Source organism: Monodelphis domestica, chromosome 1, assembly GCF_027887165.1.
Source record: "Monodelphis domestica isolate mMonDom1 chromosome 1, mMonDom1.pri, whole genome shotgun sequence".
In the NCBI taxonomy this organism is placed as follows: Eukaryota; Metazoa; Chordata; class Mammalia; order Didelphimorphia; family Didelphidae; genus Monodelphis; species Monodelphis domestica.
In genome coordinates this window covers 263,640,588-263,784,766 of record NC_077227.1, presented here as the reverse complement: position 1 = coordinate 263,784,766, position 144,179 = coordinate 263,640,588, and the positions used below count along the sequence as shown (strand labels likewise).

General features: G+C 37.1%; 2 protein-coding genes and 1 non-coding gene across 3 annotated transcripts in view; 2 read left to right on the top strand and 1 right to left on the bottom strand.

Annotated features, from left to right (window-relative positions):
• TBPL2 (TATA-box binding protein like 2) overlaps positions 1-44,116 on the top strand; it is a 64,102-nt gene extending 19,986 nt beyond the window's left edge. The window contains exons 5-7 of the mRNA XM_001376564.3: positions 1,464-1,631; positions 6,845-6,939; positions 43,612-44,116. Of these exons, the coding sequence (XP_001376601.2) occupies positions 1,464-1,631; positions 6,845-6,939; positions 43,612-43,688 (340 nt within the window). The 3' untranslated portion in view covers positions 43,689-44,116. The remainder of the gene's footprint in view (positions 1-1,463; positions 1,632-6,844; positions 6,940-43,611) is intronic.
• LOC130456615 (U6 spliceosomal RNA) lies at positions 4,239-4,349 on the bottom strand. The gene has a single exon (XR_008915685.1). It is a non-coding gene; the product is annotated as a U6 spliceosomal RNA (small nuclear RNA).
• A 17,045-nt stretch (positions 44,117-61,161) lies between the features above and the next one.
• ATG14 (autophagy related 14) lies at positions 61,162-140,800 on the top strand. Its single transcript, XM_001368883.3, has 10 exons — positions 61,162-61,429; positions 96,232-96,294; positions 99,217-99,262; positions 100,168-100,249; positions 121,638-121,875; positions 130,167-130,396; positions 133,092-133,209; positions 133,737-133,827; positions 133,919-134,004; positions 137,807-140,800. Exons 1-10 carry the CDS (start codon positions 61,209-61,211, stop codon positions 138,111-138,113), a joined length of 1,482 nt encoding a protein of 493 aa, XP_001368920.1. The 5' UTR covers positions 61,162-61,208; the 3' UTR covers positions 138,114-140,800.
• Positions 140,801-144,179: the final 3,379 nt, after the last annotated feature.

The window sequence follows — 144,179 nt, the reverse complement described above, 5'->3', positions numbered from 1 at the left end:
CATTCACCCACGATGACTGCAATAGCCTCCTAGCTAGTCTCTCTGCATGCAGTTTGTCCTTTCTGATCTATACGTTCCAGAGTGTGACTGCCCTGCTCAAAGATTGTCAGTGGCTACAAATGCCTAGCAGATGGAATCTGCACGCATTAGCCTGCCATTCAAATTCTTTCACAATCTGACACCAATGTACCTTTCTGGCCTCATTATCCACTATTCTCTTTTTCAAAAACAATGTTCCACCAAACTGAACTCTATCATAGTTGACTGCCTTGGGCTCATGGTGTTCCCTTCATTAAATTGTTTTTGCTCCTCCCATCTCTGTCTATAGTTGGTTCAGTTTGCATTCAATATCTTTAATAAAGATTTTCTCTGACTTTCATTCTCCCTTTATCCAAGCATGCTGAAATCTTTATCTTCTCTGTTCTTCCAGAGAATTTGACAGTTAAGTCTTTTGACGTTGAATTATATTTGTCTGTCTGTCTTACCATAGAAAGAATACCAGATTTAGGGTCAGTTTCAGTTCCTAGTTATATAGCCTTAGATAACTTGCATCATCTCTGTGATTGTCAGTTTTCTCATCTATAAAATTGATACTGTTGAAATGTGATTTATATAATATTAAAAAGTTAAATATATCAAATGTCATTGTTACTCTTATATCCCCTACTTAGAGGTAAGTTTCTTTAATGCAGATAATCTTTCTCTGTCTCTCTCTTTCCCCCCTCTTCCTCCCTCTCCCCATCCCTCTTTCCCTCCCTCTCTTTTTTTTTTAAAAACCCATACCTTTCTGTCTTAGAATCAATATTGGTTCTAAGGCAGAAGAGTGGTAAGGGCTAGGCAATGAGGGTCAAGTGACTTGCCCAGGGTCTCATAGCTAGGAAGTGTCTGAGGCCACATTTGAACCCAGGACCTCCCATCTCTGGGCCTGACTCTCAATCCACTGAGCCACCCAGCTGTCCCTGCCCCCTCCCTCTCTTTCTGACTCTTTCTCTCTCTCCTTCATCCTTCCCTCCCTGCCTCTCTTTTTAAGTTTTTGGCCCAGCTTTAAAGATGGAGGGATCCAATTAGTTCATCAACTCCATTCCTCCTATATCCTGCTCCTGTTCTCCCAGCTTACCCCCAACATATATGTGATCAATGCCATAGCTGTGTACTATACCTTTCTAATCATTTTCTTCCTATTTGAGTGTAAGGTAAAAGGAAGATCTATAGTAAAAAATCTCCAATGATCAGGTTATATGATGGCATGTTTTAGAAATCTGCCATGGATGCCACTCTTAATATATAACAATATAGCATTCATTTAGCATTTACACCGATTTATTTTTTTGTGTGCATATGTCTTATTCAGTCAATTATTTCAAAAACTCCTTTGTAATATGTGTTTCTCAGTACCTTGAAGATTGTAAGCCTACAAGTATGTATATGTGTGTTTTAAATGAATTGTTTATGCCCCTTTCCAGTGAAGAATTGTCTCGCCTTGCAGCAAGGAAATTTGCCCGGGTAGTACAAAAGCTTGGATTTCCCGCCAGATTTCTGGATTTTAAAATACAGAACATGGTTGGAAGTTGTGATGTGAGATTTCCGATCAGGCTGGAAAGCTTGGTCCTCACCCATCAACAATTCAGTAGGTATGATGGCCTTCTCTTGACCTTGGCTACTTCAATGTTAAAATCATTTAATAATATAATGTATGTCATTTAGAAAACAAATTAATTTTTTACATTTAAATACAGAAGGAAATACTTTAACCTAAGGGGTTATAAAATTATCAAATATCACACTTCCAATCTTTTTAATCTGAGGTTTATTTAACAAATCTTTATTGAGCACCTACTGCATGAAAGGCAATTGCTGTGACACCATTCAGGAGAGGAAGAGGAGTGTCCACTTGTTAGGACTAATAAAGTTAGCAGGGGGCAGAGATTCAGAAGAAAAATAGGGAGGGAGGGAGAAGGGTAGTGAAATGAAGATGAGAAGAGTCGGATGGTCAAGCTACGTGGGGAGTCTCATCTAGTACCTATTTTAGGGTCTATACCAAACCAGAACTGCCTCTAGATTATATAGGGGTCTTAGCCTGGGTCTGTGAATTATGAAATATATATATAAATGCATATAATATATAAAATATATTAAAATATTTATTTTTCTATTTAAATATATAAGTAAATATATTCAAATATATTTATATTCATAAATAAAAATATAAAATATATACACATACATATAAATGTAAATATAAATATTTATGTGTGTTTTATATATACACACATAAAGTTCGTAGACATACACAAACACACATCTATAGATGTATGTATATGTACATATATAAATACATGTATGTGTACATGTCTAGACATCTGCATGTGTACTCACCAACGTATACATATACACATATGTGTACACATATGTGTGTATGATATATATATATAACTTATATATTATATAATAACTATATTTCAATGTAATTATTTTCCTTTGTAATCCTATGTATTTAATTTTTTGCACTGAAAATCACTACTCTAAGACAGAGTCTGTAGACTTCACCAGACCGCCAAAGGAGTCCATGGCATAAAAAAGATTAAGAATCTCTGCTCTAGAGTATATGTGTGACTCCTCGGCCCCATTTTTACTATAGGGTTGCAGTTAGCCTTGAACACAGAGTCTTCTGAGCTTTATAGCCTCCAGGCTATTCGCCTTGAAACTGATGGATGCTTATACTGGAGAGAATCTGCAGGGAAAGGGGAGAGAGGTGGCAGCAACATCTAGAGAACTTGCATGGTTCACTCTTCTAATTATACTGCTTAATAATAGTATCTCACATTTATAGCAAAGTGTTTTAAGGTTTGCAAAGTATTTTCTTAACCTTTCAAAGTTGTCCCAACTAAGATTAAAGGAAGAGGGAGAAGATATCTTATCTTAGGCATTCTATTGGTTGCTAACCAACCTCATTAGTTAGAAGTAGTGAGGTGATGTGTGCACTGGGTAGAGCCTTAGGCTCTTGTAACTAGGATGTTAATGTTTTGTACTAAGTTGGTTTTCAATTTGAATGACCCACGTTCAAATCCACCTTCAGATACCTAACAGCTATGTGACCCTGGTCAAGTCACTTAATCTTTGCATGCCTCAGATTCCTCAACTGTAAAATGGAGATCATAACAGCACCTGCTTCTCAGGGTTGTTGTGAGAATCACATAATATTTGTAAAGCTCTTAGCATAGATTAGAGGAGCTTAATAAATGCTTGTTTCCTTCTTCCCCATGTCCACATTTATACCTAATAATGAGAAACCTTTCAGCTTATCCTTGAATGAATTTGAGATGGGTTTGCCACCAGCAATAAAGCCTCCAGTGTGGGAATTGATCAGATCAAAACTGAATTCTGGGTTCAAATCCTAAAGTAACTTTGGCACCTAGAGATAGCAAACTTCTAATTTTCAAGGTGCTGATGCAGCTTTTGATTGACTCTGCCAGAGAGACTGAGCAGGGTTGAAAACTGATAATGGACACTGTTTAGAAATTGTTACAATATTATTTTGATCACATAAAAAATTATACATAGTATATCCATTATATATATGGAAAATTATATATGCTATTTATTAATATAAGTAACATGTTAGCAGAAAGGGAGGTCCTACTCCTCTAAGAACCTTTAAGGAATTGTTTTTAAAAATAGATTCCTGGGGGCAGCTGGGTGGCTTAGTAGATTGAGAGCCAGACCTAGAGATGGGAGGTCCTAGGTTCAAATCTGACCTCAGACACTTCCCAACTGTGTGACCCTGGGCAAGTCACTTAACCCCCATTGCCTGGCTCTTACCACTTTTCTGCCTGAAAACCAATACCCAGTATTGACTCCAAGATGGAAGGTAAGGGTTTTAAAAAAAAATAGATTCCTTCAGTGACACGAATAATCAAACTTGTTAATTTGAGGGAGTTCAATTTTGTAGCTGGATGCACTTGAACTTAATACTGCCCAACTCAGGACTCAGCATTTCCATAGCTTCACAAATGGCCTTGTCTTGTCTAGCCCCAGGTTTCAGTTCCACAAACATTAAGTGTATTCTTCACATTAGATGCCTGATTCTGAATGGATGTCATATATATTCTCCACTGTGAGGAGTTCATTGGTTTGTACAGCAGATTAGACTTTACTGGCAACTCTGGCTCCAGCTATGTCTGGGTGAAGTTCCTTTCTGCTTTCTCTGGCTACCTTGAGAAACAGCCAAAAATAATTCCATAAAATGGCCCCTATGTTTTCATGAATTTGCATGGCACTCTTGCACAGGGGCCATGCTAATCTTCTCTGTATCGTTCCAATCTCAGTATATGTGTTGCCAAAGCAAGCACTGGCCCCGATATTTTAATAACTTCTTTCAGGTAATCATAGAATCACAGACCAGTAGAGCTCTGGAAGAGACTTAGAGATCATCTAATTCAAACCCTTCATTTCACAAATAAGTTAACAGGTCCAGAGCAATTGAATCACCTATGGTCACACGATAAATAGTGAAGCCTTGACTAAAGCTAGGGGACTACCAGTTTTTTCTGCTATAAAGCCCTTCTCAGTTGTGGGGAGAGAAAAGAAAGAGAAGATTCCAGCCAGAAATCAAGAGGGTAAACTGTAGAGAACATAGAGGTTTCAGACCAATAGACATCTTTTTTTTTTTTTTCCTGTATGTGTTCCTGTGGACTGTGACAGCAGAATCACAGAAACACAAGTTTGGAGCTGGAAAACTCCAATCTGGTCTGAGAACCTTATTTTACAGATGAAAAACTTGAGTAATAAATTAATTGACTTGCTCAAATTCACACAGATAGTGAGTGATAGAGGCTGGATTTGAACCTGGGATTTCTTGACATCCCATCTAGTGGTCTTTCCATCCATCTTCTAGAAGGGAGAAGATATTAAAAGCTCAAGTGAGACCTCCAGTCACCCAAGAGCATTTGAACCTCTACTAACAAACCAGTCGAATTAAAGGACAGACAGTTTGTCCTTATAGCTGTTTAGAAATCATTAAGATGGAGGTATCTAGGTGGCTCAGTGGATTAAGGGCCAGGCGTCAGACACTTCCTAGCTGTGTGACCCTGGGTAAATCACTTAATCCCCATTAGACTCTTACTGCTCTTCTGCCTCAGAACCAATACAGAGTATTGATTCTATGATGGAAGGTAAGGGTTTTTTAAAAATCATTAAGAGTTTGCAGATGGGAGTTAGGGGAAAGAAAAAGATCATTGTAGGATTATAATATCATGGATTTAAAGCTGAAAGGAACCTGAGAGTGCATACAAAATTTAAAAGTAAAATTATAGGTGGTACTACCAAATGAAGCTTGATCAAAAATGTTAAGCCTGTCTGTAATTCTAGTAATTTGTTTGGAATATGTGATTTTATTTCTACATACTTCCCCAAAACATATCCTCTTCTATACAGAAAAAAAAAAATTCACTTCTACCTCATGACCTGGTTTTTCTTAACTTGTCACTTTGGCTCCTTCCCAAAAATGGGAGGGGTGGGGGTGGTACCCTCTGGATTTGCTTAGGCTATTTCTGCTATACATTTCTAGGACAGATATGTATTTTATGTATAATTAATTCTAAGATTACAAAATGTTAACAGTCAAAGGGAACTTAGAGGTCATTTGGTCCAATCATTCATTCCATTAAGAATTCCTTTTGACAGTATCCCTGCTAGTCAGTCAATCTGCCTCAAACACTTCTAAAGGCACTCACTGCTTCACAAAACAATCTATGCCTTTGATCCTTTTAATTTGTTCTTTTACCTTGAGCTGACATCTAGTTTTCTATGATGTTCACCCATTGACTTTAGCTCCCTGTCTCTCTTAATTCTTCTTCCACATGACAGCCCTTCAAATGCCTGAAAAAAGTCAAATATATGCTATAAGGCTTTTCCTCACAGGGACAAATATCCCCAGTTCCTTCAACCATTCCTTCTATTGATATAGCTTGGGGTTTTCCTTACCATCTTGGTTACCCTCCTTAGAATATCGTCAGTGTCTCTTAAATTGCAGTGAATGGGATTGGATGCAACACTGGACATGTGGTCTGCCCAGTATGTAGAACCATGAGACTATGACTTCTATCCTTAAGGATATCATACTTGTGCTGACACATCCTGAGATTTGGCAGCCGAAGTCATGCTGACTCATATTGAGCGTTCAATCAATTAATATACTGAAGAGGCTTTTTCAAGTCTTCATGTTGTGGGGGTGAGAGGATCCAGGGGCCACCCAAATGGAAAATTGTCATCCCAAAGAACCAAGCCCTTCAGTAAAGAGCCAGAACACACATGACCTAGACTCCCAAAGATCCGGAGACTCCTAGGTTTGTCTCCATTACTTCTAAATTCATATTAAAAGTATGTTCTACTTGAATTAAATGAGTTGATAAGTTTATATTCAGATGGCTTTAAGGTGACACATGTTAAAATCAGTAGCCTAAAGAGATTGATAATTTTTGAAGGGTTGTACTATTAAAGGAGACATTCTGCTCTTACATAAAACTGCTATGGGGTAGTGAGTTCCCCTTCCCTGAATGTCTTTGAACAAAGGCTGGGATAACCGCTTACTAATTATATTATGGAGAGAATTCTTGTTTGGGTATAAATAAGATGCACAAATTGAACCAGATGGCCTCTGAGATCCCTTCCTATCCTAAAGTTCTGTGTTTTAAATAATGTCTTGACTATAATATCTTCCAAAATAATATTATATAAATGGTATTCTTAAAAATGTTTTAATATGAAGTTTTACGTACTGAGTTTTAAATATGAAATGAAAATAGCTGTCAAGGACTTATAATCTCTTCCTCTGATATCATAACAGTTATGAACCTGAACTATTTCCTGGCCTTGTTTATAGAATGGTTAAGCCAAGGATTGTATTGCTTATCTTTGTATCCGGAAAAGTGGTATTAACAGGTAAGTCCTGGAAATATCTACTGTCTTGTACCCAAATGCAAGTATTTATTTGTCCTTTCAGCTATTTGCAAAAAATACACTGGGATGGGTTAGCTCTCCATGGATGGAGAGGCAGGTCTGGAATTAGAAGGGCCTGCGTTGAAATCTGACCTCAGACAAGTCCTAGCCATGTGACCCTGGGTAAGTCACTTAACCCCAATTACCTAGCCTTCACCACTCTTCTAGCTTGGAATCAATTCTTAGTATCAATTCCAAGTCAGAAGGTAAGGGTTAAAAAAATACATTTGGTGATTTCAATACTTTTGAAATATAGTAAAATTTCCTATTAACCTTATGGTTCAGAATTTGTGACTCAGGTATAACCTGAAGTTGACTGTTGATTGTCTTTTAATGCTAGAGTTAATTGCTAAATTTACATATTATATATGTTGCATATGTAACATAGTAGTAGTGATAGTCTTTCGGTGATCGAGAATGACTATTGTCTTTGTGCAGTTTCATCTATGGTGTACCCTCATGTGGCTTTGAAGTCCAAAGACTGAGGCGCAGAGTTTGTGGCACATGTTATATGTATATGTTCTGGGAGATGAGGCTGTGGCCTGGTGTCGGCGCTCACGCGCAGCGGCAAGACGTTGACGTCGTGTATATATATACACACATAGAGTATTGCCATCCATTTTAAAAATGAATAAATTATTGCTCAGAGAAATGACTAGCTAGTGGACATCTAGCTAGTTAATCCCAAAAGGGAGATTATAACCTTGATATCACTTGGACAGCTATGTGACACAGTGGATAGAGTGCCAGAACCTGAAGTCAGGAAGGCTCGTCTTCCTAAGTTCAAATCTGGCCCCCAAAACATACTAGCTGTGTGACCCTGGGCAAGTCACTTGACTTTGTTTGCCTCTATTTCCTCATCTGTATGAGTAATAAGCTGAAGAAGGAAATGACTCTAATATTTCTGCCAAGAAAATCCCAGCTGGGGTCACAAAGAATCAGACTTGACTAAAAAGCAACACATAGCCACTATCTCCCCAAACAGCCCATACTAAAGCTCACCAAATCTGCCTCTCTTGTTCTGACATTTGAATCCAATCAGAGTAAATCTATTAAATGTGATCAAATTTCAAGTAATTTAATTCTCCCCTGCCTCACAAGTCGTCTCTTTTCCAGACTATCCCCAGTTCCTTCCACCAAAGAGTTAAGTTTTTTGTGGCCTGAGACCTCTTTGGCATAATTGGTGAGCTTTATAGATCTCTTCTTGATATGATGTTTATATATATATATAATTAGATTATAAAGGAAACCACTTATATCAAAATGCAGTTATCAAAAAAATTTGTTTAAGGTTCATGGACCATAGTTTAAGAATCTCTGCTTATAGAGATCTCCATATAGCATAATCATGAAGCCTTTTTATTAGTGTCCTTCCTAAAATTGAACTGAACACAGTATTCAAGATCTGATCAAGATGGTGTCCAGTTGAACTCTAACCTGAATGCTATCCTTTTTTTAAAGTGCCTTCTAACATGGAATGTATGTTTTTGGTCACCTTATCACACTGATAAGCCATGTTGAGCCCTAAAATCCTTGGATTTTTTTTTTTTCAGAAAAAATGCTCCAGTGACAGTTCTCTCATCATTTTTCTTAGTTGAAAATTTTTATTTAATTAATTTAGAATAGTTTTTCATGGTTACATAATTCACATTCTTTCCCTCCCCTCTCCTCCACTACCTCCACCCCCTCCTGTAGTTAATGAGCAGTTCCCCTGGGTTTTTACATGTGTCATTGATCAAGATCTATTTCCATATTATTAATATTTGCACTAGGGTGATTGCTTAGAGTCTACATCCCCAATCATATCCCCATAGATCCATGTGATCAAGCAGTTGTTTTTCTTCTATGTTTCTACTCCCACAGTTCTTTCTCTGAATGTGGATAGCATTCTTTCTCATAAGTCCTTCAGAATTGTGTTAGATCATTGCATTGCTACATAGGGAAGTCCATTACCTTCGATTGTACCACAGTGTATCAGTCTCTGTACAATGTTCTCCTGGTTCTGCTCCTTTCACTCTGCATCACTTCCTGGAGATTTTTCCAAGTCTCCATGGAATTCCTCCACTTTATTATTCCTTTGGGCACAATAATATTCCATCACCAACATATAACACAATTTGTTCAGCCATTCCCCAATTGAAGGGCATTACCTCATTTTCCAATTTTTTGCCACCACAAAGAGCGCAGCTATGAATATTCTTGTACAAGTCTTTTTCCTTATTATCTCTTTGGGGTACAAACCCAGCAGTGCTATGGCTGGATCAAAGGGCAGACAGTCTTTTATCACTCTTTGGGCATAGTTCCAATTTGCCATCCAGAATGGTTGGATCAATTCACAGACAGTTCTCTTATCTCGAACTTACCCCAAGTTAAATGTAATATGTTTCAGGCACAGAATTCCTGCCACTAGATTATAGTTCTGCTTCCTCACTGGAGAAAACCTTTGCTAAGACTATTTCCATAGCCCCCTGGCTTTGAAAACTAAAGTTACATTAGAATCATTTTACCCATGGATAACAGTTTTCTTACTTTTTCATTGTTATGGCCATCTACTGTTGTTTCTCAGTACTGCTGAGTTGTTTCCCTACTACTACTAGACAGAGAAGATCTGGCTTGTGGAAACTCCATCTTTCCCAAGACCCACATAACTCACTATATAGAAAGCAGTCACTTGGTCAACTATCTCAGTTGTATCTGACTCTTCATTACCCCATTTGGGGCTTTTCTGACAGAAATGCTGGAATGGTTTGCTATGTCCTTCTCTAGCTCATTTTACAAATGAGGAAACTGAGGTAGACAGGGTTAAATGATTTCTCCAGGGTCACACAACTCATGTCTGAAAACGGATTTGAATTCATGAGGATGAGTCTTTCTGACTTCACACTCAGCATTTCATCCACAGTACCTCCTAGCTGTGACTAAGACAGCACAAATAAGATGCATGGGATTTTTTTTATTTAATGTTTTTTAGTTAGCAAAAATCTATTTTCTTTCCTTCCCACCTCCTCACTTCCCTTTGAAAAAGAGAAATCAAACTCTTATAAGAAATATGCATAGTGAAAGAAAACATTCTATTACTGTCCTTGCATTAATGCATAATAATAATAACAATAATAATAATAGCTAATATGTAGCACTAAGTGCCTCAATACTTTGTAATTACTATTTCATTTGATCTTCACAACAACCCTGAGAGGTTGGTGCTTTTGTTATCAGATTTAACAAGTAAGGAAATTGAGGCAAATGGGAGTTAAATGATTTACCCAGAGTCACACTGCTAGTGTCTGAGGCCAAATTTGAATTCAAGGCTTCCTGACTCCAACCTTAGTGCTCTAGTCCCTGAGTTGCCCTACACTTAACATCTCCTGTAAAGGATATAGACTACCAATTATGTCTACAAAAGGTTAATATATGGGACTGTCCATATGGAGCTCATGCCATGCTTTGAAATCTTTTACCTAGATGAAGCATGGCAGCTCCATAATTTCATTTAAATTTAATTTAGAAAAATGAGTTGTGATGATCTCCCAAAAGTCCTTCTTGGCAATTTTCTTAAGTCACAAGTCTGTTTTTGTTCTCTAAAAAGAAGCATTAATCATACTGTGAAGCTTTATTTTGCTATTAGAATTGCCCATTGGAAGAGGTTATGGTAAAATATTTCACATTTAGTCTTATTTCTCTCCAAAATTATAGGAAACTAGGGTTTGGTGAGTTATTTTGGGGAGAGATAGGTCCCCTGAGAGCAATTCTTGGGAATAATTATCACAGAATAGTGCACACAAATTTAGGTGTGCTGGTAAATGACTCTCCAGGAAAAAAAAAAGTTTAATCTGCATTAACATTTTCTCTATGCTTTCTTAAGTTTAAATAATCAACAAAATAATAAAATCAAGTCAGAATGTGGCAGTTGCTAGTTAACAAGGTGTATATGCTCATACTAAAATTAACAGCCAGAGTCAGGGGTAGCTAGGTGACTCAATGGATGGAGAGTCAGAACTAGAGACAGCGAGTCCTGAGTTCAAATGTGACCTCTGACACTTCCTAGCTGTATGACCCAGGGCAAGTCACTTAACCCCAGTTGCCTAGCCCTTACTGAACTTCTGCCTTAGAAACAATACACGGTATTGATTCTAAGATAGAGAACAACGGTTTTTTACAAAAAAAAAGAAATTAACAACCAGATCCCAAAGCTGGCTCTATCATACCCTTGGGGGTAAAAAGGTTAGGAGCTGAAAATTAGTACTTGAAAAACAAGCTTTGGTCAATGATATATCAGTTTTTAACACATTAACATACCAATAGGATGAGGTCAACCTCAACCTCTAACTCATAACAATTTGATATGTGAAGTAAAAGTGTCATTTTAGAAGGATAGGGGTTTTTTTAGTCTATCATTTTTATTGGCTACTCTTTGTCCTTTTCATTTTTGTTTGCAATAAAATTAACAGAAAATTGAGACTTAGAAAACTACAATCGATGCTTAATAAATATTGCTTGAATATGTCATAAAAAATTCTAACCTTTTTTAGGGAGGTGCTGAGAATTACATTTGTACCATAAATCCCAGAGGGCCTTAAAAAGGGAAGCCAGTTTTTTACAGACTAAAGTTCAATACTGGGAGATAGCGTGAACCCAAAATGGGGTGAAAGTGGGGGTGGGGTGTCAGGTTTTTTTCTAGCCCTACCTTAAAATAAGTCCAAGAAAATCTCAAAAATAAAGCTTAGGTATGGCTCCTTTTGATAATCTCCTCAAACTATAGGTAACAGATCCCTTCTAAAAAAGGCACTCAATGTCCTAAACAAGGTAAGTATCAGATATCAGATATTGGATAACTTTTCGTATTCCCTACAACAGAAACTCTATAAGATACAAAAGAATCCTAGATCTACATTAACAAATATGTAAAATATCTCAAATGTCCCTATTATGGTCATTATTCTCTCACTGGATGATAAAGACAACTTTGTGGGGCTACTGGACAGAATGCTGAACACTCTCTAAAACTCTAACACTAAACTCTCTAAAAAAGTCACAAGAGACAAATCTCCTGGCCCAGCAAGGACATAGCTTCCTTTAATCCTTCAACCAAAAGTCAGCCTTACCATTGGTAATCTCCTCGAAGAAACTTGAAAGTAGATCTGCTGGGCAGCCAGCACCTAGTCAGGAACTCTTGAACTCATGGAGTTGAGCATGAAGACTGCAAGTATCCATATCTTAGAATCATTTGTTGCTAACTTGGGCTCATAAAAGGAAATAGAAACCAGAAGAAGACAGCCAAGGGCTCAAGATCCAGCCTCAGATCTGCCTGGACCAACACATGTAATTGTGCTGTAAGCTCTCATTTGTAATAAATAATAAGGTACTATATTTGATTGGTAATTGATAACTAACAGATCAGGCAGTTATCTTCTTTCTTCGATCTTTCCCTCCTCCCTCTATACCTCCTTCCCCCTTCTTTCAGCCTCCCTTCATCTTCCCCAACCCCTTCCTTCTTCTTCTTTCTAAATCAACTCAGAAGAGTTTATGATGTCTCAAATGAAATACTCTTTGTCTTCTTTATCTTAAGTAGGGGTTTATTGGGGAAGACAGGAAAGGATAAGAAATGGAGGTAAGAGGGTTAGGGATTTCCCTAATACTACAATAAGTCTTGGGTTGGAGGATGTTGGAATATAGTTCAATTGAAAGAAATGGCTGATAGGTCTGGAAGTTCAGGCACTATCATCAACAGAGCAAGTCAGAGAGATATCTGGACTTTTGTCCTTTTTTCTTCTGCCTTCAAAGTCACAAGACTTCCTTCAGCTTGAGTCTCCAAAGTCCAAGAGAGGAAAACTCCTAACTCCCTCTTTCAAGATAACCAGAGCCCACCAAACAGTTGGTTTGCCTCCAATTGTTTCTCCCGGCAAAATTCCAAAAAGAACATTTGTTTGACTGACAGGTCATCAGCCTCCACTGCTTTTGTCTTTTTGCATACTTTCCCAATTTCTCTCTTCCACACATTGCTGCTGGGAAAAGGAGGGAAGAAAGATCTCCTTTCTGGAAGCACCAAAGATAGACAGTTCTATGAAAAAAGAGAGGTCCAAAGGAGAGGAAGAGAGTGATTTTCATAGCTCTCATAGTCCATAGGAGAAAGTTCTCAAGAATCTAGCCCATGGACAGTCATCTATCATCTTCGTGATGCATTCCAAACAGAAGAGTTTCTCTAGCAAGGGGACTTATCTAGAATATCAGTTTGACAGCTGTGTGAAAAAGGGAGATCCTAGAGGCAGAGAACAAAATTAGGGGGTTATTGTAATAGACCAGGCAAGGGAGAGGTGATAAAAGACTGAACTAGGGCAGTGGCTGTGTGAGTGGATAGAAGGAGATGGAGGCAAAAGATTTTATGGACATAAATTTGACAAAACTTGCCAACTGACTATGAACCACAGAGGACTCCAAAGGTATGAACATGTATACTGAAAAAAAGCTGTTGCTTTTGATCAAAGTTTGGAAGAGGGATGTGACTTGAGGTAATAATTATGAATTTTATTTGGGCATGTTAAGTTTGAGATAACTCTGGGATTCTCTGGTAGCAGTTAAAATTCAAACTCTCAAGTTCTCTGATCAATCCTAGCACTGTGCCACAATGTCTAGTCCCCACTCTTCCAGTCTTAATTTCTTCTCCATGACACATTTTTCTCTCATCTGTGAAATACTAAGTCTGAACTAGACTAAATCAGCATTCCCTTCTGGCTCTAAAATTCTATATTATGATACCAACTTGTGATTTTCTTCTTCTAGTGGTTGGAAATTGTGGCCCTCTAGGAGGCGCCAAAACACAGTATTATCAGGTATGATATAAGCTTGAAGTGAATATCCTTATTTAAATCTGCTTTGGTTTTAATATAAAATAATATAAAAACAAATATAAACTGATGTGTTACCAAACTCCCAGGAGAGAGTACCAAAACAGAGCTGCTCTGAAAAATTAAAAAGATATGAAATCTTTTTATTTACTACACATCTTATTATTTGTATAGGGTATCCCTGAAGTGAATGCTTGCCTTTGTGTCCAGAAGCCTGATAGGGTAGAATAAATCTATGTCAAGTTTTTCTTTTATTTCTCTGATGCAAGAGAAGTAAAAATATGTGTAATGGACAGCTAAGTGACTCAGTGGATAGAGAGCCAAACCTGGGATGCAGACACTTCCTAGCTGTGTGACCCTGGGCAAGTCATTTAACCCCTATTGCCTAGCCCTTACCACTCTTCTACCTTGGAACCAATGCTTAGTATTGATTCCAAGACAGAAGGTAAAGGAGATATGTGTGTGTATGTGTATGAGATGTGAGATAATATGAGAAAAGTTACTCTTTGTAACACTGAACTTGGAACCCACTTTTAGGCTGTAATGTCCTTACAGATGTAATTGCAACCCTCCAGTCCTCCCCTGTATACCTAACATGTAGATTCTCTACTTACTGCCTCCCGGAACATGTATACTAAAGCCTGTTTCACAAAATTCTTTTCTCCCCTACACTTCAATAGACCTGTAAGTTCATAGTTGTGCAGAACAAAACCCACTAACAACCTGTGATGACTTGTCAGTCTGTTGATAAATGAATGAATAAAGCACTTATTAAGTGCTTAGCATGTATAAAGCACTATGCTAAACCCTGAGAATAGAAATAAAAAAGCAAAAAATCCTTGCTCTCAAGTTGCTTATATTCTAATGAGAAAGACAATACACATAGAAGGTTTCAAATGTAAATCAGATGGAAAAAATCCCTCAATCCTTGGGGTAAAGTAGCAAAGCAAATGGTAATGCTTCTTCTTTAATATAATTTCTCTTGATAAAATTGTGTCAGTTTCTGATGTTGAACCATTTGACAATGCTCTGAGGGCTGAGGTAGAAGCAGGGATGGTAGTCTGGGGCGGGTATTGCTACTGCAATCTTCTATGTCTTCCTGTTGGTCAAAACTGGTGAGCATTTGTTGCAAAGGGTGATGAGAAAGGTGGGTCCTCTTCACAATGAATTCTTCCCTCAGTAATAGTTGTAGGGGATAGGTTGGAAGCAGGTTTGCTGGTTTGTGCAGGGCACTATTATACCCAAGGCTCTTGGGTTCAGAGATTTTCTTATCAGAATCGGAAGGGAAATACTGATTAAAGTGATGGTAGAAGTTTGACTTGTGTGGCACATGCTGCCACCTCACTCACTTCCAGGGTGCTCTGCTCCTTCAGCTAGGCTGGATTCCCTTCCTTAGTGTGGCAGCTGGTTGGCAGAGATGTCTGCCTAAGATTCTCCATGGAGGATCTACACACCATACTTTGAGTTCTTCCTCTGATTCTATTATTGCTTTATGAGTATCAGTGCAATGCTTTGACTATCATATTTCTAATTCTCTCTGCAAGTTCCCCAACCTTTTCCTGGCATACACATTTTGGCTAATGCCTTTTATGCTAATTCTTATGCCCAAATCAGGATTGGTAAAGCTGAAGTCTACTTATATCCATCATGCATCTTAACATTATCCTTTTGGTCATCACAATTTTTATTCTTCAAAGACCATGGCTTTGCATGATCTACAGTCATATAGTATTATCAAGAAAATGTTGTTTAAAAAAAGATGAGATCCATTTGGTATCATTGAAAGTGCTGTCCAAGATGGCTACATGAATGGAAAAGGAACACTCAGCTTCCACCTTACCTCTGTAAAGGATAATTTTAGTGTTTTGACTTAAAATCTAAATAATTGGTTGCCAGGAAAAATTCCCAAATAATAAAATACCCAAGTCAGCTGGGAATTATGGTGATTTTAATTAATAGAGAGAGAAGGAATTAGGAAAGGAGAGAGAGAGAGAGAGAGAAAGAGAGAGAGAGAGAGAGAGAGAGAGAGAGAGAGAGAGAGAGAGAATATTAATTTAAATTGCTTTGGCTCAGGCTGAGCCAGGCAGTAGTTAAAGGCCTTGGCCAAAGTGGCCTCCCTACACCTAAGGGAAAGGGAGTCAGTCTTATCACTCACCACAAGACCATCTCCAGGAAGCTGTCTGAGGTAGATTCTCCAGGCTGAGTTCTAGTCCTGAACTTCTCCAAATCCAATTGCACTCTGAACTGAATTCAATTCCAAACTGAATTCCAATTGCCTGAACTGCCTTTTTAGCCTCCTTTTAAAGAAATTTTCTCTTATGTCACCTCCCCTAAATTTTCATGTCTACCAATCACAATAGACACTTTTTCCAGGACTGCCTATTTTTTAGTTCTCACCTGATTTGATTAGATTTTCTCCAGGACTATCCACTCTTTAGTTCTCACCTTCTCTGGTTAGATTATATCTTCTGAGGTACTTCACACTTCTTTGTTAAGCTTACCTTTTGTGAGTTACTTGACCTTTTTGTGATTAACCTTTATAGGTACTTAACACCTTTTTGTATTAGATCTAAAAATAGACTTAGCTTAAGGTTCTAGCTTCACTATAAGGTATGAGTTAAGTACCTTCATTGTTCAATCAGGAGTTTACAACTTCTTCCCCTAAAGTATGTCTAATTAGGGTGGAGTAATTTCCAAGTTCACAATACATTCCTGATTCTGTTAGACCAAGTATCTCCATTGTTACACCTCCTTAAGCAAACTCTTGAAATTTGCACCAGACCAAATAATTAAGAAATGCAATGAGAAGCTACAGAAAGTGACTTCTTGGACTCCAGAACTGCACCCAAAAAATCAGCCAGATGCCCAGAAGCAATAGAAAAAGAGCCAGGCAAGCCTCCCAGCATGATCATAAATAAGCTAGAAATATTTTTAACCTTTAGAAATTCAGAGATATTAAGAGGAATGGACTCTCCTAAGAAAGCTCTAGGAATATTAGAGACCAAGGGATCTTGGTATTCTTTTAAAAAAAGGTTTTTTTTAAGATTTTTCCATGTTTATGTGATTCATTTTCTTTCCCTTCCCTTTTCTCTCTCCCCTCCATGATCCAATAAGCACTTCCACTGGGTTATCCATATTATTCATTTTTGCAATAGAGCATTTTTAAAAACCAAAATCCCAAATCATATACCCATATAAAAAATGATAAGTCACATGTTTTTCTTTTGTGTTTCTACTCCCACAGTTCTTTCTCTCAATGTGGATAGCATTCTTTCTCATAAGTCCCTTGGGATTGTCTTGTAGTAGCAAAGTCCATTACATTGGATTGTTCCATAATGTTTCGCTTTCAGTGTACAATGTACTCTTGGTTGAGCTCATTTCACTCTACATCAATTCCTGCAGACCCTGGTGTTCTTAAGGTGTTCTTAGCTCTCTAACCTGAAATACTATAAAAATGACCTAAAGATCCAGAACTCGGAACCTTAAAGAAAAAAAAAAAACAGAGGGACCCAACTCAGGGAAATCAATGAGTTACTCCAGAGACCCAAGATGAGATCAAGCAGCATAGATCTCCCCATCCAAAACCCAGGTGGGGCATTCTAGCTCTGGCACAAAGCCTTAATGCAAGAATTAAACCTCCTTAGAGATTGGTAAACCAAAGAAATTACTGATTGGTATAATAGAAGTCTAACTGACTCATTCCACGTACAGAATCCATTAGTTTGCTCAGCTGATGCAACCTCTTCTCATGGAGAGTGCTATAGAGACCTTGTTTCCAAGAGAACTATGATGTTGTCTAAGAGAAATGCCTTGGAGAAACTGTGAAGCATAGCTAGCCATTCCATAACTGCTTCTCATCAGCTAACCAATTGGTGAAGGGAACATGCTTTGGTACTGGAAGCATTCACAGAAAGGTCAGTTAGCATCAACTATCTTTCCTTTTACCTCAGTGGCTCTTAAGTGATCTTGGTGACAATTTCACATTATCTTGTGAAAGACCATGCTGTAAGTAAAGAAGTCTTAGGACCCTCACTTTTCAAAAGCCAGTACCCCTGAAAAGGAGACCTCGTTTCCGTGGTCTTTTTGTTCTTTTCTGTTCTAGGTAAAAAGAGTGAAATTTTTGGTCTTGAATGTTTCAAAAGTTCAGAAGAGCAAGCCACAAGAATCTAGGAGCTGGAATCCAATGGATTATGAAACCAGGAAGCCATCAGTGCTCAAAGGAGCAAGGGATGGATGACCTTTGGGAATGGTGTTGAAGACCCAAGTCCAACACTTGATGGGACAAGAATTTATCTTGCTGAAATACAGTCTTCATAGGAAAGTTGGTGAGATCAGTACTGGATAAGAACTGAGCTGTTTTGAGTTCATGACCCTGGGGATCAGGGTGGTATAGTGGAATATATGCTTTGAATATATTGAGTGAAATATATGTACTTTTATTCTTGGTATATCTTCAGAGTAAATATCCCTGTGTAAAAGCTAATGGATGCCAAGTGGAGGTGGGGTACTAGTCAAAGGCCCCTAACAATAGGGGGGAACATTGATAGAGACTCAAAATGATTGTGCTAGAAAGGAGAGATACCATAATCCAATACAGTACCTTTAAAACTTGTAGGGAGAAAGGTAATCAGCCTGGCCTTGGGATAGGAATTAGAATATACATGTTATACCTATATTTTTAGAAAGAGCTTATGTCAGGAGATACTCAAATCCAGCCTAGAAGAAGAAAGGGACAGTATAAAAATTACAAGCAGAGACTCAAATTAAAATGGACTTTCCACAAGAATGTCTAGAAGAAATGAAGCAAGAGATTAAAAAGTTTTTTTAATCACTGTAAGAATTAGAAGGTGAACAAACAGCTTAGAAGAGAAAGTAATAAATATTACTAAAAAATATTCTCTGAAAACTTGAATAGCCTAACAGAAATGATTGACTCCATGAGACAGCAAAAAATATTAGAACAAAATTAAAAATTGAGAGAAATGAAGAAAATATGATATCTAATATAAAAACCTACATGGACAATAGGTTGAGAGATACTTTAAGAATTGTTGGTCTCCCTGAAAACTGACTACACCTATTAAAATCGAAGAACAAATAAATTATAAGCCTTTACAGTAAGACCAAGAGAAAAGCAAAGATGTCCATTATCACTCTTACTGTGTGAGAGAACATTTAAAATGCTAGCTACATCAAAAAGACAAGAAAAGGAAATTGAGGAAAAGCCTAGGTAAAGTGAAAACAAAATCTTCACGTTTTGCAGATGACATGTAGTTTTCTTAGATAAGCATCCTGGAGAAGCAAATATATATTAATTGAAATAACTTCAGCAGAGTTATGAGATATTAAAAAATCCACAAAAATCATTAGCATTTTTGTATATTACCAATAAAATCCATATAAAGAGAAATTCCATTTAAAATAAATATGGAATATATAAAATAAGTGGGGGTCTACATCTATCAAAGCATATTGAAAAATATATGAATACAACAACAAAAAACTTTGTAGAGATTGACCAAAATAAGCAGAGTGATGGTAATTGTTTATGCAGTAAAAATGACCATATTAACTACAATAACTTATTCAGTACCATACCATACTAACAAAGAATTACTTCAAAGAAGTAAAAAAATAATAAAACTCATCTTAATAAAACAAAAGGTCAAGAATTTAAAAGGAATTAATTCACCAATAAACATGTATTAAGCACCTACTATGTGCCGTACACTGGGTATCCAAAGAGAAACAAAAGATAGTACCTGCCTTCAAAAAACTTACAATCTAATTGAGGAATAGAAAGGAATGAGGCCTAGCAGCAACAGATCTCAAACCTTGTGACAATAAAGTGATCATCAAAACAGTTTGATACTGATTTAAAAAATGGTCAGTGGATAGATTTGATATACAACATACAAAAGCAAATGAACCTCATAGTCTAATGTTAAACCCCGAATCCCCAACTACTAGAGTAAAGACTTATTCAACAGAAAATGTGGGGAAAACTGGCCTGTAATCTGGTAGAAATTAGATATAGTATAACACTTCAAACAATGTACCAAGAAAACTCCAAATGGAACCATGACCTAAATATAAAAGTTCCAATCATGAACAAATTGGAGGAACAAAGAAGAAATTACTTTGAAGATCTACATATAGGAAATATTTTCATGTCCAAATGAGGAGTAGAGAAGATTGCAGAAGATAAAATGGGCATTTTTTATTATATATCATTTTAAAATTTTTATACAAACAAAATACAGTTAAAATTAGGAGAGAAATAGTTCATTGAGGTGGGGGAATCTTTAAAGCAGACTCCTTTGATAAAGGTTTTGTTTCTAAGATAGAAAATGAAATGTTTCAAATTTATAAGAAAGAGAAATTATTATTCAATATATTATCTAGGACATGAACAGGCAGTTTTCAAAGGAAGAAATCCAAGTTAACCATATGAAATAATGCTCCACATCTCTAATATTAGGGTAGAAGTTCTTAGCATTTTTTGCATTACGAGTTGTTCTGGCTGTATAGTAAACCCTATGAAATCTGAACAGAATTATGAGTTCTTTTTTGCAATTAATAAAGGAAATTCTAAAGTTAGATATTAGTGAAAATAAAGATGTAATTTTTTTTCCCATCTAAGTTCATAGAGTTAAGGTCAATAATATCAAGAGAATCAAAGAAAAAAATGTGAAGGAAGGTGACCTAGCAGTACCAGGTCTCAAATTGTATACAAAATGGTAACCATCAAAATACACTGCTACTGGCTAAGAAATAATAGGGGCAGATAAATGGAATAGATTAGGTACATAGTACACAGTAGTAAATGACCATAGAAATCTAGTATTTGATAAACTCAAAGATCAAAGTTTGGGGGACAAGAAGTTGCCATTTGACAAAAGTTGCTGGAAAAACACAAAAGTAGTTTGGAAGAAACTAGGTATAGACCAACATCTCATACTATATGCCAAGATAAGGTCAAAATGGACACATGATTTAAATGTTGTTGGTTGTCTCTCAAACCGAGGATGATGATTGTCTTTGTGTGTTTTTGTGCACAAAGACACTTGTGCATGAAGATTTAAGTGGAAAAGTCGATGCACAGAGACAGTCCCACTCTCTCGGCGTTGGAAGCCTGGGTCCAGTGGCACGAAAAGTCGTTACACCTGGAGACTTCCTCAGCTGCATTGGATGGCCGTGTTGTCTTTTGTGCTCCAACACGCCCTAAGCACTCCACAGTGCCTTGCTGCGTCACCATCTCAGCCGTTGAGCCTTCTTGTTGGTTTCTTCCACCTGTTCCACCGAAGCAGTCTTTACATGCTGGGTGAGCTACACATGATTTAAATATAAAGGGTAATATAAACAAATTAGAGGAGCATAGAAGAGTTTATCTATTAGATCTATGGACAAGGGAAGACTTTGTGATCAAACATGAGAGCATGTAAAATGCATCATTTTAAACATAAAAGGGATCATTTTGATTAATTTAAATTTAAAAGGTTTTGCTCAAAGAAAAGCAGGGCAACCCAAAATAGGAAACTGGGGGGGGGGGAATTTACAGCAAGTTTCTCTGACAAAAGACTCATTTCTTAAACATATAGAGAACTGAGACAAACTTATAAAACTACTAGTCAATTCCTCAATTGATAAATGGCCAAAGTTATAAGTTTTCAGAAAAATAAATTGATCTATAGTTATATGAAAAAAAGTTATAAATTACTATCAGAGAAAATGCAAAATAAAACACTGTGGTACACACTTCACATCAAGCAAATTGGTTAACATAACAGAAAAGGAAAATGACAAATGTTGGAAAGGATGTGGGAAAATTGGAACACTAATGTACTGGTGGTAGAGTTACGAACTGATCCAACCATTCTGGAGAACAATTTGGAACAGCCCCAAAAGGCTATAAAACTGCATACATTTGACCAAGCAATACCACTATTAGATCTGTATCCCAAAAAAAGACTAAAGGAAAAGAAAAAGAACCTATGTGTAAAAAAATATTTATAGCAACTCTTTATGTGGTGGGAAAGAATTAGAAATTGAGGGGATGCCCATCAGTTGTGGAATGGCTGAACATATTTTAGTATATGATTGTGTAAGAATACTACTGTGGTAATAAGCATGGATAATTGAAAAATGATAAGCAAGATGTTTCTAGAAAAACTAGAAAGATATATAAATTATTGCAAAATGAAGTGAGCAAAACCTGGAGAACGGTGTACAAAGAAACAGCAATCTTGTAAAATGATCAACAATAAATAACTTAGTTATTTTGAGTGCAATGATCTAAGATAATTCTAAAGAACTTCCGATGAAAAATGCTGACTACCTCCAAAGAAATGCTAGAGTATGAATGCTGAGCAAAGTATGTTTTTTTAACTTTATTTTTTTGGGGTCTTTTTTTTTACATGACTAATATGGAAATCTTTTTACATGACAACACATGTATAATCTATATCAAATTACTTCTCAAATAGGGAAGAGGGGAGCAAGATGAGAATTTGGAACTCAATTTTTGGTTTTACTGAAAGTTAAAAAATTGTTAAGTGTATTGTACAAAAATATTCATAGCTGCGCTCTTTGTGGTGGCCAAAAACTGGAAAACGAGGGGATGCCCATCAATTAGGGAATGGCTGAACAAACTGTGGTATATGTTGGTGATGGAATACTATTGTGCTAAAAGGAATAATAAAGTGGAGGAGTTCCATGGAGACTGGAACAACCTCCAGGAAGTGATGCAGAGTGAGAGGAGCAGAACCAGGAGAACATTGTACACAGAGACTAATACACTGTGGTATAATCGAACGTAATGGACTTCTCCATTAATGGCGGTGTAATGTCCCTGAACAATTTGCAGGGACCCAGGAGAAAAAAACACTATTCATAAGCAAAGGATAAACTATGGGAGTGGAAACACCGAGGAAAAGCAACTGCCTGAATACAGAGGTTGAGGGGACATGACAGAGGATAGACTCTAAATGAACACTCTAATGCAAATATTATCAACAAAGCAATGGGTTCAAATCAAGAAAACATCTAATGCCTAGTGGATTTACGCCTCGGCTATGGGGGGGGGGGGAGGAAAAGAAAATGATCTATGTCTTTAACGAATAATACTTGGAAATGATCAAATAAAATATATTTTAAAAAAAAGAATATAGCAAAAGAAAGCAAAAAAAAAAGAAAAAATTGTTAAGTGTAATTGAGAAAAATATAAGATAAAAAAATAAGTTTATTGATCCGATATCTATCCATGGATAGATACCTTAGAGGCCTATGGTTCTCAGCTTCCTAGCCACTGAATTAGAGGAACACAAATTAAATGAGGACCAGGATGCTCATCAGATTGGCAAACTTAACAAAAAAGAAAAATGACAGTTTTAGGAAGAGCTATGAAAAGACAGGCACACTGATGGAGTTCTGATCTAGACTTTCTGGAAAGCAATTTAGAACTATGTCCCTAAAGTTATTAAACTGTGTATAGCCTTTGACCAATTGATACTACTATTAGACTATATACACTGAAGATATCAAAGAAAAGAGAAAACTCCCTATACATAAAAAATATTTCAGATTTTTTGTAGCAGAAAAAAATGGAAAATAATGAAGTTTTGGAATGACTGAACAAATTGGTATGTAAATATAATTGAATATTATGTCCCACAAGAAATGGCCAAAGTTCAAAGGATATGAACAAGCAATTTTCAGATGAAGAAACCAAAGCTATTGATAATCATATGAAAAAGTGCTCCAAATCACCCTTAATTAAAGAAATGTAAAAGGAGAAAGGAAATACTTATGCAAAATATTTATATCAGCTTTTTTCATGGTGGCAAGAAATTGGAAATTGAGAGGATACCCATCAGAAGGGGAATGACCAAACAAATTGTGGTGATGTAATGATTGTGTAATACCATTGTGCTTATAAGAAATGATAAGCAAGAAGGTTTCAGAAAAAACGGGAAAGATCAACATGAATTAATGCAGAGCAAAATAAACAACCAGGAGAACATTGTACCTAGTAACAACAATATTGCACAATGATCAACTGTGAAAACTAGGCTACTCTCAGCAGAGCAATGATCTGGGCCAATTCTGAAGGACTTCTGAGAGGAAATGCTGTCCACCTCTGAAAGAACTGTTGGAGTCGGAAGGATGTATATCATATGAGTATATTTATGGTTTTATTTTGAGGTTTTGGTTTTGTATGAGTATGCTCTTATAGGAGTGACCAATTTGGAAATATGTTTTGCCTGATAATATATGTATTGTCCAGGAAAAATAATCCTCTATTTCAGATTTTTTTTTAATGACCAAAGGAATGGGTTCAGAGAAGCCTAAAAAAACTTGCCATGAATTAATGCAATGTGAAGAGGACCAGGAAAACAACTTATACAATAATAATATTGTAAAGACAAATAATTTTGAAAGACTTAGGAACTCTAAACAACAAAGTGGCCAAATTTGCTTTCAGGGGACACATTGATTCCAAAGGCCCAATGATAGAGAATGTTTACCTTAACAGAGAATTGATGGACTCAAGATGCAGAATGAGATATATTTTCATATATAGAAAATGTGGGAATTTAGTTTGCTTGGCTATGCATATTTTTATAAAGGTTTTGTTTTTCTTTTTTTCCAAATTAGGAGAAGGTAGGAAGGATAGAAAATGTAAATACTTGTTAATTGGGACATCTTTAAAAGAAAATTTAAATGAAAAAAGAACCAGAAGGCAAAGATGGAAAGAACCCACCTCCCAACAGGATTTCTAAAAGGAAAAGTATCAGCTGTGTTACAGCCCAAATCCAGAGCTTGTAAATTAAAATTTTAATTTACTGTAGGCATCCACAAAGAAATAGTTCAAATTCCAAACAAGTACTGTCAGGATCACATAAGATCTTATAGCTTCTATTATAAATTTGAGATGTTTGAATACAATATTCTAAAAGGTTAAATATATGGGTTTATAAACAAGAATGAATGAAAACGTTGTGCACAGTAACAGCAATATTGTGGAATGATAAATTGTGGTAGACTTAATAATTATTGGCAATATCCAGGACAATTCTGAGGGACAAATGACTGAGAATGCTATCCACCTCTAGAGAAAGAACTGTTGGATTGAGTATATAAATGAAAGCATATAATTTTGCAATTGTTTATTTGTGTGTATATTTTGGGGTTTTGGTTTTATACAATTCCTCACAGAAATGAACAATATGGAAATGTTTTATATGCTAAAACATGTATAACCCAGATTGAATTGCCTGCCAGCATCAGGATGGGGGAAGGAAGGAAGGGAGATAAATTCAATCATATAACTTAGGAAAATTTGTTTGGAAATTAGTTATAACATGTAATTGGTAATAAATATTTATAACCAAGAACAATATACCTTGCAAAACTGATCATAGTGCATCTGAATGGAATAGAGGATTTCCCTAGTATTTCTGATGAAAAGACTAAAGCTCAGTAGGGACTTTGAGATGCAAATACAAGAATGAAGAGACACCTAGAAAGGTAAATTTAAGGGAGTAATTGGAAGTAGTTGTAGGATGATGTAGTGCTAGTATTCTTATAGGGAAGAAGAAACCTTCATTTCTCAAAGACTTGAAAAAAATCATTAAGAAAAACAGAAAACCTAGGAATTGATTGGTTCTGTCCTGAGAGTTTAAAGAGGGGAGAGGAATACATTGATGTATATAAGGAAGGAAGAAGGGAGATAGAACTTGCCCTTTCTTTGAATTGCATAAGAAGAAGAGTACAAAAGGGAGACTTGGACAATAGATGAATATCACTCATCTGGAATGAATAAAGGAAGATTGAATTTACACTCATACACAGAGAGAGAGTTTGGTGTCATTTCGGTGTCAAAATACATCAAACTTATCAGGGAATCATGAAGTGATAGGAGGGAAGTGGTTAAGAGGGAGGATAATAATGGCTAGAAAATACTCACAAGCAAAATAAATTTTCTTGTCCTGAAGCAAGATTAAAAGGAGGGAAGAAGGGGGATTAAAACAAAGAACTAGAATGGAAGTGTCCATGAGTTGGAAAGTGACTGAACAAACTAGCATATGAATATAATATAATTGCACCACAAGAAATGATTAAAAAGATTCAAGAAATCCTGGATACTGTGAACTGACAGAAGTAGGTGAATAAAAACAAGAGAATAATTTACACAAGGACAACATTGTAAAAAAACAACAACAACCCTGATGGACTTTAAAAACTCTGATAAATGTAGCAAACATTTTTTCAGAGTACCTATGGTGAAATATGCAATCCATCTCCTGATATGTGATGGACACAAAGAACAGAGATATACACTTTTTGGACCTTGTCATTGTATCTGTTTTTGCTTCACTACACTTTCTTTAAAAAGTTTTTTTTCTTTATTTTTACCTGGGGAGGTCAAGGGGAAAGTGGGGTTGGCAGTACATATCACATTTTATTGAATGTTGTTTTATTGCACTTAACTAAATATTTTATTTTTTACAAATAACCCTGCATCAAGCAAGCAAGTCTATGGGCACCAAAAGAAGGTGCTCAAATTGTATCTCTGTGACATTTTGGTAAATCCAACAGTATTTCAAATTTCTTCATTACTATCATATTATTATGGTGATCTATGATTATTGATCTGTGATGTCACTTTTGCAGGGGCTGCAAACCATGTCCATGTAAGATCATGAACTTAATAAATGTGTTGACTGCTCCACCAACCAACAGTTCTCATCTCTCTCCAACTTGAGCCTCTTTGTTCCCTGAGACAGAACAATATTGAAACTGGGTCAATTAATAACCCTACAATGGGCTCTAAATACTCAAGAGAAAGGAAAAGTCAATCACTATGGCAAACTTCATTGCTATTTTATTTTAAGAAATTGCCACAGCCAGCCCAACCTTCACCAATCACAGCCCTGATCAATCAGCAGCCATCAACATCAAGGCAAAGCCCTTCAACAAGAAAAGAATTACAAATTGTTGAAGGCTCAGGTGATGATTAGGATTTTTTAGTAACAAAACATTTTTAATCAAAGCAGACATAACTCAGATATAATACAACTGAACACTTAGTATAGTAAAAACATAATTTTCACGTGCACTAGGAAACCAAAATATTCGTGTGACTCGCTTTATTGTGATATTTGCTTTATTTTCATGGTCTGGAACAGGAATCTGTGATATCACCAATGTACCTCTTTACAGATTTCAATCAAAATCGTCAAAACATTTTTAGCTATATAAAAGAAGACAATTTATGGACAACCAGGGAAGTAACATGGGATTTATTATATATATAAAAGCAATCATTATGAAATAATGATTTGTAGTTTCTTGTACAATTTTCTTTATCTTCTGCTGTGTATATGGAAATGGTTTTTTTATGTTCAAGTTCAGAATTAAAAATACATTTTTTTAAAGTGTGTACAATTTTCTAAATTAAATCTGACAGCCTTCTTTTCTCTGAACTTCTGGCAATAGCTTTACCAGTACCTTATAAAATATGTGTATTGATCAACTAATTAAATGAGCTGCCTATCCAAATACATACCATAATCTGAATGACAGGCATTTAAAAAATTTTATTTACCTTTCCTACAACACATGTGAGTGGAAAAAAAAAACAAAAATAAAGCCCTCAACATCTATCTGCACAGTCTGGAAAAATAAATTCCTACATTGGCCGCACCAAAAAAGTATGTCTCTTTCAGGATTTGAAGTTCATCACCTTACTCTCAAGAGGTATGTCATGTTTCATTTTCATTCTTTTTTTGGATTCATGGTTTATCAATGCATTGATCAGAATTCTAAAGCCTTTCAAAGTTGTTTTTCTCTATAATGTAATCATTGTATAAATTTTTCACTCAGTCCTCAATTTACTCTGTATCAGTTCAAAGAGGACTTCCTAGTTTCTTCTGAAATTGCCAATTTCATCATTTTTTTAATGTTCAATAATGTTTCATAATATATACATTTTTGTTCCCTCATTCTCCTATAGGAAGACACTCTCTTAGTTTCTAATTTTTGGCTACTATGAAAAGAATTATTAGAAATACTTTTGAATACACAGCTCTTCTTTCTTTGATTTCTTTGAGGGCATGGCTGAGTTAGAAGATATGCATAATTTAGGAACTTTAGAGACATAGTTTCCACCTGCTTTCCAAAATGGGGACTAATTCACAGTTCTACTAACAATGAATTACTGTATTTCTTTTCTTTTAGTCCCTCCAATATTTGTTATTTTTCTCTCGTCATTTTTGTCAATCTGATGGGTAGGAAATAGAACTTCGGTGTTGCTTTAATTAGTATTTCTTTCATAGTGATTTAAAACATTTTTTCATATGACTATTGATAGTTTGTATTTCTTCATTTGAAAACAGCCTGTTCATATCCTTTGACTATCTATTAAGAATTTAGTTCCTAGGGGGCAGCTGGGTAGCTTAGTGGATTGAGAGCCAGGCCTAGAGATGTCCTAGGTTCAAATCTGGCCTCAGACACTTCCCAGTTGTGTGACCCTGGGCAAGTCACTTGACCCCCATTGCCTAGCCCTTACCACTCTTCTGCCTTGGAGTCAATACCCAGTATTGACTCCAAGACAGAAGGTAAGGGTTTTATATTTAAAAAAAAAAAAGAATTTAGTTCCTTATATATCATAGATATGAGACTTTTGAGTCATTTATCTGAGAAACTTTCCACAAAGCTTTTTTTTTTAAGTTAGCTATTTCCATTTTCACTATATAAAATTTGTAGAAAAACTTTTTACATTTTATAGAATCAACATTTCCATTTTATCTTGTGTGATCCTCTTTATCATGTGTTTGGCCATGAATTTTCCCCTCTCTATAAAACTACAAGGTTATTTCTTTCTGACTTCTCTAATTTGTTTATGGTGTGATATTTTATATTTAGATCATATATCTAGAAGTTATCTCAGTGTATGGTGTGAGTTGTTGATACAATCCTAATTTCTGCCAGACTGATGTCCAATTCTGGGGTCTTTGGGTTTATTAAAACACTATGTTATGTGGTTCTTTGATTCTATTTGGGGTGCGTGGGGGTGTGTGTGTAAATCTTATTTGATTGACTTCTCCCTCTCTCCTCTCCCCTTGGTCTCTCTCCTTCAATCCCTCTCTCCCTCTATCTCTCTCTCTTCTCTCTGTCTCTCTCCCTTCTCCCTATCTCCCTCTCCCTCTTACTCTCCCTTTCTCTCTATCTCTGGCCCCCAATATTAAAATGTTTTAATGATTACTGCTTTCTAGTATAGTTTTAGATCTACCTTCCTACTTCTTTTTATTATTACCCTTGAGGTTCTTGACCTTTTCTTTCTCCATATAACTTTTGTTATTTATTTTTCTGTCTCTGTAAAATGTTCTTTTGGGGGCTTGATTGGTGGAGCATTGGATAAGTAAATCAATTTGAATAGCACTATCATATTTTATTATATTGGCTCTACTTAACTACCACCAACTTATGTTTCTCCAGTCATTTTAGGTCTGGCTTTATGACCACAAAGATGGTGTTTTAACTAAATACATAGAATTTTTGTCTAAATCATGGTAGGTATACTCTCACATATTTTATAACTTCTATAATTATTTTATATAGAATTTTTCTTCCCAGCTTTTTCTGTGGATTTCATTAATTTTATACAGGGATGCTAATGTTTTATAAAGATGTAGTTTTTATCTTGTAACTTTAATGATGGGATTAATTATTTAAATTAATTTTAATTGACTAGAGCTCTCTAAATATATCATTATATCATCTGGCATTTTTTATTTACTTGGAGGTTATTGCATGTATCGTTAATAAAACTGGGCATTCAAAATGCCTTTGAGAACTGGTTATATGGACTTCTTGGAATTGTAGTCAGTGTGTAAAAGTGTAAACACCACTCACTGAGAAGGGAAGGATTGGGAGTCTTTGGGAGGGTTAGGAGTTAACAAGGAGGTTTTTAAAGAAGAAGAGCCAGCAACAGTGTACTAGAAATTTGTAGACTGGCAATTAGGGAGACACAGAGATACTCCAGGAAGTACTTTGAATGGAGATTAAACCTAGGATACTGTAGCAGCTTGAGCTCTCTTTCTCATATTTCATACTTTGGACTCTTAAGTCATCAAGAGAATATGTGACTGTAGTAGACTATTCAGTAGTTTATTTCTATTTCTCTCTCCCCTATATACTTAAGGTATTTGCCACTAAATGTTTCTATTACTTTTTTTTTTCCTTTTGAAACCAGGTATTACTGTCCCAGTCAGACCAAAGTATAGTGGCCCCTCTTAGACATAAACCTATTACTTATTAACATGGAAGCTTCAGCCTGTTTTGTTTCTGACCAGGGTTGGTTTACCCCTCCTTAGGCAGCCTGTGGATTCTGTGCCCTTTCTCTCAGGCATATCCCACTCTTTTTTTTTTTAATTAAATTTTATCTTTATTTTATTCCAGTGACAAATTTACATGTTTTTCAAAGTCATATGATTCATGTTGTCTCCCTCCTCTCCTCTTTTCCTCTCCCAGAGTTGACAAGCGACTCCCTCAAAACCTATTTCCATATTATTCATTTCCGTAAGAGAATAATCTCATAAAACCAAAACCCCAAATCATATAACTAAATAAACAAGTGATAAATCATATGTTTTCATCTGCATTTCTACTCCAACAGTTCTTTCTCTAGAGATGGAGAGCACTCTTAAGAAATTTACTCTTTAGATGGAAAAGGCCTGATTTCTAATTAAAGATATTTAGGAGAAGGTTTAAAAAATATTACAAGAGAATATAGGAGAAGAGCACTTGGCACATAGGTCATTAATAAATATTTATTGAATTTAATTGGAGAAATGAAGCAAGAGATAAATAAAATGAGCTCTGAAGAAAAAATGTTTTAAAGAAAATGAATAGTTTAGAACAGAAGATAGAAAATCTTACCCAAATTGTGGACTCCTGAAAATGAGAAGGGAGCAAACAGAACTCAATGACCTCAAAAGAAAACAAGAAATATTATCATAACTGGCTTTTGGGCACATCCCCCTCTTGCAGTGAAAACACCGTTATCTATCAGCTGACCTTCTCTTTCTACTAGTTCTTCCATCCTTTAGGAACAAGAGAGTCACCAAATTAATTTTTTAAAATTTATTCCTGAATTGAAGAAATCAGTGTTCTGAGTACATTCTCTGCCACCTTCTATATTTATCTTTCCATAGATCTTGGCACAAGCTGCATGGCTAAATGTTCATTTCCTGAGTCCCAGCTTACTGCTTACAGTCTGCTATTAGCATCTCAAATATCCTGGGATTGGTATCAGTTAGTGCTGTGCAAAAGATATCTAGTTTTAGTGTCATCATGAACAATTTCCTTAGCATATGTCAGGCTCTCTTGAGTAGCCCCTGTATGGAAAGTCCTTGTCAATCAATATATGAAGTCCTAGCTCTTTCATAGGCTGCAATTAGAATTGTCCTCAGATGGTTTTCATAGAGGAATTGGGACACCATGGTCACCTTCATTCTTCCTTCAGTGAAGTAGTATATTTCATATTCTTGGTCTTCATCACTACTTCTGAGGCATCCTGTAGATCCATATGAGACAGAATCATAAGTAAGAATGGGGTCATGCTTACGATTTTTAGGGTTTAGGCTGGTCTCATTTATCCAAAGTAGTGTAACCTCATCATCTTCATTGTTTTACTGCTTTTTTGGAGAAGAGGCTACTTTGGCCTCTGTTCCTGAGCCCTTTGCTTCTTCTAGGAGGGGTGGCTCTACCCATTAGGTCACCTCTAAGGTGACCCACAGACTGCAGCAGACTGACTGATCCATGGGCCTCGGTGTCCCATATCCAAGGATATTTTGGAATATCACAATATAGCTTTAAAATTTTTACTTATACGGAATGCTGGGCATGGGGTTGGCAATATTTCTTTAAAGTTCTTGCATTTGGCAGGGCAGTGGATAGAGTGAGCCTGGAGTTGGGAACACTGGAGTTCAAATCTGGTCTTAGATACTTCCTAGTTGTATGACACTGGGTAAGTCACTTTACCTTTGCCTCAGTTTCCTCACTTGTAAAAGGGGGTAATAATAGCACTTACCTTTCAGTGTTGTCATGAAGGTCAAATGAGATAATTGTAAAAAGCACTTAGCACAGTGCATGGCACATAGTAAGTACTATAAGAATGCTTATTCCCTTCCCCAGTTCCTTGCAATTAGTCAACTATTTATATCAACAGCAAGACATCCTACACAGTTCCTTCGAGAATTCAAGCCAGTCTATCATGATCTATGGACTCCAAAAGAACCATATCTTTGATCATAGCCCTCAGTAGTAGCTTCTCCTGTCTTAAAATTAGTTACCACCTGCTAAAAGGAACCTCACACAAATATCATTAGCACTTTCTGTATCCCCAAACTGGGCTAATCTTTGCAAACTATAGTCTCAGAGTATTGTATTTTGAGTGTGCCACATCATAAGCTGGTTCCCTGAGGTTTTCTAGCAGTCGCCCACTTTTCCCCATTTCATACCTTTGCCACCACATCTCATCAGAAGCAATACCATGTTCCACCCAGGACCCAAAGGATTCCTCCTTCAGGGATCAGGGTTTCTCTCTAGAAACAGACCAGAGTTTTGTATTTTGAGTCCTTTATATTTCTAGAACTAGTAAATTCTGCTGTGGAGATATCATACACTAGGAAGTGTGGAAGCCCATCAGCCTACTTTAGCAGTGGAGTGACATGGTTAGATTTTTGCTTTCAGAAGGCCATTTTGTCAGATGTATGGCAGATGAACTGGGATGGGGAGAGACTTGAAATAGGGAGACCAACCAAAAGCTGATTGCAATAGTTCAGACATAAGCTGAAGTGACCCCTGATTAGGGTAGTGTCTGGGTGAGAAGAAGCAAGGGAATACATTAGCGAAACATTATGAAGGTAGAAACTACAAGACACAGCAAGAGATTGGATGTATGAAATGAGATTGAGTGAAGAGTCAAGGATAATACCAAGCTGAATGAATGGGATGTTAGAGTGCCCTCAAAAGTAATAGGAAAGTTCCAAAGAGAGTAGTCTGGGGCAAGAAATGAAAGAAAATGAGTTTTGTTTTGTTTTGGTTATATTGAATTTCAGATGTCTAATAAGTAGTGATACAGAACTGGAGGTCAGAAGAGAGATTAGGGCTAGATAATGAGAATCATCTGTTGGGATGATAATTGAACTAACTGGAGCTGATGAAATTGGCATGGAGACAATATAAAAGGGAAAGAATAAAAGATCAAAGACAGACTTCTGGAGTATATTCATGGTTAATAGGCATGACCTAGAAGAAGATACACCAAGAGTTTGAGAGGAACATCAGGGGACAGGAGGATAACTGGGAGAGAGTAGTGTCAGGAAGGCCAAAAAAAAAAGAGAGTAGCCAGGGTAAAGGAATGGGGGAGATGGTTGGCATTGTCAAAGGCTACAGAGACCTCAAGGAAAAGGAAAATAGAGAAAAGGCTATGATATTGGTAACAGTGAGTATTATTTTGGTAAAATTGAAGCAAACAGTTTCAGTTGCATTTTGATGATATAATTTTGAATTATAAGAGTTTGGAAGAAAATGAAAGGAGAGAAAAACATCAATTGTAGATAACCTTCTTAAGGAATTTAGCTACAAAAAGAGAAGAGATGTAGGATGATAACTAACAGGGACAATAGGATCAAGAAGGATCTTTAAAGGATGAGGGAGAAATGGTCGTGTTTATAAGCAGCAAGGAAGTAACCAATAGATTATGAGAACTGGAAGATTGGTGAGAGAAGAGATGATAGAAATAGCAATGTGCTGGAGAAAATGGGATGTAATGGGATCAAGGGTGCATAGTTTTAGATTTGCCTTGGCAAGAAGAAAGACCATTTCTTCATGTGAGTCAAGTGAATTAAAGAGAGTGGGAGAAAACATCCAACTAATGTAAGATGAAGAGAGGGAAAGAGGGAGACATGACGTCAATTTTTCAGGGAAGTATGAGGCAAGGTCTTCTGCTGAGAGAGTAGAAGGAAAGGTAGCCATGAGAGACTTGAGAAAGGCTAAAGAGGTGAGCTGAACTAAGGTTATATAAATACTGATTTTTCTCTCTAGACTTGCTCTTTATTGGTGTTACGTCTTACTTGATTATAGCTTCCATTGTCTACAGCTTTGGTCTGAGATGGCATCATAACCCAGGCTGCTGTTGTGCTCTTGGAGAGAATCAAAGCCCATATGCCAGCTCTAAATGCTAAACTATTGACTTCTTTCTCTATCTTGCTCCAATTTGTATCTGGACTCCTGGGCAATTTTATCTGTATCTCTCCTATTCATTAAAGTCAATGTGTGAGTGGAAGAAAAAAAGGCACTGGGACAACCCCCTGTCTGGGCAGCAGTGTGATGGTATGGATAGAGAATAAGACTTAGAGTCAGCAAGGCCTGAATTTGAATTTTGCCTCAAACATTTACTAGCTGTGTGATTCTGGGCAAATCATATAACCTTACTCAGCCCCTGTTTCCTCATCTTTGAAGTGTGGATAATAATAGTGCCTACCTCACTGTTTTATTGTGAGGATCAAATGAGATAATTGTAAAATGTTTTATAAACCTTAGATTCTATGTAAATGCTAGTTATTATTGGGAGGCAGTTAGGTGGTTTAATGGATAGGACACTGGGTCTAGAGTCAGGAAGACCCAAGTTCAATTCCAGTATTTATGTGACCCTGGGCAAGTCACTTAACTTCTATTTGTCTTAATCCACTAGAGAAGGAAATGGCAAACCTCTGTAAAAGTTAAAATTTAGGGAGACTGAGGCAGGTAGAAATTAGTTTCTCTCTGCAAGGAGTATTATATTTTTTAGAGGGTTATTAAAGGTTAAAGATTAAAGAAAATACAGAATAAGAAAAAACACGTGCCTAGGCCCAGAGGCCTAGGCCAGATAACCTCACATCATGGAAGAGACGCATCTGCTCCAAAACGGAAGTCCAAAAGACCCTCAAAAGCCTTTGTAATCAACTTAAATACCTTCTTGATCTCGCCCACCTCAGAATTCCATGGGATTACAAAGCATTTTGGGGAAGTGGAGCAAGGACTTGTGGGGATTGAAGTCCAGAGTTCAAATCTCAATTTTACATTCTCCCGTTTGATCCTCTGGGAAGAAGTCCTTCCCCAAAGGATCATAAAAACATAATCAATTTAAAGATTACAATAATTTGAGGATAAGAGGGAAAAAAAAACAATAATTGCTGGACACATTGACAGAAAGCCAGTTAGGGGGCAGTCCCCTTTGGCATAAAAGTATACATAGAAATAAATGTTCAATCAACCACACCCAAAGTTCAATTTTGTGCAACTTGTGGTCTGGAGGCTTCTTCATGGTGGCTTCTCCAACAGTTTGGTTCTGGATTCAGAGAGGTAGCATCTTCTTTACCTAAAATTCTTCTCAAAAGGAATAATAATATTTTTACATTCCCCCCATTAATAGGGTGATTATAAAAAAAACAGGATCACTTAGGGATGCATGGCTGAGGTACGAGGTATATGAATCAATTGGCAAGAGATATTAAAAAGATCAGAAAAATCCAAAAAAAAAAGAAAAATTTCTGGATGAAAATATAGACTATCAAAGTCTTATGTGTAAAAATTCCAAGTAAAGAAAAATAAATCTATAACAGGTCTTTGAATCAGGGCCCAATCAAAATGATCTAAGCAATGATGCATTTACCCAGTCAATAGCCAGGACTACAGAAAAGTACCACACTATGAGAGGCAGAAAAGGGGACCAGATTATAGGAGCCAAGGTTTTAGGGATACTCGTCTGTGAGTATTTTCAGAGTGTGGACACAAGGAAAGCCTATGTCTTAACACATGTTAAACATAGCAACCTCGAGTCTTCACACTAGGTTCAAGACCTTTGTATTGGCCTAGAAGTGCATCAATCCATCCTAGATTGGGTTTTCTTTTGCTCTGTGCAATGGCTTTTGTGTGTATATCTTCTCCTGGAATCAGACAGAATCATTAAGCAAAGTCCCATAATTTATTTAAAAAATTAGTTTTAAAAAAACATCATTTTTGTAGTCTCTAGTCTTTTAGGGCAGCATTTGCAAATGTATCTTAAACTTGTATTACTGAAAAGTCAAAAGGTTAAAGAAAATCTTAATGCTGGTGACATGTGCTTCAAATATAAAAAGGAGAGAAAAAAATAATAATTTTCTTTTCTATTTCCTCTCTCACTATTCTAATTTCTCTTAGAAAATTGAATATCGTGTATATCTATAGTTAGAAGTGCATTTAGGATTACAAATTGATTATGTTAAATGATCAATGGGGAGACTAGTCTCCCACTGATCATCAGGGGGGATTGTAAATCTTGAAATCTCTCAGACTTGTGAATGTTAAAAATTTCCCCATCAGGGAAATTTTTAATTGGAACAAATTCCCTACTGAGAAACATTTCCCATTTTGATGTGAGAACTCGCCAGGATCAGAAATGGGAGGACCTCTACTCCACCTGTACTTAAGACTACTTTAGGGGAGAAAACTCATTGCTAAATAAAGAAAGTACTTGGATCCATGCTTATGGTGGGGCAAGGAGTTCTTTGAGCCAGACCTGTTTTTAGAATTGATACAATGAGAGGCTAGGTACCTAAAAGGGTCGGGCAAGTTTTCTCTTGATGAGATTAGTTGACTCAGCTGTGTTTTCTCTAGTTCAGACTTACTGAGGATCTTGGTTGACACAGCAGCATTTTTTCTGATTCAGACTTACTGAGGAGATTTGTCGACTTAGCAGGAATTTAGATGGGCAGTCTTTTGGAAAGCGTCTACAGTGATTGGTAGATGTAGGGACTTAGGGGAGGTGACATGGGAGAAAAACCCCTATATAAGAAAAAGCAGAATCTCTTGAGGATATATCCTTTTGGAGATATATCCTTTTGGAGAAATCCTTTTGGAGGATCTCTGATGAGGATTGCTTGGGAGCTCTCTCTGGTGAAGTCAGCTGAGATGGAGCTGGCCTGGTGTCACTAAAATCCTTGTTTAGTCAGACCTTGTGGTGAGTGTTAAAAAAACTGACTGATTTCTCTCTTAAGGCTCAGGTCTAGGCCATATTGGCTTGAGGCCCTTCATACTTATTCCTTTCTTACTCTCTCTCTCTCTTTCTTTGGTTACTCATTGTATTGTTAATTAAAATCTCTATAAAACCCAATTGACTTGGGTATTTGAATAATTGGGAATATTTCCCTGGCGACCACCTTATATTTGATTTAAAAACCAAGACACTGTAGTGAAACATATTTCTGCGGTCAAATTTACTCACTCTCTCTTATATCTATCACAATTTATATCTTCCACCATTTTAACTCACTACAGTTTAAGACCTCAACCATTTTAAATTTCACACCACTCTGCTATCTTTTGCCAAGAAAATCCCATAATGGGGTCACCAAGAGTCAGGCTCAACTGAACAACAAATTGTTATTGTTGTTTTTAGATCTTTTCATATGCAGAATTGCTTCAAATTTTTATATCCTTTGCCAGTTGGGAATTTACTCAGTTCCAAAGAAGCTTTACCCCACAACCCTACATAGAGGTAAAACCAACAGGACTTGGAAGTTAATTGGATTGGGATGGGGGAAGGATAAAAAGTGGAGTCAAATGTGATTTGGTACCAGAAGTTTCACCAGGCCATCATAGTTGTTTGCATGTTGTCTCCCCCATTAAACTGTGAGACTTGAGAGTAGACTTTTACTTTTCTTCAAATGCCCAGTATTTAGTTCAATAAGCACTTAAAAGAGAAGTTATTGATTGCCTACCTGATTGTCAATGGAGAAAAGAAAGTTAAGAATCAAAGGAAAGTGTTAAAGGAAAGATGATTTCTGTTTTGAACTTGCTGAATTTGAGGAATCTGTGATTTTTTTTTCCTTTATCAGAATTTTTCTTTCATCAGAAATTTTTCTTCATCAGAAAAATCTGTGTTTTTTTCATCTTTAACCTCCTCCCAGAGATACCCATCTCCCCCTATCCCTTGCAAAAAAAAAAAAAAAAGTCATTACCAATGCTCATTTTTTTTATTTCACTGACTTTTTTGTACTAACATTAGCAATTCTACTTCAGGCCCAAGTTGCTTATAATAGCCTGGCTACAGAACTTTAGCTCCACCCCATTTTTTGATAAAGTTCCAGATAGTTTTATAAGAGTGGAAAATTGTAATAAGGACTTCCTGACCCTAAGGAGTGGGGAAACAAATAGCCTCTATTGTATTCTTCCTACACACACACACCCTTTCCTACAAAAGAAACTAAAGAACTTCCTGTGATGTGTAGTGGTGCTGATCTTTCCCTCCCTCTTAACAACCTCTTGTAGGTTAGAGTTTAAGATGAAAACCAATCTGCTTTGTGATCATCAGTTCAGCCCATAAATAGGAGAAATGATAAATGGCAGGAAGTAATGATAAAGAATGAAATAAGAGAAAGGCATTTTAGCTGGTAAATAGGTGCTAGAAAATGTTGAGGAAATAAAATATATGGTATCATATAAAGAAACAAATCCTGTATTTTCAGCTCAGCAATTTGCCACAATGAGTCATGAGTTGGAAGTTGGTGGTCAGTATGCTCTAGCGTTACATTTGGGCTTTGTAGGACAGATACTACCCCTATGGAATTGTACATTGTATAAAATATTCTGTGACTGCCTCATTATTTCTGTACTGTTCTCTGGAATATGGGGAAAGCTTTGTTACATTGAACCTTCCTTTTTAATGGGATTTGAATTTCATCTGAATGTGTTCCTCAAGGTAGAATGGAGGAGATTGGGTCAGTCCATAAACATTTATTAAATGTCTACTGTGTGCTAAGTACTGAATTAAGCACTGGGGATGTGAAGAAAGGCAAAAGTCAGGGTGGGAAAGAGAGACCTTGGGATTTCCTTTATATTTTGTCCATAGGAAAGGAAATTAGGAAGAATGCTAGTCTAAAACATCCTCCATTAACTTCAGAGGTACTGTTTTTGTGCTAAGTTGATTAAGTCTTGATACACTGAAAAGTTCCTATACCTCCAATCATCCTATAAGTTTTTAATTTGATAGTAGAACAGACAATGACTGAAATAAATTGGTTCATAGAATTCCAGAGCCCTTTAAATATGGCTATTAATATCCAGCAAAGATTTCAAACCTATACGTGCCAGACTAACCTTTTGCACTCTCTCCCTTTCTCTCTCTTTCTCTCTCTCTCTTTCTTTCTTTCTCTCTCTCTCTCTTCCTCTCTCTCTCTCTTCCTCTCTCTCTCTCTCTCTCTCTCTCTCTCTCTCTCTCTCTCTCTCTCTCTCTCTCTCTCTCTCTCTCTCTCTCTCTCTCTCTCTCTCTCTCTCTTTCTCTCCCTCTCCCTCTCTCCTCCCCTTCCCCCTCCCTCTTTCTATTTTCCCCTCTCCACTTCTCCCTACCATTTTTCCCCTCACCTTAAGATTTATTTATCAGATATGAATTGGGTTTTAGGCTTTAAAAGATCATTCTATAGCAAAAATGAATAATATGGAAACGGGTATCAAGTGATAACATTTGTACAATCCAGTGGAATTTTTTTTGGCTCTGGGAAGGGGGAGGGAAGAAGGGAGGGAAAGAAAATGAGTCGGGTAAAGGTTCCTTTACCAATACATCAGGGATGTAGGCATAGATAACCTAGCAAAACATTTGGCAAGATATAAACTTACTATTCTTGTGAACAAAAGAGAGATATGTAGGCAAGGGTGCTGGTAAATGCTTAACAACCAGCCCTCTAGAAAGATGTATACACCAGACACACTTAAGTTTAAGCTCCTTATTAATACTTTTCTCCATCACTTTCTTATGTCTAGATACTTAATTGTCACAAATCCAACCTCAAGTTATGTTTGCCTATGTCTAAAGTAAATGCTCACAATGAAAATTTCAAGAATCAACTCTCTTGAGTTAAAGTGAGCTAGCTCCAACTCACCCTAAATATAGGGGACAAATGAGTTTAGTTAGATGGATTTGAAACTTAATTAGTCTGAAATCTTAGATAAATTTGAAATGGATTAGATTGAAATCTTAATCATTAATGGAATAAATGAAGCTTTCTCTTGGGCACATCAGTTCTTTGCCACCCAGCTTTTTAATGAATTATTTGAGTCAGCATAGATGACATGTTTGTCAAATTTGCAGATGACTCAAAGCTGCAAGTGATAACTAACACCTTGGATTGAGAAGGATCCAAAAAGATCTCAATGGACTAGAATGAGAGGAATCAAATATGGTGGCATTTAATAGGGCTAAGTGTTATTTTTAATTAGCTCCTCAAGTACAAGATGGAAAAAAGTATTGTCTAAAGTAAATTTCTCCTTTTTCCTTGTGTTGCTCACTTGATGTCATCTGAAAGCTAAATACCAGCTAGAGAGTTGAGATAAACAAGCCACCAGAAAAAGGGAAATTAAGAACCAAAGAGACAGGAAGCAAGGAGAGTCAAAAAATATCCCAACAGGCACTGCCCCTCTGGGCAACCCAGGCAAATTAAGAAACTGTGGTTGGTTCCTCAGATGTGACGTGTAAGAGTTAGTGGGTGGAGAAAAAAGTTTATAACCAACCCAAGGAGGAAGTGGGGGGCCTTTGGAGTGCTTGTGGAGGAGCAGATTGGACATGTGGCAGAGAGTAGTAAGGAGCCCCATTATAGCAGCCACTAATTAGAAAGCTAAGTACCTCTCTAATTCTCTCCGATTTTTCTCTCTCCTACTACCACTACTCTGGTTTAATAAAGTTATTCAGCTACAACCAGCCTAATAAATTTTAATTATTATAGTATAGCTAGAAGAAAAATTTCTGAAGAATATCTTAGAGGTTTTAGAAGCGCGCAAGCTCACTGCAAACCAAAAGTGTGATTTGGCAATGAAAAGCTAGAGGTAATGTGATAATGAAGAGGAATAAGATTAGTTCTGCTTAACCTTCATTAGTAGAAGTTGTAGAAAGGCATATTTAGATATAATAGGAAGCTGGAGGGAATGGGTTAGGGGACAAACGAATAAATTCCCTCGCACTTCATGAAATTATAGAAAACAAAGGGCCATAACAGAGACAAGTTGTTAATATAGTGGTATTTGCATGTTGTAAAAGATGTTAGACCTTGGCTTATTTCCTGAGTGATCTATTCCAAAGAATACAAAACTGACCCGTTCACAACTTCTGAGGGAAGTATAAAGAAATGCTTACATGTTGCTTCAGGAGACATGAAATGACTCCAACAGTTTGATAGAATTAGAGGGTACCTAGCTGTTGGTTTGCTGAAGGATCAACCATGCCTCTGGTAGCCTTTATAAAACCTAACAGTCTCTGCAGAGGCTTTATAAAAAGTCAATAAAGATTTCTAGGAAAGATAGCTAGGTGACAGGGAATTCCTTTCATCATCCTTACCCCCATGGCAACTTCCTGTGGAGCGAAGGCTAGCTGTGAGTTGAGTGAATCAGTGGAAGCAATCAAGCCATGGAGGAAGAACCCAGCTATTGAGTAAAATTCATTCTTTGCTTTTTCTCTTGAAATTCTTCCACAATGCAGTGAGATAGATAGGGTAAGGGATTACTCTTCCCCACCTCCATTCCCATCAGCAATGGTATTTTGTAGCAAGGCAACTTGCCCAGTATGAAATTCTGTACCTAACAGTGAGGAGGTCTAAAGAATCCATTTGTGGTGTTGATTGGAACTACAAAGAGAACCAGGCTCAAGGAATACAGCCAAGTGCTTTGCCCAGCATTGTGCTTAGGGGAGGGAGGCATGAGAATGCCAAAAAAAGGAAAAGGATAGCAGGGTCCTGCAGTGCTGGACATGTAAGTTGCTTTGGCCATTTGTGTTTCTTACATACAAAGTTATGCTGGTAAATATTTTAACCACTGACTCTCCACGGTGGTGGGGAATGTACACAAAATATACTTTTAAGTTTAATCTACATTATTAATATTTGGGGGAATGTACACAAGATACACTTTTAAGTTTAATCTACATTATTAATATTTGGGGGGAATGTACACAAGATACACTTTTAAGTTTAATCTACATTATTAATATTTGGGGGGAATGTACACAAGATACACTTTTAAGTTTAATCTACATTATTAATATTTGGGGGGGAATGTACACAAGATACACTTTTAAGTTTAATCTACATTATTAATATTTTTTGGGAATGTATACAAGATACACTTTTAAGTTTGATCTACATTATTAATATTTTTTGGGAATGTACACAAGATACACTTTTAAGTTTAATCTACATTATTAATATTTTTGGGGAATGTATACAAGATACACTTTTAAGTTTAATCTACATTATTAATATTTGGGGGGGAATGTACACAAAATATACTTTTAAGTTTAATCTACATTATTAATATTTTTGGGGGAATGTACACAAGATACACTTTTAAGTTTAATCTACATTATTAATATTTGGGGGGATGTACACAAGATACACTTTTAAGTTTAATCTACATTATTAATATTTTTGGGGGAATGTACACAAGATACACTTTTAAGTTTAATCTACATTATTAATATTTGGGGGGATGTACACAAGATACACTTTTAAATTTAATCTACATTATTAATATTTGGGGGAAATGTACACAAGATACACTTTTAAATTTAATCTACATTATTAATATTGGGGGGAATGTACACAAGATACACTTTTAAGTTTAATCTACATTATTAACATTTTCTTCATCTCTTTCTTAATTATAGACAATGAACAAGATAATAAATCAGTCTCTGATTTGTAGTATTTGCTGATTCCTGAGGTATAAATGCTCCCACTGAAATTTTAACAATTGCTTCTCTTGATTCAATATGGACTGGCTTCAATACACCACTATGTGCATGTCTCCCTCTAATAATGTTTTCTATGTATATATTAGCTCTTCCCATTGTTGCTGTATTTATGGGAGAATACAACTATGGTTTGTGGAGGGACTGTTTTGTTAATGCTATATACATTATGTTATTTTAGTAACTGCCTTTGCTTTGAGTCAAAGAATAATAAGTGAATGTACCGGAGGGAATTTGTGAGCTATAGTTTGGGGAATGTAGAGTCGCCTTGGACTCCAAATGGTCATCCCCTGTAGGACCTGATCTATCTATGTGTGCATGTTGTGGGAATAACAACAAGGAATAGCTTTGATTTTTAGGAAGTTTTCTTACAAATAGAGATGCCCAAAAGAAGAATGATTTGCCTAGAGAAGTAGTAGGCTCATCACTAGAAATTCTTAAGCAAAAACTGTATAACCAATTGCTGGCATGTTTTAAATGCACTTCCTTTGCAGTATAAATTGGACTCCATGGTCATTGATGTCTCTTCAAACCCAGATATTCTGTGACCTCTAGTTCACATCCTCTTGACTTTCAGTGCACATATACCCACATTATCTTCCTAGACTAGGATAGCTAAAGAGATGGTAGCCATAGAATTTGTACTATTGAATTGGCACTAACTTTGTGAACTTTGAATTAAACTTAAGAGCTATGATTTTTTTTAACCCTTACCTTCCATTGGAACTGTATCACTTCCAAGGCAGAAGAGAAGTAAGGCAGCTTGGGTTAAGTGACTTGTCTCACACATACAGAAAGTATCTGAGGTCAGATTTGACCCCAGGACCTCCATCTTCAGGCCTGACTTTCTATACGGAGCCACCTAACTGCTCCATGACTTTGTTTTTTAAAATAGAATCCATTCTGCCTTAAAGACCCCACATGAGTAAACTTTGTATTTTTTTTTTGTAGGTGCCAAAGAACGTTCTGAAATCTATGAAGCATTTGAAAACATCTATCCCATTTTAAAGGGTTTTAAAAAAGCCTAAATATAAATAGAATGAGTTTGTATGTGCATAAAAGTAATCCACTACAGTCAGAATTTTCTATTGTTAAAACCAGCATTACACTGAACCAGTCTGCTAATGTATGATTATTCAATGTGTACTTTCACTGTTACATTAAAATATGCTGCTATCTCAATAACTATGTCTTTTCTGAAACTCAAACCTTTCAATCTTTTTCTAGGTTTGTTCAAAGTGCCTAAATAATGAAATAATAACTTTTTTATAACATCAAAATATTATTTTTGTATCTTATTTTTTGAACTTAGAAATATAAATTTACTTTTAAAATAAAATTTGTTGGGGATAGCAGATTTTTGAGAAGTTCAGGAATGATGTTTTCTAATGTGAAAAACAATTTCAATGAGTTTGTCCTTTTTGTTGAATATGCAATAAATATGCTATAAAAATAAACATACTATAAAGATGAGATTTGTAGCAATGTGTATAAGGTATGTATGGGTGCTTTATTTTGTTTTGCCCTTATAGATTACATCCACGTAAGTCTGTCTAGATGTGACTCGCAGAGTGGCGAAATAATATATCTCCCAATCTCCAAAAGAGACTTTGATTCCTGCCAGGAAGAGCAGCAAGAGGTGTCAAAGACTGGACACACGCTCTCCTCAGAGTGAAAGTATTGAGCTAAAATTGTATCTTCCTACTCCCTTAAAAATTATTTTCTCTAGACTAACAATATTTAAGTTCAAGGTACACTGTTGCCTGGAAAGGAGTGCCCCAAAGCTATATATCCAAGTCTTGACTCCCTTTCCACCAGATGTCCCACAATAAACACACATAGCAGAAGCAGCTGGGTGGCTCAGTGGATTGAGAGCCAAGCCTAGAGACAGGTCCTAGATTCAAGTCTGGCCTCATACATTTTCCAGTTGTGTGACCTTGGGCAAGTCACTTGACCCCCATTGCCTAGCCCTTACCACTCTTCTGCCTTGGAGACAATACACAGTATTGTGCATTGACAGAAGGTAAGGGTTTAAAAAATAAATAAACACACATAGCAAATAACAAGTAAACTCATTTATCCAATTTGGTAGCAAAACAAATCAATGTATACATAGAAGAATTTGTAGCAGACAATATACAAGGAATAAATGAACTCTCCTGTTGGGAGGAAAAGAAACTCAATTCAAGAGAGAGTCTCAGGTCTCACCCCAGGGAAAATTGCTCAGAATCTTAAATATAGTATGTTGGGCAGAGTGACATGATTGAAGTGCCAGGTCCACTACAGGTCAACTTCTCTAGAGTCTTTCTCTATCCCAGGACCTGAAGAGAGTATGAAATAGTACATTTTTCTCTGTAGAAGCTTGAAGCCAGAATAAATTCTCCTCTCCAGCTCTCATCCACTCTGCCCTGCCCCTTATGTAGGCATGGAATATTGATTAATCAATCTCTACCAGCGAGGAGAGACTCCCATCCAACTGGCCCTTTGAGGCTCAGGTTACATGTATAAACTTCAAGTCAATGTTTGTACAAAACTAAAATCTATTCACATAATATATTTCGATAGCCATTCAAAGGGTTTGTGTTTTTAGTCTGTGGTAATATCTAATTAAGGCTCATAGGTTTTTTAGGAACTAGAGGCAGAATCCTGTTGAGCTAACATGAATCACAAAGATCTAAAAATTCTAGTAAACAAAAGTTGGATAAGTGTGGAAATAAAACTTTTGATAAAAGATATGTTAATATTGGTATTCTTAAATCATATACAATTACAATAATTTTAAATGAATTTGATAATTTTTTTCCTTCACAATTCAACAAGAAACTTTAAGATAGTCCTGAGTTTTAAATACCTAGGTAGGGGAAACACACATTGCAATGATTTGTCAAGGACAGTGATATGGAAACTAACAAAACAAGCCAAGTCAACTGAAATGCAGTACACTTACAATTGCTTTTTTGAGAAGTAAATTGGCAATCAAACATGGTATGAAACTAGATTAATTAAGATTAATTAAATTGATTTGGTAGTTCACAATCAACTAAAATTCAATAATATCTATAGCATGATTTTTGGTTTCCATGTAGAAATATCATAGTTCAGTTTTTAGTTCCTAGAATTTTTCACTCATTAACGTTTACCCAGACTAGCCAGTGCTTTGATATTCCTTAACAAATGGTCATAGAGGTGTAACAAAATTATACAACACCAATTACTCTGACTTGCAAATCCCCCTACATTGCTGCTTGATTCCTTAGTATGTTCATTCTCATCATCACGAGTTCTAATAATACAGAGAAACGTTTGGCTCTTTCTTACTAAATTCATTAGCTACTAAATTGAAATATTTATCAATCAAACTTTAAACCCCTCTGTCCCAGTTTATTAAATATTATCACTGATAAGCTGGAGGAAGTTTCCTTCTTCACAAACAATTACACATCTCTCTATATCAAAACCTCTACTCTTCCAAGATTAAATAAATATTCATTTCTGGATGTGTCATTTATTTTCTAATTACTAATAATATAGACAGATGAGTATTTTTTTGTTATTTTAGTTGTGATGAAAATAATAGCCAAAAGTTACCTCTTATAACGGCAGATTACTTATGAAAACATATTCAGTTCATTCGGGATAGTAATTAATTTCTCTTCTCAAAAATTCTCCTCATCCTCTTCATACAATAAAGGTTAAAACAGTTCCTTTAAGAAAGAGGTCCTCATCATTTTTTCTTTCTTGATAGTTTCCTTTTAGATTCCCTCCTCATAAAATTACAGTTGTTTTCCAATCTCCTCAAGAAATTCTCTCTTTATAGTGTTTCTCTACCATCTGAGTTAGTTCTCTTTTTTTAAAAAAGGCATTTTTTTCTAATCCTCATTCTGTCTTCTCCTATATCTCCAAAAATCACCATCAAATTCCCTTATCAGTCTAAAAACTGCCAATCTAATCTCCCTTTCTTCAACATTTCATTTGGCTCTTAGAGCTACAATAACAATAACTATACTTTCTGTAGAAGTTACTAGTGCTGGGGTTTCAGGTGCAATCCAAGTGTCAACTAATTCAAGTATCCACTTGTCTTTAAACTTGAAGACTTATCAATAAGTCGCTCTCTTGCTTAAACAGCTTCAGTAGCTCTCTTTTATAGAATAAAATACTAACTCCTCAGGCTCTTTAAAATTGTCAACAATCTGGCTCTCATCTACCTTTCCAGGATTATTTTATATTCACCTTTATGTTCCTTCTACATTCTGGCCAAAATGATCTATTAGCTGGTTTTCAAATTAACATGCCATCACTGGCCTCTGTGTTTTTGATTTCTACCTTTTCCTTCCTTATCTTCCCCTTCAATCCTCAGTTTAAATGTTACCCATTATTCAGGTGCTCTTAATATTATTTTGTGTCACGAGCACCTTTGTCAGGCTAGTGAAGTCTGTGGACCCTTTCTGAGAGCAACATTTTAAAATGTATAATATAAGATGTATTGAATTATAATGGAAGCCAAACATAATAAAATATAATTATCAGAATTTGTTTATATTTTTTAAACTATACATCAAAATAATTTTAACATTAATTTTGTAAATTTTTGAGTTCCTAATTTACTCCTTCCCTCACTCCTCTCTCTGCTCATTGAGAAGGCAAGCAATTTAATATAGGTTATGCATGTCCAGTCATGCAAAACATATTTCCATTTTGTAAAAGAAAACAGATTTTTTTAAATGAAAAAATAAAGTTAAAGAAGTATGCTTTGATCTGCATTCAGACTCCATAAGTTCTTTCTCTGGAAGTGGATAACATTTTTTCATCATATGTCCTTTGGAATTATCTTGGATCATTGTATTACTGAAAATAGTTAAATCTTTCATAGTCAATTATCATGCAATATTGTTGTTGTGTGCACTGTTCTCCAGGTTCTTGTTCATTTTACTTTGCATCAGTTCGTATTAAGTCTTTCTAGGCTTTTCTGAGAGCATTCTGTTCATCATTTTTTATAGCACAATAGTATTTCATCATAATTATATACCACAACTTGTTCAGTCATTTCTGAATTGATGAACATCCCCTCAATTTCCAGTTCTTTGTCACCACAAAAAGAGCTGCTATAAATATTTTTGTACAGGTAAGTCCCTTTTCTTTAAAAAATCTTTGTTATACATTCCTAGAAATGGATTTGCTGGGTCAAAGATGTTGCATGGTTTTATAGCCCTTTAGATGTAGTTCCAAATTGTTCTCCACAATGGTTGGGTTGTTTCACAACTCCACCAACAATACATTAGTTTCTCAAATTTCCCACATCTTTTCTAACATTATAATTTCCCTTTTCTGTCATATTAGTCAATTTGATCTGTGTGAGGTGTCTCAGATTTGTTTTAATTTGCAGTTCTCTAATCAATAGTAATTTAGAGCAATTTTTAATGTAACTATAGACAGCTTTGATTTCATCTAAAAACTGTCTTCTCATATCCTTTCACCATTTATCAGTAGGAGAATGAATGACTTGTATTCTTATAATTTTGACTTGGTTCTCTATACTTTTGAGAAATGAGACCTTTATCAGAGAAACATGCTATAAAAATATTTTCACAGTTATGATTACTATGTATTTCCCTCCATCCATTTTTCCCATTTATTCTTCCCTCTCTTCTTTCATTGTGTCCCTCGCCCAAAGTGTTTTGTTTCTGACCACCACCTTCCCCTTATCTGCATTTCTTTCCATTAACCACCCCCTCCTTCCCCACACACACACACACACACACACACACTTAACCCATTCCTCTCCTACTTCCATGTAGGGCAAGATAGATTTCTATACCCAGTTGAGTGTGTGCATTATTCCTTGTTGAACCAATACTAATTAGAATAAGGTTTAAGCATCCATCACATACTTTTATCTTCCTCTCCACTGTAAAAGCTTATCCTTTCATGACTCTTTTATGTGAGATAATTTATCTCATTCTACCTTTCCCTTCCTCCTTGTCCTAGTATATCCCTCTTTTTAACCCCTCACTTTTTTTAGATATCATCTAATCATAGTCAACTCACATCTGTGCTATTTGTATATATATATATATTATGTACATAATATATATATATACACATATATGTATGTATGTATGTATATACTCCTTCTAAGTGCGTTAAGTTCTTAGGAGTTACAAGTATCATCTTCCCGTGTAGGAATTGTAAATAGCTTTTTAACCTTATTGAATCTCTTATGATTTTTCTTTCTGTTTACCTTTTTATGCTTGAGTCTTGCATTTGAAAGTCATATTTTCTATTCAGGTCTGGTCTTTTCATCAAGAAAGTTTGAAAACCCTCTATTTCAATAAATACTTATTTTTTCTCCCATGAAGGACTCTACTCAGTTTCATTGAGTAGGTGATTCATAGTTGCTTTCCTAGCTCCTTTGCCTTCCAGAATATCATCTTCTAAGCTCTCTGATATCTTAATGTAGAAGCTGTTAAATCTTGTGTTATCCTGACTGTAGGTCCACAATATCTGAATTATTTCCTTCTCGATGCTTGTAATATTTTCTCCTTGACCTGGGTGCTCTGGGATTTAGCTATAATATTCCTGGAAGTTTTTGTTTTAAGATCTCTTTCAGGAGGTTATCAGTGGATTCTTTCAATTTCTATTTTACCCTCTGTTTGTAAGATAGGGCAATTTTCCTCGGTAATTTCTTGAAATATGATGTCTAGACTCTTTTTTGATGATGGCTTTCAAAGTAGTCCAATATTTCTTAAAGGATCCCCCCTTTATATATTTTCCAGGTCAATTGTTTTTCCAATAAGATATTTAACATTTTTTTCTATTTTTCATTCTTTTAATTTTGATTTTTGTTTCTTAATGTCTTTTAGAATCATTAGCTTCTACTTGCCTAATTCTAATTTTAAGAAATTATTTTCTTTAATGAACTTTTGTATCTCTTTTTCCTTTTGACCCATTCTACTTTAAGAAATTCTCTTCAGTGGATTTTTATGCCTCTTGCCATTTGGCCAATTCTATTTTTCAAGGTATTATTTTCTTTAGTTTTTTGTTTGTGTGTGTGTGTGTGTGTGTGTGTGTGTGTGTGTGTATACGTGCATGCATGTGCATGTGCTTCCTTTACCAATGTGACAAGGAAATCACTTTAAAAGACTGATATATATTAATTTAAGGTCGCCAAGGAATTTAGCTATGTAATTCCTAAATGAAAACTCAAGTCAGGAGTCAACCTTTTATGGAGTTTTTAATTACAAACAGGAGGAAGAAAGGTATTAGAGAGAGAAAGAGAGAGAGAGAGAGAGAGAGAGAGAGAGAGAGAGAGAGAGAGAGAGAGAGAGAGAGAGAGAGAGAGAGAGAGAGAAAGGGGAGAGAAAGGAATAGGGCTTAAATATCCCCTCTGTTTAGGCTGAGCCAAAAGGCCCAAGCCCTTAGATAGCTGAGGCAAAGAAAAGAGATCAGTCCCTATCACTCACGTGACCAAAATGGAGAAACAGTCTCAGGGGCCTCCACCTCCAGTCTCCTTCAGAGCAAGCCTTCTCAGAGCACAACCTCTCAGAGCCAAACCTCTCGAACTCCTCCCAGTCCTCAGACCCTGCTATCTTTAAGGAAACCATCTAAGTTCCCTCCCCTCCATTCTCACATCTACCAATCACTGTCCATGTCTTCCCTGTGCCAATGGTGGCTCTAGCTTAACCCAGGACCGCCCAGAGGTCTGCCCCTTTGCACATGTCTGTTGAAGGTCATATTCTCAAATAATTAAATCTTGATCCTTGCTGCAGCCCTTCCTAAATCCTTTTACTCTGAGTAGGGTGGAGATTGTAGTTTCAAGACCTGGTTCTGTCATTCCAAGTATCTCTATTGTATCAATTCTAAAATCAATCATGACTCAAAGAACTTCCTGTTCTATGCTTAAGCATAGGTCAAAGCCCTTTCCATTGTTTAGCAAAAGGTTTCTGTCCTAAAGTAGTCTTAGGTAGGGAGGAGAAGGATCCTCCCATGCCAAGGGGGTTCACATTCCAATCGAGTTCTTACTATCAGTAGGAAATTTTTTGCAAGTATGAAACTTTCCAATGGTGAAATTTCCAACATTCACAAGTCTAAGAAATTTCAAGGTTTACACCAAGCTGTTGACTCTTTTGTCATTATTTTCTTGCATTACTCTCATTTCTTTTCCCAATTTTTCCTCTATTCCTCTTATTTGATTTTTAAAATCTATTTTAAGTACCTCCAATAATTCTTTGAAGCCCTGAGACCAATTTACTTTTTTCTTCAAGGCTTTGAATGTAGCAAATTTGACTCTGTTATCATCTTCTGAGCTTGTGTTTTGATTTTCCCTTTCACTTCAGTAACTTTCTATAATCAAGTTCTTTTTTTGTTGTTTGCTCATTTTTTCAGATTTTTTTTCTTGTCTTTTAACTTTATGTTAAAGCTGGGATTTGCTCCTAAGGAAAAGATGGCACTGTCCTAAGTTCTTAGGGTCTATAAGTTTTCAGTTCTTCCAAAGTGGTATAATGTAAGGAGAGGTATATTTACTACTCTCCTGGCCTGTGTTCTGATCTGTGAGTGACTTACGAGCACTCCTTTCCACCCTGGAAATGTAACTAGAGTCCCTGCTCCTTTATGTCTGCTATTTCTGGTGTACTAATGCTCTTCCTGACCTTAGAACTATAACCCAGAACCATGTATTGGGAATACAACAGACTCTTGCACCCATTGCCATCAAAAGGTCCCTTATAATGTCCTTCTGCCCAGTTGTCTGATCCCCTTACCATCTGTGGGATGAGAGCTCATAAAGTCACCTCTGCTGTTTCAGCCACCCCCAAGGCCTATGGCTAGTTTGCAGCTATAGAAGTGGCCTGTGATGGACTGTTCTCCACTCACACTTCAGTGAGAGAGACCATTTCTGCCAACCTTCTAAATTGTCTTGGCCTGGAAAATTGTTTTACCCTGAATTTTTGTTGGTTCTGTCACTCCAGAATTCATCTTGAGACATTAATTTAAAGTTGTTTAAAGATGAATTTGGGAGAGCTTAAGTAAGTTCCTGCCTTTACTCTGCCATTTTGGTTCCTCCCACCCTCAAAATATTTTTTAAAATGGGGGGCAGCTGAGTGGTTCAGTGGATTGAGGGCCAAGTCTAGAGATGGGAGGTCCTAGGTTCAAATCTGGCCTCAGACACTTCCCAGCTGTGTGACCCTGGACAAGTCACTTGACCCCCATTGCCTAGCCCTTACCACTCTTCTGCCTTGGAGCCAATACATAGTATTGACTCCAAGATGGAAGGTAAGGGTTTAAAAAAAAAAAAAGATATATAAACAAGGCCATGAACTCTAAATTAAGCTCTTCTGCTCCATATAAAACATTCCCTATTTCCTCCTTCCACCTCAAACGATCCATCTACCACTAACATTCAAAAACCAAGATGTGTTATAAAGCAGCATTTGCTATTATTTTTTCTGTTAATCCCCTTTACCCAAAAATTGCATTGTGAATCCCTAGTGTTTCATATGCTAATGATATTATTTTATACTTTTTCACTAACTGCTTACAATTAATATGATAACCTGTGCAAAAACTTTAAAATTGCTGCAGAAAAAATATTTTAATATTTCAAACATGCATGTGCTTGTTATGCAGGAAAAAGTATATATAACACAATTGGTCAATTAAAGACCTCAATTACTCCTATCAGAGAAAGGTTATAAGGGACAGAATTTCAGAGAGCAATGATAATCCGATAAGATAAAGCTTTTAAACTAAGGAGATCTGTCACTCACAAAATAATCAGACTAAATAGAGAAACTAAATCAGAGTCAGAAAAAACATGATCATCACCCGTATGTGCCTTTTTATGTTGGTTGCCACGCATAACATCTAGGGATAAATTAAGACACCAACAAAGAACTTTTAATTGGATTATCATAAACTCCCAAAGGGTTCTCAAACCCTTAAATGGGAATCAATGTTATAGAGCAATGCCTAGAATTGTTCAGTCATTAGCCTATCAATAAAAAAAATTATCCCTAGCTGTTATGTGTATTGACCAACATAAAAAGTCACTTTAGGGGTGATAGTCATATTTCTTCTTACTCTGATTTGGTTTTTCTCTCTCCTTTATTTAGTCTGCCTCTTTTGTGAGTGGCAACTCTCCATAGACTAAAAACATGGCTTAATGTTCTCAGATTATCATTGCTCTAGAAAATTCTGTCCCTCATAACTTATCCCAAATATGGTTCATTGAGGTCATTAATAAAGGCAGGTATAGTTGTGTGGTTCTTTAGCCAAAATATGAGAAAAGAATATAATCAAATACACCAAAGCAACCAATATAAGCATCTTCTTTTAGTCTTAGAATCATTCCGGAATGAGATAGCCTGCCAGCTGCCAAGTTTTAGGCAAGCTAAAACTTGAGATCTTAGTTTTTCCTGTCGATGGATACTCTTCTCCAAGGATGTCTCTCAATTCTTGAGAAGCATTCACTATATGCTCCTCTATTCACCACATCCTCCTGAGTGTAGCTAATGCCCGAAGCTTTGCAGTCTTGCTCTTCAAGTCTCATCACAGGAAAAGAGCTAAAGAACAATGAGTAGCAGGCTCACATCATTTACCCAACCACTTCTCTGCCTAAATGAGCATCCCATGAGATTGCTCTTTCCTCCTCCTCAGCTTCCTCTCACATATATGGCCACAGGCTAATGCTAGGTTATGTCGATACTGTTGAGGCTCAGCAAAGAAGAGGAAGGCAGAGTGAGGTGTGTTATACTCAAGTCTTTATCTTTTATTTGTTTTTCTATTTCTAGTAATGGTGGAGAAAATATATGGGATAGAAAGCTATGGAAAACTAGATAAATCCTCTTCTCTAGTCCTAACCCCTTTTGTTCTCAAATCCTGCTTTAGGCTCTGACATTCCTTTTAGTGAAAGGCTTCAATCCTTCTCTTCCTTTCTTAAGAATACAGCATATTAAACTTGTGAAGGATAGATCAGTGGAAATGGGAAAAATGTCTGAGTTGCCACCTCACATACAGCTCTACCAAGTTTCTAAGCTTATTCTACATCCACAAGAGTCCAGATTAAATTTTTCTCTATGTTTGGGTAGTTATAAAAGTGTGTCAATAACATTTCTTTTCTTATTCTAAGCCCCAGATGGAGAAACTCCTAATAATTAGAAAAAGAATCTGTCACAGAGAAATAGAGAGACAAAGAGACAAAGAGAGGTTAGGACTGGACAAATAGATGGGAGAGTGATCTGCACAGGAGATGAGAAGTGAAGTTATTAGGAACTGATGAGTTACCAAGTTAAAAGGTGTAGGAAGAGAAGAGGATCCAGGACAGAGCCTTGGGGCCTCCTTGTTGTTAACAGATAAGATGGTGAAGATACACTAAAAAAAGTAGAATACATGGTCAGATGGATAGTGGGAAAACCAAGAGCTAATGAAAGAAGAGGGTGATCATCAGTGTGAAAGGCTACCGAGAGCAAGAAGGATAAGTAATGAGAAAAAAAAAAGCCATTAGATTTAGAAACTGTCAGTAACTTTGGAGAGGGCAGTTTCAGTTCAGTGATGAATTCAGAAGCTAGATAGCAGTTAAGAAAATAGAAGGAAAGGGAGGGGAAGCACTTACTATATCTGGCTTTTGCCAGGAGTTTCAATAAAGGAAGGAAAGATAAAGGAGGATAGCTAGTCATGATGGTAGGATAAAGTGATAGTTTTCCAAGGATAGGGTGAGATATAGGCATGTTTTTAGATAATAGTAAAGCTGAAAGTTAGGGAGCAATTGAATATTAATGAGAGAGTATGGATGGTAGAGGATATGATGTTCTGGAGGAGAAGGGATGGAAGGGGATCACTTAAGCATATAGAAGGGTTTTCCTTGGTAAGGAGAAAGACTACCTCTTCATGTGAAATAGGGATAAAGGAAGAGATAGTTTCAGAAGGCATCTGAAGATCAAATCAGAAAAAGAAAGAACTCTCAGAAAATGGGCTCATTTTTTTCAGTGAAATAAGGCAAGGTTCTCAGCTGAGAACATAGTGAGGAGGAACTATAGGAGACTTGATAGGAAATTAAAAGATAAAGAAAAGCTACTGTGCTAAATGGCATATTTAATTAGGGAGGCATAAAAGGATTGTGTTGCCTTAATAAGGGCCTAGTTGAGATTATGAAACAAATTTATAATGATTTTATAGTCAATGTGGTTCTTTGATTTTCTCCTGTTTCTGTAAGAGTGATGGTAGTAAATAGTGGGAATTGTCCAAGACTTGGGCTCATAAAGGGAAGATCTTCTATAGAATAAAAGGGGAAAGGACTAGAAAGAAGATAATGTTGGAATGGTTCACCAAAGGATCCAGATGGGAGGAGAAAAGAGAATATAGCCAGTGTAGGAGTGATAGTCTGGGGCCAAGGGGAAAAACCGGATTTGAAGTCATCAGGCAGAAACAGAAAAGTAGAATAAAAACAGATTATGATGAAAAAAAAGGAATTTCAGAGTTTATAAACATGATATGAAACATTTCTGGATGATACCATATGTATAAGTACAGTTGGAGGAGTAGGTCATGGGAAATGAATAAACTGAGAAATTGAGAGTATTTGAGGGCATATCAATATGGAGTTGGAGAGGAAAGATTGCAAAGTACTGAATTCATTGAGGAAGGAAGGAGGAGAGTATCTTAGAGGTGAGCAGACAAAAGCTCCCAGAATCTTGTTTGGAAGATAAATACATATTGAATGAAATGCAAAGAAGGAGAGTTTAGCCTGGAGATGGGAAGTCCTAGGTTCAAATCTGGCCTCAGACACTTCCCAACTGTGTGACCCTGGACAAGTCACTTGACCCCCATTGCCTAGCCCTTACCACTCTTCTGCCTTGGAGCCAATACACAGTATTGACTCCAAGACAGAAGGTAAGGGTTTAAAAAAAAAAAGGAGAGTTTACTGAGTGATGGTTGATGGAGAGCCTGGAAGTGGCAATGGGGAGTAAGGAATAATCTAAGTACTCCCACCTTGACCAGTGATTCTGGGTGAATGAGTGAAAGAAAGTATAGTCAGTGCTAGAAAAGGTAGCCAGTCAAGTGTTGTCAAGAGTGAGTCAAGTCTCAGTGGATGTAAGAAGATGGACTGTGCAAGAAAGTAAAAGGTTTAAGATGAAATCTAGTGTTATTTATGAAGCAGGCATTCCAGAACTCCTAAAAGAAGGGTTGGGTAGCTTATAGTGAGATATTTGAAGGAGTTGAGTTGAAGGGATGGGAATAAAGGGGCACAGTCAGTGGAGGATAGAGAATTGACAGGGAGCTATGCTTGGCTGGAAAGGAGGGAAGGTCTGAGGAGGTTGCCCAGATCAGGGCAAGACACTCCCTGAGGAAGTGTTAGGTGCCTGACTTGAGTTTAGTGGAAGGTTAAGGTAAGCCCAAAGACTGCATGAACAGAAATGTGAAATAAACTTTTAAATGAATCATGCTTTTCTAGGGAGTGAGATATTAGAAACAGAGTGGAATCACCATCTTAAATCTGCTTTTCTGGCAAGCTCAGCAAAACCAGGATCTACCCAGACACCCATCTTAGTCTCAAAGTCCAGCACTGGCCATATCAGTGAAGCTTTGTTCCTGCTTCCATGACAACTATTTTCCTTGTGTGGTGAGGCTGTCATTGTGTGACTCAAAGGGAGGCAAAATAGGATCTCAAGCCACTTCTTCACACTATCTCACCCTTCTCCAAGGGAGACGTTTTTATTCCTACCAAGAGGAGGAAGAAGAAATTGGAGGGGATAAAAGGGTACAATTAGAACTATCTGTTCATTTAAATGTTGCTAGTTTAGGGGATATGATCAAATTTGATCTAACTTCTAATCTCTGTTTCAGATTGTGAGGGTTGGGAGAGAGAACTATCGTCTTAGATCCAAGGCTTCAATCTTTTTCCACCAAGCAGTTCCACAATCAACACACATAGAGAGTAGCAAGGAAATACATTTATCCAAATCATAGCAAAACAAATCAGAGAATGTATATGAAAAAGAATATATTCCAGCTAATATAGAATGATGGAACTCTTTCATTGGGAGCAATATAACTCAGCTTTATCAAAAGAGACAGTTCTAGGTGAAATGCTCCAAACTCTCTGGGAACAAGGATGTGATAAATACCACCAGCTCCTTTCATGTCTTCCCAGAATCTTTTTCTTCACCATCTTGAAGTGGAGTTAGCCTCTTCTACCTTCTCTCACAAAGCTAGCGACTAATAGGTCCTGAAACAATTTGAAACTCTAAGAGTTCAAAAGTAAACTCAAAAAGTCTTAGAGCTCTTTCATTCTCATCAACTCCATCTTGCTCACTACAATGGGCAGGGCAGCCATTTCCACCAATAAGGAGAGAGTTCTATACTTATGGACTTTGGAACAATGGTTATACTTGGATTTTGCTAGTCTCTGTCTCTCATTTTCCTGCTCAGTCTCCAGCTACAGTGTTGCCAGGGTCTTGGGATGCACTTTTGGAGCAAGTACCTTTTGTGCCTCCACTTTCCTTCCTGATGATGGTGGCCCATGAGGCAGCAAACAGTGGCATCGACATGCAAATGATGCAGATAAACAGCCTCTCTTGCCTCTTTCTGAACCTACATCATCTATTCTCACAACATTTTTTTTTCCTTTTGATGCTTTCTTAGGAAAGGAAAAGACTAAGTCCTTTTAGGACTGGTCACCAATCTCCAGTGAACTCTATGTGTGTGTATGTGTGTATATATATATATATGTGTGTGTGTGTGTGTGTGTGTGTGTGTGTGTGTGTATGCATATATAATGTAATAGCTCACCAGAGATTATATTTTATCCTCCTATATAATTTGAGCTACTCTTAGACTTGTCTTTACCCTACATTGTGCGTGTGTGTGTGTGTGTGTGTGTGTGTCTGTGTGTGTGTGTGTGTGTGTGTAAGAAATGATGATCAGGATGATTTCAGAAAAAGCTGGAAAGACCTACATGAATTGATACAGAATGAAATAAGCAGAACCAGTAGAACATTGTGTACTCTTTAAAATTAGTTCAAATTAAAGGATTTCTTACCACAATTCAGAAAAAGGGAGCATTGTACCTAGAAGTTATCACATCTTTAGGGAACACCAATTATCAAAATGGAGAAACAAACTACAAAAGGCAATCAGGGGTAGGAAGAAATGAAATTCACATACTCACTTGCTCACTCACACACACACACATACAGAGTAACAGCAATATCATGAAATGATCAACTGTGAAAGACTTAGCTGTTCTCAGCAATATAATGATCCAGGAAAATTCTGAAGGACTTATGACCTCCAGAGAAAGAAATGTTGGAGTTGAAATGTAGAACAAAGCATATGATTTTTCACTTTAGTTTATTTAGAGATTTTGGTTTTATATAATTATTCTCTTACAAAAATCAATAATGTAGAAATGGTTTGCATGATAATACATGTATAACCCAGATCAAATTGCTTACCATCTCCAAGAGGATTGAGGGAATGGAGGGAGAAAATTTGGATCATATAACTTCAGAAAACTTATGTGGAAAATTGTTGTTACATGTGTTAGGGTCCGGGTTTTCGCCCACCACCAAGAAAGACCCGTAGACAATGCAATCGAGCAAAAGGGTCGTTTATTGAACTGGCGCGCACCAGTGGAAACTCAGCCAACAGAGTTCCGAGTTCCCTCCTGAAGGCTAGGCCTTAAATACCCTCCAGCATTTTTGGCCCCCCTTCTAGTTCTTGATCTGTTACATACCATTGTTGGAACGCTGCCAGCATGTATGGCTCCCTTCATCCCTTATCTGTTACATACTATTCTTGCAACCTTGACATTTTTATGTTACTGGGGTCTGCCTGGCCTCTAAATTCTTATCTGGTACCTACTGCTGCCGGGGTCTTGGCATATTTATGGTTCTGAACTTCCAAGGCCAGGCAGTTTCCTGCTCAGGCCTCCCTCATATGTAATTGGTAAAACAAAATATCTTTACAAAGAAAAAAAAGTAGTAATCAGGGGTGCTTCGTGAACCAACAAATTATTTCCCCTGGACTAAAAATATTTGAGGGAGAAAATAGATATAGTTCTAGCCCAGTACCCCCTATCTTTGAGGAGAACAGAATGGCTACATCTAGGGAGACCCACATGGACACACACCTAACCTCCATGGGTACATCCCATCATACATGCCCCTCAAACTAGCATAATTTATGGATTGAGAACAGAGGTTTGAAATGATAAGGGCTGAGCAATAGTCATATATGATTATCTTGGACAACTACTTTTTGATCTCCATTCCAGTTTCCCCCACCACATTCATCATGTCTTAAATTTCTGTTTGTCACAGAAGGAATTAATGTCTAGTTTTCTTGTCAACTCTATCTAAGTTTTTTTTTTCCTATATGTTCTCCATTTTTTTATTTCCTTCCAGGCAAATTTCAAACAATCTGCCTGTAAACTTTGAGGTCATTTACAGGAGGCTAGAAGACAAAACAGATAAAACACCATGTTGGGGGCACCGGATAAATAGCCTTGGCCATATTTTTCAATTCTATGGCAACCTCCTTTATCTCAGTACTTTTCCACCTAGCCATTTACTTCTTATCATTCTCTCCTATGCCAACCTGGGCATTAACATCAAATATTAAATTAAATGCTGACTTTATTTGGAGGATCTTGCCACACTCTTCATTGGATTCCTCTACTTCATTTTCTGCAACAGATATTAGCATGCTGGCTTCAGTATTCTCCAAGGTATTTGTTTCTGTTATACTTATCATGAACAATGCAAAACTAGATGACCAAATGTTTCATGAAATGTTTTTTTATTGTTGTATTTGCCTTTGGGCATACAATGAAATCATTTTCATTATCACTTCTTTTGTTTTTCTCTCCAAAGAAAATCTGTTAACCCTCCTTCCATCTAGCTCTTAATTTCCTTGAATCTTGTTTTATCACATGTCTACCAATGTTGATATAATTCAGTTTTCCTAACAGCACATGAAATTTCTGGTCTTCTACTCCCCTCTACCCTATTTCTGTCAACATGGTTATGGAACTGAAAGACGGTTGCACATTACTGAAGGCCATTTTCATTTTCTTTTGCTCAACATCATGCAGTTAATGATGTAGTAAATTTGATATCAGATCTCAAAATTCCTTACAATTATATTTCTAGCAAAAGGCCTTTGTCATGTATTCCAGATAATGCCCATGGTTAAGTATATGTCAAGAAGGCATGTAATTCTTCTAGAAGTTTTAAAAACAGAAGAGATGTTAACATCTGTTGTATGGTTTTGTGTCCTTTCTGGTAAAAATGAGACTGACAGATAAAAGATTATCATTAATTTCTTTTTTTTTATGTTCCCTTTTTAGCCAATTTCTTCTTCTAACTATGCTCTACTTATCTGGCAAAAATCTAATACACTAAAAATTAATTTTGACAAGTTAGCCAATGTGAAAAGATAGCTGATGGAAAATTGGAACAATATCTCTTGATCTGTATACTCTTTTTAAGAAGCAGTCTTTTAACTGTGGAGAAAGGACTCCAGACTTGGGAAACTTAAAATTTATTTAAATAATAATAACAGCTAGCATTAATACAGCACTTAAAGGTTTGCAAAACACTTTACATGTATTATCTCATTTATTCCTCCTAATAATGCTATGAAATGGGTGCTGTTATTATTCCCATTTTATGGATAGGGAAACTGAAGCCAAGAAATTAAATGATTGGCCAAGAGTTACAGAAACAATTATTATTTAAGGCAGGATCAAATTCAGGTCTTTTCAACTCAAATTCCAGTGCTCTAACCATTGTGACCTATTTTATCTGAAAGAATTGACTTCAGGTTTTCTTATCACTTTTATTCAGATATTTCTTACATGTCTTTGTTTTCCAAATGTTGACTCCCTACTGTTCCAGTCAAATATCAATCAATAATCAAATAAAAATTATCTTCATGTGGCCAAAGAACCACAATAATGAAATAAAGACAACCTTTATATGACCCCCTGGAAAGGGGCAGCCCTTTACTGCTTTGTGCAAGAATTAATAACAGATAACTTTATAAAGAGTCAAGTACTGTATATAGCACTTTTTTACAGTTATGCTCTCATTTGATCTTAACAACAACCTTGGGAGGTTGTTAATTATTTTGACAACCACCATGGGTGGGTACTATTATTATCCCCAGTCTCCTCAGCAACACACTAAGTGTCACAAGTTAAATTTGAACCCAGGTTTTCCTGATTCAAAGCCCAGCATTCTATCCACTGAGCCATCAGACTTGTCCAGCGCCAAACAACCGTTGTCATTTGATCCAGAACTGTTTTTGCATTTAAGGTTATTTTTCGGGGTGACCTAAAAATAACCATCTGCTGGTCCTCTCAACAGCAGTAACCACACAGGTCCAGGAAGCACGTGGGCGGGCGGGCGGCTGGAAACTACCTCCCCGCCCCTTCCCCACACCCACCTCCTCCCCGCCCTTTTCCGCCCATCCTGCCCCAGGCCCCTCCTTTACCCAGGATGCACCTGGTTGAAAACAAAGTCCCACGTGACTGGCGGTGCTCTGAGGCCATCATGGCGTCTCCCAGTGGGAAAGTATCCCGGGCGTTGGAGGCTCCTGGCTGTGGCTGCCGGCCGCCGTCCCGGGACCTTGTGGATTCGGTGGAGGATGCGGAGGGCTTGTACGTGGCGGTTGAGCGGTGCCCCCTGTGCAATACCACCCGCAGGCGGCTGACCTGCGCGAAGTGTGTCCAGACCGGCGACTTCGTTTTCTTCGACGGCCGGGACGGCGAAAGGTAGCGATCGCAGCGGCGGTGGCCTCTGGGTTGCCTATTGTTTTCGACCCGAGTTTTCTCTATATCCGTGTCTTACTCCGAGCTAGTTATAATCCTGACCTGTGCCTCCTCAGAGCCCCTCCCCCCATTCCTACCAAATGCCAAAATACAGACGAGATGATGTGTGTACATGTGTAAATGTGTTGGATGTGTTATGAGTTCGTGCCCGGGCTGGTTGTCTAGGGTTGTGTTCTCCGCCTCGCGCACCCGTCCTGCTAAGCTAAGTTAAAGGCCAGGCATTTTATTCCTTCCACTCGCTCTTTTCACAGGAACTCGTATTCGGCCGGGACTTCTTTAAGCACTCAGAGGCAGGGTGAGAGTTTCTCTTAGGAAAGGCTCACTCATCTCGTAAGCTCATTGAATTGGATTTTCCCTGAGTAGTTTAAGTGCTTCTATTCCAATGCTTCAGTTCCCCTCCCCACCTTTGTCCTCTAAAGCTTGTTCAGGATGTTTCATTAGTGTGAGACTAATGTTGGTGTCAGAACTTTTGAGATGAGTTGGGGACGAGTGGCCCATATCGGGCAATCGACATAAACAAGAATTCCAAATCAGGGTGTGAACAGTGATTTTGTTTGTTTTGTTTTCTCTCATTCCTGTTCCGGTCCTTTAACTGTATAAATTGCTCTGGGCATATAGGAGTACACTTTTTAGCCTCACTAGGGTAGTGGTCTTCAAATTGTGATTCTAGATTTTAATGAATTTTTTAAAAAGTTACTCCCGCACCCCCATAAGTGGCACAGTGTATATAGGTTGTTGGACCGTGACCTGAAATTTGGATGGTCACAACCTCCATCAGCATCAGTTTTCTTATTTGTAAAATGGGGTTAAAAATAGCACCTATATCACTGTGTTGTTGGAGCAGAGGAGATAACATGTAAAGTGCATTGCAAACATCTTAGCATTATATTCATGTGCTTCTATACTAAAATATATGTAATAAGGCATTTTGTAAAAATTTTTATAAAGATGGAATGAATATCAACTAAACAATATTTTTAATGCTTTTTTGTTAGATGATAGAAAATTCTCTTAAATGTATAGATGAGCATTTTTAGAGGTGACACACATAGTTTTTGGCCATGAAGGCTTAGCTTGTAAATCTCTTACTAATTGTAATGTGTCTCATGTTATCAGGAAATACTATTTCAAATCACACACAATAAACCCTTAAAGTGTGGTTTGTCATTAATGATATGGATCTAAATCCATATTTTGAATCAATGTTAATTTTTAATTTTTTTGGATGACCTCTTATGAGACCTAATTACATAATCATTTTAACCTTATACTGTGACTGAGATCTTATAAAAGGATTAGAAGTGTCTGCTCTTCTATTTGCTTTTTCAGAATGTTTATGCTTTTATTATTATTATTATATTCCAGTGTTCTTTTGGAATATTTTTAAGCCACTTGTCCATTTTATGAGAGTTAGTTTAAAACTAGATGATACAGACCATAGATCACTTAACCAAGCACACACAAACTGAATACATTGCAGTACAAACAGAATGAACAAGTTAAGATATCATTGACCTTTCTGGATCATAGAATTCCTACTCTTCCCTCATGTACTATACCTGACTGACATCCAGAATGAAGACACTTATCTATTGGTATTAAATCCTAGTAAATCTTAAGTTGACTTTTTTTGCAAAATACAAGTAGTTCTTATGTTTTTCTCTCCACATTCATTAATTTTTTCTATTCCATTGAGTTTATGCAGACCTCTGTATTAGGGAACAACAAACTTGTATGAAGAGAGTAGAAGAAATTTGGCCACAACAATAGGTTCTCTAAAAGTGACTTTTATTTAGTGACTATAATCAAGTGGAAGCTTTTCAGATTCCTCTGATCTTGATTTAATTCAGGTCATTCTATCAGTTAACAAGCATTAATATCAAACTGTACACCAGTGTACTAGATCCAGGGATCAAGGAGCTTTTATTCTGAAGAAAGTGCCATGTATATTAAACTATATAAAAAGTTAATACAAAAGCCATTCATAGTACTTCAGGGAGAGATGGCACCAGCAAGTTGGAGTCATAAAGAAAAGATAAATAGATAATGGGGGCAGTTAGATGGTATAGAGGATAGAGTGCTGAACCTACAGCCAGGAAGACAGTTCAAATCTAGCCTCAGATACTTAATACCAGTGTGACTTGGAAGCAAGTTATTTAACACTGTTTGCCTCAGTTTCCTTCTCTATAAAATGAGCTGGTGAAGGAATTGGTAAACCACTCTAGTGTTTCTGTCCCAACAAACTCCAAATAAGGTCACAAAGAGTTAGACACAACATGAAAAACAACAGTGTATGTAAGGAGGTACACATGAGTGATATCTTGAAAGAAGAGATGGATCCTAAGAAACAGAAGTGAGGATGGGGTTAATTCAAGGTTTGGGAGGTACAGTGCAAAAGCACAGGAGAAAAAAGTGAGGAAGAGGAAGAACAGTCTTGCTGAACCATTGAAATGGGGAGGGGAGTAATTTTTGATGAGGCTGAAAAAAATAGGTTGGGGCCAGCTTGTGATGGGCTTTAAAAGCCAATTTATACTTTATCCTAGAATTAGGAGGCCATTGCAATCATCTAGGCAAGAAGTGGCAAGGCTCTTAACCAAGGTAGTGGTTGTATGAGTAAATAGAAAGGATTGGCTGCAAAAGATATTGTTGAGGTAGAAATGGTAAGATTTGCCAATTGATAGGGATGTGTGCAGTGAAGGACCTTGAGAAGTTGAAGATGACACCAAGTTAGTTGCAAGTCTGAGAGACAGGAAGAATTGGTGGTGCCTTCAAAAGAAATAGAGAAGTTTGGAAGAGAAAAGTTTTGGTGCACAGTTAATGAGTTCAGTTTTGGATAGTTGGAGAATATTCTTTTTCATAAAAAAATGTAGTAGACAGAGCACAATATGACCATTTTTAGTGACTTGTAATCCACTTATTTCATAGCAACATCCTGCTGAGTAATTCAGACTCGTTATACCAATGGCTTTAAAGAGCAATTTACATTTAAAAGAGTAAGCTAGTTATTTCATCAAAATATAGTAATGATTATAAAATATTTGTGAATAATAGAATGTATAACAGTATTACATTTTTTTAAAGCTTTAAACTTGCTTTGTTTATCTGCTTAAATTACCAAGCACAGAACATTGGGATTTCCCTGGTACATAAAGTGTGACCAAAAGGTAATATCAGTGACTTTATAAGTGACCTAAATCTTAAAACAGATGATAATTCCTTGCTTTCAATCTCAGGAATTGGAATTTTAAAAAATTCTGTTTAATTCACATTAAGCACCTACTTTGTGCAAAATACTGGGCTAAGTACTAGCAATAAAAGTGTTAGTAATAATAATAATAGCAAATTTTACATAGTACTTAAGTTTACAATATACTTTATATTTTATGAAAGATGACACAATTCTGGCCTTCTAGGAGTTGGTCACATAATACTAGAATAATTTTTTAACTTGTTTATGTATATTTTATAAGGGAGAAACTACATTTATTGAGTTATATCCTAAAAGGTACAAGATAGAAGTGTAGAAAAGTTCTCAATTTGGAAATGAGGTGTCAGTGTCAAATTAAGTACAGTCCACAGTGTTTAAAAGAAAGACGGAAATCCACTAGACACTCTCCCATGTGAGAAGTTAATGAAATTTTACTGTATTTTAAGAAACTAATGCAGCCTAGTGATTTTTCTTACTATAACAAAAACTTCCACATTAAAAATTCCAGGATTTAACATTTTTTAGATTCTTATTTATTTTGGTACTTCCTGTTAGAGTATAACAATAATACCTTATATTTGTATGGTGCATTCTATCCTGGCCCTTTCTTTTCTTTTCCTGAAATGGAGCTATTTTTCATTTCCTAACAGCTTTGGAATATTCAGGAAACAGAAGAGCATGCTATGATGAGGAGCTGGCTTTACTATCCTAGAAACTTGCATTTTGAAGAGAAGTGTATGGTAGACCTTATTCCTTATGAGCTAAAAACGTTGGAGTAAATATGTTAGTTACCTAGAATTATGTCTTAAAATTGTTTTACTTTTTGTAAATTGTAGGATTCACAAGCAACCAGGTTGCCCTAGTATTCTCTTTTAAAACAAATTATATATGTTTTTTTTTAATTGGCACAAATCTGCTTTGTTTCCTATCCATTCCCACCCCCCTTTGAGAATGAAAAAGAAACAGAACCCCTGTTACAAACATGTATATTCAAGCAAAACAAATTTCTACATTGGAGTGCTCCCCCCCACCCCCCAATGCTTCATTCTCTACTCTGAGTCCTTCACCTCTCTATTAAGAGATGAGTAGCAGGTTTAGGTTGGAATTATGTTTGGTCATTAATTCCAAATTTTTTCAGAGTTGTCTTTACTTTTTTGTTTCTCTAAAACCATTCCCTTCATCATTTCTTATAGCACAGCTGTTATCCATCACATTCCTATACCATCACTTGTTCAGCTATTCCCCTCTTGATGGACATTCCTTCAATTCCTAGTTTTTTGCCACCACAAAATGGGATGCTATTAATATTTCAGAAGATATGGTTTCTTTTCCTTTTTCCTTGTTCACCTTGGGAAATAAACCTAACAGTGTTATTACTGGGTCAAAAGGAATATTCAGTTTTATAACTCTTTGAGTGTAACTCCAGATTGCTTTCCAAAATGGTTGAATCACTTCACAGTTCCACAAAGTTTATTAATGTCCCTATTTTTCCACATCCTCTCCAACATGTCATTTTTCCCTTTTTTCATTTTAGCCAGTTTCATGAGGGAGTTTGTTTTACTTCTTCTGCTTGCTCATTTTGGCTCTGACCTTGCCATAGTAGTCTTTTCAATTATGTTTAATTTGACCTCCTAAAATAGTGGGATGCCTCTTGGGTGTAAATTGACTATTCAATCTATTAGTAATTTTATATTTATTTATTTTTTATCTTACTTTTCTTTTTTAATTTTGAATTCCATATTCTTCCTCACATACCCACTAAGCAAGCAATATATCAATAACAGTGATCCCTCATCTATCCTAGACCCTCCCCCCTCCCTAGATGAAAATCTATGAAGTAGCAGGAGAGCAAACAGATTGATGCTACAGTCACTGAGCCAATCAGCTCCCAGGATACAGAACCCAGGGCTGTGATTGGTTGCCTTTCATCAGCCAGTAGTGTGCTGTGTACAATCTCACCTTGGCACACTTGCACAATGGGTAATGGTGTACTGCATTTACATTGTGTTCTGTATGGTATTTATCCTCAAAATCCCACCATATAGCAAAAACTCCTCAATAGAGAATTAGATTTTTTTCTTAACCTGCGATACAGTGAAGCCAATAAGTGAATCAGGATATAGCAAGGGATGATTGTATATGTGTAAAATCATGCAAAGTGTATTTCCATATCAGCCATATTTTTTTTAAAGCAAGATAAATAGAGAAAGTGAGAAAATTACACTTTAATTTGCTCTGAATTCATCAGTTCTAATTCTCAAGGTAGATAGGATTTTTTTCATCGTAAGTCCTTTGAAATGATCTTGGATTGTTGTGTTGATCAGAGTAACCAAGTCTTTTCACAGTTGTTCATCATTTCAACAATGCTATTACTTTGCACAATGATCTCCTGGTTCTTCTCTCTTCACTTTGCATCAGTTCATATAGATCTTGCTATGTTTTTCTGAAAGCACTCACCTCATCATTTCTTAGAGCACAATAGTATTTCATCACAATTGTGCCATATTATGTTCAGCCATTTACCAATTAATGAGCATCTCCTTAATTTCCAAGGCTTTGCCACAAGATGTCAGTAACTTAAGGGGAAAAAGTTTTATTGATGCTTTTCCTTAAAAAGTCAATGTTATTTCCTGGTAATAGCCTTCTTTCCCACAAGTAAAAAATACAGTTAAGTAAAATACGTCAACATATTGATTGCTATCTGACAGAATATGCCTCATTCTGCTGTATTTCACTGCCTTCCATACAACTGTCACAGTTTAGAATCTGAGAAGAGGAAGGTATGTCTCATTGTTCATAATAATTAGAGTCGAGATTAGTCAGTGCCTTAATTTGAGTTTTCAGGTCTTTTAGTATAGTTTTCCATTTCATTATTTTGTTTATTTAATTATATAATTCTTCTTTCCTTTTTTCTCTTTCAGTTAATCAAGTAGATTCTTCCTTCTCCCCTTCAGCAGTCCCATTCATTAGTTTTTATGTATACATGTGTGGTTTTTGTACCCCTTTCCAGAGAGGAATTTTCTCATTCTCTACTTTATCCATTACCTCTTTTGTCTACATTTAGACCCTCATCCTCTGATTCATGATCCCTATAATTATCTAGTCTCTCTCTAGTTTCCTTGTGAAGTCAAAACTTCCAAAGTATCCATTCTAGGTTCTTCTTTCAGGTGGTTTCAGCCCCCACCTTGCACATCTTGTCCTGAGGATTCCCCTTTTCTATCATGCCTTATTCCCAGAAAAAAGTCAGAGAAGACAATACCCCGGGGTAGGATCCTCCTTCCATCAGGTCCCTAATTATCAGTTCCCAACTGGTCTATACCTCACCTGGTTATCTTTTTTCCACAATAAATCTTCTCCTTGAGTCTCCCTCTCCCCTAGGTCCCTTTTGCCTCCAGGAGTTCCAACTCTCCCACTTTCCAAGGTAGTGCAAAGTGGATTATCCAGCACCAAGTCTCCCAGACCACACCCAGTGCCAGGTTTCCATCTCTCTTCACCCATAGGAGCATTTTTCAGTGCTTCCAACCCCCCCCCTCCCCCAAAGCAAGGCCTTCTTCTTTCCCCTTCCTTTTCAGTCTTTTCCCACTTCTCATCAACCACTTTATATGTAGGTTCTTCTCACTCTGAAACCACAGAGGTCACCTCTGTGTTGCTAGCCCTTCATTTGACCCCAGCACATCACACATTCCTCTATATCCCTCCCACCTACCCCACATTTCATGTACTATCTCATGTTGTGTTGTAAGCTCACCAAAGAAAAATTTATTCATCTGTTGGCAGAATGTATAGCCAGGTTCTGTTCAAGGCCAAACTGTTCACTATTAACTAAAAAACTGATTTTTTCCTTCACTGTTTCCTTGAGGAAGGAAGAAAGTCTCTTAACTGGTCGGTCTTGTCTATCAGCCTGTTGCTGTTAGCTCTCCTCGACTGCTACATTTATTCTCCTGCCTTTCTGTTGTTTATCAAGAATCAACTGATTTCTTCATTTCTGTCTTTTAAGCTTATTTTCAGGATAGGTCATCCTGGGCTGCATGCTAAGCTCCATTGCTTTTCAGAAAACACTATACTATTCCTCTGTGTTGTCTGGTGGGTTCAGAATAATGTTGTATTGTTTGAATTTCCTTTCTTTGGTATTTGAAGGTCTTTCTCCTGGTCATTTGCAGAACTTGTTTTTTTTTTACTTCTTCTTTTTTTTTTAATTTTAATATTATTTTATTTGGTCGTTTTCATACATTATTCACTGGAAACAAAGATTGTTTTCTTTTCCTCCCCTCCCCTCCCCACCCCCCCCCTGCCTTTCCCTCTCCCATAGCCGACGCATGATTCCACTGGTTGTCACATGTGTTCTTGACTCGAACCCATTTCCCTGTTGTTGGAGTTTGCATTATAGTGTTCATTTAGAGTCTCTCCTCAGTCTTATCTCCTCCAACCCTGTAGTCAAGCAGTTGCTTTTCAGCGGTGTTTTTACTCCCACAGTTTATCCTCTGCTTGTGGGTAGTATTTTTTTTTTAGATCCCTGCAGATTGTTCAGGGATTGCATTGATACTAATGGAGAAGTCCATCACCTTCGATTGTACCACAATGTATCAGTCTCTGTGTACAATGTTTTCCTGGTTCTGCTCCTCTCGTTCTGCATTACTTCCTGGAGGTTGTTGTTCCAGTCTCCATGGAACTTCTCCACTTTATTATTCCTTTTAGCACAATAGTATTCCATCACCAACATATACCACAATTTGTTCAGCCATTCCCCAATTGAAGGGCATCCCCTCATTTTCCAATTTTTGGCCACCACAAAGAGCGCAGCTATGAATATTTTTGTACAAGTCTTTTTGTCCATTATCTCTTTGGGGTACAAGCCCAGCAGTGCTATGGCTGGATCAAAGGGCAGACATGCAGAACTTGTTTTTTAATTGAATTGTTAAATTTAATCACACTGTCTTGGAGTTTCCACCCTCGGTTTTTCATTTGTTCTTTTTGGAGGTGACCTGTGAATTCTTCCAATTGAAGTTTTCATCTTATATATTCAGGAGTTCTAGGTAATTCTCTTCTATTATTTCCTTCCTTATAATGTTAAGGTTTTTTGTCCTATTATGTTCGTCTGGGAGACCTCTGATCCTTAAGTTGTCTCTATACATCCTGTTTTCAAGATTCTTGCAAAGTGAACAGTTTTTTTTAACATTACTGCTTTTTGCTTCTCTATTTCTAGATCTTCCTTCATTTTTCTATCTTTGCACTGATCTGTTGTTTTCTTTTGCATCATTGGTGAGATCTGTCAGATTCCAGTTTTTCTGTTTTATCCATTGACTGCTGTACAGATCATAAATTCTGCTCTCATAATTCTCATTTATCTTTTGAACCATTCAGAAGCAGCACATTATGGTTCCATATTCTCTTCACATTCCATATTCCTTTATCTCATCAAGTATTAGATAATTTCCATCAGTTTTGCAGTAATAGATTCCTGAACTCATTTTGTAGATGTGGATCCCACATTTCCTTCTGTTGTTAACATTTTTTCTGTTGATTTATTTGCTTATATTCAAAGTCTTTGAGTTTGCTTCTTCTTGAGAACCTTGGTAATTTCACTTTTTCCTTTTTTCCCAGTTTTCCCCTGTTTCTTACTTTTTGACCCTGTCACCCCTGATGGTTTCCCATGGGGCTCAAAGAATCTTCTCAAAGAATCTCAGTCTCTTAACCACAATAAGCAAACCATACTTTACCAGACTAGTTTTTTGCATGGAGGCATGTTTAAGAATTCCAGAGGTATAGCTCAGAAGGATCATGAAGGGTAAAAGAGTGAAGCCCACAAAGATGGCTGGCCTGAGAGGTCTCCTTAAGTGGAGGTTTGAGGAGGAGTCCTCTGATCAGAGGTGCAACAGAGGCAGATACTGATGAAGTATGAGTGCCAAGACTGATGTGGTCTTGCAAGATGTGGAGGTTCCTGGGTGAATTATGGAGAAGTCTGAAGGACTGCAGCCTGGTGGGAAATGTTTACAGTTTGAACAATACAGACCCAATCATGCCTACATGGCTGTCATTTATAACCTTTTTAATATGTTATTACAGACTCTTTGCTACTATTTATTCAGTATTTTTACACCAGCTTTCACTAGTAATATTACTTTGTGGTTTACATTCTCTGCTTTATCTTTGGTGTAGGCAGTGGTATCACTTATTTCTCATGCCTTCTTTCTCTTTTTTGCTGATTATTTTATATTGAGTTATTTGTTCTTTGGATGTTTGAACTATAAATTCATATGGTCCACGGATTTTTTCTTTAAGCACTCCTTTATGGTTTATTCAGAGTGTTTTTAATGAGATTGACAAATGTCAGTTCTCTATTTCTTGTACTTTTAATCTAGTTGTTTTATTTTTATAAATATTATTTTTGTATATGATGCTATACAAATTTCTTTGGGACACCCAGTGGCCAGGCATGTTTGTTTTGACTGACACTAGGCTGACACAGAACAACTTACCTTGACCAGATGAAAACAGATTGAGCTGGTTTCCTTATTTTTGGTTGAAATGCAGAATGGAACAGCAGACAGATAGCTGTTGGATGTCAGGGGCCCTGCTGTCTGTCATTACTTAAGTGATCTTGGGCAAGTTGCTTCACTCTCTTGGTCTAAAAGTTCCTTCAAGCCCTACAGCTATGAGATCCTATGACCTTTAGTCCTTCGTTAGTTGAAAAGTAATTTTTCCCCCCTGCCATACACATGCATTCATTGCTTTCTTCCTGGGAACTTCTAATTCTATAATTTTTAAGAATGGCTATTACTCCCAGAAAACAAAAATTCTGGCATTTAGATTACTGTCCAGTGGCTATGAGAGACTATGGTGCTGCTGATGTGGGGGAGTCGAGCTTTTCAAGGATAATTCAGACCCACCACAAAACAGGATCAAAGCAAAGAAAGAATAACTTAAAATTTATTCTCAAGAAATGGCACATTCTTACTGTAAAACAGCCCAGTTAATCCTCGGAAAACAAACAACAGTTTTCAGACAGCCCTGACAGCTAGAAGGGTTGTTACTGCTTCCTTTATAATTTGGCTTAGATATCGTGAATTTGGAAGAGATGAGAAAACCATTTTTTAACACAGCCGGCTAAACCTTGTGAGGGTAGCCATCGGGTCATCGTGGACCCCTGGTGAACCAGGGCTTTGCTCACCCAGCATGTGAAAACTGCTTTGGCGGAACAGGCAGAAGAAACCAACAAGAAGGTTCAACAGCTGAGATGGCGATGCAGCAAGGCACTGTGGAGTGCTTAGGGCGTGTTGGAGCACAAAAGATAACACAACCATCCAATGCAGCTGAGGAAGTCTCCAGGTGTAACGACTTTTTGTGCCACTGGACCCAAGCTTCCAACGCCAAGAGAGTGGGACTGTCTCTGTGCATCAACTTTTCCACTTAAATCTTCATGCACAAGTGTCTTTGTGTACAAAAACGCACAAAGACAATCGTCGCCCTCGGTTACCGAGAGACTACTACCATGAAGAAAAAACTTGTCATGGGCAAGTCAGTATAAAAACTGAAGTATTGAAGATTGGAAAAGGGGAATTTTTACTGGTTAAAATCACCTTGTGATTCAAGGTTCTATCTAAACCATTGTCAAAAGACCAAATGGATCAGTGAGAATTGGGTATGTTTATTAGGCTGTAAAATTTCTACTCATCCCCAAAAAAGCTTTGGTGATTTTTTTTCTTTTTACTTCCATACTCAAAAGTCTTATTTTCATTGAAGAGGTGATGAAATCTGCTAAATATGTTGAGAAACAAAATTGTTCTGCAATTACAGAAATTTCTAAATGAAGATAATATGTACAATATTATTATATTATGAAAAGCTAAGAAACTTATAATAGGTGAATATAAGCATGCTTCAGCTCCCTTAGAACTCAATAGATTTAAACTCCATTAAAAACTTACCAGTTACATAAGCAAAGCTTTGTTTTTAGAAAATTGATTTATTCAAAGATAAGCTGAGAAAATGTGATAATGTGCTTTTATGATGAATTAAATAAAGAAAATGTGCCAAAATCTTGTCAACTCAAAGCCAAATCATGAAAAATAAAAGCTTGCTATACACAAAGAGGACACACTTTTAAGTATATAAAAGGTTGTAAGGTTTACTAAGTTAATAAATAAATTTAATTATTTTATTTGGTCCAGTTAATTTAGTTGATTAATTGTTGTCTTTGTACTTGAAGAGACTTGAAAATGACATCACTGCTGAGGTCTTTTGACTGGAAGAAACATAAATTGGATATAAAGAAGTCATCAGCCTCACTTTCTCTTCCATTGTTATTGCAGTCCAGTGGTAGAAGTCAAGACAACCCAGGATACAGAAAATGATTTTCACTTTTTCATTGCCTAAGCAAGTTCTAAGTGCTCCATAGCATCTTTTTCTGCCACTTTCATGGTGATTAGAACAAATTGTTTTCATCCACCCCTTCCACCTCACATGCATGGGGTAGACACTCTCTTAATTCAGCCTGTCCATTACCCCCAACTTGGTTTACCAGAGTGTGAAGTCTCTGCATGCTGCAGGCTCTTGGAACTGTAGGTGAAAGCTGGATGGCTAGTAGATACCAAAAGAAGAAAGCAACCCAATTCAGCAGCAAAAATTAGAAAGAGAAATTCCATTTAAACTCACCCAAGACAATATAAAATACTTGGGAATCTATCTGCCGAGACAAACACAGGAACTATATGAACACAACTACAAAACACTCTCCACACAATTAAAACTAGATCTAAACAATTGGAAAAACATTGATTGCTCATGGGTAGGACAAGCTAACATAATAAAAATGACCATCCTACCCATATTAATTTACTTATTTAGTGCCATACCCATTGAACTACCAAAAAACTTTTTTACTGAATTAGAAAAAAACATAAAAGTTCATTTGGAAGAACAAAAGATCAAGGATATCCAGGGAAATCATGAAAAAAAAATCCCAAGGAAGGAGGCTTTGCAGTCCCAGACCTCAAACTATACTATAAAGCAGTGGTCATCAAAATAATTTGGTACTGTCTAAGAGACAGAAAGGAGGATCAGTGGAATAGACTTGGGGTAAGTGATCTCAACAAGACAGTCTATGATAAATCCAAAGATCCCAGTTTTGGGGACCAAAACACTTTTTGATAAAAACTGCTGGGAAAATTGGAAGACAGTATGGAAGAGATTAGGTTTGGATCAACATCTCACACTTAGCTCCTAATTTTTTTATTAATTAGTGTGTTTTTGATTTATTGTTTTTCCAGTTTTTTAGTTGCTTTCCCATTTCATTGATCTTTTTTTTGTTAATAAGTGTTTCAAGAGAGAAATTTTCCCTTAAAAACTATTAACTATGCCCATCAGTACCTAGATGATCTCTGTTTCTTGGTGCATTAATCTAAAGCAGTGATGGCAAACCTTTTAGAGACCAAGTGCCAGGCCCCATCCCTACTCTACTCCCCAGACCATGTGCCATGCCCCTCCCTCCCACATGCTGGGTATGCCCCACCCCCTCCTACACAGGGGAAGAAGGAAGCACTCCCATTGGGCTGCTGGGCAGAGGGGTGGGCAAAGTAAGGAATGAGTATAGAGAGGGGGAAGGGAATAGTCTGAGCTTTCTGCTCCCCTCTAGCTCTGCTACCTGTGAGCTTCCCATTTTACCCCATGTGCATTCCCATTGGGCTGCTGGGCAGAGGGCATGGGATGTGAAAAATTGTTAACAGGCACAGTGGAGAAGGGTAAGGGAGCAGCTCTGCCCAAGTCCCTTTGCCTTGCTAGTAATGAACTCTGGGAAAGGGTGGGGGGGGGGGTGGCCGCATGCCCACATGCCCACAGAGAGCACTCTGTGTGCCTTCTTTGGCACCTGTTCCATAGGTTCACCATCCCTGATCTAAAGTAACTGATAATGATTTCATTATGTTTAGTGCCTTGAAGCATAATGTTCTTTCTCTGCTTATCTCTTTTCATGATGTTTATATCTTTATGATGCCCTAAGATTATAAGTTAATAGATTTAAAGCTTAAGGGAATCTTATAGGTCACCCAGTATTGAGGAGACTGAATCTTGAGGTGGTTAAATGACTTGCCCAGACCTGGGATTTGAAACCACATCCTTCTAACTAAAGGTCTAGAGTCCTATCCACTATACTATATTGTTTCTCACATTTGATTCTCTTGTTTTTTGAAATTCATCTGAGGCGTGCTAAATTCTAGTCTGATACTTCATTTTTACTCTATGTGAGTCTTTGTTTAGACTATGTGTGATTAGAATTTTGTACCTTTGAACTACATTTCCCAGAATCCCTTTCCTTTAGTCCCCAAGTTACATCTTTATGTTGTGTAGATAAAATTTTGTGTAACTCCACCCTCTCACTCTCTTCTCTCACTTTTGCAGTCCAGGAAACTGCTCTTCACTCAGGCTATCACTTTTTCTACTTCAAGTTATTATAAATCTTATAAACAATAATACTTGGAGTTAATGTATATTAATTTTTAATCTTACAACTATGAGTAAATGAATGAGCAAAAAGGCATTTGTTAAGCCCTTCCTATGTCCCTGACAGTGTATTTTAAGTACTCTCTCTCTCTGTATAAAAAAAGAGCAAGCAAGATAGTCTCCGCTCTTAAGAAGCTCACATATGAATATGGGAAGACAACACATGAAGTCAGTAGGAAGGGGTGGTACAGGTAGAGGTATCCATGACAGCCTTTTGGGGAATGTCCAGTAAGTTGGCAGTGGCCTAAGTTCTGACCAAGATAGTACAAATACTCATAAGTCTCTAGAATCCCAGAAATAGAGTCTGTTTTCCAAAAGAAATAAATGCTGGAGTAGAGTTAGCATAGTTTGGAAGTGACCAGGAATTTTATTTCTTGTAAATAACATACTGTTTGATTTTACTTTCTAATCCATTTTGCTACCTTCCATTTTTATGGATATATGAATATAATTTGTGTATTTCCTCTTTTTTAGCATCTATTTCTCCTCTTTATTCAAAAGGAGGTAGTAAAAGAGAAGGCATATGAATATAATTAATCTATAAATGGTGAATTTTGTTCCTTCTTTTGTATTACCTTCTTTCTTGAAATAACCCAGGCTCTAATTACTAGGTCTTACCCTTTTCATCCTTTCCTTTTAAATCTGCCCTCCCTACTCACCTCAACCCACCCCCCAATTTAAAACTTCTGCCTTTCAAGTTGAAATTTGTTTTGCTTGTGACTATTCCCTTTCATAACTACAGGTCCCTGAGGAGGGGGAAGTGTTTCCCAGTTAAATTTAATATGTTTCTATAACAGGCTTTCTCTGATGTAGTTAGCTTTCCTTTGTTCTAGTTCAAATAATAGTGAAGTTTATGAGCTTACCTTCATATAATCCACTTCTTGGATAATACAATTTTGAGAAATCAATTCTTCCTCATTTCTTCTTTTTTTTTTATTTATTTTTTTTTATTTATTTTTTTAATTTTATAGTATTTTATTTGATCATTTCCATGCATTTTTCATTAAAGACAAAGATCATTTTCTTTTCCTCCCTCCCACCCCCCCCCCCCCCGTGGCCGACGTGTGATTCCACTGGTATCATATGTGTTCTTGACTTGAACCCATTGCCATGTTGTTAGTATTTGCATCAGAGTGTTCGCTCCGAGTCTTTCCTCTGTCATGTCCCCTCAGCCATTGTAGTCAGGCAGTTGCTTTTCCTTGGTGTTTCTATTCCCTCAGTTTGTCCTCTGCTTTTGGATAGTGTTTTTTTCTCCTTGATCCCTGCAGATTGTGCAGGGACATTACACCACCACTAATGGAGAAGTCCATTACGTTCGATGATACCACAGTGTGTTTGTCTCTGTGTACAATGTTCTCCTGGTTCTGCTCCTCTCGCTCTGCATCACTTCCTGGAGGTTGTTCCAGTTCACATGGAAATCCTCCACTTTATTATTCCTTTGAGCACAATAGTATTCCATCACCAACAGATACCACAATTTGTTCAGCCATTCCCCAATTGATGGGCATCCCCTCATTTTCCAATTTTTGGCCACCACAAAGAGCGCAGCTATGAATATTTTTGTACAAGTCTTTTTGTCCATTATCTCTTTGGGGTACAAACCCAGCAGTGCTATGGCTGGATCAAAGGGTAGACATTCTTTTGTCGCCCTTTGGGCATAGTTCCAAATTGCCCTCCAGAATGGTTGGATCAGTTCACAGCTCCACCAGCAATGAATTAATGTCCCTACTTTGCCACACCCCCTCCAGCATTCATTACTTTCCATAACTGTCATGTTAGCCAATCTGCTAGGTGTGAGGTGATACCTCAGAGTTGTTTTGATTTGCATCTCTCTGATTATAAGAGATGTGGAGCACTTCTTCATGTGCTTATTAATAATTTTGATTTCTTTATCTGAAAACTGTCTATCCATGTCCCTTGCCCATTTATCAATTGGGGAATGGCTTGATTTTTTGTACAATTGATTTAGCTCTTTATAAATTTGAGTAATTAAACCTTTGTCAGAGGTTTTTATGAAGATTTTTTCCCAACTTGTTGTTTTCCTTCTGATTTTAGTTACATTGCTTTTGTTTGTACAAAAGCCTTTTAATTTGATGTAGTCGAAATTATTTATTTTACATTTTGTGATTCTCTCTATGTCTTGCTTGGTTTTAAAGTCTTTCCCTTCCCAAAGGTCTGACATGTATACTATTCTGTGTTTACCCAATTTACTTATGGTTTCCTTCTTTATGTTTAAGTCTTTCACCCATTTTGAATTTATCTTGGTGTAGGGTGTGAGGTGTTGATCAATTCCTAATCTCTCCCACACTGTCTTCCAATTTTCCCAGCAGTTCTTATCAAATAGTGAATTTTTGTCCCAAGACCTGGGATCTTTGGGTTTATCGTATACTATCTGGCTGAGGTCGCTTTCCCCCAGTCTATTCCACTGATCCTCCTTTCTGTCTCTTAGCCAGTACCAAATTGTTTTGATGACTGCTGCTTTGTAATATAGTTTGAGGTCTGGGACTGCTAGGCCCCCCTCATTAGTGTTTTTTTTCATTATTTCCCTGGATATCCTTGATCTTTTGTTATTCCAAATGAACTTTGTTATGCTTTTTTCCAAATCAGTAAAGAAATTTTTTGGGAGTTCCATGGGTATGGCACTAAATAGATAAATAAGTTTGGGCAGGATAGTCATTTTTATTATGTTGGCTCGTCCTACCCATGAGCAGTTAATGTTTTTCCAATTGCTCAAGTCTAGTTTTAGTTGTGTGGCGAGTGTTTTGTAGTTGTGTTCATATAGTTCCTGTGTTTGTCTTGGGAGGTAGATTCCTGGGTATTTTATTTTGTCTAAGGTGATTTTGAATGGGATTTCTCTTTCTAGTTTTTGCTGCTGAGCTGTGTTGGAGATATATAGAAAAGTTGATGACTTATGTGGGTTTATTTTGTATCCTGCAACTTTGCTAAAGTTGTTGATTATTTCAATTAGCTTTTTGGTTGAATCTCTAGGATTCTTTAAGTAGACCATCATGTCATCTGCAAAAAGTGATAACTTGGTCTCCTCCTTGCCTATTTTGATGCCTTCAATTTCTTTTTCTTCTCTAATTGCTACTGCTAGTGTTTCTAGTACGATGTCAAATAATAGAGGTGATAATGGGCATCCTTGTTTCACTCCTGATCTTATTGGGAATGCATCTAGTTTATCCCCATTGCAAATGATATTAGCTGATGGTTTTAGATATATACTGTTTATTATTTTTAGGAATGACCCTTCTATTCCTATGCTTTCTAGTGTTTTTAATAGGAATGGGTGTTGTATTTTATCAAAGGCTTTTTCTGCATCTATTGAGATAATCATGTGGTTCTTGTTGGTTTGCTTGTTAATGTGGTCAATTATGTGGATGGTTTTCCTAATATTGAACCAGCCCTGCATCCCTGGTATAAATCCTACTTGATCATGGTGGGTGACCCTTCTGATCACTTGCTGAAGTCTTTTTGCTAGTATCCTATTTAAGATTTTTGCATCTATATTCATTAGGGAGATTGGTCTATAGTTTTCTTTCTCTGTTTTTGACCTGCCTGGTTTTGGAATCAGTACCATGTTTGTGTCATAAAAGGAGTTTGGTAGAACTCCCTCTTTGCTTATTATGTCAAATAGTTTGTATAGTATTGGGATTAACTGTTCTCTGAATGTTTGATAGAATTCACTGGTGAATCCATCAGGCCCTGGGGATTTTTTCTTAGGAAGTTCTTTGATGGCTTGGTGGATTTCATTTTCTGATATGGGATTATTTAAGAATTCTATTTCCTCTTCTGTTAGTCTAGGCAGTTTGTATTTTTGTATATATTCATCCATATCACTTAAATTGGTATATTTATTGCCATATAATTGGGCAAAGTAATTTCTAATGATTGCCTTAATTTCCTCTTCCTCAGAGGTGATGTCCCCCTTTTCATCTTTGATGCTGTTAATTTGCTTTTCTTCCTTCCTTTTTTTAATTAGATTGACCAGTACTTTGTCTATTTTGTTTGTTTTTTCAAAGTACCAGCTTCTTGTCTTATTTATTAAATCAATAGTTCTATCACTTTCAATTTTATTAATTTCTCCCTTAATTTTTAGGATTTCTAGTTTGGTTTTCTGCTGGGGGTTTTTAATTTGGTCACTTTCGAGTTTTTTTATTTGCATTTCCAATTGATTGATCTCTGCTCTCCCTAGTTTGTTAATATATGCACTCAGGGATATGAATTTACCTCTGATTACTGCTTTGGCTGCATCCCAAAAGGTTTGAAAGGATGTTTCGCCATTGTCATTTTCCTCGATGAAATTATTAATTGTTTCTATGATTTCTTCTCTAACTAAACGATTTTGGAGTATCATATTGTTTAGTTTCCAATTAGTTTTTGATTTGGTTTTCCATGTACCATTACTGATCGTTATTTTTATTGCCTTGTGGTCTGAAAAGGCTGCATTTATTATTTCTGCTTTTCTGCATTTGTGTGCCATGTTTCTGTGACCTAATGTATGGTCAATCTTTGTGAATGTGCCATGTGGTGCTGAGAAGAAGGTGTATTCCTTTTTATCCCTATTTATTTTTCTCCATATGTCTATTAATTCTAATTTTTCTAAGATTTCATTCACTTCTTTTACCTCTTTCTTATTTATTTTTTGATTTGATTTATCTAAATTTGATAATGGTTGGTTTAAGTCTCCCACTAATATGGTTTTACTGTCTATTTCTTCCTTCAATTCTCCTAGTTTCTCCATTAGAAATTTGGGTGCTATATTATTTGGTGCATATATGTTGATTAGTGATATTTCCTCATTATCTAAAGTCCCTTTTAACAAAATATAATAACCTTCCCTATCCCTTTTGATCAGGTCTATTTTTGCTTTGGCTTTATCAGATATCATGATTGCCACTCCTGCCTTCTTTCTGTCACTTGAGGCCCAGAAGGTCTTACTCCATCCTTTAATTCTGACCTTGTGGGTGTCTACCCGCCTCATGTGTGTTTCTTGGAGACAACATATGGTAGGGTTTTGGATTCTAATCCATTCTTCTATTTGTTTACGTTTTATGGGTGAGTTCATCCCATTTACGTTCAATGTTATGACTGTCACTTGTGGACTCCCTGGCATTTTGATATCCTTCCCTAATTCTAACCTTTCTTCTTCAGCTCTAGCTTTTAGTCCAGTGATTTACTTTAAATCAGTCCCCCTTGTATTTCCCTTTCTACCCCCCTCCCTTCTAGTTCCCTCCCTTATTTTCCCCTGTAGTCTTTTTAAAAATTCCCCCCCCACCCTCTCCCTCCCTTGTACTGCTTCCCTCCCCACCAGTCTGTTTTTTACCCTTCTACTCCTCTATAGGGCGCAAATCTATTCTCTTCCCCAATGGATTGGATTGTTCTTCCCTCTTTGGGTCAGTTTCAAAGTACGTAAGAGTTGAATATTTCCTATCTCCGACCTCTTTACCCTTCCAGTGTATCGATGTTCTCCCCCCTCCCGCCATGAGCTTCTTTGTGACATATAAATTTACCCCCATTTGTTTCTTTTCCCATTTCTTTTAGTCATAACCTCTTTTCTTTTTTAGCTTTAGTCATGTATATATATATATATATATATACATACACATGTATATGTATTTATGCATGCATATCTCTATATACCTATTTATGTCTTGTCCTTTCATCCTATACAGTTTGTCCCTTCCCTCTGAGTGTAGTTCTTCTAGCTGCTTAGGTGATAGCAACAGTTTTTAAGAGTTGCCAATGACCTCTTTTCTTATAGGGATACATATCATTTTAACTTATTGAGTCTCTTAAAAAAAAACCTTTGTTGTTGTTGTTGTTTTTCCCCTCTTTTTTAATTACCTTTTGATGATTCTCTTGAATTCTGTGGTTGGACTTCAAATTTTCTGTTCAGGTCTGGTCTTTTATTTATGAATGCTTGGAATTCCTCTGTTGTGTTAAATGACCATACTTTCCCCTGTAAGAATATAGTCAGTTTTGATGGGTATTTTATTCTTGGCTGTAGGCCTAGTTCCCTTGCTTTCCGGAATATCATATTCCATGCCTTTCGGTCCTTCAGTGTGGATGCAGAAAGATCCTGTGTTATCCTCACCATGTTTCCATGGTATCTGAATGGTTTCTTTTTGGCAGCTTGTAATACCTGTTCTTTTATCTGATTGTTTTTGAATTTGGCTATAACATTTCTTGGTGTTGTCAGTTGGGGATTAAAAACAGGGGGTGATCTGTGGATTCTTTCAATCTCCACTTTCCCCTCTTGTTCTAGGATTTCGGGACAGTTTTCCTGGATAATTTCCTCTAGTATTATGTCCAGGCTTTTTCTTTTGTCGTGGTCTTCTGGTAGTCCAATTATTCTTAAATTGTCTCTTCTTGAACGATTTTCTAAATCGTCTGTTTTGTGAATGAGATGCTTCACATTTTCCTCAATTTTTTCATTCTTTTTGTTTTGTCTTATAGTGTCCTGCTGCCTTGTGAGGTCACTTGATTCTAGTTGTTTTACTCGGGTTCTTAAAGATTGGATTTCATCTTTGGCTTTTTGGTCGTCTTTTTCCTTCTGGTCTGAGTTTCTTTGAAGATTGTCTTTCATCCTCTTTATCTCGTCTTTCATCTCCTTTGCTTCATCTTTCATCTCCTTTGCCTCATTTTCCAGCTGGATGATTTTGGCTTTCAGGACACTATTTTCTTGTTTTAGTTCAAGTGCCTCTGTTTCCAGATGACTTATCTTAATTTTTAAGTTCTTTTCCCAATTGTCTTCAGCCTCTCTTAGCTGTGTTTTGAGTTCTTCCACAGCCTGTATCCAATTCGCTGGGATTTCTGGTTTATCGTTTGCTGATCTCTCCCCCTCTGTTCCATTTGGTGAGTAGTAGCTGTCTATTGTAGTTTCTTTCTTCTGTTTCTGTTGTTTGTTCAAATTCACCCCTTCTTTCCTCCCTGTATTTGTCTGTGCTCTTGTTCCTCTCATTTTTTTGTTTTTTAGGGACTTCTATCAGTCTCCCCTCTTGGAGCTTTAACAGAGGATCTCTTGGTGTAATCTCTGAGGGAGGGTTGTTGGGGGTTTGAGCTTTCCTGTCCTCTGGAGGCTTTTGATTGGCTTAAAGTTCAGCAGTCAGTGAGGATGGATGGGGAGCCTGGGCTTCCCTGTGTTCTGGAGACTTTTGATGGGATTGAGTTCAGCTTATTTGGGATGGGTTTATTCTGAGTTTTAAACTTCCTGGACGGCTGGAGCAGATATGGAGGATCTCTAAAGCTCTAGCCAGGCTGCCAGGTCTATGCTCCTTCTAGGCTGCCATCTTGACTTCGCCTCTAGGTTTCTGTTTTTTCAGAAGACCCAGCTCTCTAAGGGGGGAGGGGTTGTGGCTTGCCTGGACTCTGAGGGCTCCTGATGAGATTAGGTTCAGGTGATGTGGGCTGAAAGATCCCAGAGCCAAAAAAGGGAAGGGAAAAAAAAAAGCAGCCACCTCCTCTTCCACAGCCTGTGTTGAGTGCCCAGAGACTGGCCGAGTTACTTTCAAGGCAAGCTCCCCGGAGCACCCCCCTTGCCAGCCCTGAGTTTTCTGTCCTCTCAGCAGCTCTAAGGGCTCCTGATGGGATTAGGTTCAACTGGTTCTTTCAGAAGACCCTGCTCTCTAAGGGGGGAGGGGTAGTGGCTTGCCTGGACTCTGATGGCTCCTGATGGGATTAGGTTCAGGTAGTGTGGGCCGAATGATCCCGGAGCCAAAAAAGAAGAAAGAGAAAAGCAGCAACCTCCTCTTCCTCAGTCTGTGTTGAGTGCCCAGAAACTGGCCCGGGTTACTTTCAAGGTAGGCTCTTCAGAGCCACCCCTTTGCCAGCCCTGAGCCCTCTGTCCTTTCAGTAGCTCTGAGGGCTCCCGATGGGATTGGGCTCAGCTGGTGCCCTGAAGCTGGGACCTCCCCCGAGACCCAGAGGGAAGAACCCAGCCAGGAGGCCACAGGCTTCCCCCTTCTTTCTATGCTTCCCTGCCGTCTGTGTTGGGCACTCCGGAGACTGGCTCGGGTTGCTTTCAAGGTGAGTCCTCAGAGCCCTGAGGTTCCCGCTGCTGCCTTGGGCTCAGCACTCTGGGTTGGGGGGGATGGGTCCTGGGACCTTCTTTCTGTCTACCCCTTAGATCTGAGTGATCTAGGGTTCTGGCTTTTGGGGTGCGGTACCTTTTGATCCAGGTCCAGGAGGAGGTTTCCCCAGGTCTATCCTGTTGTTCAGCTTGAATTTCAGTGGCCTAGGAGCACTTTGTTTGCGATCGGTAGGGAAGGGTTTCGGAGGTCTGAACTTTCGCTGCTTCTACACCGCCATCTTGACCGGAAGTCTCTCTTCCTCATTTCTTTCCCAATAAATCCTTTTTTCTTCCCTCTTAAAATCAATCAAATGAAATTTTCCCCATCTCACCTCCATTGCCCTTTGTCTTTTTTAACTATCCTCATTGAAGAAAATGGAATTCTGAAGGGTCCCTTGTTCCTCTATGAATCTAAGCACTTTATCCTTTTACCTGTTCCAGTTGCTCAAATGTATTTATCTTTTTCTTTTTATGTTTCTGTTTCCAAGATTATTCTCAGAATGCCAGAGAGTTGTCCTCCATTAAAGATACATTTTTTCTCCTTATAGTACTGTATTCCATTTTACCAGATATTCTTTGTTGTAAGCTATTATCTTTTGCCTTTCAGAAAATCATATTCCAAGATGTTTTCTAATTGCTTACTGGCTTGCAAGATGTTTTATTTTATTATTTTTAACTATAACTTCCCTGGAAGTTTTCTTTATTATTTTTTTATTTTAAATTTAATGAATACACAATAAAGGGTATTCTCCAGAAACATTGTAGAACAGGAGAGGATGATGCCTAAAGATGTGAATATCTTACTGTGTAGATCTTACTTTTCTTTTAAAATGTATAATAAATTCAACATGTAACTATCACAATTTTCCTGTTTGTCTGTGATTCCTTCTGTTCCCTTCTCTCTTTTTTAAACTCAACCATAATCCCAGATTCTGTTCCACCTTTGCCTGGCCCATTTGAAAAGAAAAGCTTGTTACAAGTATGCATAGTCAAGCAAAACAAATTCCTGCATTAGGCATGTCTGAGAATATTTGTCTCATTCTGCATCTTGTATCCCATCCCCTCTTTCTCTGGAGGTAAGTAGTATGCTTCATCAACAGTACTCTGTTTTTAAGTCTTTCAGAATTGGTTTTCTTCATCTTGTTGTTATTTTTAAAATTGTTCTCCAGATTCTGTTCACTTTACATCAGTTCATATGTCTTCCCAGGTTTTTCTAAATCTGTATATTGTACAGTTGGAAAATTTGCCACACCTGAGCTACATTCCCAGCATCCTTTTAAGTTATGTCCTCATTTTACATAAGGATGCTTGGGAGATGAATTTGGCCAAGACCCATGCAGGCTTCTTTTTTTAGAGCTTGTGCTTTTGGTAAAGTGCTGCAGGTGTGAGTCTCTGGTTCTTTTGCTCTGCTCACTTGACTGAAAGAACTTTTTTTCTTTTCTCTCTCTTTTAATTTATTATTAAAATTCCTATATATTTTTAAATACTAATATTTACTTATTTTTACACCTACAATATTATACATTTATAATTATCATGATCACAATATAATTATCATAATTTATTCGTCTATTTCTCATTTGATCAGCAGTCCTTTAATTTTCAATTCTTTGCTATAACAAAAAAAGTTGCTATGAATATTTTTGTACATATAGGTCCTTTTTCTTTGGTTTTTGGTTTCTTTGGCCTAGTCACAGTTTAATGCTCATAGATACTGTAATTCATGGTTTCAAGAGTTAGCCTGGTTTTAGTAGAAGGGCAGAGACCTTGAGAACTAAGAAGTTCTCTGAAAACATGATTGTATCAACTCAGTGAGAGAGAAAAACATTAACTTCTTCAGAAATATGCATGGGAACAGGTGTCTGAATCTTTAATCTAAAAAAATGGAGTCTGATTAGGAAATTGGCTTTTTTGGCTTTATTTTTTAAAGCTTCAGACTGAGAATTTATATTAAGGAAGGCTACAAAGATTTTTGTAAGTTGGTTTAATTAAATATTAGCCTGCTGAAAAATTTCCTTTCTTACTGAAATCCCCCTATGATACCAAGGCTCTCCTCTACCTGCCATATGAGAGGATGACATAGCAATTTATAAGTTTGACTCGATAGCAGGACATCTTACAAGGCAAATATACCTTCTAAGGTATTTCTTGGCAAATTGGCAAAAATTGAAAATGATTTTTATATTCCATAGTTTCTCATTCTATTTGCTAGTCATATCGTATTGAGAAATAGGTTAGAGTAAAGAAACAGTAGAGCATGCTCCCACTTTTTTGTATAAATTTTTCAGTTACTAGTAGACATAGATGGTGCACATGAAGATATACTCACAGGCCTAGAATTTATGGCCCAGATCATTGAGAGGGTGATAGTGCTAAGTCCTATAAGGAAAACACCTTGCCAGGTGCCCCAGATCACCAGGACTAATATTAAGTATCAACACTTTTGAGTTTCAATCATCATTTCCTGGTTTAAGATTTCCCCTTGAGAAGTAGATTTATAGAGCCCCTGTAACCTCAGAAACATTATGCAACTTTGACTAGCCTTATAATGAGTCAGAGCATAAACTTTCATGTGTTGATTTTCTTTTTAAAGTTCTGAATGTTACTTTTTTAAATGATAATTAGTTTCAACCATTGATATTTGCAACTTTAGAGTGTGTTAAATTGGAGAGAAAGAAAAAGAGCACATTTTTCAGAAGAGATCTTATGAATATAAACTAAATGAGTACAAAAGATGTATATTTTCAGTGATTGCCATATATTATTCTACAACTAAGAACTTGCCGGCATTAATGTTAACTTGAAAAATAATTGTACACTGGTTTAAGTTAAGCAGTGAAACTTTCTGTGTGAGATGGAATCTTTTGGAATTATAATTTTGATTTGATCTCAGTTTTAATTCAGGTAAAATTATTTATGCTTATGAGTACATAATCTTTTAAGAGAAGTTAAGAAGAATTTTCTTCAGGAAGTACTGCCTGCATCTCCAGATATTAATTACAGGAAAATGTGTAGATTCCTGGAAAATTTGGGAACAGTGGTCCTATAAAAGCAAATTACAATACTTTCCCCATTCTCAGTTTCCATTATGAACAAAGGAAAGTTTCCTACCTATTAAACTATGAATCTAACTATAATATTTCTCAAATTTGTGAAATTTGGGTATATGCATTGACTATTTGAAAAAGTATTTATGGCACTTAACTAGAATCAAATACAGCTGAGGGGAATCTTTTCCCATTGTACCTTTGGTTTGGTCATTGTGTGACTTTTGAGACAGGCTCTATAGAACAATTTTTATGTTCCTCTACATCCCTAGTCTAACTTTCACAGCAGATTTCTCTAATTATGTCAGAAGACATGCAAATGTCTTATTTTACTGTTGGGTTTTTTTTTTAAGTAACATTTTACTGTTAATATCAGCAGACATTCTTTGGTGCTCAGTGGAACACTACATTTAAAAAAGCGGGAGGGATATATATATATATATATATATATATATATATATATATATATATATGATATGCTTGTATTTCTACTCCTTTGAATTTATATATGCTTAGACGTTATTTTTGAAGTCCTGCTGCACTATTCCAGGTACCTGAAATGTTCAAGGGAGTGGCCCCAGGATCCAACTTGAAACATAGGCAGCTGACTCAAAAAAGGACAGAATCACAAAGATCCTTGAATGGCTGCCTCAAGAATGCCAGGGTGGAGGCAGGAGGGAATAGTTCTACTTGGGCATAATTCTTAACAAAGAATCCTCTCTCTTTGATGAATATAATTGGGAGCCATAGGACTGAATCTGTCAGGCAATACCTTTTATTGGCAGGAGGTGACACCCTGAATTATTCAGGAGATATCACTCAATTTCAAAGTTTCTGTCCTAGTTGCATGGTCAAATACAGGGCTAATTTAGTTATTAGACCTAGGGCGGTTGTGGAAGGGGTACCATTGAGTCTGATTACATTTAGGAGATAAATTTGTTGATTTGGGTAACCCAGGAAGGGAAGAAACCAAGCTATATCTCTCCTAAGATCTAGTATAGATAATTTAGAACCCTGGATTAATGGATTTTTTTTAAGGCTAATTTGCAGCAGCAGAAGGAATATTAGTAATAAACTTAGTAATAGTAAGATTTTGTTTAGAATATTGTACCCAGCAACTAACACAACATACTGTGTTTTGACCAAGAGTAGAGGTCCAGTTTTGCATGTTAATAAAGATGATTAGGATTATAGGATGGCCATTCATGACCCAAATTATCAGGTGAAATATAATTAGCTGTGGCAAGAAATTCTAACCATCTAGAGACTAGTCTTGGACCATAGGCCTTGAAATGTCAGCAGCTAAAGGAAAAAGGTTTCTTTAATTAAAGCATAATAAGAGTTTTGCATTGATGGTGTAATATCTACTACCCACGTAGGCACATGAAAGAATCAACACAGAAGGCTTGATGGCTTCTCACACTTGACAGGTTCCTCAAGGGTACCAACATCACATCTTTGGAGGGACACAAGTTGGGTAGGGAAGGAAAACATGCCTGGGAGTGGGATTGTATGACCCCAAAGTAGGACTATCAGTATATATCTTTGACCTGTGTTTGACAACTATATCTTTGCAAGCTAAGCAATCTTACTTTCTAATCCAGTGATGGGCAACCTTTTGAACTTGGGTGTCAAAATTCACCAAAAAAACAAGCATAACTCGGGTGGTGTGTCACTTAGAGAAAAAAAACACAATTTCATGATATTTATAGTTTAAATAACAAAAATGTATAGTTGTAATATATAGCTGTAATTAATAAACCAAAAACTAATTATTTAACTTACTGCTTAGTGATTTCTTTGTTCATCTATCAGTCAGTTTCTTTTGTTGGGCTTGATATTATTGGGGGGGGGGGATTCTTTAACCTGCCTATTAGTGACTTTTTTGTTGCTGGATTTCATTGGCTAAATTTTCAATTGAAGGTTAGTATTTTGTGCACTGCCAGCCCAAGCAAGTGCTACTAACTTCATCTGTCAATGTTTCTTTTGTTGGTTTTGATATTATTTAACTGCCCACTCACACTCCTCCTCCCTGCCCCATGGGAGCCCCACGCACCCCAGCTGCCTGGCGCTTGCCTTCCACCACTCAGCCCCCTCTCCCTCAGGCCAGGGCATGGCCACAGCTGAGGGTGCACGGTAGCTCTCAGGCCTGAGGCTCACTGAGCCCACATGCAGCTGTGTGTCATTGAAAATGTCAGTGCTGACACTCATGTCATAGGTTCGCCATCATGGCTCTAATCCTTGCTTGGTCAATCATTTATACCACTCTTCTATTCTTGAATTTAAGACAACTCCTTGGTAACCTCCTATAACAAATCCAAATTACTTTCCAAAATTGTTGGACCAATTCAGAGTTCTACCAACAATATATTAAATAAAGTGCCTTTCTTTGAATAATTCTTCTAATGTTGCCTTCCCATCCTTTATTTTTGCCTATTGTTAGTTTTAATATTCCATTTGTCTTATTAGTTGCTTGGAACAATCCTTTTTTTTTTAATTGATTAATTTAGAGCATTTTTCCAGGATTACAAAAATAATGTTCTTTCCCTCCCCTCCACCCAATCCCCTCCCATATCCGACACACAATTCCACTGGGTTTTATATGTGTCTTTGGTCAAGACCTATTTCCATATTATTAATAATCCCAATCATATCCCCATTGACACTTGTGATCAAGCAGTTGTTTTTCTTCTGTGTTTCTACTCCCACAGATTTTCCTCTGAATGTGGGTAGTGTTCTTTCTCATAAGTCCTTCAAAAATGTCCTGGATCATTGCATTGCTGCTAGTAGAGAAGTCCATTATATTCAATTGTACCACAGTATATCAGTTTCTGTACAATATTCTCCTGGTTCTTGGAGCAGTCTTTTATATAATAGTTTATAATTCTTATGAGAACTGGTCATATTAAAGCCCTTCTTTTTAATAAAATTAGCCATTTTTTTCAGTCAGTGTTCTTTCCCTTCCTTACCCTCCATCCCCATTTGGAAACTTTTATTCATTAACTTTATTTTTTTTTTTAGTTTTAAGTTCCAAATTTTCTCCCTATAGCCTTTCCCCTACCTAATGAGAAGGCAAGTAATTGATAGGCCTTGGTAACAGATTGGATATTAAGGATAAGAAATAGTGAAGAATCCAGGATGACTCCATATCTCTCTATTAGGGAGATCGGACCAGCAGCAGGATATGGAATTTTCCTTGTGCTAGCACAGATAAATAGTTGCTTTAGGGTAGATAGAAGATGTCTAGCCCAGCAGCCTTTCCACAGAGAGACCCATTGCACCTATAATGAAATGAATGACTCAAGGCTCTCATGCATCCATGTTCTAAGGTCTTCAGTCTGCATCAGTTCATACAGGTCTTCCAACTTTCTCTGAAAATATCCCCTTCATCATTTCTTACATCACAGTGGCATTCCATTACATTTATGTACTGTAATTTGTTCAGCCCTCTGAAAGTTAAAGGACACGCCATCAGATTACCGTTTTTTTGCCATCTCAAAAAAAGCCTTAAATATTTATGTACGTTCTTAGAATATATTTTGCTTAGGACCAATAATTCCCCTAATTTATCCTCCTTTGAATACTCCCTTCTCCCTTCTACTTCCCTTTTGAGGCAAAAGTATTTCTATAACCATTTTTTAATATGTATATTTTGTATTCATTGTATATGTGTATTCTCCCTTCCATCACTAGTTTGGATGAGAATGAGATTGAAGTGTTTGCCACTTTCTTGCTCTTCCCCTTACCTCTATTTGTATTGATGTCTTTCTGAGCTGCGCCCCCCCCCCCAATTGTGTAAGATAGTTTTCCTTAACTTTCTTTTCCTCCCTCACACCCACCATAGTTCTCTTTCCCTCTTTCCATTCTTCTCTTAATTTTATCAAAATTAAATAGAACCATTTCCAACTCTTTTCTAGAGTATATATATATATATACATATATATATGTGTGTGTGTGTGTATATATATATATATATATATATATATATATATATATATATATATATATATAACCCCTGATAGTAAATAAGATTGGGAAAGAAACATGTTATCATCTCTTCATATTTTAATAAAGGATTTAATCCTTCTTTAGCCCCTTAGATTGTTTATTCATGTTTACCTTTTTATGTTTCTCATAAATCCCACATTTGAACTTCAGAGTTTCTACATAGCACTTGTTTTTATATCAGGAATGCTAGGGAGTCCTCTGTTTCATTAAAAATCCATTTTTACTCTACAGGATTATACCTACTTTTTTTTTTTTAATCCTTACCCTTCATCTTAGAATCAATACTGTGTGTTGGTTCTAAGGTAGAAGAGTGGGTTATACCCACTTTTGTTGGGTAAGTTTTCCTGTCAGGAAAACTATGCCCTTTGCCTTCTGGAATAGGGTATTCCAAGCTTTCCATTCCTTTATAGGAGGGACTGCTAAATCATGTGTGGTCCTGACAACATCTCAGTACTTGAATCCATTGTGACTGATAATGGTATTTTTTCTTTGCCTTGGAAGTTCTGGATTTTCATAGTGATATTCCTGGGAGTTTCTATTTTGGAGTTTCTTTCAGGAAGTGACCAGTGAATTCTTTCTATTAATACTTTGCCTTGTGGTTTTAAAAGATTTGGCCAGCTTTTTAAAAAGATTTCTTGAAGAATAATACGTAGACTTTTTTTGTTGTTGTTGTTATGGCAGATAGCTATTTTAAACTATTTTCCCCTCAATATCTTTTCCAGGTCAGTGATTTTTCTGAGATACTAAGAATTTTTCTTCTATGTTACCTCTTTTGACAATAATTATTATTGACTGGTGGTGTCATTGACTTCTATTTGGTTTAATTTTGAGAGAATTTGTTGCTTAGATAGATGAGGTTTTGAATCTCTTTTGCCAAGCTGTTCCTTTTCTACTTTTCTCCATAGTTCTCATTTTTTTCCTCCAGCACTCATTTCATTGATTAAAAACATTTTTTTTAATTTTTCTCTAACTCTTGCTTTCTCTTTCCTGAATTTTAATAGAATTTGTGCCAAAGCTGTTTTTTTCCCTCTTTGAGGCTTTGTTTGTATGTATTTGGGGGAGCATTCTCATTTGAGTTTGTGTCTTGAGTATTCCTATTTTCATAATGGCTTTTATAGTTAAATTCTTTTTTGTTGTTGTTGTTTTGCTCATTCTTCTAGCCTACTCCCTGACTTCATAGTTATGTTAGAACCAATATCTGCATACTTCAGGGAGTATGAGGGAAGATCTGGAGTGATCATCCTGCTGCTGCTTTCTTGGTGTATTGAATGTTATGTTTTTCCACAATCTTAGGGATAGTTTAAATTGGGAATCTGCAAGCTTTCAGTATTCCTAGAGTGGCCTAATCCAGGGCAAAAATCTGTTGCTGCCCCCCTGGTCTGAGCACTGCAAATTCCTGACCTCATTTGGGGTCTAAGAAACAGCAGATTACTTGCTGGACTCAGCCTCTGTTAATCATTTGGGAAGCTCTGCTGCTTCAGAGTGATGGAACTGAAAGCTCTCATTTAGTCTGGGATTCCTGCTCTAGTTTTTCCCTCAACAGGCTTCAGACTGGAGTAGAAGCTGGAACTGAGTCTCCACTCTGCTCTTGGAGCCTGACCCACACTATCATTGCTTGCTTCTGACTTTGACCTATCTCAGTATATTGCCCAGGGCTTTCTACAATTCCCACCTCAGGAATTCCACCCCTAGGTACAGGTTTTGTCAGTCTACCCTGGATCTGTGTCCTAGAACTGGGTAGTGGGTTAAAAAACTTCCATTTGTCACCTCTTCCTGACTATACCCAGGTATGATATTGGGTTCTCCACTTGACCTGATGCATAGCCTCTCCCTGTGCTTGTTCCTGGCCAGAACCTATCCCTAATGGCCAAACATCTCTCTTTATGCCATCCTGAGCTAGAAAAATGACTCATTGTGTTGTTTTCTTCCTGCTATTCTGCTGTCTTGACTCTGCCTTTCTTATCTTGTATTAATAGTAGTATCCTATTGTTTGCATTATATAGCTGCAAGTCATGAAATACTACATTACTAGAAGAATCAGAGTTGAAGATGGTGACTCAGAAAGCAATGCATAAGTGCAGGGTAGTTTTAATTAGACTGTAGTGTCAGTCAAAGTTGAATTCCAGAGAATTAGTGTAAAAGATCATTAATATGGAGCAGCCAGGAGTCCAATGCTATTATCCCAGGGTTACCAAGTTCTGAGATACAAGGAAACAAGCACTCACTTATTTAAGCACCTACTTTGTGCCTGGTGTTTTGCTTGGCCTTGGGTATACTGACAAAACACAGAGATGTGAGAGATACTGTCATGTAGGAAGAAAAAGTAAGAGGCCAGTTAGGCTGAAATCAAATGTACCTAAGAGAGAGTGACTTAATAAAGTCAGACAGGTAAATTGGGAACTTCTGTAACTCAGATGCCTTCTGTCTTTTATTTCCCTCATCGTCTCTATTTCATATGATAAAGTGACCTTGCTCCTTACCAAAGCTAACCTCCTCTCCTTGTTCAGATGATCCCATTCTATCCCATCTCTAGCAGATTGCTCATTTCCTACTGCCTACAAACATGCTCATGTCTCACTTGAGGGGAAAAAACCAATCCAGTTGATCCTTCTCTCCCTGCTATCTATCTCCTTTTTCCTCTGCCTAAACTTAGAAAGGCTAGCTACAATAGGTACCTCCACTTTTTCTCCTCACTCTCTTTTCAGCACCTTATGATCTGGCTTCCAACCCCATCATTCCACCAAAACTGTTCTCTCCAAAGTTACTCTTTTTTTTTTTAAGTTGCCAAATCCAATGGCCTTCTTTAATCCTCATTTTCCTTCAACTTTCTGTAGCAGTTGGTACTGTTAATCATTCTCTCCATGATAATTTCTTGTCTAGGTTTTCAGGACACTACTCTCCTGGTTTTCCTCCTTCCCTGAACCACTCCTCTGTCTCCTTTGCTGGATGCTCTTCCAGATTATACCTTCTAAATTTATATGGATTATATCCTGAGCTCTCTTCTCTCCTTCTTCTGTAATACTTCACTTGATCTCATCACTTCATGGATTGAATTGCTGTCTCCATGCTGATAATTCTCAGATATCTTTCTTGCTCCAGCCTCTTTACTGACCTACAAGCCCACACAGGTGCCTTTGGAGACATCTCAAACTGCATCTTAAATGTTGGAGATATCTTAAACTCATCATGTCCAAGCAAGAATTCATCTTTCCCTCTAAATCTTCCTCTTTTGCCACCTTCCATATTAATATTACCATCCTCCCAACTGTAAATATTAAAATTTAGGGGAGACCGAGGCAGGTAGAAATTAGTTTCTCTCTGCAAGGAGTATTATTTTTTTAGAGGTTTATTAAAGATTAAGGATTAAAGAGAATACAGGATAAGGCCAGAGGCCTAGACAAGACCTCACCTACATTATGGAAAGAGCCACGTCTGCTCCAAAAGGAAGTCCAAAAAGAGAGCCAAAAACCTTTGCCACCAGCTTAAATCCTTCCTCGATCTTGGCCACCTCAGAATTCCGTGAGATTACAAAGCATTTTGGGGAAGTGGAGCAAAGGGCTTGTGGGGATTGAAGTCCAGAGTTCAAATCTCAATTTTACACAATTCCTCAAGCTAGAAATCGGTAATTCATCTTGGACTCCTCACTAACTCTCATACCCATATTGAAACTATTTCCGAGGTCTGTGGATTTCAGCTTTACAACCTCTCTTGAATAAACCCCCTTCTCTACTCTAATACTACCTACCTCAAGTCTCTTCCTCATTCCAGTCCATCCTCTAGTTGTCTCCAGGAACAAATACCAGATGTTCTGTTTGGCATTCAAAGCCCTTCATAACCCCCCCTACCTTTCCAATCTCCTTGCAAGTCCCCCAACAAATACTCTTTGATCTAGTGGCACTGGCCTCTTGACTATTACTTAAACAAGGCACTCCATGTCTCAGCAGTGGGCATTCTTTGTGGCTGCCCCTGTGCCTGGAACATTCACCCTTCTCTGCTCTGACTATTGACCTGTCTGGCTTCATTTAAGTCCCAACTAAAATCCCACCTTTTACAGGAAACCTTCCTCAACTCCACTGCCATTCCTTTGTTAATTATTTTCTATTTACCCTGTATATAACTTATTTGTTGTTTCCCACTTATATTACCAGTTCTTTGAGGGCAGGGACTGCCTTTTGTCCCTTTTTGTAACCCCATAATTCAGTAGGCAGTTGGGTGATATGGGACTGGCATTAAGGAGACAGCAGTTGGTGGTGAAGTGGATAGAACTCTGAACCTGGAGTCAGGAAGACCTGAGTCCAAATCCTAACTCAGATGCTTCTATCCTGGGCAAGCCATTTAATTTCTTAGCCTGTTATCCCATCTGTAAAATGGAAATAGCAGCACCTATTTTATAGGGTCCTCTTGTGGCTCAAATGAAATAACATGTAAATTGCTTTTCAAACCTTAAAAGATTTGAAAGGTGCTATATAAATATTCAACATTTAGCACAATGTCTGGCACAGAAAGCTTTTAATCAATGCTTATTGGTTGAGACTAGGCCTACATTAGCCAACTGGAAAATTGCTAGGCACAGCTAGGTTAGGGCTGACTATTCTGACTGAGGTGTTTCAAAGTGGTGACTGTAGGTGCAGTCATTTTATAGAATGTGGAGCAAGATGAGTCAACACATATCCCAACTCCTACAAAAATCAGCTCATGGCATTAAGGAATGAACCTATGGTAATTGAATATTGCATTGTTGACTAATCTAGGATAAGTATTAAAGTGCTGGTTATGACAGAGGGTTGGTCTCTGTTGATTCATTTTCAATGGTGAGGACACCTGAGTTGTACAAGTACAGAAAAAACAATTAGAGGAAAGCAAGGTGCAGTAGGTTGTCACAGCAAAAGAATAATTTTGATCGAATATAATGGACTTCTCCATTAGTGGCAATTGAGTAATCCTGAAAAACTTGAAGGGATCTATGAGAAAGAACACTATCCACACTATCTACATTCAGAGGAAAAACACCTAAGAAAAACAACTGCTTGATTACATGGGTCGATGGGGACATGATTGGGGATGTAGACTCTAAATGATCATCCTAGTGCAAACATCAACAACATGGAAATAGGTTCTGATCAAGGACACATGTAATACCCAGTGGAATTGCATGTCGGCTACGGGAAGGATGGGGGTAGGGGAGGGAGGGAAAGAATATGATCCTTGTAACCAAAGAATAATGACAAAATAATGACAAAGAATAATTGACAAAATTAAATTAAATTAAACAAAAAAATTTAAAAGAGAATAATTTTGAATCACTAAAGGGACAGTATCAGGAGTTCAGTCTAACAAACATTTATTAGATGCTTGCTTTGTATAAAGTACCAGGGAAACAAAGGCAAAAACAAAAAGCAGGTCCCTGAACCAAGTAGAGATACTTGTATACAAGTAAGTAAACACAAGGTCTTTTGAGAAACATAAGAATACAAAAGGATTAGAAAACATGGCTGAATTGAGCCTTGAAAGAAATGAAGGCTTCTAAGAGGTGGAGTTGAGGAAGAAATTTTGTCTCCATCTCTGTTGACTTTGGGGAACAGAAGATAGGTCACTGAGGCTGAAATGTAGAGTACATGATTGGCAAAAATGCAACTCTTGAGAAGTAGGTTAGAGTCAGATTGTGTCTACCATAGAAACCAATTCAATTAAAAATTGTTTTGAACTTAAGAAATCTTTTTTGAACAGAAAATATTGAACTTATATGTTAGTAGTACTTTGTGGATCAGATTGTAACAAGTTTAGTTACTTTTTATAAAGTGAAGTTTTCTAAGATGTAAACAGCTGAGATTATCAGCTCTTAAAATTAATATTTCTTTATTCAACTTGAAAAATATAAATATAAACTAGAACTATTATTTTTTTTTATTTCTCATAGGTTTATAGACAAGAAGGAAAGGTTAAACCATCTTAAAAGCAAGCAGGATGAATTCCGAAAAGAGTAAGTTGCTTATTTGCAGAATACTTGTTTGCTATTTGGCCCAATACCATGCTTTTATCTATTTGTGTAACATGATATTCAGGCACACCTTTTGTATGTGGTGGTGGTGGTTGTCACATATATTTATATGTGAAGAGCTTTTCTCTCAACCTTTTCCCAAATATGTGTGTGTTGGGGCTCTCTAAATCTAAAGATTCAGATTTGGAGAAAGAGCTAGGAAATTTTGGGATCATATTTATTGCATTATGTTTAATAGAGCTCTGAATGATTTTGGGGTAAAGTAAGATCCATTTATGGAAAGTTAATCATCACAACCATTTTTTCCAGTCTTTTCTTGCACTAATATCCTATGTAGTAAATCCTTGTCTTCAGTTAAATTAGTTTACAAAGAGTTCTTAATTTGCAGTCCTGGTATAATTTTTATTTCTTTCATAACTATTTCAAGATAAATAGTTTCCGTTACAATCCTTTATATTTTATTTTATGCATTTAAAAGCATTGTTCTGAGAAGGGATCCATAGGTTTCATCAGTTTGCTGAAGGGATCTATGCCACAGAAAATCGTTAAGAATCCCCGAGTCTGAGGCAGAGTCAAGATGGTGGCTTAGAGGCTGTGAAAGTTAACTCCTCCTCAACCCTTCCTCACCAATTAAAAACAAAATGCTTCTAGGGGACTGAAAACCAAATCTAACAACAGGACAGAGCTAAGGAATCCTCCTGCTGGATTCAGCTTAAAAGGTACACCCCCAAAAAGCCTGAATTTGAGAACACTCAGGTTTAAGGGAAAGGAAGAAGGAAGGTCCCAGGACCCCTCCCCCACCTACAGTACTGAGTGTCCAGCAGTGGAGTCTCTGGGTGGGCAAGGGCACTAGTCTGGAGGAAGTACCTTGTGGGCAAAGCTATGCCAGGCTCAGGGCTTTGAACACTGGTAGCGAGAAGGCAGCCCAATCGTGGCTGAGACACTCCATATTGGGCAGCTCCCCCCACCCCCACCCCCGGTTTTGACCTCAAGGCACATCCAGCTCTGCAAGATCAACTCTGCCCTGGTTAATCTTATCAAGCCTTCAGAGTGCAGGGAAGCTCAAGCTCCAAAACCCCTCCCCCATGAACTGCTCTGAGAGCCTTGCTGATCAAACTCCAAGAGTGAAGGCTACAACTACTACAGAACACTTTAAAAACAAGGTGGGAAGCCCAGCTCCTTTTCAGCTTCTGCTGACAGCTAGGGAAGATCTGACATCAGGACTCAACCTGACCAATTAGCACAGCAGAGAAGAAGTCTCTTAAGGACAGAAAAGCCCAAACCCACAGATCCAGCACATAATGAGAGGAGCAAGACTACAGGCAACTACAGGGAGGCAAAGAAGGGGCAAATGTGAGCAAACAACAGAAAAAGAAAAAAGAAATTACAATCGACAGCTTCTGTCCAGGCAATGAACAAAGAGCAAATGAAACAGAGGAGGATTGAGGAACACCAAGCAAAACACAGAAACTCCAGCAAATTGGACACAGGCTTTGGAAGAACTCAAAATACAATTCAAAACACAATTAAGAGAAGCTGAAGACAAAGAATGAAAAAATTGAGGAAAATGTTAAACACCTCATCCACAAAACAGAAGATTTAGAAAACAAGTCCAGGAGAGACAACTTAAGAATCATTGGTCTACCAGAAGACCATGACAAAAGAAAAAGCCTGGACATCATTCTACAGGAAATTATCCAAGAAAACTGCCCCAACATTCTAGAGCAAGAGGGAAAAGTGGAGATTGAAAGAATTCACAGATTACCTCCTGTACTTAATCCCCAATTTACAACACCCAGGAATATTTTAACCAAATTCAAGAAGAATCCCTGAGTCTTCAAATACCCTTTCAATTTGGTCATCTTAATGCCTTTGTGCCTATTTTCCCCCATACTTGGAATATTCTTCTTTACTCAACCTCCCTGCCTGTCCAAATCCTATCCATCATTCAAGGACCAACTTGAAGTTTTTTCATTCATGGATAATTCCCAGACTATACCCTGGAACTCTCTGTTTGATAAATTCAGAAAACTATGCCACTCTCTACCATTATTTTCAAGAAATTGTAGATCATTTATTCCTTCATGAGGAAGTGCCAACTTTATATCCACACCTTGTTTTGATCCCATATTAAATTTTCTCTTGCCCTCTTCATTAGCTATGGCTTATATGGCTTTTGGCACCAAAAACAAATCCATCTTCAAATATCAGTGAGCCATCATTCTACATATTCCAGAGATTATATTTGCTTAAGGTTTACTCAAGGGAAATTCAAAAAAGGAGTTCCAGAAATGTTTTAAGTAATAACACTATTTCTAGAATATGAATATAGCCTTCCAAAGTAACTGCTTTGAAGAAGACATCTTTTTTTTAATCTCTTATGCCAGCTTTAAAATTAGCCAACTTATTCTAGCAGCGCTTCATATTGTTATTTAACACTTGTTAACTGGTTAGCTTTTCATTAGTTTAAGTCTTTTGTCCCAACTAGATTATAATCTTCTTGAAGACAAAGATCTCCTCTCATACCTATTTATCCCTCTCCCTGAGAACCTAACACAATGCCTTACACACAGAAATTGCTCAGTATATTAATGAGAAGAAGGTTACATTGTGGGTCAAAGAATGTTACTAGTACAGAGGTTATAGTAGTGTAACAGAAAAAACATGGGATAGAGTGGGGGATTAAGTAAAGGAAATGAGTGCTAGAGATTAAAGGATCACTAGAGGGCAGTGAGTCTGGAGAAGGACATTATATATATGAATCTATAATGTTCTAGGTTCTATTGGGGGCAGAGATAAACCATATGCACACACAAAAAAAAGTTGTTTGAAAAAATCTACTTACTACTGATGAAAAAATATTGTTTCATGATTGACTTTAATGTATGTTTTTCTACCTTATAGTGTGCTAAAGGCCATTATGGAAGGAAAGTGGATAACAGATCAGTTGGTGAGTTATGGAAAATTTGTAACAAAAATTTTATTTTAATAAAATACTTTAAAATGTTTATTATTTAATTTTCATGTTTCTTTAATTTGAATTAAGACTTTTCTTTTCTTAAAAATAAATCAGATTAGACCCTACATACTCAGTTAATTTTTCTACAAATTTTTCTACCTCTTTTATCTCTGAATTTTTTCTCATCTATTTGAATACTTAGTTAAAAAACGGAAAACAAAACCAAAAACTTCACATTACTTCTTGAATACAGTTTATTACAAAATTTTACTCCTAGGACTATATTTTAAGCTTCCTTTCAAATGTTATTCTACCATCAGTAGAGAAAGTGTCTTTCTATCCTTAATAGAAAGAGGCAACTTGAAGGGTTTAGTGTTACATTCCCCTACTTTTTTGCTACATAACTCCTTATAACTAATAGATTGTTTTAAAAAAAATGCATTATGGAAAAAGTTGACATTTTTGCTATTACTCGTTGTTAACAGGAGATTACATTTTAAAGTGTAAGATACTTTTTGATGCAGAATTGTCTTTTAAGTCTGTTTTAATGAATCTCTAATTGTTCATGTCTATAAGTAGATGGAGCTTTTTGATTAAGAGGGTTAGCAGTTCAGCTGTAGTAAAGCTTATTTGCTTTAGAATAGCTGGGAGAGTTGTACACTTCACAGAAATACTACAACCAGTTGAAATTTGTTCCATTTTGAGGGCTTGTTCCATTTTGGGAAATGTACTTTACTTCATTTTGGGAAAGTTATCTTAATCTCGTTATTTAAAGAATAATAAGCACTTCCAAATTTAAAAGAATTTGGGGTTTTCTCTTGAGATTTTTAGTCACATGACATTTATTAATCATAAAACTTGAACTTCTCAAATATTTATTATGTGTTATTTTTCAGAGATGGAAAATAATGTCCTGTAAATTGAGAATTGAACAGCTGAAACAAACAATATGTAAAGGAAATGAAGAAATGACAAGAAGTAAGGATTATGACCCTGATAATTATATCAAAATTGACTTGATATTAAGAAACAAATTCAAGTGGTATATTCTCCTTCCTTTTTTCGTAAAGTGTTTTGCCTATTGGGATATTGTGATCAAACTGATTGTAATGACAATGAGTTGGATTGCAAAGGACCATAAAGTTCTCCTTGTCCAACTCATACCTGATTCAAAATCACCTCAACGATATCTCTCAGCAGTGGTGTGTAAAGAAAATTAAGAAATAACAAGAAGTACCATTTTGATTCCTGTAATTACATCAAAATGGACTTGATGTTAAGGGACAAATTCAAGTGAGATATATATGTATGTACACACACACACACACACACACATCCTATTTCCTTCTCTTTTTTGTTGGGGGAGGTAGAGTGTCATCAGAAATTTTAATGTAAGTAGTCAGAATTACAACTTAAAAATAATTACAGAGGATTATCTAATGAGATGTTGCTTTTTGGGATTTAAAAATGGCTTTACAGTTATGCTCCTTCTGTTGGCCCTCCATTTGATTTGGGAGCAAATCTGGTCAAGTGACAAAAAGTCATGGCCTATGCTCATAATAGATGATCATGTATTTTATGACAGTTTTTTGCCATAATTTGTTAGTCCTTGCAAACAAACTCCATGAATTTTTATCACTTAGATTATTACTTAGATTTTTAAATTATTATTTAAAGGTCAGTATTTGATTCCACAGAACATGGGAGAGAATTTAAAGATTGTCTACTCAGGTCAAGCTTGGGTAACCATTTGTCAGGGATATTGTAGACAAGTCTTCTTTCAGGTAGCAATTGAATTAGATAATCTCTCAAGTATCTCCCAACTGTGAAATTCTGTGATTCTATAAAAAGTTTTTATAAAGTAGGATTGTTCTTCATAATGAAGGGTTTAGAAGAAAATTTCAAAGGTCTTTAAAGCATACCATATGTGGTAATCACAGTGTGATCCATTTCAGTTTTATTTCTATACCTCATGGGTACAAATTGCTGAACACTCTTCCTCTTTTGTTGCTTGATATTTGCTAGTGATTCATAACATATATATATATATAGTTCTGTAGAATGTGACTACAATGAAGTCTTGATCTCTTACAAGTTAAGGTTTTATAAAGCACATCTACATAGACTGTACATAGAAGAGAAGAAGCTAAAAGATCTAAAATTATGGTCGTTATGAGGCTAGTGGGTTAGGGAAATTGTTTCAACTTGAAGTTTTCATTGCTGTAGAGAACTTCCAGTGAGGAAACACCCTCCACCATGCAAAATGGAATTCTGCAACTTAGTCTTAGAAAGTTGCCTACAACACCAAGATAAAGTAACCTGTATAATGTCCCCTGGGCACTTTGACATCATGTATCAAAGTATGATTTGAACCCAAGTCTTTATAATAAAGACTAGCTTTTTGTCCACTTCTGAGCATTGGATAGATTAAAGGTATTTATCAATTTGTATTGTGAAGAAAAGACAAGACTATATATAGAGACAGCATTAAGACTGGATAAGTATTAGCACACAGAAAAATAAAAATATAACAGAATCATGAAGGTAGTTCCTTTGATATTAGGATGACCCGCTATATTAAACTAAGTTATGACAAGAAATCAAAATGTCATTATTGGAATGATGACTAGAGAAAGTGGATTGAAGAATAGGGTAAAGTTAAACTCATAAAAATAAATTAGATACCTTTAAAAGCAATAGAATAAAATAAGAACAGAAAGTCATAGCATTTGGAGAGCCCTAACTTGAATAGAAACATTGTTGACAAGCCGTAGGGAGGTATAAAAGTAATTCAGTTGAAACAACATTTAAGTGCATACTGTGTGCAAGGCAATCAGAAATCTGACTTCAACTAAAAATGAGAGTTCAGTGATTATCTAATAGGAGAGGTGATTTTCATTCAGTATATATTTTTTTTAATCTTGCTTTCTAATTCAAGGAATTTTACTAGGCAGTTTGATGGAAAGTCTTACCTCCAATTCCTACGACCATTTATTTTTCTTTAACCCAGTGTAGGACATTATATGAATCCTGATTCTCTTGTCTGATATTTAACAATTCTAGTTTGGTAATCTGAAAATTTGGTCAGCAGGATATTAAATTTAAAGTCTGTAATTAAAATGGCAAAAAATAGGGCCAAGACAACTCCAGGTCTTCTATCTAAGACTTCCCTCCCAGGTTGATGCTTCCTCATTATTGACTTCTTTTCAGGCCTGGTTAAATCTATCCAATTGTATATCTACTTAACTGTACTATATAATCTAGCTTCCACCTTGTCCACAAGGGATAGCATGGGAAACTTTGTTAAATAACTTGGCTAATCACCTAACATATAAATTTATTATCCTTGTGCAAAAAAAAAAAGAAAGTTAAACTTTTTCTTAATGAATCTATGCTGCCTATGTTATTGCCACTTCCCTTTGAAATGTTCACAAACTGGCTTTTCAATAATGCCTTTTAAAATTTGAAATTCACTCTTCCCTTTTTGAAAAACCAAGACATTTGCCCATCTTTACACCTATGGCTTTTCTCTCATTTTCTGTTCTTTCAGATATCCCTTATAGTAACTCATCAATAATACCTGTCAGTTTTTTACTACCTTTGGAACTAGTTTTCTAGTCTCAATGAAAGTGAAAATGAATTAATGAAAGTCATCTAAATCCTCTAGTTTTCTCCTCTTTATTTTGTTTTTTACTACTTATGTTCTGTCTTGTGCAGGCTAAATATAATTCCACTTAATAGAGTAAATAGAAGCAAAATAAAGAGTTAAATGGTCCTTCCTTCTCATTATCTTCCATTGCTTCCCCACTCCGCAATGAAAGAATCCTTTTTCTTGTCTTTAAAAGTCATCATTTACCCTTCTATCAGTCCTCCTTAAGTTGCTTTTCCAGAGTTATGCCATACATTTATTTATATTGTCATCTCATTACATTTGTGTTTCTATTTTCAGTGCATATTTTTTAAAAATCCCTTTTGTTTACACGAGTCTCTTTAGATGATTCCCCTTTTTCTTTCTCATCAGAATTGTTTCTATTTACATAATTGTGAGCTTTCCATCTCCTTTGGCTAACTTGCTCCCTGGCATTTTGTACCCTGGGCTGCTTTGATGCTTTCTCTTAATTTCTTTGAAATAACTATGTTTTCCTCAAATCTAGGGTATACACCAGACTTTTCCCAGCTTTTCTCTTCTCTATGACAAATTCTAAGATAGAGGAGTAATGTCTATCCAAGATTTCTATGATTTCTGCTTCAGCAACCTATGCTATCTTATTGGTCAGAAGCATTGCAGTGGCTGTCATTGGTTTTCCCATCTTTTGAAGTTAAAGGCAAGCAAGAATTAATCGACTTCTCTGTTTTTGGTAGAGAAAGGTCCAGCACATGTTCTAATAATTTAAATGCTCCACTTGTCCTCTGTTCCCAGTCTGTTCTGTTTCCTAAAATTAATAGTAGTTTTCTTCTTTGCTTCAAGGAGTGTCATATATTTCTGCAATTATGACTAGTCCTGTTGTTCCTCTGTTGATCCTCTTTCAGATATTCTCTACCATACTTCTTTCTAGTTCCTAAACTTCCTTATTTGAGAATACCTTTTGAATAGATGAAACTACTTCTTATTCTCTCCCCATCCCCACCCTCTTTTAGCTATTCTTTTCCTCTTGATTAAGACATAACCTAAAACCTTATTCCAGTCATGAGGACCCAATTCTAAGTGATACCTGTGAAGTCAAATATAACTCAAGCTGAGATTTCTTATTAATAACCTTGTTTATTACCCACATTTTGTTCATTTGTGTATAGACATCTAAGGCCATGGACATTTTTTCTGACTCTTGCCTTAAACTTTGTCTTCTCTAAATTACTGATACTCTCTTATTGCTAGACTTCATTCTTAGTTATAGTTTGTACTTTATGATATCCAACACAATAGATATGTATTGGTACTTTTTTCATTCCTTCTATATTTTCATAATTAAAATCTTGCCCTAGTTACCAAATCTCCAGACAAATAGTGTCCCAAAAGTCTTAGTACAGTTTTAAACTTTAATAACTTTAGAACTATAACTGCTATAAACTTACCCCCAAAATATACTTTTAAAAAATTTATTTAGTTTTGTGAAATTTGAATGATAATTTTTTTTAACCCTTTCCTTCCTCATTGGAATTAGTACTAAGCATTGGTTCCAAGGCAGAAGAGTGGTATGGGGTAGTCAATGGGGGTTAAGTCACTTCCCCAGGGTCACAGCTAGTCAGTGTCCAAGGCCAGATTTGAACCTAGAACCTCCTATCTCTAGGCCTTGCTCTCAATCCACTGAGCTACTCAGCTGCCCCTGATGAATTTTTAATTTAACAAGATAGGGCACCCGCTAATTATGCAACAGTTTCTAGATATTTTCTCAGACCAGTAGATTGTTAGAGAAGGTCCTATTATGTGGCCTGATTTATAGTCTTTTTCTTTCAAGATTATGTAAAAATGGTTGTGAATGCATCAAATCACATTCTTTTTTTTTTTAAGATTCTATGATGTAAACACATATTCAGAGTTTCAAAATTAACTGGAATGATTTATAGCGTATAACAGTGGATTCATTGAATTTTAATAAGAAACACCAATACTTTGAAATTATAAATAATTAGTGCTTTTATATTTTGGTTTTTTAAAGTTTATTCCACTTATACTTCTGATTTTTATTAATATTTAGTTATTCTGAAAATATTAATGATTTATTCTGGAAAGACTTACATGAGCTGATCTAATGTGAGGTTAGCAGAACCAGAAGAACATTGTATACAGTGACAGCAATATTTTTTGACAAACAACTGTGAATGAGATAATTATTCTTAGCAATGCAGTGATCCAAAAAATCCCATAGACTTTTGATGAAAAATGCTATCTGCCCTCCAAGAAAGAACTAATGGAGTCTAAGAACAGACTGAAACAGACTATATTTCACTTTCTTTCTACTTCTTTTATTTGTTTGAGATCTCTTCTGCAAAATGATTTCTATGGAAAAATATTTTATATGATTGCACATACAAAATTTACGTCAGATTGTTTATCATCTCAGGGATGGGGAAGGGGTGTAAGGAAGAGAGAATTTAGAACTCAAAACTTAAGAAATAAATGTTAAATATTGTTTTTATAAGTAATTAGAGAAAAAAAGTATTTTTTTAAAAGATTACTATTTCATTAAGACTTCTGGCATAACCTGTATATTTTTAACCATTTTAGTGTTTGTTGTTGATATTCTTTGATCTCTTGACAGTCTATGGTATTCTCTGTTTCATGAGGCATTGACTTTTCTTTCTCTTAAGTATTGAAGAGATTTGTGTATTATCTTTGAGAATTTCCTACTCATCTTTTTTTAGTTTGGAAATTGATTGATCTCCTTGTATTCTGAGCTTTTATTGAAAATTTTCCTCTTGAAATTTTTGGTGTTTAAACCTTTCATTCATGTTCCCCCATCTGTCCCTTTCTGGCCATCTCTAATCCTTTTTGTTCTTGGTATGTAAAGTTGTCTCAGACTCCTAGCATTGTAAGACATAGCTTATCAAACTTTCCTGAACACCTTCTGAAAGAAAATAACTGACCTCAAATGAGTTTCAGGCCCTTTAGAAGTATAAGTGTTAGAAATTTACACAAAAACCTTATTTGAAAATTTACATAAATTTTGGGATTCCAAACCCTTTTTCTTCAGGTCCAATATATCCACCCATTCTAGTATCCCTTCCCAATTCTTCCTTTAACTCCCTTCTTTACTCTTCCTAATTGAGCTAAACTCTTTTTTTTAGGGTTAGACTGGAGAAAGAATGTTCTAGACAGAATTTCTGTAGTCTTGGACTGGTTTTTATCAAAAGGTATCATGTTTTAAGCACCCTTCTTCCACTACTAAGTGTGGTGAGGTAGAATCAGCATCACCACCCTTAGGTTGAGGATGGTACTATTTGTGACAAAATCTATGTAGCAGAAAGGAAAATTGTAACAAATTTCAGGATATTTGCTCATACTTCCTAAATACATGACCTGAGAGAACAGCAGACCTCTCCACTGGCGATAGCAGATTGACAAATAGCTGCCTCATTATTCACAACAGAGTAGTTGCAAACTAGTTGTCCCTGTGTGTCTTTTCTTCCTTTGACCCTTCCTAGATGACTTCTCACCTGATATTACCTATAAAGCTACATCAGTCAACAAACATTTATTAATTATGTACCTTACTTTTTTCTAGGCACTGTGCGAAGTTCTGAGAATACAAAACTAAAAGTAAAATAGTCTTTGCCCTCAAGGAACTTAAGTTCTAGAAAGCACAAGTTTTAACTTGTTAAGAGGGTTCAAATTATCTCTCCTTTCCTCCACTTCCCCTACCCCCTAGCTTCATATCTATTAGCTCAAAGAGGTCTTTAGTCTTTTCCCTTTTTCCTCATCATTGTATTCTTCCAGACTTCAGCTTTGTGATCTAAGTAGGAGTACCCTTTGCTTCATCAAATGTTTTCTTTGTTTTTCTTGAAATACTACTTCTGCCTTAATAAACAATTGCTCTCCCTAATTACCTGGAGAATTTACAGGTATTCTTACATCCCTTTCCCTTTTATCTTTAAAAGGTAATTTTTGCAACATTTTGTATATCTTCAGTCAGCAAACATTTATTAAACACTCACCCTATGTGACACGTGTTAGACTTTTAGCATACCAAGACAAAAAAACAAAAATCATCCTATTAAGGAACCCAACAGCTTTCACTTCATTTCAGAGTTGTGTGGTATTATGGTGTTGTTTTCTTTTAAATACTGCAGCAAATATCTTTCTGCATGCCTTGAACAAATGGTTTCCCACCCCCAAATGTTCCATGCCTGGAATATATTTATCACTTCCATAATTCATTGCCACCTCCTTCCAACATGAGATTTTTCATGATCCTCCTAGATTATTTTTTTCTAGTAATATTTCATTGCATTTTTTTAATCAAATGAATATAGAAATAATTTTTAACAATAATATTCTGACATTTTGCAATCTAGATTCCCTCCCCCCCCTCTCCCTGAGGTGGTAAGTAATCTGACATAGGTTCTGCATGTGCTGTCATGTAATACATCTTTCCATATTTGTCACATTGTAAAAGAAGATTACTAGACTAGAGTCAAGAAGAATTGCATTCAAGAGTTGCCTTTTGATTGTCGCAATGACAAAGTAAGAAGAAATACTCACAGCCAGACAGTTACCCTCCAGATGACCACAGGAAAACAAAACACTCCTCAAAACAAATACTGGAATAGCAAAACCAGTAGAAGAAAGAGTGAAGAAGTGGAGAGACAAGGAGGACTCATCTTACTGGAATACAGAGAAAGAGCACTGAACAAGGGAAAACAGTTAGCCCAGTCCAGTATCAATAGGGGAAGAGAGAAACCAACTCAATACAAAGTAGACAACAGTGAGAGGACAATGGCCCCAAAGAGTCTAGCAAAATCAGAGGCCAGGTACAACCTAGCATGGGGGAAGAATTCAGCCCAATAAGATCTAACCTCAACATTATTGGGCAAAACTCAAGTCAACCCAACTGAACTGAATTGCTGCAAACCTCCACATAGCTAGCCTATCAGGCCACCTCTGCAGAGTAATCAAGATGGGACCAAGACAGCTGAGCCAACCTCAGGCACATTACAGGTATGGAACCATACTCCTTCCACCCCAGGAATGGAGCTACACTTCAGCATATAGAGAAAGTCAAGGGGAAAAAATAACCCCAAAATGAGCAACAGAAAAAAATGCAGTGCTAGAAAAATATCTCAACAAGAGAGAATAACCAAAATATAAGCTCAGATGAGAACAGCAATACAAAAGTGAAAAAGTGAAGTCTCAAAGGAAAATGTGACATGATATTCCACCAAAAATGAACTTCTGGAAGAGTTCCAGAAAAGGATATAAAAAATCAGAAAAGGAGATGATAGAAAAACTCAACAGTCTAGAATAAAAACTTACTGAAGAAAATAGTTTCCTTAAAAAAGGAAATACAAAGCTTCAAAAAAGATGGCTACCTAAAAATTAGAATTGGACTAATGGAAGTTAATGTCTTTATAAGACAATAGGAAGTAATTAAATTGAAAAGAATGAAAAAAAAAACGGGGCAGCTGGATAGCTCAGTGGATTGAGAACCAGTCCTAGAGACAGGAGGTCCTAGGTTCAAATCTGGCCTCAGACACTTCCCAGCTGTGTGACCCTGGGCAAGTCACTTGACCCCCATTGCCTAGCCCTTACCACTCTTCTGCCTTGGAGCCAATACACAGTATTGACTCCAAGACAGAAGGTAAGGGTTTAAAAAAAGAAAAAAAACAGAAGAAAATCTGAAATCTCTCTTTGGAAAAAAGAACAACTGATCTGGAAGATAGACCCAAGAGAGATAATCGAAGAATCACTGGATTGCCTGAAAGTCATGATCAAAAAAAGAACTTAGACACCATATTGCAAGAAATTATCCGGGAAAACTGGCTTGATGTTCTTGAACAAGATGGGGAAATAGAAATTGAAAGAATCTATTCATTACCTCTTGCAAGAAATCTCAAATTTTAAAATCCCAGGACTGTTATAGCCAAATTCCAGAAATCACAAGCCAAGGAGAATTTTCTATAAGCAGTCAGGGGGAAAAAACCTCAAATATTGTGGGACCACAATTAGGATTACACAAGACCTAGTAGCTATATTAAAGGATTGGAAGGCATGGAACATATATTCTATAAGGCCAAGATCTAAGCCTATAACCAAAAATTAGGTACCCAACAATACCAAGCATAATATTCCAGGGGGGAAAGTGAATATTTAGTGAAATTGAAGACTTCCAGTCATTCCTGCTCTGAAATGACCGGAGCTAAAAAGAAAATGTATAATCATCTTCAACACAAGATAATAAGGATAAAAGGGTAAACAGGGAAAAATTCAAGGTAATCAGTAGGGTTAAATTAATCACATACCTGCATGGGAAAGTGATCAGTAGGATACTGAAGATTTCTATGGTACAAGAGATACTTAAAATACTTAATGTATTTAAGGTAATTAATGAAAATAATGGGATTCAACTGATTCATTTCTTGTATGGGAAAGTGATCCTAGAATACTTGAGATACTTATAGTACATAAAGGTATTTAAGATACTTTAAGGTAATCAAGGGAAACAATGGGGTATTATATTACTAATAAGAAGGTGGTAACTAAGATGCTATATGTGTGTGTATATATATTATTCATACATGTATATGTATATATATATATATATGATATTTAAAGTACCTTAGATATCTAAAGTAAAGTAAAGGGATACTTAGGGTACTGAAGATACTTAAGAACTTTATCTCTATTAGGGCAATAAATAGGAGCATATATGGACAGAAAGCAAAGAGTAAGTTTAATGTGATGGGATGCTATTTCTCCCCCATAAATAACCCCCAACAGACCACCACCCCCCAAAAAAATCAAGAGGTAAAAGAGAAAAATACTGAGAAAAGAGAAAGGGAGAGAAAGTTAGGAGTAAATTGTCTCACATGAGGAGGCAAGTAAGAATCAGTAGAGTGGAAGGGAAGATGAAGAAGTGGTGGGCAATGTTTGAAACTCTCAGCAGAATTGGTACAAAATGGGAATAGTATCCACACTTAGGTTTAGAAACCTATCTTACCCAATAGGCAATTAAGAAGGGGAAGGGAACCAAAAAGGAGCTGGCCTGAGGGACAGACGAGAGAGGAGGAATTTGGGGAGTCAGGTAAATAGAAGCAAAAATATTTGTGATTAGAAAAAGGCAGAAAAGAGAGAAAGAGAAGGATAAACAGGGGAAATAAGATGGAAGAAAACACACCATAATCATCACTGTGAATGGGGTGAATTCACCTATAAAATGGAAGAGGATAGTAGAGTGGATTAAAAGCAAGAATCCTACAATATACTATCTACAAGAAAACACATATTGCACATGCTAGAAAAAACTCATGAAGGAAACGAAGTAGAAAATGGCATGTTTCAATCTGTATTCAGATTCTGTCAGTTTCTTCCATGATAATATATGGTATTTTTCATCATGAGTCCCTTGGAATTATCTTTGATCCTCGCATTGTCTTTCAGTTGACTATTCTACAATATTGCTGTTCCCATGTACATTCTCCTTGTTATGCTCACTTTTTTACATCACTTCATTTTAAGTTTTCCTAAGTTTTTCTGATCTTGTCTTGTTCATCAGTTCTTGTGGCACAATAGTATTCCATTACAACCATACACCACAACTTGTTCAATCATTCCCCAATTGATGGACACCCTGTTTTCAGTCCTTTGACCCCATGAAAAGAATTGCTATACATATTTTTGTATAAATAGGTCTGTTTCCCCATTTTTATCTAATAGACCTAATAGCAGTATTGCTAGGTCCAAGAGTATACACAGTTTTAGAACTCTTTGGGCATAGTTCCAAATTGCTCTCCAGAATGGTTGTATCGGTTTAACAGTACTACCAGCAGTGTTTTAGTGTCCCAAATTTCCCACATCCCCTCCAACAATTTTTTATTTTCCTGTTTTGTCATATAAGCCAATCTGATGGATAAGAGGGTACCTCGAAGTTGTTTTAATTTGCATTTCTCTAATCAGTAGTGATATGGAACATTTTTTCATATGACTAAATATATTTTAACTTATTCAAAGAACTGTCTGTTGACATCCTTTGACCATTTATCAATTGTGCAATTAGTTGTATTCTTACAAATTTTAGTTCTCTGTAAATTTGAGAAATGAGGCCTTCGTCAGCAACATTTTCTATAAGAAAAATTTCCCAGTTGTTTCTCTTCTTAACTTGGTTGCATTTATTTTGTTTGTGCAAAAATTCCTAACGTAATGTAGTCTAAATTATTCAATTTATATCTTGTTGGCTCTGTGTTCCCCTAATTTGTTTATGGTGTCCCCCTTTATTTCTGAATCATGTATTGTTTTCCAATTTTCCCAGCAGTTTTTGTCAGGTAGTGTGGCAAAAATTTATCACACCAGTACTAAACTCCAAGCTAAATAGATTTATTATTGAGAGGGGACCAATCTCACAATAAAGCTGGACTTTCTGGTCAATGGCAAGACCAAAGACCCCCGAGCCTTAAGAGATAGCCTTTTTTATAGAAAGAAATTTTATGACATAGGGACAAAGTGATAGTTAAAAATTAAAATAGAATAGATGTACATATCTTTCACATAGGGCAGTCCTAACCAATGATGCAAGTACTGAATAAGCTGGAAAGTACAAAAATAATGTGGTATCAGTAGTAGCCTATGTCTGGTGTTATGGTTGACCTTTTCAAGGCCTCTGCAATAAGGGGTTGGAGGCTGATTGTTTTTCTGCTAACAACTATTATGAAATATCATAAGTCAGCAGTTGAATGACTGATATTTCAACCCAAAAGCAGGCCTCCACCTCCTTCCTGACTGTTCTAAGCTTGCACCCAAAGCAGACTTCTACCTCCCTACTGACTGTCCTGAGCTTACACACAGCAGGGTGTGGCAGGCTTAGTAGAAACTTGGGGTACAGGCTTAAGGTCAAAGTATCTTTCAGCAAAGCTATATATTTTCTTAGCAAACTATATTATTTAATTATTGACTCAAAAACTAATGATTGTGTTATAAAAATAATCATAAAGGCTAATGCTTATTATAATCATGAAAGAGGATGGGGGTTTCACACTTACAGTAGTAAGTTCTTCTTCCAAAAGCTTTGTGCCTTGGATTTATCAAACACTAAGTCACTATGGTCATTTACTACTGTGGATTGAATCTAATCCATTGATGATTACTGCAGTATAATACATTTTGAGATCTGGTATGGCTATGCCATCTTCCTTCATAGTTTTTTCCATTAATTTATTTGATATTCTTGACCTTTTTTTGTTATTCCGAATGAATTTTGTTATTTTTTTCTAGCTCTATGAAAGAATTTTTTGGTAGTTTGATTAGTATGGCACTGAATAGGTAAATTAATTTAGGTATAATTGTCATGTTTATTATATTGGCTCAGCCTACCCCTGAATAATTAATGTTTTTCCAGTTATTTAGATCTGACTTTGTATGAAAGTTATTTTTTAATTGTGCTCATATAGTTCCTTGGTTTTTGGTTGGCAGGTAAATACCCAGGTATTTTATATTGTCCAATTATTTTAAATTATATTTCTCTTTCTGTCTCCTGCTATTGGGCTTTGTTGGTAGTGTATATAAATGCTAATGATTTATGTGGATTTAGTTTATATACTGCAATGTTTCTAGAGTTGTTCATTGTTTTGATTGGTTCTTCTAGATTCCCTGAAGTATATCATCAGCAAAAAGTGTTAGCTTTGTTTCCTTATTGCCTATTCTAATTCCTTCAGTTTCTTTTTCTTCTCTTATTGCTGTAGCTAGCACTTCTAGTACAATATTGAATAATAGTGGTGATAATAGGAACCCTTGCTTTACTCCTGATAGTACTAGGTAGACTTCTAGCTTATCCCATTACAATTGAAGCTTGTTGATGGTTTTAGATAGATGCTCCTCCTAGGTTGTTAATGCCATCTTCCTCGTGAAGTTACATTGTATATATGGGGTTGGAGTTAGGGATTATTTAACTGTAAGCATTGTAACAACCTTTTAAATAGCATGTTAAACTCCTTAGGAACTCCCCCCCCCCATGAGGTTCAGTTGTTGTTGGGGTTTTTTTCAGTAGACTCTTAATAAAATGTTTTATTGAATTGGTTTGAGTTCTACTACATGCAAGATATGCACAGATAAATAGAGAATGATTTGAGAATAAGAAAGCATTAACAACATGGAGGATCAGGAAAGGCTTTCTATATGAGGTATCACCTGAGCTACACTTTGAACGAAGTTTAGAATCCCCAGAAATGGGAGCAAGGAGGGGGTTGATTTTCAGTGTAGAGCATGTTGGTACAATGTATTTGAAGATGAGATAGAATGTAAAATTTGAGGGAAAGTTGTTAGCCCAGTCTAGCTGGACTAGAGAATATGCAATGGTGAGAAATATGAAGTTAGAAAGGAAAGGAAGAATGACTCCAAGATTATAGACCCAAATGAATGGAAGGATTCTGATGACTGCAAACAGGGAACTGTGGAGTAGAAGCAAGTTTATAGGGCAAGAGGATTAATTTTGGCTTTGTTAAGATTGAAATACTTGTAGATAGCCAGGTAGTCATTTTGTCATTTTTATTTAACTGTTTCTCATTGTTACAAGAGAGGGTTCAGTGGTGATGTGTATACTTGAAAAGCACTTGTGTCAAAAAAAATTTTTCTAATCTCTCAAAAAGGATTAGGGAGGAGGAAAGGAAAACTTTTAAAAAAGATAATGGTAAGAGGTTAGGAAGAAATCTAGAATAAAGGGGAATTTAAATACACAGTAGTTTTATTCTGATTTTGAAATTTTTTTCTCCTTTTTTTCTTTCTTCCAAAAGTTTAACTTTCTTCCATTTTTTTTCTTTATATATATATATATTTTGGGGGGGGGGTTTGCTTTGTTTTTGTTGTTTTTTAATTCTTTTGATAATTGACTCATACACCCCCATAACTCAACAATGCATCCTGAGCTGAACTGGATGTTTTTTAACACCCACTTCAGGGGGGGGGAATTGTATTTTAATAAAAATCCAAGATTTTGAAATTTTTTGTTCAAGAAAGATCTTCAAGGAAGAAGCTTGCTAACTCCTAAATCCAAAGAATGAACTGTTGCAGAAAGATGCCAGAAAACCTACACTACATCAAGAAGATCCAGAATGAACTTTGGGTGTGGTTGATTGAACTGAAGTTTATTTGAACATTTATTGTAAATGTATACTTTTATGCCAAAGGGAACTGCCCCTAATTTGGCTTTTTGTCAATGCACCCAGCAAAGCATTGGTTTTGCGTTCTCTCTTTTCTATTCCTCCCTAACTATTTTAATTTCATAGGTGATATGTTTACAAGACCAATGGTAGAGACTAGTCTTCCTCAGGCCTCAGGGGGAAGATTGTGAATTTTAAAACTACTCCACCCTACTCTGGATGTACTTTAGAAGACCCGATTTAGCTATTTCCTGATTAGTAACAATGGAGATACTTGGTTTAACAGAAATCGAGTCTTAGGAACTATACATTTCTCCACCCTACTCAGTTTAACAAAGTCAGGATGCCTGCATCATACTCAAAGATTTAATTATCTGAGGAAATGGCCTTCAACAGACATGTGCAGAAAAAGCGGACAGACCCTTGGGCTGTCCTAAGTCAAGCTAAGCTAACGTTGATACAGATGAGATGCAGGAAAGTGACGTAAAACCGTCTATATAAGGCACGTCACTTGCTCTCTTTCCCTCTTTCCCCGGAGAGGCGACTCTGGCTGGCAGTGTGCTAAGCGTTCCAACATCTTGGCATGGTAGCAGCTATTGTCTGGGTTGGCGGTGAGTTTGCCCTTAAGCTGATTCAAGTTCAGGCATCTTGGCTGAGCCCTTTGGAGTTCAGGCTGATTCCTTCCTCCTTACTTTCAAAATCCTTGTCTTCCTAGAGCCCCTGGTCTTCCTTCTGGCACTTGCCAGACAGGCGGAATCCTACACCTTTTTCCTTCTTCCTTCTTCTTAATTTCTTTCCACTATATCGATTAAATCACCATAAATTTCCAGCTGACTTGGTTATATTTTTTTATATATTTGGGATATCTGTGGCGACCAAATAATTAACATAGTTTAGGTTATTATCCTTTACACTTTGTACTGGCAAAAGTACTAATGTCAGTTCTGCAGATGTTGCTGAGAGCTCCTCTTGCCTTTCATTCCTTGTCAGAACAGTATCCTTTGCTCTCAAAAGAATTGTCCAAGAGACCTAACTCCTTTTTCCAGCTTCCTAATGGTCACACCCTGCTAGAGTCTCTTGAGTAAGATGTGGGCAGGGTGAGGCATGCAGAGAGGAAGGAAAATCATTTCAGCTGAGGTAACATAGGGATACTTCTTGAAGGAGGCATTTGAATTACTCCTTGAAACATAGATAGCATTTCACTATCACTCAGATGCCTTAGAATAAATATACTTCAAGATAGAATAAACATAAGCAGAAACTCACTCAGAATTGAAAAAAAAAAAAATCCATTCAACAACTGTTAACCCTAACCTTATTTTTTTTAAACCCTTATCTTCTGCCTTAAAATCAATACTAAGCATGAGTTCCAAGGCAGAAGGATGGTAAAAGCTGTGTTAGATTTAAAATAAGTTTGGGATTTAAATTGTTGTAGATAAGAGAGTGGGAGCCATAAACTGTGATAATTAAAATATTTGGGAGCAAGGGAAATATATAACAATTATGACCGCTGAAATATGTTTTCTACTGTGTCTTGGTTTTATATAAATATAAGATGGTCGCCAGGGAATATATTCCCAATTTATGAATATGCCCAAGCCAACTGGGTTTTATAGAGAAATTTAATTTATAATACACTGATTAATCAATAGAAAAAGAAAGTAAGAAAGGAATAAGAATGAATAAATCAGTCAGTTGGTTTTATCACTCACCGCAGATCTCTCTAGGTAAGGCTTCTCATGCCAACCTCAGGCTCCACCTTCAAGAGAGCCTCCTTTCAAGAAATGTTTACAGAGAATTCTCCTCCTGACTCCTCCTGAGTTCTCCTTCCACAGCCTCCTTCAGGACCTCTCCAGCAGCTCTCCCTCCAGGACCTCTCCCTCTCAGACCTCTTTTAGAGCAAATACTCCGAGCAAAACCTCCTTCTCCTCTCAGACCTCCTTCAGAGCAAAACCTCCTTCTCAGGAACTCTTCCTCCAGGACCTCTCCTCTCAGAGCAAAACCTCCTCCTTCTGTCCTCAGACCCCACTATCTTTAAGGAAACCATCTAAGTCCCCTCCCCTCAGTTCTCACATCTACCAATCACTGTCGATGTCTCCCCTGTGCCAATGGTGGCTCTAGCTTAACCCAGGACCGCCCAGAGGTCTGTTTCCTTTGCACATGTCTGTTGAAGGTCATATTCTCAAATAATTAAATCTTGATCTTTGCTGCAGCCCTTCCTAAATCCTGTTACTCTGAGTAGGGTGGAGATTGTAAGTTCCAAGACCTGGTTCTGTCATTCCAAGTATCTCTATTGTATCAATTCTAAAATCAATCATGACTCAAAGAACTTCCTGTTCTATGCTTAAGCATAGGTCAAAGCCCTTTCCATTGTTTAGCAAAAGGTTTCTGTCCTAAAGTAGTCTTAAGTAGGGAGGAGAAGGATCCTTCCATGCCAAGGAGTTTCATATTCCAATAGAGTTCTTACTATCAGCAGGAAATTTTTTTCAAGTATGAAATTTCCCAATGGGGAAATTTCCAACATTCATAAGTCTAAGAAATTTTAAGGTTTACAGCTGGCAGTTGGAGTTAAGTGAATTGCCCAGATAGCTAGAAAGTGTCTGAGGCCAGATTTGAACTCTGGATCTCCCATCTCTATGCCTGACTCTATCCCTTGAGCCACCTAGCTGCCCTCAAACCTTGACCTTGTGCAAGAGACTGTGCTAGATACTGGAAATGCAAAAAAGAAAAACAACTTAGAAGTTAATAAGATTTTACATAGTTTTACACACACACACATGTACATATTCTACCAGGTAAAGCTTGGTTAAGACAAAGGAGAGGTCCAGAAGACACGTTCAAAGAAAATTAGCTTTAGGAAATGCTTTATGGAAAGAGGTTATCTGAACTTAATAGTAAGAAAATCTCCTTTGTAGGTACCACTCAGATTCCAACATTGTCACTGAACTCAAGATCTTTCTCCCTCAACCATTCCTTTTCAAGCTTCTCTTTTTCTGTTGAAGGCACCAGCATTTTCCCAGTCCTACAAACCCAAAACTAAGGTGTCATTTTCTCAGGCCTGTCGATTTTACTCCTTGAATATCCCCTCTTCTCTCCCCTGATATTGCCACCACCCTAGCACAGGCCTTCATTTCCTCATTCCTGAATTACTGCATAAATCTGCTGGTGGCCCTGCCAACCACAAGTCTCCCACCTCCCTGTTTGCTAAATTCCAGTGACTTCCTATCTCCTTTAAAGTCAAAAACAAAATCTTCTGGCAGCCCCTCCCCTGCTTCCCACCTTCCCAGCATCCTCATTCTTTACGCCTCACCACATACTCTTCAGCCCAGTAATACTTCCTTGCCATTCTACAAACAAAGCCCTTCATCTCTCCACTCTTGCCATTTTCTCTGCCCTCCTTCATTCCTGGAGTGGTCTCCCTCCTCATTTCTACCTCCAGCTTCCCTGGCTTTCTTCATGTCTCAGCTAAAATCCCTTCCTAACCCCTCTTAAATCTAATGCTTTCCTGTTTTTTTACATATTAGTTTACATATTGCCTTCCCCATTAGTCTATGAGCTCCAAGAACAAGAACTGTCTTTTGCCTGTATTTGTAACCCACTTTTCTTAGCACAGTGTCTGGCACATAGTAGTCACTTAAATACTTTTTGACTGACTGCTCCCTTCTACTATACGCTCTAGGCAAAACTGACCTTCTGGCCTTAAACATTCTCTGTTCTGTCCCAGATCCGTGTCTTCTACTTGGTGTTTCTTGTACCTAGAATGTACCTCTCTTCATGTGCTAAAGTCCAACTCAGATAATCACCTCCTTTGTGAAGTCTTCCTTAATTCTTTAATCAATAACTATTACTTCAGCTGGCACTTGTAACTCTAATGCTCTTATTATGCCTATTAAGATTTTATTCGTGTCTTCTCAAAAAAACAGGGAGAATATTTTTCTAAGTTTTGCCAGCAAATGAAATCAGGCTTACAGATCTATATTTTGAATCATCTACCTTGCTGTTCCGATTTTCTCATACCCCATCCACTATTGGCTATTCCCATCTTTTGTCATCTTGACCAATTCCAGGAGTATGAAGTCAATCCTCACAGTTATTTTGAGTTATTTTTTTTATTATTAACAGTTTGAAGCATCTTTTCTTTTTCTTATTAATAGCTTGCAGTTCTTCTAAGAACTGTCTTTTTACAACTGCTTAATCACATGGTTCAATGGGGATATGATCAGGGATATAGACTCTAAAAGATAACCCTAGTGAAAATATTAATAATATGGAAATAGGTCTGATCAATGAACACAAGTAAAACCCAGTAGAATTGCTTGTGGCTATGGGAGGGGGGTGGTGGAAGGAGGGGAGGGAAAGAACATGAATCATGTAATCATAGGAAAGTATTCCTAAATTAATTAAATAAATAATAAACTTTATTTAAAAGCTGTCTTTTGACCACTGGTATTAGCTTTTGGTCTTATATTTTTCTATGAATTTTCTTTTTACATAAAAGTTCAACCTGTAGCTTTTTAATAGCCTTTCCTTTTCCCTGTCTTTCCTTCTGTTCACTCCTCTGTATTTTTTTTTCCTAAAAAAGAGAATTTCAATTTTCTTTCTCCCTCCCTTTTTTCTCTTCTTTTCCTCCTCATACAAGCAATTCTGTAATAGCAAAGACCTAGAATCTAAAAAGGTACCCTTCTACTAGAGAATGGCAAATAAATTAGGATATGTGAGCATGATAGATTAAATTACCTCTTAAGAAATAAAAAACAGCAGATGGTTTCAGAGAAAACTGTGCAGACCTGCATGAATTGACACAGAATGAAGTGAGCAGAGTGAGAATGATTATTTGTACGAAGAGTACAGCATTATAAAGAAAAACAACTTGGAAAAACTTGAAAACTCTCATCAGTACAATAACCAGAAGTCTGATAATGAAGCATACTATTTCTCTACTGACAGAATGGTGATAGAATCAAGACGAATAAGATATGTTTTGGGACATAGCCAATGTAGGAATTTGTTTTTCTTGATTATGCATATTTGTTACAAGAACTTTGCTTTTCTCCCTTCCTCCTTCCCCTCATCCATTATATAATTTCGAAAGTCTTTTTTGGCTGCCCTTCATTTACTTTGCAAGCCTCACTTCTTCCTTTGGTATTCAACATTATCTTTACAGAAAACTGCCATACTTTTGTTTCTGTTCTTAGTAACTGGCTTTTCTTCCATTATCTGTTTTGTGTTTTGTTTGTGTTTGTGTTTTGTGTTTTGTTTACTGTGGGCCTCTAGATGGTTCATTGGATTTGAGATCCAGGCCTAGAAAGAGGTGGTCCTGGGGCTCACATTTGGCCTTGACATTTCCTGCCTGTGTGATCCTGGGCAAGTTGCTTAAAACCCCCATTGCCTAGCCCTTATTGCTCTTCTACCTTGGAACCAACACAGCATTGATTTTAAGATGGAAGGTAGAGGTTTTGGGGTTTGGGAGTTGTTAGGTTTTTTATTTGTCTGTTTGTTTTTAAGAAAAGAAAAAATATGTTAGTAGATTAATTTCTCCTCTATTTGTATCCATCTCTTTTGACAGCTCTCCCCTTTCTTCAGAATTGTTAATTTCTTCATAATTTCATTCTTGAGAGCTGCCCATCCTTTTAGGGCTGAACTTCCCTATTGTAAAGGCAAATTTAGACAAAGAGATTCTATTTATCCTTTGTCTCTGAACTCATTGCAGTCTGCTCTCCTGGAATATGAGATGTGTATCAAATTGTACCTAGAATCTCTTTCTTTATCGTGTCACAAAGTCTAGATTATAGAGTAAGTTACTTCTTATTTTTACAACCCATTCCTCCTTTTTGGTCACAATTAGGTTTAAATTTGCCATGTTACTTCCATCCCTCTTTTGATGAATAAAAATATCAGCAAGTCAAGAATTTATCATTTGCTCAGCTTTTCAGAGAGAAGTCAAGCAGTTATCTAGAGTTTGAGCTTCTTCCCTTCCTCAATCATTACTATATCCTGCCTACATATCAGGTTTTTAAAAATATATTTCCTGGAAAATTCTCAAGGGCACCAACATAATACTTGGGCTATCCTTATGTTATCTCTCATTCTTGCTAGAAATTGTTGAAACGAAGATTTATGGCAAGATTTATTAATTGATGATTCTTTCAAGGTTCAGCCCCAAGTTATTTAAGAATTCAACAATTTATTATATTAGAATGTTTCCTATACAGTACTTAACTTACACCATTTTGTATTTTAATAGTTCTTTCCAGTCATTTATCTAGAACATAAACAGGAACACATTTTCTTATAGAAACAAGTCAGTAAATGTTTGTCAGATAAATGACCAAATAAAACATGAATTCCCAGATGAGATCATAACAGCCTTTTCAAAACATGTTTCTAAAATATAGTGTAGCATTATAAAATCTAATCACCACGTATAACAATGTTTCCAGAGAGCATGTGTCCTGAATTCGACTTGGTCAGAATTCAAGACTTGGAATCATGAAGTTCTGGATTTTGAATCCTGTTTCAAATCCTTATTAACTGTGTGACACTGGGAAAATCACTAACTTCCTGTGTCTCAGTTTCCCCATCTGTAAACTCAGACGGTTGTACTTGAGAATCTTTAAGATTCTTTCTAGTTCTGAATCCATGATCCTATGATCTTCCCCCTGAATTCTTCATGGCAGGAGCTGAAGGGTTGGAGGTACAAGGTAATGGGGGGAACAAGGAAGATGGAAGAGCAGGTTGCTCATGCAACTCTTGACAGGGACAATAATTAAGAATAAAAATAGAAAGTAAGAGATGTTAAGGAGCTGCAAATCCCCCTTCCAATCTCCCTTTTCCCATTTGTTCTGAAGCCTAGGCTACTGTCCACCAGAGATGTCAAATTCAGGTGGGCAAAATACTCAAATATATGGGGACCAGACTAAAATGTGACTTGGGAAATGTTTAACTAAATAAAAATTTATTACAACATACATAATGTTAATTTGTGGTTTTCTAAGTTAGTATGCACCCTGAAGGTGTCAGTTTTCTATTTTGAGTTTGATGCCACTGCTGTAGACTTTGTTCTATTGCTTTTTGAGGATAGGGAAGAGAGGAGGCCTTTACAACCATCCCAGCTGGGATAGATATTTACCTATAAGAGACATATATCAAATCTTATTTGATTAGTGGGGTTTAATATTAGGATACAATTAACTTTTAGTTCCACTGCTTTATGAAATATCCAATTCAACAAAACCCCATAGACTCAGAAATCACCCATTTGCTTGAAATTATCTTGTTTAAGTTACCTACCCATGGGCCTGTGTTCTTCACAAAAAAGGCATTAGAGAGCAATGAGAATCACAACAGAGGAAATAGACTCTTGCCAATTGCTTCTCCTTTTGTCTCCTTCCTAGAATGCATCATTTAACCAAGTAGACCCTGCATTCTTCAAAAGGGCCTGGGTAGGATGGAGATAAGGAGTAAGGTGACAAAACCCAGGAAACATCTGAAACCTTTTTGGAGGCTTATCTTATCCTTGACTTACTTTTTAGAGAATAATTGCTGGGTGTCGTTGCTCTGTCAGATTCCGAGGGCCTTCTCAAAACTAAAGAAAAGAATCAGAAGCTGTTCTGTCGAGCTCAGCGGCACCAAGAGAAGAAGGAAAAAATCCAGAGGCATAACCGCAGACTTGGAGATCTGGTGGAAAAGAAGCATGATGACTTAAGAAGTCAGTACGACCGTCTGGCACACTTTCGACGCTCTCATATTCTAGAACTCACCTCAATCATTTTTCCCATTGAAGAAGTGAAAACTGGCATAAGGTAGAGGAATCCATTTCTTTCCCTTCCCTTTCTTGCTCCATGTTGCATGTTTCTGCTTGTGTTCATAGGATTACAAATTCAGCAGTGGAAGGGACCTTCAAGTTTAGAGATCTAGTCTAACACCCTTCACTTTAATGATGACAGCATTGAGTTTCTAGAACTCTCTAGGAGTTCTACATCAGGTGATTTGTCCAAGGTCATACAGTAAGTGACAGTCAGGAATTAAGCTCAAGCCCTATGATTCCAGAGGCAGAACTATTTCCATTTCTGATACATTTCTTAACTGAAATTTTGCTTCCCAGGCATTATTTATAATTGAGGTCACTCTTGATAAATAGATTTTCCAGATAAGTTTTATGTAACCCTTGAATGTATAAATCTTAAACAAATTATACTGAATATTTAACTTTTTCTTGAAGACTTCAGAGAGAGAAGTCATCCTAATTAATATTACTTACTATACTAGATGATCTCTAAGGTTCCTTCCAGCATATGATTCTCTGGAAACTCAGATTTGTTTGGTTCAGCTTTTGTTTGCTCTCCTAGTTTGTTCCTCTGCTGCCTTCTCCATTCTGAGTGCTGCTGTTTATAGCTCTTGATGGTGGGTCTTTAACTTCCATGCTCCTCCCTCTACTCATCTTTTTTATTCCCCCAGGCTCTGGTTTATCTCCAGGGTCCTAATTGCTCCAGAATTTTTAAGGCATTAGAAGTCTTGATTATTGGGTAAATAAGATTTACTTATTTAGAAACCAGTGTAGAATGTACTATAGTCCAATTTAGTGAGTTCATCTACTGGTTAATCAGTTCTTCACTTTCAAACAGAAGTAACAACAGGATTGATTTTATTTCATCCTAACTATCCAATGCAGTTGTCATTGCCTTTCTCTCCCTTTAAGAGCATTCTGCTACCTTAGACAATAAATCACAGTCATCTAGTGGGTTTCCTGTATTGGATAGAATAAAAGGATGGGGCCTACTATTTTCATATAACTTCTTTGGCTCTCTCAATTACATTTCATCTAAGAAACATAAATAACCTAACAATCAAGAAGAAACAAAGTGATAATACATACTTGGGTTCCACTTTTTTCTTCTAAAAAGGTTTTTATTGTTATGTTTAAATATTTTATTTTAAAATTTCTTTCATTTGGGGGTTTTTTGTACTTAGTACATGATATCAATAAATCTGAACTTTTCCATCTACAAAGTAATTGCACATGAACCTGTGAACTTATATGATGTTTTAGGTTTTTCTCCCCACATACATCTTCAGTTTTTGTATAATTCACATTTAACAAGATAGTTCCAAAATTGCCATGCTTGTCTCTGTCTCCTTAATGATTTGTGGACCCTGTTCTCTTTCCTTTTTATTGTATCATCACCCTTGCAACATTGTCCTATCTCCCCCTTTTCCCTTACACAGGCTGAGATAGAAACCCTCTTCTATAACACATAAGAAAAGTCTTGGATACCAAACCCACAAATTAGCTGTGGTAAGAATGTAGATCTGTTTTGCACCACTATCTAGTTCATCCACTATCTGTAAAGAAATAGGAAGAATGTCAAGAAGTCATTATCTGACTTCTAAAGTTGTGACTGTAGTCTAATTATTTTTTTCCTTTACAATTGAGGTCATCATATAAATTGTTCTCCTGCTTCTGTTTTTTTTTCTCTTTCATCTCTATTAGACAAGTATTAACACATTTTCCCAGGTTTCTCTGACTCTGGATAAAGTGCCAGGCCTGGAGTCAGGATGGCTCATGTTCCTGATTTCAAATCTGGCCTCAGACACTTACTAGCTATGTGACCCAGAGCAAGTCACTTAAATCTATTTGCCTCAGTTTCTCTATCTGTAATGTGAGGCTGAGAAGAAAATTATAAACCACTCAAGTATCCCAGTATCTTTGCCAGGAATACCCCAAATGGGTCACAAAGTATCAGACATGACTGAAACAACGAAATCACAAGAAATAGTAAAAATATTCTACTACATTCATATACTATAAATTGTTTAGCCATTCTTCAATTGGAAAGTTTGGATGTGTTTTCTTGTTTGTCATTCTCTGCTGTCTCCTCTGTACTCTGCTCCATTTCTCCATAGAAGTTGTCCAGGGTCAAAGACTTTTTTCTGTTGGAGTTTATTTCTTTTGGTACTTGTGGATTGCTGGTCCTTCGTGTTGGTAGCCATTGATTGCTATGCTCGTTTTTTTCTCTGTATTATCTTGGCTTTTCAGCCAGAAATCTGAATGAGGCAGGCAAGCAGTTCTTCTTGTAGTGGACTTTAAAGAGTCTTGCCCTGAGACTATTTTTCCAGTCTACTTTGCTTCTGCCACAGATACCTGGGTCTGCTCTCTCTCTGCACTCCATGCTCCTCAGCCAACTCCTGAGAATTTAGAGATTGCCCAGGCCATACTCTGACTCTGGCAGTAGGTGATACAGGGGAGGGGTGATCAACTCATACTTTGGTAGGTCTAGTTTTACCACCACCACCCCCACAGCATGGAAATACCCCAAAACTGCCTACCTTCAAGACTGTGTCCTGTAGCTGAGCCCCTTCACTTGTCTGATTTTGATTTTTGTCCTTTTGTGACACTTTGTATTGGTTGATTATGAGGAAAGTCCAACCCTTCCTTCTACTCTGCTGCCATCTTAGCCCGAAAGTCCACCATTCTCCAATTGATCATCATCCATTTCCTGTTTTTGTTATAGCAAAAAAATAAAAACAAATCACTAAACATTTTTATACGTATAGGTCCTTTTCCTCTGCCTTTGATCCCTGGCATATATGGCTAGTAGTTACATTGTGAGATTAAAGAGTATACAGTTTTATGATTTGGGGAGTATGATTCTGTATTACTTTGTAGTATGGTTGGACCAATTCGCAGTTCAACTACAAATGCATAGCTCTTTCAAAAATTGTCATTTTTCTTTTTGTCATCTTTGTTGCTCTGATGTGTTTTTTGAATCTTTATTTCTCTAATAATTGGTTATATGGAGCATTATTCATATGATTTGTAATAGTGTTCCTTTCCTCTTTTGAAGCTTGGTGATATGCTTAAGATACCATTTGTCTGGGCAGCTAGGTAGCTCAGTGGATTGAGAGTCAGGCCTAGACATGGGAGGTCCTAGGTTCAAATCTGGCCTCAGACACTTCCCAGCTGTGTGACCCTGGGCAAATCACTTGACCCCCATTGCCTAGCCCTTACCACTCTTCTGCATTGGAGCCAATACACAGTACTGACTCCAAGATGGAAGGTAAGGGTTTAAAAAAAAAGAAAAACCCTCACTGGATCCTCCCAGTGTCTCATTTGGGGGCAGCTGGGTAGCTCAGTGGATTGAGAGGCAGTCCTAGAGACGGGAGGTCCTAGGTTCAAATCTGGCCTCAGACACTTCCCAGCTGTGTGACCCTGGGCAAGTCACTTGACCCCCATTGCCTAGCCCTTACCACTCTTCTGCCTTGGAGCCACAGGTAAGGGCTTTAATTTTTAAAAAAATGATATCATTTGTCTGTTAGGGACTGATTCTTTTTATTGTATATTTGAAATCAATTCTTTATAATATATGCTGCATATCAAACTTTTATCAGAGGAATTTAACTTCTCATTCAATTGCATTTTTTTTTGGTTTTTATTTAGAATATTTTCCCATAGTTACATGATTCATGTTCTTTCTCTCCCCTTTTCCCTCCCCCCTCCCAGAGCGAACAAGCAATTCCACTGGATTATACATGTATCATTGTTCAAAACCTATTTCCATGTTATTCATGTTTGCAGTAGAGTGATCTTTTAACATCAAAACCCCAATCATATCCACATTGAACCAGTTATATGTTTTTCTTCTGCATTTCTGCTCCCACAGTTCTTTCTCTGGATGTAGGCAGTATTCTCCCTTTGGATTGTCCTGGGTCATTGCATTGCTGCTAGTAGAAAAGTCCATTACATTTGATTGTACCACAGTGTATCAGTCTCTGTGTACAATGTTCTCCTGGTTCTGCTCCTTTCTCTCTGCATCAATTCCTAGAGGTTATTCCAGTTCACATGGAATTCCTCCAGTTCATTATTCCTTTCAGCACAATAGTATTCCATCACCATCAGATACCACATCAATTGCATTTTTTTCAATAATGAAGAGCCATAATATTATCTTCTGTCACCTTCTCTATTTTTTGAAAGACATCTCCTTCCCTGCTTCTTAATTTGTTTATATGACCTTTTACATCTAGTTCTTGTGTCCATTTGGAGCTTATTTTGGCATGTTGTTTGAGATACTGATCTAAACCTAGTTCCTGTCAGGTCACTTTCCATATTTCCCAGCAAATTTTATTAAATAGCTGGTGACCTTTGTTTTATCAAACCAGTATGATGCTAATAATAATCTTAATTGGGTCATGATTGTAGCAAAGCAATCTACACTTATTTTACACTTCTCTACTAGAAGATCCCATCTTTCACTTGCCATAAAAGCTATTCCAAACCTCTCATTCCTCCTACTGTGTCCCTTACCCCCACCCAACCCTCTCAACAAAGGGTCCAGAATCATACTTCTCTGAAAAAATTGAAGTAATTAGATTTTTTCTTCTTCCCGCTTGATTATCTCCTATTTCTTTCTTGAAGAAGTAGCCCTACTCCTGCTAAGGCAAACCCCTCTGCATACACCCCAAGCCGTTACCTTCTGTCTTGGAATGAATGCAAAGTATCTGTTCTAAGGCAGAAGAACAGTAAGAGGCAGGCAATAGGGGTTAAGTGACTTGCCCAGGGTCATACAACTAGGAATTGTCTGAGACCAGATTGGATCCCAGGACATCTCATCTTCAGACGTGGATCTATCTGCTGAACCATCTATCTATCCCTGCATTCTTTATCCTATTCTTTATCCTGTGTTCTTATCCTGTTCCATCTTATTTTCTCCAGAAGATTGTCCCCGTAATCATTCCTATTCCCTAATGTTCATTGTCTCCCTGTCTACTAGATGATTCCTTGCTACCTACAGACACATTTGTGTCTCTTCAATCCTTAAAAAACTCTCTCTTGATCTGGCCATCCACCAATAGTTGTCATCCTACATTTCTCCTCCCCTACTTGCCTAGACCCAAAAGACCTATTAACAATCAGTGCATTTTTCTCCTTTCACTCTCCTTTGAATCTCTTGCAATCTGAATTCCAACCTCATCATTCAGTTGAAACTGTTCTCCAGAATTACCATTGATCTCTTAATCTTCAAATCTGATGTAATCAACTTTTCTTGACATGCTCCCTTTTTGTCCTCTCTGTGCGACATTTAAGTACGTACTACATGTCAGGAACTGGGCTATATTCTGGAGATACAAAGAAATGTAAAAGATAGGCCTTTCAAATAGCCCCCATCTAATGGGAGAGACAACATGCAAACAACCATGTTGAAAACAAAATCTATATATGTGGAACCCTCTTTTAGCCATTTGTTTTCATATTTGTAGTCATTTAATTAAGTAACAGCAGTGGCATGTCACATCTTCATTGTCATTGTCACTTATATTAGCCTTTTCTTATGGAAAATTGACCTTTGAATTGGGGGAAGTAAGCTATAGTAGTGGAAAGTATTAGCATAGAAAGAAAGAAAGAAGCGTCCTCCTTTGAACTGTGACTTTGAGACCAGTTCCTTATCTGTAAATGGAGAGGATTATATTAGATAATCTTTATTTCCATGAATGTGTCTAGTTACAAATTCTTCATTAAGACAGAAGTAAAGTTAAAGATTGTATTTAGGGATATCCTCAAAGCAATAACCTGGTTTTGCCTTTATTTCTTTGGAATTTTCATCTGATTACACTGTTATGTGTTCTGATTTTAAGAGTACCCTAGCCTTTATGTGGTGTTTTGGATTTTGTTTTGTTTCTCACTGTAATCTGTCCTGTGTCCTGTGATTATGGCCTCAGAAGAGCAGGGTAACCTGCTTTAGGATTTAAGAATTTGATAGAACTTTAACCTGTTATGTGGGAGTTGGGGAAGGTGACAGTCTGGGATCAGGAGTGCTCTAAGGCCAACTCAATTCTGCTCATTCTTGCAGGGTTCTGTATGACCTAAATATTACTTCCAATCAAGTATTACTCCCTCAGAGTTTCCTCTGGCCAAGTCTCACTCCCTCTCCCCCAATAGATCCAGTATGAACTCTTACTGCAAATGTCATTAATGAGTACATTCTACCCAGAGGCATAGAAATCAGATTCCCTTTACTGATAAGTTCTTCTCGCTTCCTAGGCCTACCCATTTTTCTTGCCTTCCCATTCTCTCTTTTACGTGGACCTATTCAGGGTGATACAGTAGAAGAAGTAGAGTCAGAGGACTTGAGTTCAAAACCCAGTTCTGCCAACTTACTACAAATCACTTATCTCTCTGGACTCATATTCCACATCTGCAAAATGAGGAGATTGAACCCAGTTCACTTTTTTTTTTTAAACCCTAAAGCCCTCTGTCCTCATAACAACAGACAGAAAGACAAGGGCCAGTCAATGGATGTTAAGTGACTTCCTCAGAGTCCCACAGCCTATGAGGTGTCTAAGGCCAGATTTGAACCAGTGTCCTCTCTTTTTAAAAAAAATTTTTTAGGGGGGGAATTTTATTTAATTGATTAATTTAGAATATTTTTCCATGGTTACAAGATTTATATTCTTTCCCTCCCCTCCCCCAATACCCTCCTGATAGCTGGTGCGCAATTCCACTGGGTTTTACATGTGTCATTGATTAAGACCTATTTCCATGTTGTTGATATTTGCACTAGGTTGATTGTTTAGAGTCTACATCTCCAATCATATTCCCATCAACTCTTGTGATCAAGCAGTTGTTTTTCTTCTGTGTTTCTACTCCCACAGTTTTCCTCTGAATGTGGATAGTGTTCTTTCTCATAAGTCCCTCCAAATTATTTTGAATCATTGCATTGCTGCTAGTAGAGAAGTCCATTACATTCTATAGTACCACAGTGTATCAGTCTCTGTGGTTCTGCTCCTTTCACTCTGCATCAATTCCTGGAGGTCATTCCAGTTAACATGAAATTCCTCCAGTTCATTAGTTCTTTGAGCACAATAGTATTCCATCACCAACAGATACCACAATTTTTTCAGCCATTCCCCAATCAAAGTACATCCCTTCATTTTCCAATTTTTTTTTTGCCACTACAAAGAGCGCAACTATGAATATTCTTGTACAAATCTTTTTCTTTATTATCTCTTTGGGGTACAAACCCAGCAGTGCTATGGCTGTATCAAAGGGCAGACAGTCTTTTAGCGCCCTTTGGGCATAGTTCCAAATTGCCTTCAAGAAGGGTTGGATCAATTCACAACTCCACCAGCAATGTATTATTAATGTCCCAATTTTGCCACATCCCCTCCAACATTTATTACTTTCCTTTGCTGTCATATTAGCCAATCTGCTAGGTATGAGGTGATACCTCAGAGTTGTTTTGATTTGCATTTCACTGATTATAAGAGATTTATAACATGTGCTTATTAATAGTTTTGATTTCTTTCTCTGAAAATTGCCTTTTCATGTCCCTTGCCCATTTATCAATTGCAGAATGGTTTAAATTTTTTTTACAATTGATTTAGCTCCTTATAAATTTGAGTAATTAGACCTTTGTCAGAGGTTTTTGTTAAAGATTTTTTTCCCAGTTTGTTGCTTCCCTTCTAATTTTGGTTGCATTGGTTTTATTTGTACAAGACCTTTTTAATTTAATCAAAATTATTTATTTTACATTTTGTAATTTTTTCTAACTCTTGCTTGGCCTTAAAATATTTCCTTTCCCAAAGATCTGACAAGTATATGTTACTCAAATTCTGATTGTGAACATCTCTTTAAATTTACATCAAATTGTTGGTATAAAAACTTTGGATTTTTACCATGTTTGATGCTCTATTTTTTTTTAGATTGGTAATACTCAACAGAAAAGGTTTATGTCCAGGAAGGAGCCTCCTAAGGAACTTTACCTTAATATAAAAGCTGCCTCCTAGAATATTAGTATGGGTAAATCCAATAGCTATCTGTTCAACAGAAAGAATTATAAGTTCTCTCTTTTTAAAATGTTTATGTTGCCTTCCATATTGACAATATGTACTTCCAATTTGACAGCATATCTAGAAATTGAGAAAGCAGTAACCAAAATCCTGGAATTTGCAATAACTCAAAGATCAAAAAGTGGAAAATTATTCTTTAAAATGCTTTTCCAGATTCTTTGTAAATGTTTAAATGTTCCAACATAAATCTTCAAAGAAAAAAAACCTTCAAGTTTCCCTAATATTGATTGATTTTCCTAATTTTCAGGGACCCTGCAGATATAGCCTCAGAGAGTGACACTGCCATGACCTCCAGCACTGTGAGCAAGCTTGCAGAAGCCAGGAGAACTACTTATCTCTCTGGGAGATGGGTTTGTGATGACCACAATGGAGATACAAGCATTAGCATTGCAGGGCCCTGGATTAGTCTTCCTAATAATGGAGACTATTCTGCTTACTACAACTGGGTAGAAGAGAAAAAAACAACACAGGGGCCTGGTAAGAAGAAAACTTTTTTTTTAATTCTTTAAAAGCTTACAAACTGTTTTAGTTTTTAAAAAATGGGCACTGTTTTACTATGTAGCTTTTGTTCTATTAAGTTGGCAAAATTATAAAGCAGGCCAAAATAATATAATATGTTAAGGATACCATTATTAATTTTTAAATTCCTGTTTTAAAAGTTCTGCAATCTTCTTGGTAGGTAAAAAAAAAACCAACAAAAAACATTCTAGTTCTTTAGTAAAAAGAATCTGTGAACAGTACACATTAAGAAGGCTCGTTTTGTTGGGTTTTTGTTAAAGCATTTTAAGATTCAGCATGGTGTCATCTTTCGTTTCCTGTTCTCACTTAAAAGAATAGGAGAATGCCATTAGGCTCTCTACCTCCCCAGGGATATTTCTCAGGTTTCTTCTGGAGAAAAGTACTAGATTTGGAGCCAAAACAATCTGAGTTCAAATCCTGCCCCTCAGACACTTAAAAAGTTGTGAGAGGGGGCAGCTGGGTAGCTCAGTGGATTGAGAACTAGGCCTAGAGACAGGAGGTCCTAGGTTCAAATCCAGACTCAGCCACTTCCTAGCTGTGTGACCCTGGGCAAGTCACTTGACCCCCATTGCCTAGCCCTTACCACTCTTCTGCCTTGGAGTCAATACACAGTATTGACTCCAAGACAGAAGGTAAGGGTTTAAAAAAAAAAAAAGTTGTGAGACCCCAAAATAAGATAGTTTGGCAGGTTAAAAATGTTTGTCAAGCCAGTGGAATTGTGCATTAGCTATGGGGGGTGGGGGGTAGAGGAGGGAAAGAACATGAATCATGTAACCATGGAAAAATATTCTAAATTAATTAATTAAATAAAATTTTTCAATTAAAAAAAATGTTAGACAAGGAAAGAAAGTAGCAAAGAACAAGCAATTAAGGGAGCATGGACTGAAAGCAAGGCCAAACATTTAGACCAGTCATCACCCGAGCCTGGTACTTTTACCTTGTGGCTTCATGGGGCTCCTGTAACCACCTCCTATGCAAACAAAAATGAGAATAGCTTACATTTACAAAGTATTTTAAGGCTTACAGAATGCCTTTGTACATTTATGTGTTCTCTGTGGCCTTTGAGCATCATTGCCCTGGGTTAGAGGTGTTCTTATTAGCCCCATTTGATAGATGGGGGAGCCAACCAAGAGGATTTCAGTGACTTGCTCAGTCACATGACTGGGGCAGGCTTCAAACTCAGGAGTTTCTGACTCCAAATCTGACCCTTCTTCCATGCTGTCACCTTAGAAAATAGATTGGGGCAGGCAGGGGAGACGCGGAGCTTTTTTCAATGCTCTCCTCAATGTTAGCCCAAAATGATAGTCAACAGAATATCATAAATTTCTCTTTCAAACTGATAACTTTTGAGTAAAGGCTCATTGGGTAAGAGCACTGGGCCTGGAGCCAGGAAGACCTGAATTCACTTCCTGGCTCCATTTCCTCCTCTGTAAAATAGGGATAATAATAGTGCCTATCTCCAAGGGTTATTGTGAAGATCAGATGGAATAATAATTGTAAAGCACTCAGCACAGTGCATGGCCCACAGTAAGCTCTTATACATGCTAGCTATTATTAGCTATCAAAAAGGAATAAAAATGACCATTCTGTGCCTGATCATTTTTAAATTAGGTCAATTGAAATAACTTCTAATGAACTTTCTCATTATCTCAAGGGCACTTAAGAGTCCTGATCATGGGATCCTTGTTTAATAATAGTTTAATTCTATAAAATGAGAATCAAAACGGCACCTATCTTATAAGATTGTTGTGAATAAAACATACAATAAAACGTTTTACAAACCTTAAAATACTTACCTCTGTGTGAGCTTTTATTGATACCCTCATTGGTCAATGCCCCTTTTCTCAGGCTACCTTCTTTTAAATTTCTTGTATTCATTTGAATTTGTTATTTCAATACTGGATGTCCCAAAGGCTTAGTGTCGTTCTTAGCCCTTAGTGCCACTTCTGTATGTGTTTATATGTTAGTGTTTCCCTTTTAGAAAACAAGTTCCTTGAGAATAGGGATTGTTTCATTCGTTGTATTTGTATCCCCAGGACCTCCTAGAACATAGCAAGTACTAAGTATTTATTAGCTAACAATTAATAATCAGTCCATGAGGCAGCATGATACTGACAACTGTAAGACCCCACTTGGGGTTTTCTTGGCAAAGACACTGGAGCAATTTGCCATTCCTTCTCCAACTCATTTTACAGATGAAGAACCTGAGGCAAACAGAGTTAAGTGACTTGTCTAGGGTCACACAGCCAGTAGGTATCTGAAACTGGATTTGAACTCAGGGTTTCCTGACTCCGGGTCTGGCACCCTTTCCACTGTGCTACCTCATTGCCTGTCCAAGTCCTAATACCCATGTGTGACCCTGGCCAGATTACTAAAACTCTCAGCATACCTGGGCAACTCTCTAAGACTCTTTAAGTGATGAAGTACCTACTGACCCCAGTAGAAGAAGGTCCCCAGCCTGCAGGCAAACCCCAGGTCTCACCAAAGGAAAACACCGTGGTTCAGTGGAACTTTTTTCCCCAGACACAAGATTGTTATTGGGCTAGACAGTAAAGCACGATCACCCATATTCTAACTGACAAGTCAGAAGGAATGAATACCAGATTTAATCAACATATGCTTTTTCCCCCTTCATGTCTTCTTTACACTTTAGATATGGAACATAATAACCCAGCCTACACCATCAGTGCTGCCCTGTGCTATGCAACCCAGCTTGTCAACATTTTGTCTCATATACTTGATGTAAATCTTCCCAAAAAATTATGTAACAGGCAAGTAATGTGAGTTTGGATGATGGCTGACACGCTTACTTGTTATGGATCACATGTTTCAGTGTTGTAACCTCTCGTAGTTAATCTATGCAAGTAAGATGATATACATATTCATTTCACTCATCTTGAATATAGTCTAAGAAATTGTGCGATGGGCTTCTAGAATAATGAAACTGGTCGTGTGTAAGAATCAGTGTCCACCCTAATTGACATAAAAGTTTTAAGGGGAATACAAATAGTCCTCGGCTTAAGAAAATAATGTAGATCCAAAATACAAAAATTATATAACAGAAATATTGTGATGTTGAGAAATACTTTCAGTCAGGGCAAGAAGATTTACAAAAGTAAGAAGTCAGAAAATTTTTTTTAAATGTTCAAGAACCAGGAAGTATAATTCTCAGAAAAGGAGATAGGTATGTGCTGTATTGAACTTTTGAGAACCTTAATACACTTCTGATTTTACCAAAATAGTCTCTCTGTTTTAAAAAAGGTCTTCAGTCTATGTACTCATCCTCTCTATTTTATAGTGAGTTTTGTGGAGAGAATCTCAGCCGGCGGAAATTTACTCGTGCTGTCAAGAAGTTGAATGCCAACATTCTTTACCTCTGCTTTTCTCAGGTACAAAAAGTGTGTTGGTGGGGTGACCTCTGATATTGGGGTGTCAGAGTCCACAGATACTCATTTTTCTTCTTTATATTGCTTTTTCTAGCATGTAAATTTAGACCTTTTGCACCCACTACATACACTCAGGAATCTAATGTACCTGGTCAGTCCAGACACGGAACACTTGGGCAGGTAAGAAATGCTCTTCCTTTTCATCCATATGTCAAGGTCAAAAATCTGTCCTTGTTTTGCAGTGACTATTAGCTTCAAACTAGCTAAACTGAAATCTCTGCTGCTCTAGGATTCTTAAGGATAACATTTGTGTGACTCATTCACCTTCGGGCCATGAAGTGTTCACATTCAGTCTCTAGCAGGTTCTCCTTAGCAGTTTGTCACTGCTGCTGTTATGGGCACTGGGTTGGGTATGCCTTCCCTGCAGCCTCTCCCCCACATAATGCTGGAGATAACTCACTTGAAATTTCTTCATTTCTGAAGGGATGGAAACCATTAAAAAAAGATACAATTCTATTTATTTTTCCCTTCTGAACATTGGATAGATATGGAAATCTATAACATAGTACATGGACAGATTGAAAAGATTTTCATATTTGCAGAATTTAGGAAAAGATAACTAATAATGGTCTGTAAAAATGAGCAAAGAAGATCTCAGAAAACTAGAGCATGCAGTGAATCTTATTAAGGTGACATTTAATTAAGAAAGTCATACATTTGAGTTTTGAAAAAGTAAGCCTTACTAATATGATATATATAGTACAAGAACTTAGGCAGTTATTCTCTTTAAAAAGTTCTGGGTAGATTACAAGCTCACTACAAATTCACCAATGTGACATGCAGTCAGAAAAGGTAATGTAGTCTGTAGGGGCATTAAGAGAGGTATAGGACACTAATTTTGAAGATGGACTCAGGGTTGCCATCTTTCATTCTTTGGACTTCACTACCATGCTTCAACTGCCTTCTCCCTCTGCCCCTGTGATCCCTTTTTTCAGCTGGGAAGTTCTTCCAGGAACCCCCCTTCTTAAGGAAGGGCTCAGAGTAGCCATTTTTCATTCCAGATTTCTCTACTGTGCCCCCATTCACATACTTTCCATTGCCTTTAGCTTCCTTTTATGTATTGTCTTCCCAGTATTAGTTTCCTGTAAGCTCTTTGAGGGCAGAGACTGTCTTTTTGCTTATTCTTTTTCTGTTTGTTACATTAAAGTTCCCAGGTATCTTTCTCCTTCCCTCTCCTCTCTACACTAGAGGAGGTGTCATTTGACACCCCCCCCCCCCAAAAAAAAATTTGCATTCTTATTTCTCTTTATCAGTTCTTTCTCTGGAAAGTGGACATAAATGAGTCACTCGTTAAACTGTTTCTGTTGTGGTATATAATGTTCTCTTGCTTCTGCTTGTTTCACTTCATAATTTCATGTAGACCTTTCCATGTTTTTCCAAAATTAACCTTCTCATCAATTTCTTGGGGCACAGAAGTTTCCATCCCAATCATATGTTGTTTAGCCATTCCCCAGTTGGTGGGCATCCCTTCAATTTCCAGTTCTTTGCCACCACCAAGAGAGCTGCTATAAATATTTTAGAGCATATGGGTTCTTTTCCTTCTTCCTTGATTACCTCCTATCTCCAGCACTTAGCACAGTGTCAGCACATAGTAAGCACTTAATAAATAATTATTGACTTCTTTGACTCTCTTGGTCAGATAGGTATGGGTGCCTATTTCTGGCACCACATTTTAGGAAAGATGTTGACAAGTTAGAACACTTCATTGAGGCCATCCCATATAAGAATGGATGGAAGGAACTAGAGATATTAAACAGGGGAGATGTGAGGGATGCCTCCAAGCATTTAAACAGTGGTCATGTGGAAGAGGAATTATTAGGCTTTTATTCTACTTGGCCCCAGGAATTAGAACTTGAATAATGGGTGATAATTCGAGTAGAACTTGAGTAAATAGAGTTGCTAAGAGGCAGATTAAGGCTTAGAATAAGGGAAAAGTTCTTAATAATCAGAGCTATCTAAAAATAGGATTGGCTTACCTGAGGAAATCTCTTCTTCTATTCCCCCATATGACAATTAACACCAATCAAAAACTAAACATTACAGTGATCTAAGGAAAGTTGGTTTTAGCTCAGGAGTGACCTAAGTCAAGAGCCCCAAAAAGAGTGAGAATCTGGAACTAGCCTCAGTCTTACAAGCCATTTTCTGTTTGGAAGTGACCTTATCTCATGATGCTCTAATGTCCCTATCCATAAAGAAATGCATCACTTAATAAAAAAAAAAAGGCATTAGATGTTAGTAATGACCAACAAAATGGTACAATATTTGATGGTAATTTCTTTTAATAGGATCTTTAGGAGTCACTTAAGTGGAATTATTAAAACAGTACTCCCAAAATAATCTGAAAGTTTTCCTGGTCTTCCTTTTTTTTATTTCGTAGTTGGGCTATATGGAAATATTTAAAAGTAAGACAATCTCTCAAAAAGATTTGGAATTTGGTTCAGTGTATCACTGGAACTTTATATACATCCCAAAGAAAATGAAATCTTTTTTTGTCTTCTGTTCCTGCACTAAGGCGGAAAACACCGTCAGAAATAATGACTTTCAGTCTTTCTTTATTGGGTCTAAAATCCTACAGAGAAAAACTATCTGAATTTTTCTGCCTGAATCAAATAAGGAATTGAAATAAAATTAATGAAATGTCTAAGTACTCGAATGTTTTAATATTTTACTTCATGGAAATGGTGCATAAAGAAATGAGAACAGTGTGACAGTATGGAAAGTTTGTCAGTTGTCTGCATCTATTCGTATAGCATCCCGCATTTATTACTCTGGTCCTGATGGAAAGGTGACGCGTGCACTGACACGCACACACGGCCAGGCTGGCTCCTATCCATGTACCCTTCGTCGTGTCCCTTCCCCACAACCTTCCCCTCTCTCTTTCTCCCTTCTACTGGCTCCCTCCCCTACCTGCAGCCTGTGGTTGTCCTCATGTCCGCCCTATGCTGGGAAAAACACCAGATCCCAAAGTCAGTCTGTCATTCTCGATTTATTTCAGTTTTCACAGCCAAACTCCTTTAAAAACGAACAAACAATATCCATTGCCCCAACTTCACCTCCCTCACAGGCCATACTATTGAGGCATCCGGTGCCCAGAGCAGAGAAGGGGATACGAGATGGCAGTGGGGAAGGACAGTAATTCCTGAACCAAAGTATTTATCATAAAATAGAGGAGTCAGTGTGGCTTCTTCATAGAGATGAAGAAGAGGAGGGATAGAGAGGCAAGAAGACCTGAGTTCAGATCCTGCCCTAGGCGACTGTCTGTAAGTCATTTATGTTCCAGGGCTGCCCACTCAGTGAGCCTGAGCCACAGGCAAGCCTGTTCTTCAGCAGTACACGTGTCCCTCCTTGCCTTCCCCTTTTAAAGTTATTGGGGATGCAGCGAGATGGCTCAGTAGATAAAGAGCCAGGCCTAGAGATGGGAGGTCCTGGGTTCAAACCTGGCCCCAGATACTTCCTAGCTGTGTGACCCTGAGCAAGTCACTTGACCCCCATTGCCAAGCCCTTACCACTCTTCTGCCTTAACCATTGATTCTAAGACAGAAGGTAAAGATTTTGTTTGTTTTTAAACTTGATGAGTAGAATTGGATCAGGTTTTTTTTTTTAATAATTGGATGATTTAGAATAATTTTCCATGGTTACAAGACTCATGTACCCTTCCTTCCTCCCCTCCCCCACCCCCTCCCATATCTGATGCACAATTCCACTGGGTTTAACGTAGGCCATCCTAGATCAGGTTTTTGTTTGTCACTCGGGAAGACAGTTTTTACCTTGGACTTGTTTCCCTGTTTGTAATTGCTGCAAACCTCAGTTACGAAATGGGGAAACGAGTCCAAGGTAAAAACTGTCTTCCAGTTATTCCTAATTCCCCTACCAAAGGCACCTCCGGAGCGCTGCTCACGGGCCTGTCCCTCCGCTCCCGCAGGTCTGGGCCCTTTGAAGTCAGTGCTGATCTTGAAGATTCCATGGAATTTTTGGATCCTGCAGCTGCTGGAGAAACAGATGAAAGCGGGGACGAGCGGATCAGTGACGAAGAGACGGACCTCGGCACAGACTGGGAGAATCTGCCCAGCCCCCGGTTCTGTGACATTCCTTCCCAGCCTGTGGAGGTGCTGCAGAGTCACAGCACCCAGGTGTCCCAGCCCGTGGCCAGCAGTAGCGCCGGGGGCATGATCTCCTCGGCCGCCGCTTCCGTCACGTCCTGGTTCAAGGCTTACACGGGGCATCGCTAGGGCGCGGCCAAGAGACGATGACGGATCCACACTGAACATTTCTCTCCCACAACGTGTAGTTTTACCTATTCAGTTAAGTAGTGCCTGGAACAAAAAATAAATAAACTAATTTTTTAAAAGCAGAGTTCAATTCAACAGACATTTATTAAAGTTAAACCTTTTTATTTACAAAGATTGACTGCTGATAACATTTTGTAAATTAGGTAAATCCACCCTTAGGACCCACTTCACCACCCATATATCCTTGGGTACGCGTTGGGGAGGAGGAACCTTGCTCAAGTGGCCAGTTCTTCTGTTCAAGGGATAAATTGGGCTCTTATCACAGGAGAAAAGGAATTTTGGACACTTGAAAACACTGTTTCTGTCTTATTCACAGTCCTGAGGATAGCAGTTCTCAGAACTGTCGTTTTTAAATGGAATTTCAGAAAGTTCTGTTATCTTCTCATTAATATGTAGAGAAGTGACTATATTCGCACACATTTTAAAGTAATTCTTTATTGATGAAAACTCACGACTTAAACATTTTTACCATAATTGCTAGGTTTTTGTGTCCACAACATTTTGTACCAAGAGCCAATGTGTAAATTTAGAATATTGATTGCTTTTAGAGTTCGGTTATCATGGGTTACTTTTTTTTAATTGATATGAGTTAACTTGTGCTGCTTTCTCAGATTATCAGAAATTTTATGTAACAGAGAGCACTTGGTTGCCGTCTTACTACCCACACACCAAAGAAACACTGGATTTATTTTCTTTTCTTTAGGACCCATAGCCACAGACAGAAAAAATAGTAGACACTTGCAATAATGTTCTAGATTTTTTAAAAATCTATTTTCTTTTATATGTAGTTGTTTAAGCTCAGTTGGCTAGCTAAGAATTGCATTCCTGCTGGCCTCACTACTGTGTGTTTTGAAATCCAAGTTCATTTTCTGTTAGTAGTGGATCTGCCTAGTTTGTGCACTGGCTAAAAGGCCCCTTAATTAGGCAGTCACTGGTGGTTTCTTCCCTTGCAAGATTCATTTTTCAGTGATGTAACTTGATGGCAAGTGCTCCCAAGGAGAGCCATCCTACTGCTCAGTTCCTTAGAAATCTTTATTACTTTGAAGATACTATCTGTGCTCAGTGAGACTTCAGAAATTCAAAGTTTGTCTTTCAGAACACTGAGGCATTTTTTCCCCCAGTGAGATTGTCTCATCATTCTCTCCATGACAGTCTGTCAAGGAGACGGGTGAGGAAAAGCCTTTATTGACAAATGTGTGTGTGTTGTTTTTAGATTTTTAATACACAAGGGGAAAATCCCCATGAAAATACCTACCTGACTTGTCTTTTTTGTTTTTCTGGTGTGGTTAGGCCAAGATGCTTCAGAGAATTCGTTTTGAAGTTCGCTCTTCCCGTTTTTGTTCTTTTTGCAGGGGGGGTAGACGGGGATCTGTATGGTGGTATTTTGCCTCCAAACAAGAGGATGAGATGCATGATTTTTTCCCTAATGTTGATGTAATTGCCACTCAGTAGAAAACCCAGGGTGTGCTCTAATTTGCTTCAGTCTAGGAGATTAGGCTCAGTGACCCTTTTAAGATTGTTCATCCTAGAGAGCTCTGGGTGTTTCTTTATAGCAGGTTTATCCACCTCTGGTCTTTGTCTGAGCTCCATGATTTTGGATCTGCTGCTTTTTTTCTTAATAGAAAATGGCAATTTTAAAATTATTAAAAAACAACAACAACAACAAAAAACCAAAGACATTTAAATCTTGTTAAATGGGAGCCCAGAAACTTTCAGACAAAAGGAACGGCTAATTGGATCTAGACCAATTGGTGGGGTTTGGAAAGGGACTTGACTCTAGTTGAGCACATTGTTTAACCAATAGTCAATAATCATGGTACTCTCAATTGAACCTACAGTGAGACCCTGAATGGGACGAGGCTTTAGCAGAACTGATTTCTCTTGTACTCTTACTCAGAGCAATCAGTAAAACTTCACAACTAAAGAGGGTTTTTTTGTTGTTACCGTTAACTAGAAGCACTTTACTTAGTTATAGATGATCTGATGCTTTGGTGTTCATTGAGTACTGCTTGTTAGGCTCTCACTTCTGAGATTCTTTTTTTTTCCTTATTATTTTGCATTGGACCCACCATGTAAACCTTCTCTTCCATACACATTTTAACCACTGGGTTTTTTCCCCCACCCTTCTTCCTGCCTCTCTAAATCTTGTCTTATGAGGTGCAAAAAAAATTTGTAAACAGTTTATTAAAAATTGAAGCTGGTATTTTTTAAAATGAAAAGCCATAGAACTTGGTATGTGTCATGTTTTCCATTTTAAAATCATTTACTGAAACAATGTAATAGTAAAATCCATAGACACCAAAAAGGTGGTTTGAAATGGGCTATGTTTGAGAAATTTTTTTGTAATAGAAGATATAATTTTTAAAATGTTTTGCACATGTGTAAGTTAACAGGGAATAAAAATGGAGTGTCAATATTGAGTGTGATTGACTTGATTCATTTAGAGATAATTATGAGAAAAGAACACCAGACTTTTTGCTCAAAAACTCAGTCTGAAAACTCTTTTCAGTGTCATAATAGAACAATTACCATTTACTTTGCAACTTTCAAACTAATTACAACTAAGCACAAATGTTTTCTAAACTTCAATTGTGTTACTGCAATAAATCTAAATAGAATTCTACCTAGATATTTGTCCTTTTTCCAAGTCCTGGCTGTTCTTTTTCTTTCTACTAAAATATGATGGGCAACGAGGATTAGAATGAAGCTTGATCCTTTATAGTAATTTGCTTCAAGATTACCTTGAAATTATTAGCTGAGAAAAGAACAGAGCTCCAAAGCCTTTTATAGGAAGGAGTTATCAGAGCAACTGTGGAAGACCTAAGCTATTTCCCTAGGATGTATAAAGCCCTCTGCATGGGCCGTGGAACCTGGGCTGCTCCACCCAAGGGCTAAAATTAGGAAGGATCATAGAAGGATTAACCAGAAATTTGTCCTTACCTATTAATACAAGAAACTTCCTGGGTGGATGCTGATTTACACCCAGACACAGCTTGTGGGAGGTTGAACACCCAACCTGAACAGACATGATAGCAAAGCTGATGTTGGGTAGGAACAGGAGATGGGAAAAGCAGGATAGTTGAAGGTAGGGAGGGGACCACACAAAATACAGGTGAATGTTGCATTCGGCCCACAAAACTATTGGGCAGAATTTGCTGTTAGTGAGATCATACCTCCTACCCAAAGCACCATGGCCCCCACACCCAGCTTGGCAAGTGGGCCCAACCGCTGTCGTTCGGCCATCCACCTGGTTGTTCATGAGTGCAAACCTGCCTCATGTTTTTCTGCATAAGGAGTGTGATAAAGTTTTGCAATTTGAAAAACTGCAAAAACTGAAAAGTGCAAAAACCTAGGTATGATTGACAGTGGCATGTGACCAAGGGTCACATGGGAGCCTGAGCTGGAGGATCTGGGAAGATTCCATCTTGCCCCAACAGACTTTGTGATAAAGGATGGGCAAAGTTCCTCCACTGTTCCGGACTTAACGGGAATGCAGGTCCCAGTCCCATGACCACCGCCCAAGTAGCAGTAGAGAGGAAGATCTCTCCTGCTACAGCCCTCCAGGCTCTCATGCCAACCAACAATGTGACCATCCCCCAGCCCGCAAATGAGGAGTGCAAGGCCAGGTTGCATAGCCTCTCATATCAGGTGGGACTTGATGAATGGGACAAAACAGATTGGGTCCTCATAAGCAGGGCCCTTTCCATGTAGCAGAAGAGGCAGGACTTTGACGTGGAATTGGAAGCAATCATTTCTAGCAGAGCCCCACTTATTCACAAACAGTGCCAGCAGGGCTCCGTGGCCCACTCAGGAACTGGGATGGAAGTTGCTCCTGGCGCCCATCTCTACTGCCTGCAGTGTATCAGAATCATCTCATTTCTTCCCTTCCATTGTATGCCCCAAATCTGAATTAATCAAAGCTAGACCATGGATTTTCTTCAATATCTTCCATCTCTTGCCCCTCAGTTCCACATAGGAGCCTCTGGTGATAGGGCTCTGTCAGCTCTGATGAGCATCAGCAGAGTGGTGGTGGATGTTCATTGCCCTCAGGAAGCAGAGCTCAATTAAGATCTGAATAGTCAGATGGCCCCAGGGAAAGACACAAAGATAAAATGGACTCCATTCCCCAGTGAAGATGAATTTTTGCTCAACTGCAGGAAGAGAAAAATTATTAGCAATCAGACCACCACCAAACCCTGGTCACTTGGTCTACCACATCGAGGAAGGTAAAGGATAGTTATAGGGATTTGCAAAACAACTTTGTTACATGGGATTACCTCTCTGTCATTAGGAAAAGTATAACTCGCCCCTCTTGGGACCTGGTATTGTTTGGTATCCACTTGGACAACTCCCAAGGGCTTCTATTTGGACCCTCCCATAAGAACTGGTATAGAACTTGCTGTAAGAACTGTATAGGTAATAACTCCCCAAGAGCTCTTCCCTCAGTTGCCCCCCAAAACACATGAAAACTGATTTGCTGACTTTCAATTAAAATGGCAATATGAAAGGTGGAAGGGGAGCCCAGTTCTCCCAGGTATAATTCCGCAAACATCTAAAAAGGGCATCAGACTGAATAATGATCAGGAAATCCAGAAAAGTACCAATAAGTGCCTTCATCTAGGTCAAGACCATAATGAGGAAACAGCATTAGACAGATCTTACCACAAAAGAAGACAGGAGGAAGAAAGGAAGCATTTATTAAACACTTGCTATGTGCCAGGCAGTATACTAAATACTTTATAAATATCTCACGTAATACAACAACTAGGTAGGTACTCATTATGACAGATAGACAAACAGAGGCAGAGAGATGGATATATAGATGGATAAAATAGACATAAAGTAATATAACAACTAAGAGGTAGGTAAGATGGTAGGATGGATGGATGAAATAGAAAAGTAATATAACAAATGACTAGGAGGTAGATGGATGGATAGATGGTAGGATGGATGGATGGATGGAAGATGGATGGATGGATGGATGGATGGATGAAACAGACATAAAGTAATATAACAACTGACTAGCAAGTAGGTGCTATTATAATCCATTTTCCACTTGAAGAAAATGAGTCAGACTCAGGGATGGATGGAAGGATGGATAGAAGAATGGATGGATAGATAGATAATATAAGTAGATAGATGGATAGATTGATGAATAGGTTGATAGATGGGAAGGTAGATAGATGGATAAAGTAATATAACAACCAACTAGGAGGTATAGTATAGTAGTAGTCTCTCGGTAACCGAGGATGACGATTGTCTTTGTTTGCACAAAAAACACTTGTGTGTGAAGGAGATTTAAGTGGAAAAGTCGGTGCATAGAGACAGTCTCACTCTCTCAGCATTGGAAGCCTGGGTCCAGTGGCACAAAAAGTCGTTACACCTGGAGACTTCCTCAGCTGCATTGGGTGGCCATGTTGTGCTTTGTGCTCCCAACACGCCCTGAGCACTCCACAGTGCTTTGCTGCGTCGCCCTCTCAGCTGTTGAACCTTCTTGTTGGTTTCTTCTGTCTGTTCAGCCGAAGCAGTCTTCACATGCTGGGTGAGCAAAGCCCTAGTTCACAGGGGTCGATGACCCGATGGCTACCCTCACAAGGTTTAGCCGGCCTGTCAAAGCCATTGCCCGGGGTGTGGCCGCTGCCACATGCTAGCAGCTACTGGGAGCCACAAGTGAGAGCTGGGTGTCAGGTGAGGGTCAGAGGCTGGAGAGCTGCCCTATGAGGGCACGACAAGCCCTCCATACCAGAGATACTCCTCCTCCCTGAGCACCCCTAATAGGTGCTTAATAAATGTTTCTTGAATTAGAATCAGCAACCAGTAAGCTTAGGAGTATTTTGTATTTTCCTAACCTTTCACCTAACTGGTAACTCTAAAAAGATGATCTATTGTGGGATGTAATTTAGAAAAGTCTGCCTGTTCCTTTACTATACATCACGAGTGTCCTTTATATGCATATACATTGTTTTCATAAAGAGTTTGCAGATGAAATATGTGGATTAAAAAGGG

Excerpts from the sequence above, each read along its gene's own strand:
- ATG14 (XM_001368883.3), top strand. The coding sequence starts at position 61,209 with ATGGCGTCTCCCAGTGGGAAAGTATCCCGGGCGTTGGAGGCTCCTGGC. Across the intron at positions 133,210-133,736 it reads CCCAAAAAATTATGTAACAG|TGAGTTTTGTGGAGAGAATC; the intron begins GCAAGTAATGTG and ends TCTATTTTATAG. Across the intron at positions 133,828-133,918 it reads TTTACCTCTGCTTTTCTCAG|CATGTAAATTTAGACCTTTT; the intron begins GTACAAAAAGTG and ends TGCTTTTTCTAG.